Source organism: Megalobrama amblycephala, linkage group LG2 (genome assembly GCF_018812025.1).
Source record: "Megalobrama amblycephala isolate DHTTF-2021 linkage group LG2, ASM1881202v1, whole genome shotgun sequence".
In the NCBI taxonomy this organism is placed as follows: Eukaryota; Metazoa; Chordata; class Actinopteri; order Cypriniformes; family Xenocyprididae; genus Megalobrama; species Megalobrama amblycephala.
In genome coordinates, this window is record NC_063045.1 from 35442477 (window position 1) to 35586655 (window position 144179).

The following is a 144179-nucleotide window of genomic DNA, read 5'->3' on the forward strand; positions in this document are numbered from 1 at the left end:
CGAAAGGTTTACATGCATCCAAGGTCAAAAAACACTTTAATTTTCTGATAATATACATTGCACATCACCTAATTTCTCAAAGAGCCTGAAGTCATCAGTTTGTTCGAAGATTCTATCTCTCTAAACCCCTCCTTACCACCATTCTCAGCCCTGATTGGTCAGATGGCCCAGTCTGTTCTTTTTTTTTGTGAAAAAAAAAAAGAAGTGACATGTGGCCAAGTATGGTGACCCATACTTGGAATTTGTGCTTTGCATTTAACCCATCCAAGTGCACACACACAGCAGTGAACACACACCGTGAACACACACCCGGAGCAGTGGGCAGCCATTGCTGCGGCGCCCGGGGAGCAGTTGGGGGTACGGTGCTTTGCTCAAGCGTCTCACCTCAGTTGTAGTATTGAAGGTGGGGAGAGCGCTGGAAATTCACTCCCCTCACCAACAATCCCTGCCGGACCTGAGACTCGAACCCATGACCTTTGGGTTACTAGTCCGACTCTCTATCCATTAGGCCACAACTGTTGTGATTGGTCTACTGCTTACAGCATGTGCCATTATGCAAATTTGTTACATTATTACATAGGTATGTAACAAGAAGTGAGACTGAATTGCTGACGACTTGTTTCTGCAGTTCAGAAAGGATTTTTTCTTTTAGGAGACAATAACTTTATTTTGTTGTGCACTTTAGATCTTTAAAACTTTGCAGACCTTTTACATTTGCAAACAGCTGTATTACACACTACATAGGTAATATTCGTAAAATCATAATAGGGGCACTTTAACACAGTTCGGAATAAAAACAATAGAAAGGTTTTTTTTTTTTTAAGTAAAAGCGCCCCTTACAAAAAATAAGTATACTTGAAGTTCATTTTATTATTTATACTTAAAGGTGCCCTAGAATTAAATATTGAATTTTTATTGGAGTTCAGTACATGGAAAAGACATACACTGAGTTTCAAACTCCTTTGTTTCCTCCTTCTTATATCCACCTGTTTCCGCGGGCCGCTACTGTAAAAGAGAACGTGGGTACAACTTCCGGCGAGGCGGCGGAAGCAGCCTACCAATGGTATTTTGTGTGCTAATTAGCGAAGAGGCTACGTGTTTTTTGGATCATTGTTTACTTTGCAAAGTTGCAAATCTTTATGAGAGATGTCGTTACGGCGCTCAGGGACAACATTTCAGTTTAGTACATTTATTAGTTAATAATATCACAATACAATAAACAGTTTTCGTGCCCTTAATTGCCCTTTACTTTACTGACCTTCCACAACAGTGCTACTGCATGACTAGAGCATCCTGACCCTGCAATACATGAACAACCCGCTGTCTGTACTTCACCTGTCACTGATGCACCAAAGCCATATGATGTGATATTTTACTCCTAACGTATCGTGCGTGCCAGAGCCAGTCGCGTTTCCACTGTATGCGATGCTAAAGGCTACTGATGTTAACCATTGCGATAAACACACGTTTATGGAAAATATCAGAGACTGCTTGAGGGACGAAGACAATTCTTATATGATTATAATCGTGTATTTATTTAGTTTAATGTTTTATCTGTCTCTTCCCTGTGCCTGTTGATTCCTGACAAATGCATATCTTTCACAGATTCACACACACTCGGTTAACTCATATAACTCATAACTCCTGTTGCCTTCTCATGAGCTCCCTCTGTTGCTCTGGCTGAAAGGATCAGGATAGATAGACAAGAGATCGCGCAAACATCCTCGGATTGCAATCATCGCATAATTTAGAGGAAAATAAATAGAAATGCTCAGAAAAGTGACGTAAACATAGGGTATGTTATCAATATATTTCTAAATGTGTAAGCCTTTGGATTTAAAAGCCTTAGTGGAGTTGTTTTGTGCATTCTCGTGATCGTAAATAAATGGAAGCAGGCGCAACTGAATAGGTCTGTTAGATTTAGCATGATTGATCTGCACTCCTGACATAAATTAATACATTACTATTAATGTGACATTTTTTATTGTAAAACATTGTTCAAATATTTATGCTGGAATCTTAAATCTTTAAGTAAAAAACAAACGTTTGCAAGTTTGGATCGTTAAATCTTGAATGACTGTCAAATGTTGAATGAATGAGTGTCACGTCCAGCTTGTTTACTTCGAACCGGAAGACGCTCCCACGTTTGACACAAGGCCTCATGGGGCGTAGGAAACTTGTGGATAAATCTCATTTGTTTAAAAGACCTCCGAAGAACAGGCGAATCTCAACATAACACTGACTGTTACGTAACAGTCGGGATCATTAATATGTATGACCCCAATATTTGCATATGCCAGCCCATGTTCAAGCCATTAGACAAGGGCAGGACGTCTGGATCTGTGCACAGCTGAATCAACAGACTAGGTAAGCAAGCAAGAACAATAGTGAAAAATGGCAGATGGAGCAATAATAACTGACATGATCCATGATAACATGATATTTTTAGTGATATTTGTAAATTGTCTTTCTAAATGTTTCGTTAGCATGTTAAATGTGTTTAAAGTTACCATCATTTATTACTGTATTCACGGAGACAAGAGAGCCGTCGCTATTTTAATTTTTAAACACTTGCAGTCTGTATAATGCATAAACACAACTTCATTCTTTATAAGTCTCTCCAACAGTGTGTAATGTTAGCTTTAGCCACGCAGCATAGCCTCAAACTCATTCAGAAACAAATGTAATACATCTGAATAAATACTATACTTACATGATCCGATGTATGCAAACAGCATGCATGACGAACATCTTGTAAAGATCAATTTTGAGGGTTATATTAGCTGTGTAAACTGTGTTTATGCTGTTCAAGGCAAGCGCGAGCTCCGGGGGAGGGGGAGCACAAGAATTAAAGGGGCGCAACCTATATATCAGTGCATAGTTAATGATGCCCCAAAATAGGCAGTTAAAAAAATGAATAAAAAAAAATCTATGTGGTATTTTGAGCTGAAACTTCACAGACACATTCAGGGGACACCTTAGACTTATATTACATCTTTTAAAAAGAAGTTCTAGGGCACCTTTAAGTAAAGTTTAAGTATATTTTTAAGTATACTTTATGTAGTAAGAATACTAATATCAATGTACTAGTATTATACTTGTAAGTGTACTGTTTCAATACTACTAATTGGCATACCTTTTAGTGTATGAAAGTAAACTTTTAAGTATATGTTAAGTGTAACAGTAGTAAACTGATTACATAACTAAGTTTTTTGTCACCTTTACCTAAATAAAAATTAATTTGGATAATTATACTTCAGGGTATCTGCAACAAGACAACTTGCCTTGCAACTGTTGTAAAATGTTACACGTGTTTATAAAACTAAAATATGAATTTTTTCAAAGATTTAATATTTAAATTTAGTTGACGTAGTCTTAACAAAATAAGAAATTATTTGGACTAAGTAGCTAGCTGAGCCAGTGACACAGTTTACACAAATTCATCTGACTTGATTTATCCCATATGCTTTGATATTTCATGGCTAATCTTCAGCTATGTAATTCATGGCTTAATACATTGGCAATTTAACATGATATTTTTAAGAGATTTAAAAGTACTCCAATAAACAAAACAAAACAAAACAAAACGTTGACACTGATAGCCTAGTGGTTAGTGCATCGATATATGGCGTAAATGCGTTCACGGTAACCCGAGTTCGATTCCTGTCTCAAGGTCCTTTGCTGATCCTGCCCCTCTCTCTCTGCCCAATGCTTTCCTGTCTGCTTTCTACTGTCCTCTCCAAATAAAGGCACAAAAAGCCCATAAATATAACTTTAAAAAACAAAACAAAAAGTTTTTAGCATAGAAAAACTTTTAAGCAAAACATTTTTAGCATGCTTATCACTCATGTGCATCTCTTGATCACAGGCAGCTTTTTTTTTAAAAATGGTCCCTTTTTGAGTGTATGGTGATGTGACAAAAATTATGCAGTTTGCTACATTAGGGGTGGGGGTGGAGGATGGACAATTGGCACATCTTACCCATTGCCAATTCTCCCATATCTGATTTCAGAGGCAGTGAGTGAAACCAAAAATACATTTAAAAGCCCATAGATATAAATATGAGCCGAAAACCACATATCTGCCTCTAGGTAAGGATTGTGAAAACATCCAGAGCATGACTATTTTTGAAGTAGTGTCAGCCCGAGGCAGTAATCTAAAATCCTGCAGAAATGCTTTGATACACCCCCAACAACACCATGACCATCTTCTGTGAAAATGTGGAGACATCCAAGGACTATATATATATATATATATATATATATATATATATATATATATATATATATATATATATATATATATATGTATATACACACAAGTCTTGTATTTGCAGTCTTAGCCAATTGGCTAAGTATCCAAATAAGCTTGGTTCAGGGATCAGTCGTAGAATGTTCTTGAGTGGCCTGTACAGTCTTCAGTTTGAAATCTCATTGAAAATATTTGGTGGAATTTGTAGAAAGCAGTGGTAACATGGAAACCAAAGACTATCAGTAATCTGGAAGCTTTTTCAAGTGAGGAATGGACCAAGATTGTAGTAGAGAGATGACAGAAGCTTCTAAGCATTTACAGCCAGGCAGCGCTTATTGGAGGTTATAAAGAATAAAAGATCCTGCACAAAATTTGACTTCTGGGGGTTGAATAATTTTGTACACGTATGTTTAGAGCCAATTTGAATGAATGCTGCTATGTTTTCTAGTACTATAACTGTATGGTCATCACAGACATTTAATTAAAGAAAGGAACTGACCGGACTGCTGACAGAGACTCAGTCTGCCATCCTTTCTAACACCTCTAATGGATATCTGTGCTCCACACTGGCTGAATGTCAGGTCATCTTGCCAGACAGTCTTGCATTTAAGCTCTGCATAATATTCTGTCAAGGTCATACTTTCCAAATCCAGCTTATGTCACCATTCCAATCAAATCACTGCAGACAGATCCATTGGGTTTGATCTATAGTGGATGGCTGGGGAGCGGCAGATGGAGGCAGTTGTGCTGGAGAGTTTATAAACAGCTTTCCACCTCCAGAGGTGCAAATAAAACACTTTGCCAGATTGAACTGAGGGGGAAACACACATGGGGTAGTCTAGCAGCTCAAGGAAATGGGTCAATGATATTTGTTGTCATTTCCACCTTTTTGAATGAATCAATACCATGTCTAAAGTCTTATAAACATGTCTTATTATAAACCTTATGGGAAAGTCTTAATTAGAGACTGGGCTCATAACCATATAACCATCTGCCCCCAATTACTCTGAGGAAAATAATGTGCCACTTAATACCTTGTAAACACGAACTCAACAGCATATTTAAATAAATAAATAAATGTTAAAGGTTTTCTGGTTGTTATCTCTGGAATGAGTCACTGACAAACGCCCACTCGCGGAACAACTTTGGTTTTTCATTCCCAAGACGGTCTTTGAATTATCTGTTGAAAAACTTCCTTGAGAAACATGATAGTATAATGTGTTGCCATGATATTAGAGACTAAAAATGTTGGTGGCAATTGACGGCAAGGTTTTCTCAAACAATATAGCATCTTATAATTGAAAGACAATTTTAAATTTTTAATATTAGTTTTTGGCTTAGGAATCAATCATCATATTGATTAAGGGTAATTGTCACAAATCTGTCTCCTATATCTGTGGTTATTAAAACAAATGTTCTTTTGCCCTGCCTAGTGGAAATATCTGCTGATAATAACATGGGCATAATCATCTAATTTTTATCTGATTAAGTCTTAATATCTCTGGTGATGTAATCAAAGCAAGGTACCTCTGACCAGTGTTGGGGAAAGTTACTTTTAAACAATGCATTTACAATATCATATTCCTCCCTAAAAAAGTAACATATTGCGTTACTTAGTTACTTTTTATGGAAAGTAATGCGTTACATTACTTTTGCATTACTTTTTCTCACCTGGGCTGAGTGTTCACAGTTCACAGTTTAAAAAAAACTTTCAGCTGTGCTGCCATTCTGGATTGAAGAAGAATAAGATGCAAGAGAAGAAAGTTTAACACTTATTTCAGCAATAAAAAAAATAAATAAACAAATTTGATGTTTATCTAAAGTAATTTTTGCTTATTAGTATGGTTGAAGTGGATCAAATACATACAGGTCAGCAGCAAATACATTGGTTAATAAAGTGAGATTAAATACATAAAGTATGTTTGTGTAATTTAATATATTTAATTATTACAGGTTTGCATCATATTCTGAGATTGCATTTCACTGTTTTTATTAATTTTGAGTAATACTGAATCTTTTTTTTTTTTTTGCAAGTAAGATGAGTAAATGCCCGCTCACATTTATTCTAGAACAATAATAAGCATCATGTTCACACAAGCGCACACAATGCCTGTGCACATACTCACCATTTCTCTTAACACAGGCACAGGAGAGCTTTCAGACAATAAATGGAAAAACAAAGTAACTTGCGTTACTTATTTCAAAAAGTAACTCAGATATTTTGTAAATTTAACAGTAATGCATTACTTTACTTGTTAAAAAAGCAATCTGATTGTGTAACTCAAGTTACTTGTAATGCATTACCCTCAACACTGCCTCTGACTGTACATTCTTAATGGAAATTTTGTGGCTTCACTCTGCACAAGAGTTTTTTTGTACTACTGGACTGCTACTGCAGGAATCAGGATGAAGAGGAAAAGGAGGAAATATCGCCATTGTCTCTATCAAATTTCAGCATGCTGCTGTAATACAATTACGAAGTCATTCGATTATGCCAAGCAGGAAGGCATATCCTGCTTCAGAAAATGCAGGGAAACTGCACTGCCCATTACATAAAACTTTTTATTTTGTTTATTTTTTGCATGGCCAAAAGTTGATACGTTTTTTTTTTTTTTTTTTTTTTTCAATTTAAATACATTGAACAAATCAATTGGACACAAATACTCAAATAATAAAAAAAGTATTTATTTTTCAGTACTGGAAAACAAATGACATTTTGAGCATTTTAATTGGACTTTTATTGGTAGAGTCCAAACATTGAGGATACAGTGAGTTGAATATTAACTTGTGACATTAAATCCTGGCGGTAGCTAGTATTTATAGCTGGTTTCTAGCAGGTCACAAACCAATTCAAACCAGCTACCAGCTTAGTGATAGTAGTCAGGCTGGTTTTGGAAAGATGGTGGCTTGTCAGGTCAACTAACTAATGACCAGCTGGAAACCAATTACTATATTAACTTGAATCTTCAAGCAAGGACAGCATGAAAAATGAGCTTTAGGAGGCATTTACAAAACACAGAAACTAAAAATGGAAAACTTTTTATACGTTTTGGCCAATCATTTACACGACAATGTCCTTTTGCACAAGTTTTTGAAAACGTACCCATATTATCTATGGGTAAACTACAAAAACGTGAATTTGGCATCATGCGCATGCATGTTATGTGTTTGGTCTATAGGTGAGTAGTTTCTTTACAAAGTGACATCGCCAACTACTGGCCTGTCATGCATAATACAGTGTTTTTAGTCATTTTCGCAGATCTGTGTGAACAGGGATCGTTTTGACATCACGCAAAAAATGCGAAGGATTTTTTTTTGTCTATTTATTTTCACAAATGGGACAGAACTAAACTCAGGAAGAGAAAAAGACAGAGAGAGGGAGTGTGTTGCTAGGCAACAAACTTGGCATCAGAATCATGCTTTTTTTCAGCATGCCTCACAGTGTGCCAGATCTGAATTCATTCATTTTTCGTTACAGTTTTGCCCTGCTTTCCTTGTGGCAGTAAAACATTACAGCAGGAGATAAATTAATGCAAGGCAGATTTGGCTCAGCTGACACCTATAAAATAAAAAAAGGATAAATACAGTGCAACCACACAAGCAAATGATAAAAATATTTAAAGAAACATAGAGGTGGTGCATTTTCAGATGCTAAAAACAATAGATTGTATTTTGTTTTCGTTGTTCCTCAAAACGGTGCTATTCTCTGTTACTTTAACTCTACCAAAGCTTTTTGTTAGCCACAATTCACCATAATCACAGACAGCATCCATGACGTCACTTCGTGAAATCGATAAATAAACAGAGCAGTGAACTGAAATAGCCTCTTGCTGTTAGGAGTATCAAAAGCTGAATACAGTAATGATATTCATATTTAACTATTTCACACATAAGTTTAAAATATTGTAGCTGAGGCCCCAGCGTGAGGTTTTTTAAGGCGACCGCTATTTTAGAACGTGGGCCTTCTTGTGCTTGTGGATGCGTCGCCATAGGCCTTCCATGGCAACACGTCATGCTTGTCTTGTGACACACCACAGCCACGATAGAGCTGTATGAATGATGTAGCCTATCGTTTTTATTTCATTTTTCCTTTTTTATTCAAAATACTCACTTGTAACAAACTTGTAAACTATATTATGAAATATCTGTTATTCCGATTGCCAAATATGTTTTAATGAATGTGTTTTGTTTTTTAAACACCTTTTTAATGATCATTAGTTGATCAATAACGTGCGATGGGTGCCGCCATATTAGTTTGCACCACAATTCAGAGAATCGGATCTGTTAGATTTACAACACATAAATTCATCCACTACTTCTGAAATACATGAAAGCAAGTGGCTGGTGAACTGGGAGAATAATAGAGTATGAAAAGTGTGAAAGTAAGTTTCTGAAACAACCAATGGTGCAACTTGGACACATGATCAGTGATGAACCCAGGGTCGTAGGGTGTTTTGGGTCTTAGATCATCAGACACCCTCGCCTGGGCAACCCAGCCGGGGTTGATCGGTCCCTGGCTTGTGTCCAAGTAGCAACTACACAATGGATCGGGGTGATCCAGAGCTCCTTTGAAGATTCTATGATGTTCTTGATGGCCCTACTTTCCTGCAACCCTCTAATACCAAGGAGACTGAGTGTCAGATGTAGAGACTTGAAAAGCCCCTGCAGCCCACCTCAATGGGCTTACAGTGGACCTTCCACCCATGCCTTCTACATTCCTCTGCCAGTTCAAGATACTAGACCTTCTTGCGCTTGTGGGCCTCCTATATCCAGTCTTCCCAAGGGACAGTAAGTTCCAGCATGACCACTTGCTTAGAACATTCGGATATTAAGACCAAATCTGGCCTGAGTGTTGTCCTTGCAACTGTGGTGATGCTAAAATCCTCTGTCAGGCTGGTGAAAGCAAGCTGCAGCTTATTGGTGTGCAATGCTGCTCAGGCTCTTTGGTAGGACCAGCCACCTGTGAAGGAACTATTCCCTTTCTCATGACCAAGGACCTGGATTTGGGCAGCTTGAAACTCATTCTCACCCATGTAATGATGTCCCAGAGGTGAACCTCAAACTGAAACTATTGCAGTAATCCAGTATGAGGTCTTTAATCCTCTCTTGTATCTTGTCAGTGCTGTTGCCACAAGTTTATGTGGAATGGATCCATAGGCTTTGGCAAGGTCTAGGCAAACGACTGCCAGGTTTCCTCTATTCTCCCTTGCCTCACGGATCAACTGGGTAACCACTCCTGTGTGCTTTATACAGCCCGGCATATCTGGGACTCCTCCTTTCTGCACTATATCAATGTAGGAATTCAGATACACTGTTAGGCGATTAGCAAGGATTTTAAAAAAGACTTTGCTTTCCACACTGATCAGAGAGATGTCATGGAATTGTATAATGTCACTTGCGTTCTCCTCCTTTGGTATCCAGACACCTTCTGCATGTCTCCACTGCTTGGCTACCTCCACCCTTCTACCCTGATGAGTCTCCACATCCTCTCCAGGAATCTTGGGCAATGCTTTTACACTTTGTATGGCACTCCACTCGGCCCTGGATCTAAGCAAGTTGGCGCTCCTCTAACTGTATCCCTGAATTCTGCCAGGGTGGGCTCTTTGATGTTAAACAGGATGGAGGGTTCAAGTGGTGAAATTAACTCTTTGCAGTGGGCAAGGTGTTCCTCCCTCCTATTGTCGCTGTATATGTCACTGAGATGTTGGTTAATGACTTCTTCCGGGCATGCAAGGGTCCCAGTCCACTTCTGGCTGTGCAGCTCTTTAGTGAATCTCAGCATGTCGGAGGGAGATGAGCTTCCATCTTAGGATGTCCTAGAGCTCTGTGAGGGCTGGTCTGTCCTACTCTCTCACCTTCCTGTACTTGTGTTTTATAGACTTCAGCTCTTTCCTGAGCTGGGTGATCTCAGAAGGGCAGTTTGGGTTACTAACCCTCACTGCTCCGGGTTGCCATCTCTCTGTGCCGTCCACTGTCTCTCCAGTCATCACCAAACTGTTCGCGGTTGTCATCCAGTCTTTCCTGGAAGTCACTGGCAAGGCCAGACTAAGCACATTTGAATTTAGCAGTTGATCACATGATTCACTGAACATTCTAATCACAACGGTGATTAGGGTTTTTGTTCAAAATTAACCAAATTTAACCCCTTAGCTTTCCTGTAAAATTAGCCTAAAACGCCTAAAAAAGGCATACCCAAAGTAAATTGCATGCTGTTCTTGAACCATTTAGAGTATTTTCATGGTTTTGGTATGTGTACCATGGGCGGTACAGTGGAACGCAATAGGTTAATTAAATAATTAATAGTTAATACATCAATAGTTCTTCCAAAACGTGTTTTTGTCTTACACTGATTCACTAAGCGCTTAAAAAGTGCTTATTCTTCCGTCCAGCTGTTGTTAAATTTACATGTATATTTTGTTTTTTTCACCAGAGCACCACGGATTCTTCTCCTCCCATTTCTACCAGTGATGCTGCTTGATTCAAATTCCTGTGTCTACTACCTGTGCAGATATCAACACCGCAACTGAGAGAGGACCAGGCCTGGACTATTTATGTTGTGTTTTTAAGCGATGTGAGGGTCTGCCGCTACTTTCATTTTGTTGTCAGTTTTATTTATTAAAATATTGTTGAATGTTCGCTGGTTCCTGCCTCCTTCTTCCCTGAACTTTATACATTTTTACAATCATATTCATCCACACAGTCATGCAGAGCCGAAGCACAACCAAAACAATGTTATTTTTTTGCAGAATACATGGAGTTTTGTTTTTAACTGCTAAATGGCCAAAAGTTACATAGTGTGCCTTCAAGGTCTAGTAGGGTGGATATAAATCAAGAAGTTATATCACAAATGTCAATAGTTAGTTGACTTCAAAACTAGGCCTATTTAAATGTTTTGCTATTTACAGTTTTTCTCAGTTGCTATGGTGCATTTCTCAGATCACAACTGAAATTCTCAAAAATACAGGTGCTGGTCATATAATTAGAATATCATCAAAAAGTTGATTTATTTCACTAATTCCATTCAAAAAGTGAAACTTGGATATTATATTCATTCATTACACACAGACTGATATATTTCAAACGTTTATTTCTTTAATTTTGATGATTATAACTGACAACTAAGGAAAATCCCAAATTCAGTATCTCAGAAAATTAGAATATTGTGAAAAGGTTCAATATTGAAGATACCTGGTGCCACACTCTAATCAGCTAATTAACTCAAAACACCTGCAAAGGCCTTTAAATGGTCTCTCAGTTCTGTAGGCTACACAATCATGGGGAAGACTGCTGACTTGACAGTTGTCCAAAAGATGACCATTGACACTTTGCACAAGGAGGGCAAGACACAAAAGGTCATTGCAAAAGAGGCTGGCTGTTCACAGAGCTCTGTGTCGAAGCACATTAATAGAGAGGCGAAGGGAAGGAAAAGATGTGGTAGAAAAAAGTGTACAAGCAATAGGGATAACCACACCCTGGAGAGGATTGTGAAACAAAACCCATTCAAAAATGTGGGGGAGATTCACAAAGAGTGGACTGCAGCTGGAGTCAGTGCTTCAAGAACCACTACGCACAGACGTATGCAAGACATGGGTTTCAGCTGTCGCATTCCTTGTGTCAAGCCACTCTTGAACAACAGAAGTCAGAAGCGTTTAAAGACAAAAAGGACTGGACTGCTGCTGAGTGGTCCAAAGTTATGTTCTCTGATGAAAGTAAATTTTGCATTTCCTTTGGAAATCAGGGTCCCAGAGTCTGGAGGAAGAGAGGAGAGGCACACAATCCACATTGCTTGAGGTCCAGTGTAAAGTTTCCACAGTCAGTGATGGTTTCGGGTGCCATGTCATCTGCTGGTGTTGGTCCACTGTGTTTTCTGAGGTCCAAGGTCAACGCAGCCATATACCAGGAAGTTTTAGAGCACTTCATGCTTCCTGCTGCTGACCAACTTTATGGAGATTTCATTTTCCAACAGGACTTGGCACCTGCACACAGTGCCAAAGCTACCAGTACCTGGTTTAAGGACCATGGTATCCCTGTTCTTAATTGGCCAGCAAACTCGCCTGACCTTAACCCCATAGAAAATCTATGGGGTATTGTGAAGAGGAAGATGCGATATGCCAGACCCAACAATGCAGAAGAGCTGAAGGCCACTATCAGAGCAACCTGGGCTCTCATAACACCGGAGCAGTGCCACAGACTGATCGACTCCATGCCACGCCTCATTGCTGCAGTAATTCAGGCAAAAGGAGCCCCAACTAAGTATTGAGTGCTGTACATGCTCATACTTTTCAAGTTCATACTTTTCAGTTGGCCAAGATTTCTAAAAATCCTTTCTTTGTATTGGTCTTAAGTAATATTCTAATTTTCTGTTAAATTTGGGATTTTCCTTAGTTGTCAGTTATAATCATCAAAATTAAAAGAAATAAACATTTGAAATATATCAGTCTGTGTGTAATGAATGAATATAATATACAAGTTTCTCTTTTTGAATGGAATTAGTGAAATAAATCAACTTTTTGATGATATCTAATTATATGACCAGCACCTGTACTTGTTCAACCTCCTCATCATCTAATCACTTGTGCACATCATAAAGCAATTTCTTATTCTTTTGAACAAATTGCAAAAAGCTTCAGACCAGGAGAGCAAGGGTGAGTAAAGGATGATAGATTATTTGAATTTTGTGTGAACTTTCCAAATAAAGATATTTTGTTTTAGGCCATTTTCCTGTAGCTTTACTGGTGGAATGTGGCGATAACAATGCCACATCATGAATTTGACATGAAATTTGGATTAAAAAAAAAAAAAAAAAAAAGAAATTTTACATTTTTATTTATAGTATAAAGTTAAGTATAAAAATGTCATGCTGGTTGTTTTTAAAGTTGTTAGAACATAATGGGGATTTATTATGCTTTCTAACCTTAGAGAAAACTAAACATGCTTTTAGAGCCATATTTTCATAATGATGTAAATTAATGTTTATAACAGTGGCTAGAACACCACAGTGCGTCATATTTATCTTTTGGGTCAGAACCATGGCATGTACAGTCCACAACAAATGCCATCAAAAGAGAAGTCTCCATTACTAGTGTCTGTTGGCGCTGCATTCTCATTCATTTGATTGTTAGCAGAGAGCCTGATGGCGAGCTCCTCCCCAGAGTCTCGCCAAATGAACACTAATGGCCTAGAGATCACGCTGTGGATGGGCTGCTAATGGTGATGGAGCTAGTGCAACTGCTGTCTTCCCTACTATTCGTTGTGAAAGCACCGTGTCTGGCTCCACTGTGCCTGTGTTTTTGTCAGGAACATTTGTCTATATTAAAGGGCTCATGAAGCACTTGTTGAAAGACTGAAGTTTGGCTGTCCTTGCTGCATTTATGACATCTTTTCACAACTTGACAAAGTTGAAGCATTTTGCCACCAGCCAAAACAAAAACATAACCTGAACTATAACCAGCTATTGATCGTGTGTCATGTTTTAAATTGAAGCAAATACAAAGACAAAACTATCAATTTTATACACTGACAAAAAACAGTGACTTTCGACTAAAATATACAAGCTATATGCTATCATAGATACTGGGTTTAGTTTAAGATCAATCAATAAACCTTCTGGCATAATGTTGATGACAACAAAAAATATTTCCAACTTTTCTCTCTTTTCTTTTAAAAAAGCTAAAATCTAGGTTACTAGGTTGAGGCGCTCAAATTGTAAGTGAATAGGGCCAATTTGTAAACATTAAAATATTCATTATTTTAAACTGGCCCCATTCACTTACATTCTATGTGACCTCAGTTTTTACTTTAAAAAAAAATGAGGGATAAGCTCAACTTTTTATGCCACAACATTACGCCACAAACGCTGCTAATTGAGCGTAACTTGAACCCAGAATATTCCTTTAATTAAAAACACAAATTGTTTACACCAATTGACCTCAGATGCCATTTAATTATTGGCTAAAATGTCCCCACAAAATTAGCATCATTAGCCTCTGCATGTTGCCTTTATATCAATGAAGTAATATTCATTTGAACATGAGTTTGGGCTTGTTACAGGGTCTTATTTATGAGCTCAGAATCCTCTCTTTGATTTCCTTTTTGTCAGTAAGGTGTAGTGATCCCTAGGGCATCCATTGTTCAATGTGCATTTACATGTGCATTTACCTCAGCATTAATTATGTATGTGTCTCCATTTGACCCAGCATGCACTGGGACCACATACTGGGAAGTGTTGGACATAACTGACTACGCAGGATCAAAATAAGACATCCATAGGTATTTGGGATCTTGTTGAAGGTGTATGAAAACATTTACTGATTCAAAAATAACCCATGAACTTAATTATTACCTGTACAAACAAGAACAAAATGTAACAAATTAGAGGTGTTAGGGTAATTTATTATTCAAATCCTATGTGATAACCCCTCAACCTAATTTTGTTCATGATAATTATTATTGTTGGGTTGATATACATTTCATAATTATTATAGGCCTACATGGAGATTGTATGACCTCAAATTAGTAACAAGACATGGATTACTTTTCAAAATTAATTTGAAAAAAAAAAAAAAGTTACAGCTCCTAAATTATACACTTCCCTTATACATACTGTAGATTTGTATATAAAATCTTGATTTTTTTTATTATCATCAACATTACCTGTGCCCCACTGGCCCATGAACAAAAGTTTAAAGATTAGATGATACATTTTGTAAACTGTTTTGTAAAATAAACCTTCATTTAATTTAATATAATATTATGATTTTTTTTTTTTTTAATTAAGTTTGAGCTCTCTGGAATACTTGATTTCTGAGAAATTTGGTGCATTAAATCTATAATGAACATATTTCTTTTGTTTTGAAAAGTTGAATGAACTGGGGGATTTTTAATATTTGTAAGTTTGGGCAAGTTGCCACATATCTTTATATGTTATATCATTTTATACAACAGCTCTTTTTGGTTCTCGAATCTGATTGGCTGAGAGGTCTTTCCAGCCATGCGATATTCTACCAGCATCGCCACGGTAACGTTTCACCGTTTGAATCACTCCACTGTCAGCATTCTCACAGCGAGTGTCATAGCGGACAAGTATTTTTATAGATTTTTATAGATTTTATAGTCACTGTATTTTTATAGATACTACTGTTATTTTGTAACTGAATGTTTTAAGAGTTTTTTAGGCTAGAACATAGTTGTTTAGACCTCAGATATGCGATTTATATGTAAACATAGCGCCTATTTGAAAATTTGTTTAGACACTTTCGGAGATGCGAGCTCCAGGCCCTCAGCGAACGTTCAGCGCTCATATACCCGCAGAGAACAGCTTCATCTCGGCCAGTCCTTTGGGAATTTGCCGCTGGCTCTTATGTAGATAGTGTTTAAACATGAGGTATAATTCGTTTTGGGTATATCAAATGGCCAATCTTTGGTCTTATTAATCTATTACTTGTTCCAGAGCTAATAGATTTGGCTTAAAGGCTATAATAATTTTCATAACTTTATATTTACATTGAAATTAATCTACTAACTAGAGCGCTGCTTTTGTACGTTTGACTGAACTGTTTGCTTGTGTTTATTTCCTATTTCTTATATTGTTATAATGGCTATTGTTGTTCATTTAAATATTATTGTTCAATAAATAATATTTTACATAAATATATGCCATATTTTTTAGTATTGAGAAAGAGTCTGTGATTTTGACTTCAGTGAAAGTTACATTAATATGCCATTAGAGTGAGTAAATCAGTTGCAAAGACTTTTATATTGGAATGGACTGAAACAAGGAAACAAGGACGTTGTTTTTACTTTAAACAACATCTTATAAGATGAATCTGACAAATGCATTGACTAGTGCTATCATGGGAGTGATGACAGATGTTAAAAAGACAAAGACAAAGATATCGCGTAGCGGAGTGCCTAAAACCCCCTTAGCTGTTATAAATTCACTGTAAACCATGGCTTTACAGGGCTTATTGCTTTTAGAAAACGGTTACCACACAATACAATATTAAAGCCAAAAAATATGTCAATATTTTTATATCAATGCAATTTTGATGAAGTAAAATCATTAAAAGCATTCCTTCCGCTGGAAAAAATAGTCCCTGACTATGAACAGCAACAAAAGATACATTTATTACACCATTAGATGGCGGCAAACACTGTCTTTATGAGCGGGTCACTCGGTCACAAAGACTTTTATATTGAAAATTGTTGTGAAGACACATATGAAAAATGCTTTGACTAGCGCTGTCAGTGTCAGCAGGGCACAGAAAACCCCATTAACTGTTAAAAGGACAAGATCGCAGTAGACATTCAAACAGATTTTTTATTATGAACATTTATTATGACTGACCTGAAGGAAAATGCTATATCTGAAAGCAAGTAATACTCTCGGTCACTCGATATCTCTCACATACTCTTCTACATAATGCAGTAAACAAACATATGTTTACGTTGCTAAGAGTGGTTGCTAAGACAAACGCAGCAACATACACACTCGCAGCGATACTTATGTAATGCAGTCAGCAATATGTTTTCGGTAATTTTACAACGGCTTTGAACGCGGCTCAACCAATCAGAATCAATGGCCGGAACTATTCGTTTTATAACGGAGATTTAAATCTGTGGTGGAAGGAAGTAGTTCCTCACAAAAAGAGGGTTTTTAAAGACAATCTGTTGTTGTTTCTTATTTATTTACACACTTGTGCTGTCGAACTGTCGTATAAACGTAATGTCACACTCGTTGCCATGCAATATGGCTGTATATCAGCATGCTGTCATTAACTACGGCACTTGGCCTATGGCCGAATCACAGCCGTGCTGATATAAAGCCATATCGCATGGCTACTCATGAGATAGGCTATTGCTCATTTATTTTAATAATTTAAAATATCTATTCACCAAAACAATGTTTTGATATTTTTGTAGGTTACCTTTTACCTTTTTATCTTGGTCATTAATTTTGTTTTACATAATTGTTTTACTGTTTAAATTTTGCTGAATATATTATGCTATTTAAGACGAATTGATTGCCATTATTGGGCATAAGTGTGTTAAAATTAACCGTATATGATTAGGCTATAAAATTAATAGCTTGTTTTCTAGGTATTTGTTATTGAATATTTATAATAAAGTAATGTAATGATTACAACCCCAAAATCGACGAGGATATGTTAATTTCTAATTAAAGCAGTTTTTGCATCCATATTCCGTGTATTGGCTCATCTCATCTCCCAGATCCAACGTCATTTGAACAGACCAATGAAACGTCTCCACTGGCAGGCTGAAAACAAGTTCCATGAAGAGGCTCGAAGAACATTGGCCCCTCGCAAATCTAGTGGGTTAGTCAGCTGAAGCAGCAGACAACTTTTTGCCAGGGTTGTGTTTATTTACACGAGCTGTACGGTCTCCAGAGCAAAGTTTCACTCCACAATTCAGCACTGGAGCTGTCCAGCTTCAGCGCCTTCAGCTCGCGCTTCACAACCAACGCTGTTCCCTCGGCTGCGGGATATTTGTTTGCCCGGGTTACACACAACAGTAGGCTGTGGTACAGTGACCGCCGCGATTACACACGCATAGCCTTCACTGACGAAAGCAACGCTTGAAATGACTGCTGTCAGCGCGTGAGAGGAGCAGAAGAAATCGAGTCCTAAGTACCGGAGCACCATCCAATTTCCTCCAGGTTAGTCTTAGTTCTTTTCTAACTATAGCTAGGCTACTAAGTAAATCAAGACTATTGTGATTTTCACAGTCTACATTTAACACCAATTAGCAAATCTTGCAGAACGTACATTGTATGCAACATAGAATAGTAACATGCATTCATAACAGGCTGGTTATAAACGCACCTAACTTACTGTTCATGGACGTAAATATCACGAGACGGATCATTCATGCATCAGTTTTGTGTGGGTGTAGAAACATACCCAGTGTATACCACCCGATCTAGGTCAGAGCTGTTAGACGGGTGTGGATGAGAGAGCCATGCATTATACTGCATCATTTTCCACTGTGAAATGTAAGATGAGGCTGTTTTTATAGCCAGACTTTACGCAATAACTTTTGCTACACGTTACATTTTTGCTGTACGGTAATGGATGCAGTGAAATTTCCTAAGATAACTTGAAGTGTATATTCTCCTTTGAGCAGCAGTGCAGAGGTAAGTTTTCTGGATCAATTGCAGTCTCTTTGTAAGACCCTTGTGCATCACCTCTGACGTCACAGTCCAGGAGAGTTATGTAGTCATTGAGGCGATGGACTGAGGAGCTTGCATTCAGAAATATTCTCAAAAGTCTCAAATTTAGGGAAGATCATATAGATCTTACAGAATTTTAATTGATAGTCAAACTGATCATTCATTCATTCATTCATTCATTCATTCTTAATGCTGTTTATTTGTTTTAGATAACAATATTTTTAATCATTAATATTAATAATTAGTAATGTTATTTTATATGTATTATATGAATAAATGTAATATAATTTAATAAATATTGTATGTAATATTATGTTAGAATTAAGGAGCAATGTTATGGTAGTACTACTTGCATAATAATAATAATAATAATAATAATAATAATAATAATAATAATAATAAATAACAATTATAATAATAATACTGATAATAATGCTAATATTAATTGGCATTATTATTCTTATTAATATCAATAAAATTAATAACAACAAAAGTAATTATTTGTATCATAATTGCCACCAATAATAATAGTTTATTATTGCTACTATTGATTGTTCACTCCTAAAAAAGAAAATTCACCCTTGTGTTGCTGAATTAATTTATTTCTTAAAAAAGAAAGAAAAAAAAGCAAAGTTTAAGAATGTATTTTTTTTTTCCATGTAGGGCTTTTTCAAATACAACTATATATATATATATATATATATATATATATGTAGTTCTGATGTCTGTTATCTGTCGTGACAATTGAACAGTTTAGGAAATGAATGTTAAGACTGTTTCAAAACATTGCGATTGAGAAAAACTGTAAAAATGTTTATCATCAATAATAATAGTTTTTTATTTGAACATAAAGTTGATTTAAACAGGGGGGTATTCCAGAAAGCAAGGTTAACTTACCGGTTAACCTGAACTTTCGGCTGATTACAAGATTACTCCTTGCTTACTCAAGGTATGCTGGTTCCAAAAACACGTCCTGGAGTAAGTTCAGCCAACCCAGAGTATGTTCATCGTCACCTATTTGGTGGTTGTGCAATAATTTTTCAATCTTTTAATTTAATAAGTAATCTTTAATCAATGACAATAATAATTGTATTGTTTGTTTGATGCTAATAATTTAATAAGATATAACATATGTTTTTATTATAAAAATTATAGCATAGAAAACAGAAAAAAAAAACAGATCCATGTGTGAAGACAATAAAATAAATACATATATTAGAATTGAATAAACATTTAAACATTACCGCTTTATAATAATGCTTTATATATATATATATATATATATATATATATATATATATATATATATATATATATATATATATATATATATATATATATATAACAATGATTTTTTTTTCATATAAGAAACTATATTATTGATAATAACATTAATGTTATCTAACGTTTGATATATTTAATTATATTCTATTTCTGGTCTTTCTAGTTATGTGTTTGCTATTAGTAATGGTTCAGTATTAACATTGGTTCACCTGATCTATTTGACATAAACACTGACATTAGCACTTCAAGACTGCCCTCCACCTTTTGGTTCTCTCCTGTCTACGCTTCTACCCACAATTCACCATGAGTGTCAGCTTTGGAACCCTGCAGACACTCTAGGTTCCCTCGTCTCTCTCACAGTGCTCATTGTCAAGTCCTCTCAGAAGATTGCCTGGCACAGACTCTGTGCCTGACAGCAACTGAATGCCAACGTGGGGGCTCCTCTCTCTAGAGGCATTTACATTCAAATTCCTCTACATTACGACGCCTCCATGCCCATAGGCCGGCGTGCGAGTGGAATTTCAACTCCCTATACTCATAGTTTGGACAGAGTACTTTACTTTTGGGCCACTGAGTGTCCAAGGTCAGGCATTATGGGATGAAATGGCATACAAGAGCATATATGCACTCATAATTTTGATAAGCCACACATTGCATAGATAGACGTGATTATGTGTTTTATCACTTTATTACTCATTAGCCTTTACAGAGAGCGTTGGCGATTTTGTTTTTGAATTTTGGCTGCTTTTTTTTTCGGTGGGTGTTTGTGATTCCGATCACTGGCAGAAGGTGGCCTTAGTGAACTCGTTAGCGTGATTAGTTCCAGGCCTTTGGGGATGGGATATTCACATCAATGGAAAGCATTCCCATGGAAAAAAGAATGCTTTGTCGCCGTCCTATTCAGAGAACGGTTCCCCACAGGAGCAGTGCATGAAAGGCAGGGATTGTTGGGATTCAAGTCAGCGACAACTTGACAGTGCGAAGCCGATTTGTGAAACATGGTATTACAATAATATTAAAGGGAAAAACAAAGGCTGTTGAACATGTAGGTGCAATGCATCTGAAACAGTGACATTCAGACAAACTGTGATGTTTTGCTACAGTAAACAATTGTAACTTCTGAAATTTTCGAAACCTTAAGTACTCATAATTTAAAGGGATAGTTCAACCAAAAATGTCTTAAGGGTTATTTCACCCAAAAATGAATGACAGAAAATTATGTCATTTATTATTCACCCTCATGTCGTTCCACACCAGTAAGTCCTTCATTCATCTTCAGAACACAAATTAAGATATTTTTGATGAAATCTGATGGCTCAGTGAGGCCTCCGTTGCCAGCAAGACAATTAACACTTTCAGATGCCCAGAAAGCTACTAAAGATGTATTTAAAACAGTTCATGTGACTACAGTGGTTCAACCTTAATATTATAGAGCGACGAGAATACTTTTTGTGTGCCAAAAAAACAACAACTAAATAACGACTTTTCAACAATATCTAGTGATGGCCAATTTTAAAACACTGCTTCATGAAGCTTCAAAGCTTTACGAATCTTTTGTTTCAAATCAGCGGTTGAGATTGCGTATCAAACTCACGTGAACTATTGAAATTTCAAAACACTTATGATGTAACGGAGCCTCGTTTACTGAAATCATGTGATTTTTGTGCACCGAACCACTGATTCGAAACAAAATATTCGTAAAGCTTTGAAGCAGTGTTTTGAAAACAGCCATCAATAGATATTGTTGAAAAGTCATTATTTTGTTTTTTGTTGGCACACAAAAAGTATTCTCATCGCTTTAAAACATTAAGGTTGAACCATTGTAGTCACATGAACTGTTTTAAATATGTTTTTGAAGCTTTCTGGGCATCTGATTAATTTTGATGTCTGATAATTGTTAATTATCTTGCTGGCAATAAAGGCCTCACTAAGCCATTGGATTTTATCAAAAATATTTTAATTTGTGTTCCGAAGATGAACAAAGGTCTTACATGTGTGTAATGACATGAGGGTGGGTAATTAATGACATTATTTTCATTTTTGGGGTAACCCTTTAAAGGTGCCCTAGATTCAAAAATTGAATTTACCTTGGCATAGTTAAATAACAAGAGTTCAGTACATGGAAAAGACATACAGTGAGTCTCAAACTCCATTGTTTCCTCCTTCTTATATAAATCTCATTTGTTTAAAAGACCTCCGAAGAACAGGCGAATCTCAAAATAACACCGACTGTTACGTAACAGTCGGGGTGTACGCCCCCAATATTTGCATATGCCAGCCCATGTTCCCAACATTATGAAAGGGATTATACGTCTGGATCTGTGCACAGCCGAATCATCAGACTAGATAAGCAAGCAAGGACAATAGCAAAAAATGGCAGATGGAGCGATAATAACTGACATGATCCATGATATCATGATATTTTTAGTGATATTTGTAAATTGTCTTTCTAAATGTTTCGTTAGCATGTTGCTAATGTACTGTTAAATGTGGTTAAAGTTACCATCATTTCTTACTGTATTCATGGAGACAAGAGCCGTCACATTTTCATTTTTAAACACTTGCAGTCTGTATAATGCATAAACAACTTCATTCTTTATAAATCTCTCCAACAGTGTGTAATGTTAGCTTTAGCCACAGAGCATATAGCCTCAAACTCATTCAAAATCAAATGTAAACATCCAAATAAACACTGTACTTACACGATTAGACATGCTGCATGATGAACACTTTGTAAAGATCCATTTTGAGGGTTATATTAGCTGTTTGAACTTTTTTTATGTTGTTTAAGGCAAGCGCAAGCTCCGTGGGCGGGGAGCGTCAGCATTTAAAGGGCCACACACCCTGAATCGGCTCATTTATAATGATGCCCCAAAATAGGCAGTTAAAAAAATTAATTAAAAAAAATCTATGGGGTATTTTGAGCTGAAACTTCACAGACACATTCAGGGGACACCTTAGACTTATATTACATCTTTTTAAAAAAAGTTCTAGGGCACCTTTAACTTAGTCACACTTGTGCTGCCATATGAATTTCTTTCTGCAAAAAGTAGATATTTTCAAGAATGTACATTGCAAGTTATTTTTTTCAATTGTTTGATGACTGGTGCTTCTGAATTCATTTATGGATCATGAGAGGACCCAGATCATCGAGATCTGGATTAGTCCGATTCATGAATGATTAATTCAGACTGTCTTTCTGAACCAAACTAAAAAGAACTAACTCTAAATAAATTTTTGTTCACAATCGGCATCTGTACTGCACTCGCTAACGTTTTGAAAAAATATTTAATTTGCAAGCTACTGATAAATAGCTAACAGTATTGAAACTCTTCTTTATTTATTTTTATATATTTTTTTATTGATCCTATTTGGTATATTGGAAAAAGATGTATAATGCCACTCAAATGTCTGTGCAGGGAGTCAGTTAATCTGTTTTCGAGCTGCTTCATTTAAATGAACTGATTCAATAAAATGAATCAAGTTTAATACATAAGAGACAAGGTGGATATTTTATTTGATCTTCTTTGATTATTTGCTCACTTTACAGATGAGTCATGTACGGACAGAGAGAGAGAGAAAGAGAGAGAGAGAGAGAGAGAGAAAGTATGCCAAAAAATGTAACTGAACACTTAGAAGAAGCAAGAGTTGCCTCCATATGAATTAAATGTAGCAACCATAGCCACTATTCTGCTTAACATCTGTGCAGACAGATGCCTCACACAGAATGATAATTAGACGCCAAGGTGTCCCCGGTGCCCTCACATAAATTGGCTATAAACTCCCATTCACAGCCCCACTTTATGAGATATGATTTCACACAGTACACGTATGTCAATATGATATTAAAAGCAATGTCAACATATTAAAAGCAAGATAATTACCAATCCTTCACAAGAAGAATGTAATTTAATTTAATTGTAAAGGATCTATCTATCTATCTATCTATCTATCTATCTATCTATCTATCTATCTATCTATCTATCTATCTATCTATCTGTCTGTCTGTCTTTCTGTCTTTCTGTCTGTCTGTCTGTCTGTCTGTCCGTCCGTCCGTCCGTCCGTCCGTCTATCCATCTGTCTCAGTCCATCTATCCACCTGTATGTCTAAACAAGTGAAGTTCCTAAACGTAATTTAGAGAGGAGTGAGCCCATCTAATCTTCCAATCAGCAGCCAGAGTATACAAGCAGCTGCTTACCTCTCTTCAGTCTCAGCTGTTCCAGCATCCCTCCACCTCCCCAAACTCCAGCTTCATCTCAGGTACCTTGCCCTATGCAATCATATCCTTTATTTATTCATCAGAGCTCGAGTTGAAGCTGCTTCATCGAGCCCCTCCTCAGTGGACAGCAAGCCAAATTAGCTAACCTAATACCCTAAAGATTATATGGGCAAACTAACTCGTTAAAAGTAAAACGTACTAACACGTCTCTTCTATGACATGTTTAGTATAGAATATATATATCAAAACACAATATATTTTTTTATTTGTTTATTACAGTTTTTCGCAATTGCATTTGGCACATTTTTTGAAACAGTCTTAACATTCATTCTCTAAACTGTAAGTTGAATTGTCATGACAGATAATATCAGAACTCTTTAGCATGTCTGAAAAATGTAGTTACTCACCCAAAACATTTAATTCAGGCTTCAAAACCCAGTTAAAGTCAGTGAATTGGCTAATGCCACCAAAATAAAAAGTGTTTTTGTTATCGCGTGAGCCACACTGGTCAAAATGTTTAGATGTTTTTTTCACCATGGAAATATTTGTTATATACAAATTTCATGTTTGTTCAACTTTTGTTTTGTTGACACTGACTACTTTCTATACTATACAAGACTCAGTTTTGTCTAGCTGAATGCTTGTGTATCACTCTGAGCATATGAGATACAGTATGTAAAAAAAGTCAATTATGCAGTACACAAAAAGAAAATGAAATGTTTTATTTTTGTAGAAACGTGTTACTTGTAAACTGAAAATTCACCGTTGCTTGTTCATTCTTACACATGCTATTTTGTCTTCCACAAATGCACCCACACATTCTCACGTGTCTTCTTATTGCTCTTCCACAACAAGCAACTGTGAATTTTCAGTTTTCATGTCAAAGCGCCAAAGCGATTGAGAAAAACTTTATTATATAGAAATACTCAACCAATTAAGTCAGTCCTGAAGTGTCACAAATCGCTGTTTAATTTCAGGACCATAATGTGAGTGTTGAGTCTGTGTCAAATGCCATGTAAAGAGAGACAGATATAGCAGAGCCCTTTACTTTTGTGAGTTTTCTCTTCATTTCTTTTTCTGTCGAGTCATCTAAATTTTTCAAGGAAGTCTAGCTGGTCTGTTAGTGAGCTGTGCTGGTGAGACAGCTGTTGCCCAAAACTATACCGCATCCTTCAAGCTTATGGGAAAGTTATTCCTCTCTTTTATTTCTGTGAGATTGCTGACTTTGTGCATCTTATAGCGCAGAAATGCATCTCCAAATCCAAACATTCTCAGGGACCACAAATTTATTTTCGGATTTATTTTTATTTAGCAATAAAAAATATTCAGTCTTGTATGAATTTCAGGTCAATGAATATCGTTTTTTTTGCCTGTGCAGGGATTTTAATAAAGAATAATTTATTTAATGTATTCCTTGAGGTGTTACAAACTACCTGTTTCTGTTTATAAGACCTTTTAAAACTATTAATGAGGTATTTTAAGCCATTAGGTGCTTTTAATTCTATCTATTTTTTTATTATTATTATGCAAACAGACAATATTTACAGATGAGAAATTAAATGCAAAATACAAATACAAAGACCAACAAAACATACATAACACCAGTAAGATTTGTGTGTGTGTGTGTGTGTGTGTGTATAACTGTAAGCGTAACTGGGTGTGGGAGTGGAAATATATGAATAAAGGATCATATAGGGAAGTACAACAGACATAACCAGAGTTAAAAAAAAAAAACGAATAAAAAAGAATATCAATAAAAAAAAAAGATTGACAATAATAATGATGATGATAATAATAGCATCACACAGAAAACTGAAGAATTGGGGATGAGGAGGGTGACAATAGCAATAGTAATTGTTTTCGAGCAATGTTCGTTAATAAGATTTTTGTGATAATAATAGCATAATATTCATTTTTTTTCTGTGATTAAAGTGGCATCCTTATAATAATAAGACGTTTTTAATGTTTATGAGGCTTATTCATTTTTATTGGGCTGCACATTTTTGGGGGGGCACAAGGAAATTCTGGGGGGGCAATGCCCCCCCTAGCCCCCCCTAGACCCGGCCCTGGTGTGGGAGTGGAAATATATGAATAAAGGATCATATAGGAAGACAACAGACATAACCAGAGTTTAAAAAAAAAAACAAATAAAAAAAAAAAAAGATAATAATAATGATGATGATAATAATAGCATCACACAGAAAACTAGTTGGGGAAGGAGGGTGACAATAGCAATGAATAGCAATAATAAGAATAATAATAATAATAATAATAATAATAATAATAGGAAGAGGACAAATAAAAATAATAATGGTAATATTGAATATTGACACAGCCATTAATAATAATAATGATAATAGTAGTAGTTGTAATAGCAATGATAATAATAATAATAATAATAATAATAATAATAATAGTAATAATATTAATAATGGTAATATTGATACAGCTATTAATGATAAGGTATTATAAAGCTGCCTCTGATCCCCCTCATGGCCATAGACCCCTGCCAGTGTCATGTTGCAAAGGGCTATTAAGGTGAGGTGAGGTGCTGCGGGGCCTAGGGTCCCAATTTAATTTTATCCCAATTTAGCTTTTAATTATATCTAGCCTGCATCAGCTATAGTAATGCACTATTTTCATTATAAAACACCTTAATATTCAGCAGATACATTTAAAATCTTAGGTATTGGATACAGGACAAACATTTAGGTCTATTTAATAAAATCCATTTGCTGAATCACATATGGAAGCCCATCTGTTACAGAAAAAGCACTTTCTCAGGTGTCAGTCATCGAGGGAAAAACCTCTATATTCAAATGAGACGTCGACCAATATGGGTTTTTCAATGGCTGATTCTCTAATTATTACATTTCATCCTCCCCAATCCTGAATAAGTGGTTACAGCTCTGTCAACTCACCACAAAATGGAACATTAGAAGATCTTTTATTTAAAATTCACAAGTGTGGTTCAGAATACAAATGGTGTCTTTTCCTTTCCATTTCTAGAGGCAAAATTCAGGCAAAGATTTAATAATCAGATTGTTTACTGGTCATTTTGCTTCCTAAAGCATTTTATTTCTATAATCTGATGTGATTTTGAGTGAAACAGTATATTTAAAAAAATATTTCACCCAAAAATGAAAATTATCCCATGATTTACTCACCCTCAAGCCATCCTCTGTGTACATGACTATCTTCTTTCTGACGAGCACAATCAGAGATATATTTAAAAATATTCTTAGTCCTCCAAATTATAATGGTTATGAATGATAAACCAAAAAAAAAAAAAAAAAATGCATCCATCTATTAAAAGAAAAAGAAAAAACAAGACTCCATGGAGTTAATAAAGGCCTTCTGAAGCGAATCAGCACACAACAACGCATAGTACGTCATGTCATTGTGTGCTACGTCATGGAAGTTAACGCTTTTTGGAAGTTAATGCCTACGGCTGTCGCGCCGGAAGCTCATTATTTTACTTTATAAAGTTTTAAATAAGGATACTTCTCTCACACAAGCACACTGATTCACTTCAGCAGGCCTTTATCAACCCCCTGGAGTCATATGGATTACGCTTTTTTTATGGATGGATGCATTTTTTTGGCTTCAAAATGTGGGCCCCCATTCACTACGATCATAAACCTTGGAGGACTAAGGATATTTTTAAATCTCCGATTGTGTTTGTCTGAAAGAAGATAGTCATATACACCTAGGATGGCTTGAGGGTGAGTTAATCATTGAATAATTTTTGGGTGAAATATCCCTTTAACAAGAAACAATCAAGGGTCAGACTTAATTTTTTATCCACTGGGAATTGATTGGATTGTGAAAAGTGGACGTGACATTGGTCAAAAAGGAAAGGTGTTTCAAATGTGGAGCAAATTATTACCTTTCTGATGATTCTGAAGGATTTTTTTTTTCTTTGAAATAACATGCACTTATGAAGCATGCATGATAATACCAGTAACATATATTAAAGAGATATTTTAGCATTATTTTTTTTATTTTTATTTTTTTACATTATAATACTTTGTATTAGAATACAAAGGTATATTAGCTTTGTATAGCTTTATTTTGATTTCTTGTCTGTTGTGTGACATACATTTCTGTTCATAATAATTTATTTTTAAGGCAAGGCAACTTTATTTTAAATTAAAGTCTTTACATAAGAAATAAACAAAATGTAATTGCCATTTGTAAATATTGTAAAAATCCTGTACCGAGTCTGGTCAATTATTTTCATTTTGTAATTCAGCAGTAATTGCTTCTCCTGCGTCTGAAAGCACCAGTCATCACTGAAATGAACATGTTATAATCTGTGCTGAGAGTTCGGATGCAGTGGGATTTCTAGCCAGAAATCATTTTCATAAGGATTTCACAAAGGGATTGACTAAGACATTATTACAGGGGCTCTGTAGCTCGAGAGATTCTCATCTTTTATTCTCCAAGAAGTGACCTGCAGTGACCTCTTTCTTCCTCTGCCTCCTGTCTCTGAGGACTCTTCATCTGTCACTGTATAGTCATAGAGTACATCTAAGTCACAGTTTTTGTTCTAGCCTCAGACCATTCATGCACTGATGCCGGCTGAAATCACCAGTTCCATGAACTGATTGCCTGGCTCCTTCTATGCAATATCCGCCCATCGGGGTGTGCAGGTCTGCCGGGAAACGAAATTGCATTTACACTTTCCCAGGCTGATACAATGAGTGCTTCTGAAAAGGAACATATTTTTTTCAGATGTATGCACCTAGGAGCGTCACCAAAAATAAGCTGTCATTGGTTTCGTTACATAAGCTGCCAAAGTAGGACCAGGTTTCATGCAGCAGGGTTGGGGAAAGTTACATTTAAAAGTAATGCATTACAATATTGCGTTACTCCCTAAAAAGTAACTAATTGTGTTACTTAGTTACTTTTTATGGAAAGTAATGCATTGTTACTTTTGTGGTATTTTTCTCACCTGGGCTGGACTTGCTTGTTTTTTTTTGTGTTTTTTTTTTATAATAATAATAAAAAAAAGTTCTATTTTGTCAAATGTAAAGGCCCTTTCACACCAAAAGTGAAATGAATAAGCCACCTTTCATTTATGCTGCCATTCTGTATTGCAGAAGAATAGGACACAAGAGAAGAAAGTTCACTCTTAGGTTGCGTTTAACTCTTAGACAACACTTGTAGACATAGACTTGCCAAATTCCCTAAGCACATGCCCATAATTATATGAATATGAACATTTAATATTTGTTTATATTTAATATTTTAACAGTCCAAGCATACATACAAGCGTTCATTCAATTTAAACATATTGCAAGGGTTCTGCCAGTAGTGGGCACCCATGCAACGTAAGCAATAATGTACATCTGAGTGAGCGAGATGGAGGGAAGTTAGCGAGGGAAGGGCACAAAAAATTGGACTTAAACGCAGTCTTGCTTCAGCAATAAAAAACAAAAAACAAAACAAAAATACAACAAACACAAATGTGATGTTCATCATCATGTTTAATAGTCATTTTTGCTTATTCGTATGGTTGAATTGGATCATCGAAGTTCAGCAGCCAAAACATTGGTTAATGTTAATAAAGTGAGATTAAATACAAAAAATTATATTTGTGTTATTTAAAGGATTAGTTCACTTTCAGATGAAAATTACCCCAAGATTTACTCACCCTCAGGTGTATATGACTTTCTTCTTTCTGATGAACACAATCAGAGTTATATTAATAAATATCCTGACGCATCCGAGCTTTATAATGGCAGTGAAAGAAAAATATCCATATTTAACAAATTATAAAGCAAAATATCTAGCTTTTGCCAGATCGCCTTCAGTATTCAACTTACAAAGAAAGTGTAACACCTCTTGCAGTTCAAAACGTTTACACTACGTCCTACGCCTTCCATATTCAACTTATGAAAAAAAGCGCAACTGATGCTTCAGAATGAGAAGCTGGCTGGAATGAGAGGTAGAGTTGTGTGTCATCAGCCTAGCAGTGATAGGAAAAAAATCTGAATGACAGATTATGACATGTAGATGGAGAAGAAAAGTGGTCTAAGCACTGAGCCCTGAGGCACCCACATAGCTAGATGTTGCGACTTAGACACCTCACCCCTCCGCGACATCCTGAAGGATCTATCTACCTGAGAGGTATACTTGAACCATTGGAGTGCGGTTCCTGAGATGCCCTTCATCAAGAGGGTTGACTGGATCTGGCCAGTCTCAGAGCTTCAATAACTGAGAACAGGGCAGTCTCAGTTGAGTGGCCGCTTTTGAAACCAGACTGGTTGTTGTCCAGGAGGTTGTTCTGTGTAGGAAAGGTAGAGATTTTTCTGAACACGACTTGTTCAAATCTTTTAGCAATGAATGGAAGAAGAGATACCGGTCTGTAGTTTTCTAAAAGTGCTGGATTTAGAGTGGGTTTCTTAAGTGGTGGGGTTATGGTAATTGAAAAATACTGACAAATACTGAATCAGTTTTGTGCAAGTGAGATGAGTACATGCATGTTCACATTTAGTCTAGAACGACAATGACCATCATGTTTACTCAGCGCACACAACGCCTCTGCACTTACTAATGATTTCACTCAGCATGGGGACAGGAGAGCTTTCAGTCAATAAATTGGAAAACAAAGTAACATTTGTTACTTATTTGAAAAAGTAACTCAGATATTTTGTTGTACGTTTTAAAGTAATGCATTACTTTACTACACTGTAAATCCTAATGCTCAAAATGCTTAATTGTTTTGAGTAGGACAAACTTAAATTTAACAAATTACTTCGGTTAAATTAACTGTTATGAGTATTTTCTTTAAAGTTCACAACACTGACATATTTTAAGTAAACTGAATTGTTTTATTGCTTTGAATTGTATGAACTCATTTCTTTTAATTTAGACGAACTTAAGTTTAACTGAAACTGGGCTGGGATTTCTATTTCCCAGCATGCTTTGCCAATGGCACTCGAAAGGGAGAGTAAATGCTAAAATTGAGTGTTATATAATTTGTGCAAAATTAATGGACAAGGGAGTAGTAGTAGTATGGAGTAGTAGATTTAGTGATTAATGTTTTGTTATGCTAATTTTGAAGAGTTTCTGTTAATGTGGGTTTTTAGAGAGTTACCATCATGGTGACAAGTGGCATATTCGGCTTGGTTTGAGAGCATGTAAGGTACATGTTTTAAGTTGCTGTACTCATTCAGTAAGTGTTCTTATACCATGCTATTATTAACATGTAAGCAAATTAGCAAGTTGGCATTTTCTGAATTTTCTTATTAGGGTTTACAGTGAAGTAAATAAGTCATTTGATTTGGAAGACCTCAAAATAAAAAAGTATTTTATGTTAATTGCTATTAAAGTGTACGAGTTAGCTAACTCAGTACTTCAAGTTAGGAGCAATTATCATGCATGAGTACTACAAACTCAAAACTTGATAGTTCTGCTTACTTAAAATTGGGAACATCATAACTCAAAAAATTTGATGTAACTGATTACCTCAGTTTTTTTTAGTTAGCCCAACTTATTCGGGTTTACAGTGTAGTTACTTGAAAAACGTAATCTGTTTACATAACTAGTGTTACTTGTAATGCATTACCTCCTTCACTATTTTTGTAACATTGTAACATTTTTGTAATATCAAAACATTGCTATTTTGGTAACATTTTTGAATGCACAGACTTTCAAAAATGCTCACATATGAAGAAGTCTGATTCTAGTCACTTTATTTAAATGGACCAATCCAAAATAAATCAGTTAACAAAGATTACTAAACAAAAACGTATAAATAAATGTATATATAATACATTTTTAAGTTTATAATAATTAAAATAATACTGATTAATTTGACTCTGATTCATTACATTTTCTCTGTTAGCAGCATACAATAATAAGATATTCAATAATCAATTTTACAATACAAATGTAAATAAATAAGCTAAATGCCAACTAAATTACTCTATTAGTTTTATTGGTATTTCATGTAAATAAATAAATAAATGCTGTTTAATTCTGTCACCTAATTTGGAATCTTGATTGTTTTCTGAATGGATGCCTGACTGTAATTTAGCCACTGAAAACAAAATTGTTTGTTTGACAAGATACAGTTTTAAAGTATCTTTCTCAACATGGGTAGATAGATTGCAGTTTTTCATGGACTTAAGAGAAAAATAATGTTATTCTTAGACAGTAATAAATGCTGTTTGTTGACAGCTTTGAAACTGTGCCTAAAAGATACACATAAATTAATTCAGTGACAAGACATTAAACCACACCTCCCTCAGCCAGCTGATGTGACATCTATCAGCCCGAGTGCCAGAACATACTGAGCTGTAACAGGGTAAAATACATCATAAAGCCAGGGGTAATTACTGCAAAATTCTCTCTGTCACTCCCAGGCCTTTGATGAGATGAGGTTCAGGAACGCCTCCTTGATTTCACTCATAATTAAAGTTCATTCTCTGTACGGTGCCTACAGGGACAACAGCGATATTACAGTGTGGCTTATTTAGGTGGGTACACAGAGATAAGAACGTGATGGGTCAAAGCTTGGGTTGATAGTTAAGAATAAACGGGAGAAGGAAATATCTATTGAAATTCACAAGCATGCTGAGCTTTGCGTTTAGAAGGTGAGAGAATGCCAGCTGAAGCAGTTTCACACCATTACCCTGATTAAAGGCTGAATAGAAGGAGCTAGCATTCAAGATTATGTGATGTCTGCTTTGGACAAGCTAAATCTTAGCTCAGTGTCCAACATAAGGATGGAAGGGACCAAGCAAAACACTTCAAATTCATTTTAGCACATTATTAATTTGGTTTGAGCAGGGTTCAACTTCAGAATTTGAGAATTGGCTTGCTTGCAATTACGTGTGAATTTGTGAATCCGCTCTTAATTGCAAAACAAGTAAAACCAGTGTGAATTTGAATTGAAGTGGACACACTGTCACAGAAGTGGTTGATTAAAGATGCGCACGACAATGAAGATTCATAGGAAGTCTTTTAATCAAACGAAAACACCACCAGGAGAATAAACTTCAACCAAAAACACCATTAAACAACATCAATGCAAGGCAAGGACTAGACAGAAACTGAGGGCTTATAGGAAACAGAGGAGCAAACGAGACTAATTAACAAGACGCAGCTGGTACAGTTGAACTAATAATGATGGTAACCATAGGAACAAAGGAACTGCAAAATACAAACTGAAAGTCCAAACACGTGACACACACCACACAGGAAGTTGAATTTGATTTTGGAAGAAAAGTCATTAAAGATTTTACATTATTATGCAAAAATTACAAATGCTGTTCTTTTGAACTTTCTACAAAGAATTCTGAAAAATAAATGTATCACGGTTTCCACAAAACTATTAAGCAGTAAAACTGTTTTCAGCATTGATAATAATGTTTCTTGAGCAGCAAATCAGCATATTAGAATGATTTCTGATGGATCATGTGGCACTGAAGACAGAATGAGGCTGAAAATTTAGCTTTGATCACAGGAATAACTTATATTTTACAATATATTAAAATAGAAAATGGTTAATTTAAAATGTAATATGTTTTCTGTATTTTTGCTCAAAAACATGCAGGCTTGGTGAGCATAAGATACTTTTTTAAACAGTAATTACTGTTACTGTAAAAAAGAATTGTTGGTTTAACTGAAAAAAAAGTAAGTTACCTGGTTGCCTTGAAATTTTGAGTTCATTGAAATAAAAAAAAAAATACAATGCAATGAAGGCGATTGATTTAATCAGCAGAAACTCAAAATATTATGTTATCTGAACCACATTAATTATCTAAGTTGATTTGACAAAAGAAAAAAAATGTTGTGATTACAAATCATGAAAATATTTTTTACAGTGTATAATTGTGTGCGTATATATATATATATATATATATATATATATATATATATATATATATATATATATATATATATATACATACATATATATATATATATATATATATATACAGTACAGTCCAAAAGTTTGGAACCACTAAGATTTTAATGTTTTTAAAAGAAGTTTCGTCTGCTCACCAAGGCTACATTTATTTAATTAAAAATACAGTAAAAAACAGTAATATTGTGAAATATTATTACAATTTAAAATAACTGTTTTCTTTTTAAATATATTTTACAAAGTAATTTATTCCTGTGATGGCAAAGCTGAATTTTCAGCATTTGTGTACAATATTTTTTTTCAGGATTATTTGATGAATAGAAAGTTCAAAAGAACAGTGTTTATCTGAAATCTAATCTTTTGTAACATTATAAATGTCTTTACTGCCACTTTTGATTGATTTAATGCATCCTTGCTGAATAAAAGTATTCATTTCTTTAATTTCTTTTCAAAAAAATAAAAATAAAAATTCTTACTGACCCCAAACTTTTGAACGGTAGTGTATAATGCTACAGAAGCTTTGTATTTCAGATAAATGCTGTTCTTTTGAACTTTCTACTCATCAAGGAATCCTGAAAAAAAAATACACAACTGTTTTCAACATTGAAAATAATCATAAATGTTTATTGAGAAGCAAATCAGCATATTAGAATGATTTCTGAAGGATCATGTGACACTGAAGACTGGAGTAACGATGCTGAAAATTCAGCTTTGCATCACAGGAATAAATTACTTTGTCAAATATATTTAAATAGTACAGTTATTTTAAATTGTAATAATATTTCACAATATTACTGTTTTTTACTGTATTTTTAATAAAATAAATGTAGCCTTGGTGAGCAGACGAAACTTCTTTTAAAAACATTAAAAATCTTAGTGGTTCCAAACTTATGTACTGTATATATATATATATATATATATATATATATATATATATATATATATTTATATATTTATAGAATTTATATATTATACAATGATTAATTGTATAGAGTATTGAAGAGTATTGAATTGTATTGAAATAATTATTTAAAAGGCTCTGATTCTGAATCAGAAAATCTTTCAATTGAACAGCTCTGCTTTGGATTTGCTCCCTGTTCACACTGCAATCACAAGTCGCCACAGGTTGCCATTACTGTGGTTAAGATGATGAACTGTGATGGCAGCACATCAATATGAACATCCAGTGATCAATCATATGAGAGATCTGTGAGGAAAGCACTAGCGAGGTGGTTTGCAACACATTCACTGTAGTTCACAAAATCTGCTTGATCCAGCATGTGGGCGTATTTTGCCACAGCAATGATTTAGAGACAGAGTCGATAGAACATGTCTTGTTTTCACCCTTAATATTTGTTATGCAACAGGGTGCTAACAGCGATGCAGCAAGCATGGGGACTGTCTCTCTTTACTATATTAATATAATGTTGGATTTGAAGGTTACCCTGCTGAAAAGATCAGCATAGGTGATTGCATAGCCTGATATGATATAGTGATGCCTTATGTTGTGTCACTATATTGCAGCCATGGGTGTGCTGATGTCCAAGAAGCAGCAGGTGGAGAAGGTGCAGAAGTGCAGCGTGGTGGTGTCAGCATTTAAAGAAGGTCTGAAGGATCGGGCGGCCCCAGCAGCTACGGCTCAGAATGAAGAGGTCATAACCGAGAACGGGGATGAATCTGCTGAAGCATCCCACCAGGCTAACAAAGACCACACTGAACAGAAAGACATGGACAGCAAACCAGGGTCATCACCAAATCAGCAGGCCTCAGCTTCGTCCAGAGAGGAGCATAAGGCCAATCAGGAGGCTTGGGGGCGTCTCCGTGATGGGAAGGGTGTGGAGCCTGAGGATCTAAAGAAGGCACATCAGCTCACTCCTCCGGCGTTTGTGCGGCCAAAGAGAGAGGTCAACGACGACCAACCGGTAGACGTCTCGCTTGGGCAAACAGAGCAGGTAAAACAACTGAAAGGATCCATATTTGTAAATAATAATAATAATAATAATAATAATAATAATAAAAGATTAATTTAGTTACTTTGTGGTGCTGCCCGCTTTCCTGTTCATCTGTCATTATAAGTGTGTAAAAAATTTCTCTTTTGTTTAATATATGAACATCCTTAGCAATTCATTTGTTACAGTATTTATTCATCTTTGTTAGGTAATAAAATATTTAAATAAAAAATATTAACATATGCAACTTTTGATTTTTCTATAATGTATTAAGAAATGTTGAAACTAACATTAACTAAGATTAATAATTGCTTTAGAAATATTTGATTAATTCTATTTATTTTATTATATCCCCTCGACCCTAAGCTGTTTGGAAAATGAATGAATGGATAATTATATTAAATATATTTATAATGATAACTTCATATTATTATTATTATTATTATTATTTTTTATTTGTATTATTTATTATTATCATTTTTTTTTTACATAGTCTTTCATTTATTTTGCATTAACATTTTTTTTGTTTAGTTTTTCCTATATTTTTTTCGACTGTAGAGGACACCATGCCTCAAAAATGAGGCATTATAGCAACAATCTTCAAACACCTCAAGCACAACCTCTGTTGACCTACATATATGGTTATTTACTCCATGAAAATTCCATAACTTTATGAGATTGAATAACTCAACTAAAATAGTGGAGGGGGGTTGGTGGAGGTTATCCTTTCATTCTGAGCTGTAACCTGCTCTGTGACGCATATACATGAGAAAATGTCAAGATTATGAGTTAGGGAAGCTGATCCCAGCTCAGCCTAAATGGCAGCTCAGGTTTGTTGACAGTGTGTGGGCAGCGGGTATAGGCTGTGCTAGAAAAACCTGGCTGGGTGAGCTGCAGTGGCGTCTGGGATCAGTCCGAAATTAATTGGGGTCACTGAAGCTTGCGGCGATGGGGCCATGCCTCATAGTGAGCCAGCGAAGAGCCACTCCACACAACTCCACTCAACAGAATGCTTTTGATTACCTCCGGTCTCTCTCTCTGCAGATATAAAAGACATAAGAGCAGGCAGAATGAGATGCAATTTGGATTGTCTTTGTGAGTTATGTCTAGATGCATTTGCTGATGTTGAAATATGGTTCAGGAAAGTGAATAAACAAACAGACAGACAGAACTGCCATGAAAGAAAAACAGAACAGCTGGTGAATGTAATTGTAATAAAGGAAAAACTTTGCTTTTACTTTGGCAAAAGGGAATAAACTTTATCCTAGATCACCTTAGGAGAAATAAAAATAGACACAAACAAGATCATTTTTGTCATAAGAGTAAATAAAGAACTACAATGCTTACCATCAGATTATTTGATTTTGAAAGAAATGTTTGAGTTCATAGTGAAATTTCTAATGTTTGATTGCAGATTTGGTATATCTGAGCACAGTTTGAGACAATGCTGAGACCTCTGCGGTGATACTTGTGAGATTACAGGGGTCTTTTTATCAGAAGAGAAATCTAAGCAGGAGATGTAAGAGTTTTGAATTGGTTGCTAAAGTGTCCCTAACTGGTTGCTAATGGCCTAAAAGTGGTCATTGCTAGGGTGTTCTGGGTGGTTGCTATGACGTTGCTAGGTAATTACAAGAAAGGAATAAACATATTCTTATGTGGGTTTATATGTAAATAGTTTGATGGTTGGAGTGTGAATTTCTGAACATTTATTGACAATCATTCAATGTAAGTCTATATTTGAATAATTGATTGTCTACTAAGAAACTGTAAGATTAATTAATAATTTTTTTAAATAAAGCATGCTATGTTCATTAAGTAATCTCAATGCTCCAAATAGAAATTAAACATCTAAAAGTATCTTTATTTGTATGTTTTCTGAGTACCTTTCCTTTGTCCATGAAAAATGCTTTTTTTCTCTGCTCGCTTCTCGATGACTAGCGCTTCCACTCAGCAAGTTTGGTATCGTTGTAAAGCGCAGCATTCCAACTTTGTGAATAATCATAAAAAATTCTCGATGGCATGAGTCTGAACCAATGAAATGTGATATTCAAACTCATGCTGATGTAAACAAAATGATCTTACTTGTGCTGACTGACAGATCCGAAGTGATCCGAAGATGCCTCAGACATCGCCCGATCCCGATATACACATATACACAGATTTACAGTATTTCAAAATATCTGTCTTGGCAAGTATTCACACAAACATTATCTGTTATGTCTTAAGTGAACGTTTGGTTAACTGTTGGGGAAAAACATCTGATGTGTAACATTATATTAAATCCGTGCTGTACAGTAGGTCTGTTTCATTAATGTTAATCAGACAATTGTGGTATCATGGAAAAAAGCTGAATATATATTTTTCCTATAGATATTTGATTTGATGTGTGCCAGATTTGGTGTTATTACCAGGGATTGTAAGGTATGGTTGCTAGGTAATTCTGCTTTGGAACCTTCAGAAAACTTTAACACGATTTTTCTTAAAATGGACTTTTTCGACTCAGGTTTTCAAACAGGTGTAGTAGCCTATTCCAGCAAATCATACATCATTTTGAAGGTTAGAGAATGAAATGAAAATAACAACTCATTTTTTCCAGCACAGGTCACTTATATTTAATTTTGTAATTAAATATAGTAATTTTGCTATGTGCTTTTGTCATTTTAATTAGATTTTGTTATTTTTAAATATTACTAGGTTTAATTTATTTTAGTTTTAGTTTTTATTTACTTTCAGTTAGTGCTTTAACTTAAATTTATTTCAGTAAGGTGCCAATGCAACATTTCTAATTTCTGTTTAGTTAAAGTTTTTAATCTAATATTTATATTTATATATCAGTTTGATTTCAATTAACAAAATGTTTTTAATAGTTTTAGTTAATGATAATAACACTGCCTATAAATAACCAGGGCAACGATAATAACCTATATATATATATATGATATAATAATGGCTATATAGGGTTATTATCGTTTTATATATATATATATATATATATATATATATATATATACATACATACATACACAAAATGCAGAGATTAGAGGTCCACTACCATTGCAGCAGTTAAATTCCAATCAGCCTCAGAATACCGATGCAGAGCTTGAGTCAGATTCAGAGGCACACTGGCAAGGTGACGTCCTTTGGCTCTTCTGATCACCCCGGTTCTAAATACAGCACCTCTCCCCCGCGCTCATATCACAATCATCACTCTCCTCAGAGACACATGTCACAATCTGAAGAGCAAGTGTGTCTGGTACCTATGCAAGAATAGGACCTGGAAATAGAAAAGTTTTTGATCCCTGGTCTTCTAGTGCCACGATATATATAAGTGTGTAATGCTCCTATATTTGATAAGCAAAGGAACTAATTACTTAAGCTTATTAGTTGGCCATGGTTCTGGAGGGGTGGTTCTAGAAAAGCAAATTTTGTATGCGCGTGTTTTTTATGCTTGGTTTGGTTGCTATGTACGAACAAGAGATCAGTTCCACTTCCTTCAGTTCCCCTTTTTCCAGGTCTCTTTTCACTTTGTAATATTTAGCTCTGATTGTACATTTGCGTCATACCAACTCCAGAACTAGCAGCAGTAGTGCTGTAACTGGGCAGTGACTCATCATGAAAACAGCTCTCATACCTACTAAACTCCTGTAGAGACTCTTGGGTCTGCATCAAAAGACCTTCAAAATTATATAAACTTTGTCTTCACACGTTTCCAAGGCTTTAAAATGTCTGACCCTGAGTTGCATTAATGTGACAGGTTGTCAATAATGTCCAGTCTCCACAGTCTGTCTCTAGATGGGTGACGCGCTACAGCAAAAATGAGCAGCATGAAATAAGACGAAGCAAGATGCAGACAGTTCATTAGATGTAGATTCTATCCCATTATACCTGTTGGAAAACAACTAAATGTAACAACTCTTCTAACTTAAGAACATTTTTAGAAGTGCTGTTTTGGAAATAGTGCAAACAACAAGCTGTGCTAACCATTGCTAAGCTACAGTATGTTCCTAAACTGCCATCTTGTATAATAATCTGCCAACTATTATTATATTTATTAATATTAGCTTTTATTTTTATATTTTCAGTTTTCATTTAGGTTTTTAGTTAAGGTTTTGTGTTTTAGTCCCTTTGTCCTTATTAGTGTTTTATATTTGAAGACTTCAGATGCAAAGGCCTTTAAGTGCCATCTGAAATTTTCTTCTAAAATGAGCATTTTTAACAAGCTTGTATGTTTATGTTGTTATTTCACTTTAATGGCAATGAAAAGGACCTTATTAATTGCCATTAAAGTGAAATTACTGAACCTAAACATACAAGCTTGATAAAAATACTCATTTTAGAAGAAATTTCAGAAGGCACTTAGAGGATTTTGCATCTAAAGTCTTCATTTATTTTTAGCTTTAATTTATATTTATTTCCGTTTTTGCTTTTAGTAAATTTACACCTTCAACTTTAACCTTTTTTATTTCAGTTAGTTGCCAAGACATTCTGTTAACTAAGTAACTTTCAACTACATGTCAACTACCAGTCATTAGAATATTCGTAGAGGGTTAGGGTTGGTAGAATAAGTTACATGTACTTTTCAAAGTTACTTATAGTCAAAATGAAGTGTTACTATTCTATTCTATTCTATTCTATTCTATTCTATTCTATTCTATTCTATTCTATTCTATTCTATTCTATTCTATTCTATTCTATCACAGTTTAGTATTTATAACACTTATAAATAAATGTATCTCCTGGGACCAGTAAAATGTTATCTTGTGCTATATTCATTGAACCAGCATGGCATCCTTATATCATGACATGAAAGTAAACCACATGCAGATTCAGATGCTGTAGCCCTGTGCACCATGGGAGACTTTAAATGAGCAGTGAATGTCAAGTGAGATTATTACTATATTTGGTGACCTTTAATGGAAAGTAACTAATGCAGGGAGGTATAGAAATTTGATTATAAGTGTTCACTTATTGATGAGTCACAACACTTCCTGTAATTATGCATTTTCAATGTGATTTTTTCTCAGTAAATCAATAACAGTCTTGTTGCTCGTAAGGAATGATTTGTCTTTGTCTTTTCTCGCTCTGTTTTGCGATCAGCCCGTCAATGATGAGATGTGTGAGGTCTGTGAGGTTTGGACGGCAGACGATCTGTACCCCTGCCGGACGTGCACGCGGGTCTTTCACGACGGCTGTCTGCAGGAGATGGGCTGCCTGAGCACTGAAGCCCTGCAGGAAATGAGAGAGACAGCCCACACCACCACCGGCTGGAGCTGCTATTACTGCGTGAGTTCTCTCAACCCTTTCTCATGAATACATACATAAAAAAATCACATACAAACATTTTTACAAGCACATTTCCACTCTCTGGCTGTTTGAAGTTGTTTCCGAGCTGTCTTTCAGACTGTAACAATGATCCATTCTGTAGGAGTCAGTGCCTATATTTATCTGTGCGGCTGTCTTAAAGGAACAGTTTACTCAGAAATTACAACATGATTGTGCCATATGTTATCATGTCGGAAAGATCGTATTTTTGCACAACGTTGTTATAATACGGGTGGGAAGCTCAGGATTTTTTTAAGCCCTGATGTTTATGAGTTGGGGCTGTGTCAGAGATAAACGCTGTGGAACACCACAATACTTAAAGGTATGTAGCAGTGATATCATCAGGCTTTTCTATTTATAACAAAGTAAGCGAATTGCCTGCATAAAATCTGATAGCATTGTAATATATCAAATAAATATAACAAACACATTTGATGCACATTCTTTGTTTTTTTTGTTTTTTTTTAGAAGTACAGAGTTAAAAACTTTGCTGTATTTTTGTGTAGTTATTTAAAATAAGGTACACTGCTGAAAAAAACTTGAATACCCCTGATGTCGTAAACATGACTTCCCACCTCGTAAATACAGACTTCCCAGGAGGACTCGAACGCACCACTATGAACTGGAATTGTATGGAAAAGATTCATATTCTTTAGAAACTTTTCAGTGTTCCAGTAAAAAAAAAAAAAAGAAAGAAAAAAAAGCGCAAAGGTTTAGAACAATAGGTGGGTAAAAAAAATGGCAGAATATTATTTTTTGCATGAAATATCCCTTTAAAATGCATTATGAAATAGTCACTTCTGTAACATGATATTTCCAATTGAAATATTCAGAGAGTAATGAATAACTTTAAATATATTCTTTGTGATTTGATTAGACTGTGCCATTTACTCAGTTACATTAAATACACAGACAGACAGACAGACAGACAGACAGACAGATATACAGATAGATAGATAGATAGATAGATAGATAGATAGATAGATAGATAGATAGATAGATAGATAGATAGATAGATAGATAGATAGATAGATAGATAGATAGATAGATAGATAGATAGATGTGTGATGCTGACGCAGGAGCTGGCCAATACAGAGTCGGCATTCTGACGTAAACACGTAAGCTCTGCACTGCGTCAACTGCGTAACTGACTGACAGGGAAGAGGAAAAATTGTTGAATAAAGTTGTTATTTTTTGTTTTGTTTTTGCGCATTGACAAGAGTTGCGTCCCAAATGACGCACTATACACTATGCACTTATACACTATGTACTTGTGCACTATGCACTCATCCATGTGGTGCGTGAATTGTATAAGGTTATTTTGTCATTTAACAATGGAGACCGATCCTCCCTCCCCCTCCACTACGTAATTAAAGCTGCGACAGTTGAGTGCACGAAGTGTCCAACATTCCACACTTCGTTTTTTCCGTTAATTTAGTGCATCATCCGGGTATTTAAAGTGCACTTTTTCTTTTTGGAATTTTCAGTGTGAACGCACTACTCGCACTATTTATACTTAAAAACGTCATAGAATAGTGCATAAGTACTCGAATTGGGACGAGTATAAGTATAAGTAATAAGTATTCTCGTCGCTTAACATTAAAGGGTTAGTTCACCCAAAAAATGAAAATTCTGTCATTAATTACTCACCCTCATGTCGTTCCACACACGTAAGACCTTCATTCATCTTCGGAACACAAATTAAGATATTTTTGATGAAATCCGATAGCTCAGTGAGGCCTGCATTGCCAGCAAGACAATTAACATTTTCAATGCCCAGAAAGCTACTAAAGACATATTTAAAACAATTCATATGACTACAGTGGTTTAACCTTAATATTATAAAGCGACGAGAATACTTTCTGTGCGCCAAAAAACAAAAACAAAATAGTGACTTTATTCAACAATATCTAGTGATGGGCGATTTCAAAACACTGCTTCATGAAGCTTCGAAGCTTTACAAATCTTTTGTTTTGAATCATTGGTTCAGAGTGTGTATCAAACTGCCAAAGTCACGTGAAATACAAAGTTCAGTCATGAAACTCTAACCGAGCGCTGATTGGGTCTTTCTACGCCATGGCATCAGCCAATCGGGAGTAATTTCATATCCACGTAACCATATATATCGTACCCTAGCCTGCGATCGACAAGCTGCGCAATGTGAAGCGCTGTTATCCCTCCTCCTCCCCAGCGCCACCTGTAGAGATCTGCTACGGGGGTTCTACCATTCTTGCAGCAGCCTCTTCCTTGTTGTTTTATTTGACTAAGCTGAACAATTGGTATTTGCTCAGCAGCAACAGCAGCAGCGTAGCAGATCTCGTATGCCAAAATCAAGCCATGTATACTTCATACCCCATGCCAATAAATGCTGGTTGAATTTAATCCACTCCGAGAGTTGTCATGATTGAACTATTGAAATTTTGAAACAATTATGATGTAACGAAGACTCGTTTAATGAAATCACGTGACTTTGGCAGTTTGATACGCCTCCGAACCACTGTTTTGAAACAAAAGCTTTGTAAAGTTTCGAAGCTTCATGAAGCAGTGTTTTGAAATCGCCCATCACTAGATATTGTTGAATAAATAAGTATTCTCATCACTTTATAATATTAAGGTTGAACCACTGTCACATGTAAGTTTAAAGTATTCTGGCTAAGCCCCCAGTTTTTCAAGGCGACCGTTATTTAGAACGTATCACTTTATTGTTTCCATGGTGACGCGTCATTACTTGTCGCGTAACACTGCAGCGCTGTATGACTGAAGGTCTGCTTTTATTTCATTTTTCCTTTTTTATTCAAAATATTCACAAATTTGTAAGAAATATCTGATAGCATAGCATGAAATATCTGATATTCCGATTGTCAAATATGTGCAAGTGGATGTGTGTTGCTCGTACACCTATATAATGATTGCGTTAGTTGAACTATATGCGCGATGGGTACCGCCATGTTAGTTTGCGCCAAGCAGAGATCTGTTGGATCTGTTGTGTATTCATCCACTTCTCCCAAAATACATTAAATTAAGTGAGTCGGTGAACTGGGGAAGAATAGAGTAAACTTTAAAGTTACTTACACAATTGTGTATCTGATATGAACAAAACGTTGTCTAATTATAATGAAAAGGATTGTTATTGCCGCTTCTGTAGACATCAGTGTGTATTTTACAAACTCTAAATGTATTGTTTTGCTAGTACTCGTGTATTTAAGTGTCTGAAACCTAAAATAAACATTATGTGGTTCAAAACTCTGCATATTTGTGATATAAAAAGCGGAGCGTGTCTGGCTTTGGCTTGGTGCCAACCAAAGCGTGCAAGCATATTTGAATTTGGCAGTTGATCACACCGGTGTGTGATCACACTTATCACACCGGTGTGATCGTACGCACCAGGGACCAGCCAAGACTGATTAAATATGTTTTTAGTACCTTTCTGGGCATTGTGAAAGGAAATGATCTTGTTGGCAATGCAGGCCTTACTGAGCCATTGGATTTTATCAAAAATATCTTAATTTGTGTTCTGAAGATGAACGAAGGTCTTATGGGTGTGGAACGACATGAGGGTAAGTAATTAATGACAGAATTTTCATTTTTTGGGTGATCTAACCCTTTAAGGTTGAACCTCTGTAGTCACTTTGACTATTTTAATGATGTCTTTACTACTGCTCTGGAACTTGAATGTGGTAATTTCGTTGCTGACTATGGGAGATAAAAAAACCTCTCGGATATCATCAAAAATATCTTAATTTGGTTTGGAACGACATGAGGGTGAGTAATTAATGACAGATTTCATTTTTGGGTGAACTAACCATTTAAACCCGATGCAGAATCTGCATTAGAAATGTCTGGTTGCATGGAATGATATATAGATACGTCAACAGAAGAGCAAAGTTGAGAGGCACAATAATGACATTTATTGTGAACCATTTATAAGGACCTGGGATGAACTAGGGCTTCTCTTAAATATCCTTATTCTTCAAAAAGTGCTGATAAAGTGATCAAGTATATAGACCACCTGTTGCCCAGCATATATTCACAGATCCTTAACCTGTACAGCTCCTCCCAAAGGTCAGCATGGAGATGAGCATGTCAAGATGATTGTTATGCTAGAGAGTCTGGACTCTGTTCAAAGTGCTCTTTCTCCCAGCATCAGAGGAGTCTGGCACTAAAATTACAAAGTGGGCTGTCAAAGCTTGCAAGCGTCCTTCAAAGTGAAGTAGAGCGCTTATCTTAGTCGCACAGGCTGCTGATGCTTAAATCATTTGTTGAGCAAGTAGGACATTTTTGTAGCACTCTGAGGCTGCTGCTACACACTCCAGATGCACTCGCTGCTTTCCAGCTAGACTCACACCATCAAATGGGTTGTATCCCATGCTGCATTGCAAACATTAACAGCTGTGGACACAACCCTCGAAACAATATGTGAAGCGGCTTGTTGTTGGCGAAATGTCTGGCGCGTATTTACTTGGAGGGCTAATTCACAGCTTATGTGTCTGGTTTTCTCACTCTGCCCTCGCTACAACCTAATCCACATGTGTGCATGAGTGTGTGTGTGTCGAGGACTAGAGATGTTGAAACTGGGGATTATGCTGTCGTATAGCTTTCAAGGGACACAAATGTTTTGTTTCATGTAATACCATTCAATTTATTCAAGTGTATTTCAGTGCACTGGGACAAACTAGGGCTTAATGAGAAATGATAGCACCATAGGGAACTCTTAGCATGAAATTTAACATCAGTAAGTGTTAACAAGAAGACCGTGGTGGAAAATTAATTAAGAGTCCAGTCCAGGTTGTCAAACTGATTTTGGCACTTGGCGTCAAATGTGGGATTCGCCATTCAATAGAATCAGCACTGTGATTAGCCGTGTGACAATTTAGATAATGAAAGCCCTTCCTTGCTCAAAAACAACAATAAAAGCTCAAACTGATATGACATGCACCTGGTGTGGAGATATGCTTATAAAGAACTTCAAAAGTCATTGATGATGGGGAACGTCAAGATTGAAAACTGTGAGCTGAAGCAATATGTACACACAATGGGATAAGGATAGGAATAGGAATAAGCTGTGTATTGTCTTGTTAGCTAGCTGAACCCTTTGCAAGGACATAATTAATAATTTTTGCCTCCCCTTGTTCTAACATCTTTCGAGGTTTGTGGTTTGAAAATGTCACCCAGCAGTGATGTATTGTGCTGAAACTGCTGCATTGTTTTGTTTTGTGGCTGGTCCAACTATGCTTGTGTTCTTTACTCTGGTTTTATCTTTTGGACTACCAGTAGAATTTAAATCTCTTGCCCACGGTTTCACAGACAAGGCTTAAGTCTAGTCCTGACTAAAATGCATGTTTGAGCTGTTTTAACTGAAAGCAACTTGCACTGACATATCTTAAAATATGTCAGTGCCATTGGTTTGTCTCAAGAACCACAACAGTAATGTTTTTTTTTCTAAGGCACCTTTATAACTGCTACTTAAGGGCCAGATTTATTAATAGCTTGTGCCAGCACAAACCCTCTTTTGGCGTTAAAAAACTACTGTCAGATTTACTAAAGACACGCTGTGCAAAATTAGTGCTGCAAAGGCATGGACTGAGTTGTTTTTGAGGCTGACCTTATTGCATATGCATTTGTAGGAGTTTCCCTTTAAGACACAACATTTATGGGAAGAGAGTATTTAAATTAATCATGCAACGCGATTTACTAATGTTTGCGCTAGTCAATTTACTGGTATTTTGCGCCATTATTTAATGCCCAAAAAAGCATGTCTTGAAGGGTTAGTTCACCCAAAAATGAAAATTCGGTCATTTATTACTTACCCTCATGCCGTTCCACACCCCTAAGACCTTCATTCATCTTCAGAACACAAATTAAGATATTTTAGTTGAAATCCGTTGGCTCCGTGAGGCCTGCATAGGGAGCAATGACATTTCCTCTCTCAAGATTCATAAAGGTACAAAAACATATTTAAATCAGTTTATGTGAGTACAGTGGTTCAATGTTAATATTATAAAGCGACGAGAATATTTTTGGTGTGCCAAACCCCCCCAATGTGTATATTGTTTTTTTTTGGCGCACCAAAAATATTATTGTCAATTTATAATATTAATATTGAACCACTGTACTCACATGAACTGATTTAAATATGTTTTTAGTACCTTTATGGATCTTAACAGAGGAAATGTCATTGCTCCCTATGAAGGCCTCACGGAGCCATCGGATTTCAACTAAAATATCTTAATTTGTGTTCCGAAGATTAACAAAGGTCTTACGAGTGTGGAACGGCATGAGGGTAAGTTATAAATGACAGAATTTTCATTTTTGGGTGAACTAACCCTTAAACCCATTTGCGACATGGCTGCAATTGTTGCTGCTAGGAGGAGACACCGCAGAGAACAGAGAGCGCATGGTAGAAGGGAGAAAATATTTTCCACTCATATTAATTTCTTTGGAACGCCAGAAGAAGATGTTAACCATATATTATATGTAACAAGTTGCTCCTATGTCGACCTGCACTTGATGAGCATTTGCGACCCAGCGCTAATTTGCACTGCTCTTGGTAGAGTGCGTTGGTCATTATGTAAATTATTTGATAGCTTGCAGCTCCCATCAACTCATTTATGAAGTTGCGCTCTCACGCTAATTTGCTCCATTTAGTAAATCTGGCACTAAATATCCTAATTGAACTAAGGTCTAATCCTGGCTTAATCCAAGCCCTGTCTGTGAAACCAGGTCTTGGAGTTTCAGCAGACATGAAGGTCTAAAGAGATAGTTCACTTACAAATGAAAATTCAGTCATCAATCACTCAGTCACTCACCCTCATGTCGTTCCAAATCCATATAACTTTCTTCTGTGGAACATACTGTATTTGCAAGCTTGAATTTATATTGTAGTTTTGTTTCAAAATGTATGTTGCATTCTCAACCTTGCCACAAAGGGCAGTAAAAACTTGTCACAGAATGCTCTGAGACTTAGGTAAGATCCAATTGCAGTTTTATTGGGAAATCCAAAATCAATGTCCTATGCCAGGCAAAGGGTAAAAATACTTGCAGAATCCACCAAAAACTGGAAACAAGAAACCAGGGAGAGTGCTCAGATGTGCAGAGTGACAACACAAATGACAGACATGGCATGGTTTAAATAGACAGAAGCTAACAATGAAATAAGTTACAGCTAAATGCAATGATGAGTCCAGACAAAGGATTATGGGAGTTGAAGTTCATGGCTGAGGGAAAGAGAGTCAGGAAAGGAGTGCCCTCAAGAGGTCAACCTGGGAACTCCAGCAAGTGTCTATGACATTACCCTCCCTCTAAGGAGCGGATTCCAGATGCTCCAAAGGCTACCAAAAAAAAAAAGTCCAGGACGGAGGTGAAGTGGATGAGGATTAGGGGGAGGGAAGGTGGGCCAGGTCCATGGAGGGGAAGGGGGACTGGAGACAAAGGCAAAGCAGGCAGCCAGGGTGGAGCAGACTGATCAGGTGGCCAGGGCAGAGCAGACTGAGCAGGAAGGGCAGAAAACCATCTCTGCGATGCTGGAGACCACCATTGCGGAGCAGACGACCACCACAGCTGCACAGATGGTCTTGAAGATCCCCACGGTGGAGCAGATGACCACCACTGCAGCGCAGATGGGCTTGATGACTCCCACGGCAGAGCAGATGACCACCACAGCTGAGTAGATTGGCTTGAAGACCCCCACAGCAGAGCAGACGACCACCACAGCAGCACAGATGGTCTTGAAGATCCCCACGGCAGAGCAGACGACCAACATGGCGGCGCAGATGGGCTTGATGACCCCGACGGCAGAGCAGATGACCACCACAGCCGTGCAGATGGAACTGAAGACCCCATGGCGAATCTGGTGAATCTAGATTCCAACACAGCTGATTAGGCAAAACTGAAACACAAGGCACAGAGAGGTTAGTGTTGGCCACCAGGGCGGTAATAGGACAGACAGGGAGCTCAGGAACATACTCGAAGGCTCTGACCAGAGCGACCTCTCTGATCATGTTAAGGCAGGCAAACATTTCAGGAACGACCTCTGAGGTCACGTCAAGGTCAACATCACAGAAGACAGGAAAATCAGAGGTGACCTCCTTTATCGCAGTCGGGCAGCCAAAAAACTCATGGACTGGAGAGGATTCATGGGCTGGAGCGGGTTCCGGAGCAAACTCATGGGTTGGAGCGGCCTCTGGAGTAGACTCTTGGGCTAGAGCAGACTCTGTAGCAGACTCATTGACTAGAGTGGGCTTAGGAATAGACTCGTGGGCTGGAACGGGCTCCAGAGTGGACTCGTGGGCTGGAGTGGGCTGTGGAGTGGACTTGTGGGTTAGAGCGGGCTCTGGAGTGGACTCGGGGGCTGGAGCGGGCTCTGGAATACACTCATTGGCTGGAGCAAATTCAGGAGTGGATTACCGGATTGAAGAGCAGTCTCAGAGCACACACACGACATGGCCATCCTCGTAACAGGGAGTCCTGTCGACAGCGTGACCACCCTTGAAACCCCTGGGCTTGAGACTATCGCTGAAACACCAGCTGCTCGCACCAACGTCAGTGAAGTGTCCACCAAGCTAGAAATCAGTCTCAAATACCTAGGGCCCACCTTAATGGCTTCCTGTGCGATGTTCATTATGACCGGGAAATGTGGTGTGGTATTCATGATGGCTGGAGCCATTTTGGCTGATGACTTAGGCTTGGCGGACATCTTGAGCACAGGCTCTGGTGCGGTGGCCATTCTGTAAATAGGGCACTACCTGACCAGGAGGAACAATCTGACTTTGATACTGAAGAACGTCGATGAATTCCCGAAAACCCAGAGTCTTAAGTTCCCTCAACTCCCACGAAGGCAAGGGGTAGTCCAAGCATTCATTAAACATTTCAATCAGCTTAGTGTCATTATACTCCAGACCCACCGAAAGAGTCCACTTGCATCCCCTGCTGACGTAGGGCAGTCAAGTTCTGGTGTTGTGCTTTCTGCTCCTTAGTAGCTGGAGGAATAATCTAAATTCCCATGTTTCTGGATCTGTAGTGATCAAGTTTTTCTGTCACGGAATGCTCTGAGACTTAGGTAAGATCCAATTGCAGTTTTATTGGGAAATCCAAAATAAATGTCATATGCCAGGCAAAGGGTCAAAATACTTGCAAAATCCACCAAAAACTTGAAACAAGAAACCAGGAAGAGTGCTCAGATGTGCAGAGTGACAACTACAAAAACTCAATGACAAATGATAGACATTGCTTCAATGTACCGGTTCGAAAAACCAATTCACTAGCATGCTGGACATATCCGAAAGAGACTACTCAGTTCAACGTATATTGTTAGAGTGGCTGGAGCGGTGCTAAGAATGAGTTGGCAAAAACTGGCATCATGGAATCATACATTCTGGGAAATTGGCTCATTTCGAGACTACGTGTCAGGCATGTCTGAATACAAGTTTTTTTTAACCACTGTTTTTATCGTCACAGCTCAGGGCAGTCACTGGTGACTTAGAACTGCACGTTATTGTGGTGTCAGTCAGCCAGTCAGTGCTGTCACGATGTAAACTTCATGTGGGTCCATAGTCACATGGCATTTATTGGCTACAAAAAAGTGCCCATAACTAATGAGCAAATTTGCTCACCCATGAGCAAAAATGACGTATTTCAAATCACATACTTCCAGAGGATCAGATAAAACTACCACTGACATATGAACAACGGGCTGCCAAACATTTGCATCTGTGTACCTGCACAGAGTATGTTTGTGGCCTTAGAGACAACAGTAAATCCTACCTCTCACTAAGCATTGTTTGTAACATTTGTTCTTCATTTTGGGGTCTCTGACCGGTGTCTGTTGAGAATTGGTAGTTTATAACACAACGCACATGAAATCCAATCTCATTTCAATGATCATCCACAGAAGGGGAGTGTATCCCACAGTCACCGCTGACAGGAAATGGAGGAACCTCTGAGATTTACCCTCCCCATCTGCTCTAGTGCCATTGTTCAGATGAGTTCTCATCAGACTGAGAAAAGCTGATTGAAAATACAGCTACTCCCAGTGCTACTGGGCTCTGACAGCATTTGTTTGAAGCCAGAGCTTGAGCCAGGAAAGAAATCTCACTCTGAATTTGATATGAAAGGACAAGCTGTCATTTGATCACCGGGAGCTTCTTCCTGCACCTCTTACACCTCAAACTCATTAGGTTTCCTTAAGAGCTGAGTTAGTCAGGCAATTCATTACCCTTAGTTCAGAGATTGTTAGCCTTTTTAGAAAGATAAAGGGAGAGAGAAAGATTGAATCACTTGCTGCTGAAGATAATTAAAGTAACAGTGTTTTTAAGGCTCAGTCTGAAGGACCCAGAAGCTTTGTGCAGAATGTTTTTCTCATTAAGTCATTTTTTTATTTTATTTTAAAAACCCTCTTTTTACAAGTGTTGTCAATTTAATGTGTTAAATTAGAATGCTCATAATCAATTACTTTTTTGTAATATCCATTTTATGATTTACTAATCTGCCAGCAGATAATGGCCTTTTTGCAGCAAATATTGATGTACAGCATGTGATTGGTATTATTAATAATAGTAAATTAATATTTAGTTTTTATTTTTATATTTTCCATTTTCATTTTAATTTTAGTTAATATTTTTTGTTGTGAGTTTTTGTCATTATTTTTAAAACATATTTGCTTTTTTAAATGTCTATATAGTTTTTATTCATTTTTATTTCAGTTTTGGTTATTTTAGTACATCAGGTTAAACTAAATGAAAATGAGAAATGTTGCCTTATAGCTGAAATAAAATATATTTCTTTCATTGTATTTCAGTTAATATATTTCAAATATTGAAAATGTTTTTTTTTTATGGTTTTGGATTAGTTAACTAATAACCCCGATATTGTGAGTATAGATTGAAAATTTTAATCAGTTGTCAAATGTACTGTACTTTAACTCAACATCAACATTTGTGAAATTTATTTAATTTCATTTTGAATTCAAATTATGTTTTGTCATTGAATTTATTGCTGTGATTTTATTTTGTGTTGAAAATTAAATGTTTGTTAATAGTTGATTTGTGGACAATAATTCATTTATATTCGTAGGGTAAAGATGTTATTGAAAAAAATGTTATTATCTTGATGTGAAAAGACCATTGGGATGTCAGCTGGAATAGTCAGAGGGCTTCTTGTCACATCTTACCTTTTCATGATTTTCAATTTTGTGCAATCACTATTAATGTTTTCATTTATTCTACTTATTATTATTACTATATTGGATTATGCATCATCATCATCATGAACATGCTAAAATCATTTCTAAATATCTTAAATTTTAGCAGTGAATGTACACTGATATATTCTTATTGTTTTATTACTAGTATTGAAACAGTTATTTCAACAATAAGTCCACAAGAAAGGAAGCAGTGTAATGTAATATTCTCTTTAAAGTGAACTGAAAGACTCTTCCTCTTCATCCCTCAGGATAATGTGAACCTGCTGCTTACTGAAGAAGAGATGTACAGTCTGATGGAAACCTTCAAGCAGTGCAAGATCATTCCAGGTGTTTTTCTCAGTCTCATTTTAACAGCTTCTTTGTTAAAGTCATGCTTTAAATACGTGACTTTGTGGAGTAAAATAGAAGCTAATTAAAGTTTACTAATTTATCACATCAGTACTGTAATTAGGCCTGAACTGTTTCCATTGATTGATGATGCTGTAACTTCCCTCTCACCTACTTTCTGCTCAGAGTCGTGCCTGGTTTCAGATGAACTCCTGCAGTACAGGCACTTTGTGACCAAGCAGCTCTTTGAAAGAGACTTGACTGATGAGGAGGAAGAGGAAGTTCTGGCCCAATTTGCTGCTCTGGATCCAGAGAAGAAGGGTCAGATTGAGTGGTCTGACTTCCTCTACCACGAGTCACTTTCAGTGCTGCAGAAGTTCCGGACTGAGGTAGGGCTGTCAAAATGACTGGGAAAACTAAATTCGATTTTTTTAATCAAATGCTACTAATATTCTAATTATATTTGAATTTAAAAGGCATGATTTCATTTAGGGGAAAAAAGCTTTTGGCTTATCTTCCGAGGCCACAAGAGGGTGCACTGAGCAAAATATGAATGCACCGCATTGAATTGTTTATTCAAAGCAATGAATTATCATGACTGTATAAAAAAAGTGCATAACGTTTAATGTTTATGCTGTGTATCAAATATAATTTAGTAAATTGCATAAACAATTATGAACAAAACAGCATCATGTATTTATCCATAGTTTAATACGAAGAGGCGATCGAAGCTCCAATGACAGAGTACTTAAAAACATGAGATGCAGTGGAATGGAAAAAAACTCCACAAAGTCTTGAGACATGTTTTTAAAAGTTGAACTTCTTTTAACTTTACATGGGTTTCTAAACATGTGGCTTTCTTGTGCAAGACATAAATGCAACAGTCAAAGATGTCCATCTAGCACATGTTTACATAAAAAACAATGGAAAAACAGTTCAGAAAATGTGTTCTGTGTGAACAGCTTGGTTACGGTTTTGACATAACCAAGATCATCTTCACATTGAGGTTCTTCATTTCTCCAAAGTTTTGAATGAACAACGCAGCAGCGCCATATCTAGTGGGTTAAAATAAGCTAACAAAACAACACATTTAAAGACTGACTTTTCTCTCATTTTTTTGCACACATTACACAACTAACTGTGCATCAATTACATGTTTGTTCTCCTCCCCAACTGTATGATCCTGAAACTCATTCTATCACAAACTTGTGCAGTTTATTATTGATGGTGTGCCATTAAACATAGAGGAAGAGTTTGCAGTCATTTTATTGCACAGAAAGAGAAAAAAGAAGAAAAATATATATTTATATAATTCTATTTAAATATATATTTATTTATTATATTTTATTCTTGTGTTGGTAAAGCTGAATTTTCAGCATCATTACTCCAGTCTTCAGTGTCACATGATCCTTCAGAAGTCATTCTAATATGCTGATTTGATGCTCAAGAAACATTTAATCCTTTGTGAGTAATATAGCTCATTATCCTAACTGGCTAATTGTGTTTACGTTTACCAAAGCAACTTAACGTGCAAGGTGTGCTTTTATAAGAATAAACAGCTTTAAACATGGCTCAACCAATCAGAATTTACAAGTGTATCTATGTGTTTTATAAGCATTTTTAATGTTCAAATTATAATAAATTATAACAAACATCAAGCTATCAACCAAAAGCTTTATGGAAATTATTCTGTTTTTCTTTTCAATCCAGAATTCGTTGGTGAGAATCCTCACAGCGAAGGAGAGGGATCGGGCACGGGCCATATTTCAGAGTGTAGACCAGGACAAAGATGGGATCATTACTGCCGGAGAAGCCAGAAGAGCACAAACCTCCTGGTTCCACAAGATTAACAAAGAATCACAGTCCTGCAATGTCAGGTGAGCCAATTATATGAGAGTCATTGAGGCTAATCATAGTTAGCGGGACATTTCTGAACGGCTCTCAATCACAGCCACTTACATAATCAACAATGAGACAAACACTTCAAAAATAATTTCAGGGACTCGTCCAATTTGCCTGGCCTCTGGGAGCAACAAATCAGATGAAGCTTGGCAGTTTTTATAGCAATGTCAAGCTGCCAATGCCTCCACGAGCTGCTAGCCAATGCTAACTGCTCTCACTTTATTAGCATGTATCCCCCATCTCTTCTCATGAATTACTGGCTAACTTTGCATTCAGGAACTCTACCAAGGGAATATGAATCATTTAAGCAGTGCATTTGCTGACAGTTCTGACTTTGGGATTAATGCATAACGTAAATTAGATGATATAACCGGTGGTGGAAGTCATCTGTGGAAAGGAAAAAGTTTCTCAATGACAGGCTAAAATCAAGGACTAACTTTGACAGAGCACACTTTGCCAGTTATATCATAATTCAAACCCTGCTCTGAGAGCCCAAAAGTCAGAATGATGTATTTTTGCAGAGATTTGTGGGGGAAAATAGAGCCAGGTACCTCAAATGGATCATTTGTCCTTCTGAATCCTTCATTCCTCAAGCGCCATCACCCAGAAAGAAATATCACAAATGAGGTGTCTTTAATGTCTTTAGAATCTTTCTCCTAGACAGCAGTGAGGTTAAATGGAGAGGTTAAACCAATTTTTTTCTTTTTTTATTTATAACATTTCATTAAGTTTATATATGTATAATTATGTTTATTGAATTAAATGTATAATTATATAATTTCATTTTAATTGGTGATGTATGTCAACAATTGTCTCATTTGTGCCTAGTTTTATTTCTCCTGATGAATTTTATGAGAAACATCTGAGACAAGGTTGAAACTTTTTTTTGAAATTTTGATTGACTTATTGACTTATCAACATATCTGTGAATTCAGTATTTGGACAGTCTGTTTTGACATCATCCTCCATGCTTTTTTTTTTCATCAATCATCCCATCCTTTTCTCCACTGCTGAATGTCCATTTGCCCTGCAGACTCATGGGATTGTGTTCCCCTTTGTTCAGTATGGGGTAAGTCACTTGATCTGCATGGGCCTCCCCTGGAAACATCTTATGTTCCCTGCCATCACCATCATTATTCTCATTATAATCATTATCACCTCAATTACTAAATATTCCATAATGGAGGCCAAGGAATCAGTGGCTAAAAATATCAAAGCTAAACTGGGTATTTTCTGACTGTAATGGCTGTATTAAATGAGATCTTGTCCTCCCATTATCAAGATCAAAAGAGGGGCTTTTGTTCCCCTCAGAGAAACCCTTAAGGATATTTTTCATCAGTTTTAAGGGGAACAGCAGGTTAAATGAGCGCCTGAGTGTGCGGGTGCATGGGGTTGTGGGTGTTTGTGTGTATGTTTGGCTCATTCATGGCATGACTAAGCTTGCATCCTAATTTTCGCTCATTAAAATCAACTGAGGGCTTGAGATCAAAGCAGACAGTATCGACTCTGAGCGGTCCCAGTTCTGCAGGAGATGTTTGGGTCGCTGTTCAAGGCTCTGGTCATGGTTGCACTCAGTTTTGCTTCACACGTTATTGAACTTAATTACCAGAATTTCTTGTTTAAATAAATTTATTTCAGTCAATTATGTTTGTCAGATCATTTCAGTGTACTGAATGGCATGCAAGGTCTACAGTTTGTGAGACCACTTTATATACAAGGGTTGTGGGCCATTCAGAATTGAATTGAGAATGCATTTTAAATTCCAATTCGAGTCCTGAATGCATGTTTCTGCACATGAGTGGACTAGTTTTGTCTTGCCGGTGGTTGGGTATATCGTCTTCCTGGGCTCTGAGGTGTTGTGAGAACAACAAATTAGAGTGTGAAAATCCTGAGACGGTAGAAGTGCTGCCTGCTGTGAGCTGTCCAGTAGTGTGTGTGTCTGTGTGGGAGAGACTGAATGAAACAGCGTGTGTTTCAGCTTGCTTTCTTCATCTGCAGTATCAGCCATGTTGGTCCAATATCTGAGAGCAGTCCTGCCAGTTCCAGCAGCGAGAGAAGCAGAGATAAAGCCATGGAGAATGACAACAGGTTGGTGTGTGTGTGTGTGTGTTCGCTTACAATGTAGATGGACTAAAGGCTGATTTATACTTCAGCGTCGGACCTACGCCGGAGCCTCTGCTTTGTAGGCTATGCATCTGTTTTCATTTATACTTCTGCGTCGTTGTCCGCGTCGACGTACATGCAGACCACTAGGAGGCAGTGTCCGCGGTCATTTTGAATATCAAAACAAAAGCAGAAGAAGAAGCAGCTCATCATGTACGTTGTCAGAGAAGCTTACAAACAGAAACGGCAGAGAAGCGGCAAATAGGTAATGACTTTTGTTGCAGTTTGTCTTTAGGTGTCCTCTGAAACAGAGTATTTTTTCATTCATAATGAAGTTGAAAGTGCTCGCTCTTCTCTGAGTGCTCCGCACCAGTTTTTTGACCCGAGGGAGGGGTTCTAGCAGACCAATCAGAGTGCTTGCGGTCCGCGTAGAATTGACGCGTTGTCACATTTTGAAGAGGTGCACGTCAGGCTACGTCGTATGCTATGCGTGCTACGCACAGCCTACGCCATAGCTACGGCGTACACTCGACACAGAAGTATAAATCAGCCTTAACACCCAATATACACTGCAAAAATATGCTCCCATAATAATCAAATCCCATCCCAAGTCATTAACTTACAATAAAAGAGTGATCTGAGCCATGTAGGTACATGCTAAGCACTGCCTAACAACCACTTAGAAACACCCTAGCAACAACCCAGAACACCATATCAACTGCTTAGCAACTGCCTAGCAACAACATAGCAACTCCCTAGCGACAGCATAGAAACCACCCAGAACACTATGGCAACCACCTAGAACACCCAGGTACCACCTGGAAACACTCCATCCAGAACACCCTATCAACTGCTCAGCAACCACCTAGGAACAGCATAGAAACAGACAAGAACACCCTAGCACCACCTGGAAATGCTAAGTCAATCAACCAGAACTCTTTAGTAACCCCTGATCACTGCTCTTAGCAACCGCCTGGAACACCCTAGGCACTGTGTAGAAATGCCCTAGCAACCATCCAGAACACCCTAGCAACTGTTTAGTGATGCCCTGTCAACGATCTAGTAACCATCTAGCAATGTCCTAGAGAACCACTCAGAACACCCTCGTAACCACCTAGAACATCCTAAGCAACCCCTAGCAACAACTTAGAAATGCCCTAGCAACAACCAAGAACACCCTATAAACTGCTTAACAACTGCCAAGCAACAACATAGTAACTGCCTAGCGACAGCATAGAAACCACCCAGAACACTCAACACCTAGATCACTCAGGCACCACCTGGAAATGCCCTAACAACCATCCAGAACATTCGAACAACTACTTAGCAACCACCTAGAAGCAGCAAAGAAACCAGCCAGTACACACTAGCAACCACCTGGAGGTGCTAAATCAATCAACTAGAACACTTATTTCCCCCATCAATGCTCTAGCAACCACGTGGAACACACTTCTACACCCACTGTGTAGAAATGCCCTAGCAGCAACCAGAACCCTAGCAAATGCTTAGCGATGCCCTGTCTATCGAAAGACTATTCACCTTATTTTCCGTGACAACAAGGGTGACGCCATTGCGTTTGTTTTGTCATCTTACTTCTGGCTGAGAGGGACCTAAGCAAGTCTCTAGCGGTAATCATATAGCTGTAACGGTAGATGATAACAGAAAGCAAATATGTTAAGTATTATATGCTCAGTTAGGGGCTGCCATAGCAATTGGATTAAGAAGAGAGAACAATTGGACCAACGATGTTATGAACACAATGTGAAACGGTCGGAGTGTTGCAGTGCACTTTACAGTTTACACCCACAACGTTAAGACGAGGAGCACCTGAGGCAATGGCTGAAGGCACTAAACTTGAAGTGCCCACCCAAGCGCCCTTATGTGTGTTCGCACCATTTCATGGACGGGAAGCTGACTGACGAACACCCTTACCCCGAGAAATGGCTCGTCTACGATGTTGTGGTAAAGAAGTAACGCCGGATGCTGAACAGGTTGTCAGATTCAGGTAAGCTAACTTAGCTAGCCATGTGCTTATTAGTCTAGTGTTACATTTGTGAAGTCCGTTCTAAGAATGTGAGATCAGTAACGAGCAGTTAACAAAATATAACGAATCTTGCATTATTACCATTGCCACCTATATATTTAATATTTACAATAGTACAATGGTAAATATTTACGATAGTATTATGGTACATTATAGTCTTACAGTAGCTTACATTATTCCTGTAAGTTACAGAGATTGCAGATGATAGCTAGCTACCAGCTAGCTACATCTCTCATTCAGATATTGATATTGACCTATGTATTAACACTAGAGTTAGAGATTGTTCTGTTAAAGTATGGGCCATCATATATTAATTCTCATGATGTATTTAAAGTACAAATGTAAAAATATGTTTATGGTTATATTTTTCAGTGATGCAGTGATCAACTGTGAAGATGATCACATTGTCATGATTACCGTCAGTTCCTATCAGTTCCCGGACTACATTTCCCATCATCCTCCCTGCCAGTCACATGCACACTCCACACCAATCACCCATTGCCACATACAGCTAAGCACATTCTCTGGACTATTTAAGACTCACTCACACACCACCTCATTGCGAGGTCTTGTTTACCTTGTGAAGTGATTCTGAGTGTTTGTTTCCTGTTTCCTGTTTCCTGTTTCCTGTTTCCTGTTTCCTGTTTCCTGTTTCCTGTTTATGATTCTCTGCCTTCTGCCTTTGGACTGTTTATTGTTATGTGGACTGTGAACGATATCTGCCAGCCCTGATCTACTGCCTGTATCCTGACCACGATTCTGCCTAGCCCTTGCTGTTCCTGTTTGCCCCTGCTTAGACCCTGGCTGTACGACCACGCTTACTTTTGTAATAAAGCTTGCAAACGGATCTCTGCCTGAGTCCCGCCTCGTTACAGAAGACCTCGCCAAAACAACGATCCAGCAGCTTTTCTGATGAACACTGGTCTGGTAGGAACTTTGCTTTACTGTTATTAGGGCTCAAGCAGGGCTCACGATTGCTGGAGGAATATGTTGTGGAATATTTGGACATTGCTTATTATTCAGACTTGCCGGACTGTGCGCTGATAGACTTTTTCTGTGAGGGCATTAATCAGCCACTCAAATCACAACTCATTCGTGAGGGACCCCGTTCATCTCTAAGTCAGTTTCTGGATTATGCTTTATTGACTGTTGGCTCTCCGTTTACTGTGGGTGTCGTGGAGGAATGCGTCACCTTGTCTAGTCATGTAATGGCTGCCGCGCCAGAGGACACTCACAAAATGGCGGCTACCATAATAACAACACCAAGTCAAGTTAGCACTGACTATCCTGAACTAAGTCAAGTCACCGCTGATCTCCATGAACAAAGTCAAGTCACCGATGATCTTCATGAGCCAAGTAAAGTCACAGCAGATCTTCATGAGCAAAGTCAAGTCACCACTGATCGCCCAGACTCATGTCACGTCTCCGCTGATCGGCCAGACTCACGTCACGTCTCCGCTGATCGGCCAGACTCACGTCACGTCTCCGCTGATCGTCCAGAGTCACGTCACGTCTCCACTGATTGCCCAGAGTCCCGTCATGTCACTGGTCCTGTCCGAGAGAGCAGAGGATTGCGTTCCAGTGTGGCTGATCCACCGCTGACTTCAGCATGAGCGGCTGGCATTCCTAAGCCTCCACCGGCCGCTTCGCACTCAAGCCAGCCGTCCGCTTCGCACTCAAGCCAGTCGGCCGCTTCGCACTCAAGTTCGCCGGTTGCAACGCGCTCAAGTTTGCCGGTTGCAATGCGCTCAAGCTCGCTGGTCGCTACGCACTCAAGTTCACCGGTTGCTACACACTCAATTCCGCCTGTGTTTACGGACAAGATGTCCGCTCCAGAGCCCGCTCCAGCCCGAGAGCCCGCTCCAGTCCGTGAGTGCGCTCCAAAGCCCACAGAGGAAGTGGGCACCGAGTCACCGCCTTACCCACGTAGAAGGAGGAGGAGGAGGAGGAGGAAGAAAACTTCCTTCATCCTTCAGGGCCCGGAGGCCGTTTTTGCGCCGCCCAAGCGTCTTGCCCTGCCGTCGCTGCCCAAGCGTCTTGCCCTGCCGGCGCCAACCAAGCTCCTTGCCCTGCCTGCGCCGCCCAAGCTCCTTGCCCTGCCAGCGCCGCCCAAGCTCCTTGCCTTGCCGGCGCCGCCTGAGTTCCTTGACCTGCCGGCGTCACCCAAGCGCCTTGCCCTGCCGGCGCCACTTGAGCTCCTTGCCCACGAACCCGCCACGGCCTCCGTTGAGTTCCCCAAGAACTTTTTTGGGGGGGGCCATATACCTGAGGGTGGGGAGCTTGTGGGTGGGGAGCTTGTGGCTGGGGACCCTGCACGGCCACTGCCATCTATGGCCTCCAAACTGTTATGGCCGCCCATGGACTATAAGCCACTATGGCCATTTATGGACTCTGACCCACCGTGGTCATCGAAGCACTCTGTCTTGTCGTGGCTGCCCGAGCCACCTGACCTGCCGTGGCTGCCCGAGCCACCTGACCTGCTGTGGTTGCCTGAATCACCTGACCTGCCGTGGCTGCCCGAGCCACCTGACCCGCCGTGGATTCCTGGCACTCCTGACCTGCACTGGCTGCCCGTGGCACCTGACCCGCCATGGCTGCCCGTAGCACCTGACCCGCCATGGCTGCCCGTGGCACCTGACCCGCCATGGCTGCCCGAGTTCCTGGAACCTGCATTGGAGACCCTGTTCCTGTCTGCCTTAAGATCTCCAATGCACCCACCCCCCTCCCCATCTATGCCATTTACATCGCGAGGATGTGCCTTTCAGAAGGGGGACGTTATGTCATGATTACTGTCAATTCCTGTCAGTTCCCGGACTACATTTCCCATCATCCTCCCTGCCAGTCACATGCACACTCCACACCAATCACCCATTGCCACATACAGCTAAGCACATTCTCTGGACTATTTAAGATTCACTCACACACCACCTCATTGCGAGGTCTTGTTTACTCTGTGTAGCAATTCTGAGGGTTTGTATCCTGTCTGCCTGTCTGTTATTGATCCTACCTGTTTCCTGTTTATGATTCTCTGCCTTCTGCCTTTGGACTGTTTATTGTTATCTGGACTGTGAACGATATCTGCCTACCCTGATCTACTGCCTGTATCCTGACCACGATTCTGCCTAGCCCTTGCTGTTCCTGTTTGCCCCTGCTTAGACCCTGGCTGTACGACCACGCTTACTTTTGTAATAAAGCTTGCAAATGGATCTCTGCCTGAGTCCCGCCTCGTTACACACATCCACATGCCCTGAACTGTGATGCAGAAACACACTAGGAGGATCTGAAGTCAACCTGAAGGCGCCTACATCTGATATGAGAACACAATGCGTTGAGCCGGCGCCATTGTACATAACTCTGCTGAGAAACACCCACCTTTGTCAGTACACAGGGTTGACATTGGAGGCATTTCATTCAGTTGCTGAGCACCAATACATACACCAACAGCTTCCATCTACACACTTGGGATCAGCTCCTGATGACTCTGATGAAGCTGCATCAGAGCTGCTTAATGCTTAAGCTGCTTAATTTATTGCAGGGTGATCTTGCTGAAAGGTTTGGTGTTTCAAAACCTGGTGTTGTGATAAATTCATAACTGCAAATTCAGGGTTCCTGTAATACCTTTGTACAGGAGAAGAAGTAATGGCAAACAGAAGTTTCACCATTACCGATCTCCTCTATGAAAGGAAAGTGAAACTTGTCATTCCAGCATTCACCAAGAGAGGCATGCAACTCTCCGAAGAAACCACCAACACCAGGCACATCGCCAATGTATGTGTCCACATTGATCGGGCCATATGCCAACTGAAAAACTTCAAAATCCTTTCTTACAACAGTTCCAATTAACCTCACCCCTAAAATTGATACAATTTTGAGAATTTACCCTGTGTAACTTTCAATAATAACTTTCAACATAATTTCTGATGTAGAGGATGAATAAGTGTTGATTTGTAGGTGGGTTCCATGTCTGTCTGTGTTGTGGTTTTGCTTTAACTAATCAGTGTAAATAGTGTATGTAGTTATTTTTATAAACCTTTACAATATGACCAGATGTTACCCATCTGTAAATTATTTTTGTAAACTTTTACAGTGTGACCAGATGTTACCTATCTGTAAATAGTTATTTCTATAAACCTTTACAATGTGACCAGATGTTATCTGTTGTGAAGTTTTTTAAAACATCTTTACAATGAGGCCAGATGTTAGCTGTCAGTCATTTTTATATAAAACCATATAATGGTTTTTATATAAGCTCTGTAGATTACCCTTAAAACTTAAAGGAATTAAGTCTTCTGATTTAAATGGAATAAGTCATGTCAAGTTTGCAAATGAATTCCATCTTGGTTTATTACATATGAAAATGAAATGGTGAAATATTACCTCTACATGAAGGCCAGTAAAAGGTGTCTCTAGCTTCCTGATAACACTTACAACTGATTTTATACAACTTATATTAAATTATACATTTTCTAAAACACAAATCACAAAGTCAACTCCTGAAGGTCTCCATTGGTTACCTCTGGCCACTTCTTCATATGTCTACCTACGTTAACAATGACAATGGATGGGACAATATGAGACCATCTGCACGTCGTATTAAGTTTTCTCCATGCTCCCAATTTAAAGCATTTACGGCATTAACATTATTTGTCATTTCGCTAAAGTTATAGCTAGCTATAAACAATCTTCTAACTACTGAACTAGCTACGGGATGTGCTGCGTCAGTTTAGGGGAAGTCGGATGACAAAATGCGGAAGAGCGAAGTATTAAAAGTGGGCAGGGTGGAATAAGGTGAATAGAGCTGTGCAGGTATGACGTCACTTTGTAAGCCAACCGGCAGTTAGCATTACACTGGTTCCCTCGACAAAATCCCAATAGGATTTTTCCATAGGCTTTTTGATTATCACAAAAACAAGCTCTGTGATCAACAAAGGTTTATGATACTTACACGTTTTGTCCATCAAGATAATTTTGACAGAATGACACAACTTTTATGAAATTTGAAGCATAAATGCAGTCGCCAGAAGTAAGAAGCTAAAGGTAGGCTTCAACGTCACCATCACTAAGGCTTCCAAAAACTCTTTCAGTTTTTATCAAAAAACATTTTCCCAGAACGTTTGAGTTAGACTAGATTATGAGAGCACAATTATGAGCATAATGAGGCTGTAAAAGCAGATAGAAACAATCAGACGTGTGCTTCTTGTAGAGATGCGCACTTAGGACTGCGCATACGCATTAGCCTGACCAAAAATACAGTTTTTTTTTGTCATGATTTGAGCGTTTAGAAACAAAATTTATGAGACAGCTGTTGTCAGATTTCATTTGTGATTTTTTTTTTTTTTTTTTGAGAATTTGATGTTTCTCCATTCAAAGAGATAGGAGCTGCACTTGCATGCGCGAGAGGCGTTTCAAAGATAATACTTTCAAAGAAATTGCTTAAATGGACTTCGGTCAATCAACCAGAACCATCTAGTAAACCACCTAGTAATACCCTAGAGATCCACTCAGAACACCCTAGTAATCACCTAGAACACCCTAGGCACCTAATAGAAATGTCCTTGCAACCATACAGAACACCTAGCAACTGCTTAGCAACCACCTAACAACAGTATAGCAACCACCCAATGCCCTGTCAATCAATCTGAACTCTCTAGTAGAAATCCCCACATAGAAACATCCTAGAAACCATCAAGTACATGTTAGAAACTGCTAAACACCTGCCTATCAACAGCATAGAAACCACCCAGATTGCCCTAATAACCACCTAAATCACCCTATGATCCCTAACAGCCTAGCTGCTGCATAGAAACCACCCAGAACACACAAGCAACCTCCTAAACAACTTCCTGTGCTCTGTCAATCAACCAGAACTCTATACCTATAGAACACCTGAGGCACCATGCAGAAAAGCCCTAGCAACCATCCATAACACCTTAGCAACTGCTTAGCAACCACCTAGCAACAGCATAGCAACCACCAGTATAACTCCTCAGATTGGAATTTTTCATGTCTCTGTCAGGAGAATTGGGTGGACACTTAGTTTCCTAGAATTTTTGACATAAAAGGAAGATTTGAAATAGGTCTGTAATTATCACGGGTGTCAAGATTTGGCCTTTATAAGTGATTTAATAACGGTTTTAACTTTCTCAGTTAACTAATTGTACCATTATGTATTCCAGACCAGTTACCTGGGACAACTTCATGAGGGAGAGCGCTATCTACATCCTGGCCGCCAGGCCCAACAGCTCAGCCATGCACATCCGTTTGCCACTCTAACCTTGGCCACATAGCCTGAGACTTCCAGAGGGGCTTCCTGGGTCCAGATTCACGAGTAGGAGGTACAGAGGACTAAACCTAGAGTTACATAAGTGTCAAATGAAGAAAGCAAATGAGTACGCCACCACACTCAAAGACTGTAGAAGCCATCGATGGATTTTTCCTCTAATGACACAATCTATCGACACACTGACAAATTCAACGCTCTTGAACAATAGCACATCTGTAACCACTTCAGAATACAGCTTTCACGAACTTGTATGATTTTATTTTTTGTGACCGAGTAACTGTTTCAATCAGAGAAACTGCTGTGAGAAACAGGCACACATTAGCAAAATTACTGCACCACAGTGTTTGCATAGTGTTTTCGATGTTGACGTGTTGTACCATTTTCAAATTGTGGCTGTAGCTGAATGAGTTGTGGGATCATTGTGTGAGCAGTTGTCGGATCATTGCTGATCTAACTTCAGTAACCATAACATATGAATATACAGTGAATATGGTGGGCAACAATAGTGCCACACAAGAATCAAAGTGAGATGCTATATATTGATACTATACATATATATTATACAAAATATTGTATTTGTATTTATTCACATACATTCAGGGACGGATCATGGACCATGCAGGCCAAGGAGCTTCCAGACTGCCAGGGGCCTTAAGCTGAGTCAAGTGAAAACAAAGGAAATGTAAAATTGTTATTGACAGACAAATGCTACTTGTAATTAAGATACTACAGTAAGAAGAAACTCATCAGTTTAAGTTTTCAATCACTTGACAAGTCGCATTTGCAAGTCAGAATTGTGAGAAGTTGTAATTGTTAATTTTCTACTTCCATATTGTTTTTCTGAGTGAAACGGGATATGTAACGTGGAAAAGTGGGGCAGAACTTGATGTCTAACAATGGGGAATTGATTGGATTGTGAAATAAGGTCTCTCTGGTTCGTTTCTAAAACCGAGCTGCTGACTTAGGCTGTATTTTAAGGCACCGTGGCATGTTTCTGATGCAAAATCTATTCCAAAATGTACAGGCAGCATAAATTAACGAATCAATATGGAAAAGTTTATAAAAATATTTTAATCTAATTTAAAAAGGACTATTTTACACAGCATTTGTTCGTGTATATATATAGTTATTAAAATAAATCTTTGTTAGTTTAGCTACATCCAAACTTATCATAATTATGAAACTTTCTAAGATACCTTAATCACATGATTCAAGAACACAAATAAAAAAAATCTAATTATAGATCTAACTGTTTTACCCAATATCTGTGTATTACATGTATTTTCATAGTTTTAAGAATATTATGTCATTAGCTTAGCAACATGCTAATTTCAAACTCCACTGAAATCAGTCAAGTCTCAGCATAATTATGCTTCTTTCTAAGGCAGACCTACTTAATTCCTTAATTCCTTAAAATAGGTATGATTATTTCAGTACTGATGAAATCTAATTAAAGATCTAATTAAAATACTATTTTACCCAATATTTAAGTTTTTATACCAATTGGTATAGTTAGCTTAGCAACATGCTAATACCAGACTGTTGAAATCAGTTGTCAGTCAAGTCTATTCTGTGTGCTTCATTCAATCATTATAGTTGCTATGAAAAGCAATTCAAACTGGTCACTTTTAAGGTTTCATTTCAGGATTCTGTCCTACCTATGTAGGCAATATATAGCAAAGAAGCTCACTAAGTTGATAAAAAAAATTCTAAATAATGAAAAACAATTCAATTGTAGAATGTAAAGTAGCAATTACAAGGTATTATAAGGTCTCATTTTATAATTTGATTAATAAGATTTGCATCATAAGACCATAATCCTTCTTTGCATTCTTTTTGTCATGACCTGTTGTTTTATTTATCATTTGATGTTTCTTTAACTCACTAGTTTCAGAATTATTATATTTTACTGGGTCTGTAAAAAATGTAACACCTGTAGAGGTGACTTTACTCAGTGTTTACCCAAAATAGCTCATGCAAATGTACAATCTTCTAAAAGACTCATTGAAATGTTCATTTAAAGGCAAGAGCCCTGAAAATCTTCACAATCAGGTTTAGAACTTACTGCCTAAACAAAACTGACTCAGAGATCTTCCTTCCTTCTTCCTTCCTCTCCCCCTTTATGTTTGTAGTATGATCATGTTGAAATTGTTAGATCTGGTGCAGATGAAAACACTTTCTAATATCTAAAACCTTTTATATTCTCAGCCGTAAATCATGCACACTCCTGTAAAATGGCACCTGGGTTAACACTCATTATATCAAACTGTTTGGGGGTATGAAACATATCCGCTTGTTTATATGGTCATATCCACTGTATTTGCTTATAGAACGTTTGTATTGGATTGTGTAAGGCAGTTATTTCAAGGGACTGTGCAATACTCCAAGTTTTGCTGGTAGTGCTGGAAATAAATGCATGACGTTAACTCCAAAAATTACACTTGTGTGGGTCTGAGTCATTTATTGATATCTATCTATCTATCTATCTATCTATCTATCTATCTATCTATCTATCTATCTATCTATCTATCTATCTATCTATCTATCTATCTATCTATCTATCTATCTATCTATCTATCTATCTATCTATCTATCTATCTATCTATCAGTCTGAGGGCACTCATAGCACCCTAAACAGCCAAGCATCCTAGATAGAAAGATTGGCACACAAATTGCTCAGCAAATTTCACTTCCATCAATATGCTCTTTACTATAGGGAATTCAAAACAAATTCACAATTTTGATGTGTTATGTTGGCCCTCATGATGTACAAAATATTTGTTGGAACGGAACATCAGGAAATGTTGATTGCCCTAATGAAACTAATAAAAGTTCGGCTCAGAGCACTAAGGGAAGATGCAGTAGCAGATGTGACAGGCATGGCCCCTGGCAGGGAGCTTTTTACACATCTGTGAGTGTACAGCGTCACTGTCTCTGCTCTATCCCATGGGGCCTGTCCTGCATCTGACATTATCTTGAAAATATCAGACTACCATTTGGAACATTATGTTGAAGAACTCCAAGTGAACACATTGAGCTTATGGTGCTTACTTAGGTTTTTTTTTTTTTTTTTTTTTTTTTTTTTGCATTACCCGATATGAGCCGAGATGCTCCTTCATCTGGATAGTCTGGATATGGGGTATTTCACATTAAATATTGTAAACTCGTGCTTATGATGTCTGCAATCTGGCACTCGCCGCAGTTCCTGACAGCACCTTCTTTAGTGTCATGAGCAGTGATCCACTGAAGTGAAGACGTATCACAGCGTGGTAGATGGCATCAATCATCAGCTGGACAGTCTGGCAGAAGGCCGAGCCTCATCACTCTGTACAGTCGGACATCAGTGTCTCCTCTGCACCCATCTGATGCTCTCATAGACCAGGTTGGAATGTCAGTAGGTGAATTACATTCAAGAGCAGAAGTCAATTTGTTGTTAGTGTAGCCTAAATCCTAGTAAGAAGAAAAATTAAAGCAGCAGCACACTTGTCATGCTTATTTTTTGAAGTGAAGATATAAATAAAGCATCAGCTTTCAACATAGCATCAACTACAAAAGACCAGCAGGGTTTATTTAAAAAAGGGGTCAAAAATCAACAAAAACAAAAAAAAAACTTATATTTTGCACATAATTTTTAAGGAAATTAAGCTTGATTTAGGTCCATTAAAATATTTAGCATTTTCATTGCAATTAAGCTTATTATTCTGGCCTTTTTTTGCTATTTGCTAGTTATTTCTACCAAAACACAAATACAGTATTTTTTTCTTGTAAATATACAACATACATGTAATGTATGCCAATTAATAAAGCTAAGCTTAATTTTAGGACCATTACGATGTAATATATAGATTATACCTGTAATATATTTCTATAAACACACAAACACACTCATATATTATTGAAGAGTTCAGATGCAAAAGCCTCTAAGTGCCATCTGAAATTTTCTTCTAAAATTAGCATTTTTATCAAGCTTGGATGTTTATGTTCAGTTATTTCACTTTAATGGCAATAAAAAGGACCTGTTAATTAACATTAAAGTGAAATTACTGAACCTAAACATATGAGTTTGTTAAAAATGCTAATTTTAGAAGAAAATTTCAAATGGCACTTAGAGGCTTTTGCATCTGAAGTCTTCATATATATATATATATATATATATATATATATATATATATATATATATATAGAGAGAGAGAGAGAGAGAGAGAGAGAGAGAGAGATACATTTTCATATTTTTATGTTTATATAGGCTATATTTTTTATGATTTTGGGGTGAAATTATTTGCGATATGTTCTTTATACAAAAACGCATATTTAAAATCCAGTTTCCTTTTTAATACTACATTTAGTTTCACACACTAATTAGACGGAGCAGGAGATGCAGCTGATGGAGTCTTGGCGGTCTAGCCTCGCATCTTTGTCTCTATTTTTAAAAGCACATTTCATGAAATATTCAACCAATTCTTTCAGCATTTTCAGCTATAATGTACTCTCCTGACCTCCTTTTGTCTATATGACGCACTAACCTTAAAAATACTCCTGACCTTCACAGGCTCATCATGAATTCAGTGCCACAGAGTTGTCTATAATTTCCTTCTTTACACAGAATCATTCGATACCTATTGGTTTTACTTCAAGAGCTGCATTGGATCATTTACCAGACCAATTTCACTACATCTGTTTTGCTATTGTATGGCCAAAACAAAGAGAAATAATGGGTATACTGATGTAAATCTAGGTTACCATCTTAAATGATGTAAATAGCACTGAAGCTCCAGTATGTCTAAAAGGAAGTGAGACATAGACATCTCTCCTCAAAATGCTAGATTTCCTGACTTTGAAGCCATGCTGGTTTGATATCTACAGTACTTGTCTCCCACTAGTCTTTTCTGGTGCATGTCTGTGTATGAGCAAAACGGTGTGCTGTCTAATAGGATGAACTTGAAGGGGATCACAAATGCAAATTCTGATATTCAAATGTTGCCTGCTAAGTCGACTGCTCAACGCAGAAAAGCACAGCAAATGCCTAGCAAAGTAAAAGATGTTAACATTCTTGTTTTTGCACAGCAATGTTCCTTTTTAATACACTCAGAACATCATTTTTTTCACTGAATGTTTAAGTGGAAGGGTGAGAAAGAGGAGAAAGAATTTGTGTGTGTGTGTGTGGTAGTTGGTCTGTAACACTGACTATGACAGAGGGAAAACCAGTGGGGGAGTAATTGCACTTTGCATGACTCTCACAATGAATTTGATGACACACTGAGGAAAAGCATTAACAGCTGAAAACTCTGATACATGTACACGCCATGTTCGAGATGATTGTTATTATGTAGGCTACACATTCAGTATAATTATCTTTGAGTTCTTAAATAAAATGACAGTAAAATCAATTAAAAAAAAAACATGGGGGTTCGTTTAATTCCTGAGACCACAATGATCTTTCATTTGGAAAAGTGGTGGCGGTCAGGCGGCAAAGTGATGGTTAAATGTGTCCATCCAGTGGCGGTTAATAGACATTGCACATATTTCCACAGACAATGTGGACAATACCGAGGCATATTTCGTTTCAAATGCCATGAAAACAAACAAAAATACCTTTCATGAAAAAAAACAAACAAATGTGATAACTGTTGCACACTTGTGCACAATTTCATAAAGATTGAGCTTCTTGAGAATAAGTATGTGTGTGTTCCACTAGTGTTTGTTTGTTGAAGGAAACGCGCATGCGCAGAGAAACAGCTGCTTCTCTCCCTCTAGCGGGCGCAGTTGAAGCCGCGCATGCGGAGTGGAGTTGTAGTCCGCGGTGGGCGGAGTGGATGCGAGGATGTTGAGTGTGACGATAAGCAACGTGAATGAAAAAAATGACGAAATAACTGTGATCGAGGGCAAGTAGCGGTCGCGAATTCATACGGTACTGCGCAAAAGGGAATGTAAGTCCTGTCACATTAAAATTGTGCAACCGTGATGAAATTATTTCAGAAATGAAAAATTTGTGTCAATCTTGCAATCGATAAGAATGCTCGATGCGGCTAACTATATAGCACTACTACAGCGTTATTGCAGGGTGGCGCGCGACAGCGTATTCTTGTTTCTAATATCAATATAACGGGATTTACATAGTTTCACAGTCAAAGCGTGTGCATTATTTTTCCATCATAGAAAAGACTGATATTGACATTGAGATGAAGGCTGCCACTAATGGAAAATCGATTGGTTTGCATTTAATATCAGGACGATGCATCTTCTTTCATATGTTTGAACCTGAAGCTTAAGTTACTGGCTCTCCTTTATCTTTTTTGCCAGACTTCCTTTGAGAGCGTGTGACATTGCTAGAGTAAGGTTTTCTAAAACCATGTGGAAAAATACAGCAATAGAAATTGTGCCTCGAGGTTCCTGAGGTCTCCAGCTTCAGCAGTGAAATACGCAGTTAAATTAATGGAGCTGCCAACGTTGTCAAAATATTGTTTTGTTGAGTAAGTGTAACTTCGTTTTGCATATTTTAAAGGAGAAATGCCATCGCTTACAAGATGAATAACCTAAAAACACTTTCATACCACATTTGACTATGAACTCAGATGTTTAATTAAGAGCAATCACTAGTTAGTATGCAGAAATTACAATAACCTGACAGCCAGAGATTTTTTTTTCAGTTTAAATATCAGTTTAATTCAAGAAAGATTTTAAAGTGTAATGTTTTAAAATCTAGAAACCCATAGCACACCTAAAGACCAAATCAAAGATGAAATCAGAATGGTTGGTTTTAGTTCATGTCTGTTTGCTGTTTATGTTAATGGCAAAATGGACCTGAAACATTGATGACTTACTGCAAATTTAATGATGATGTATGTATCTTGCATCATGGGCATATACAAAATCTTTGTCCAGTTAAATTATTCAAAAGATTGATAATGTTTCTCTTCCTAACTTAAAAATTTCGCCTGCAACTGATTAACGTTAGCAAGAAGCAAATCATGATTTTGCTGTGACTTTAATTAAATTGTCCTGTTTTATTAGGCAGTACAGCCAGAAAGAAACTTTTCTCTCATCAAGGCATTTAATGGGGTCAGACTTATCGGAGTCTGTACGTTAAGCTGAATTTACTGCAGAAAGTGTGTGGAAAAAGCAGTAAAAGTGAATTCAGAACCAAGCTTGACTTTCAGAACTGTAAAGAGTCAGCTAACAAAAATATGTTCTAAGAACATTTTGCTAACATTGCCATTAAGTTACAAAAATTTTATTTCTAAATATTCCTTGAATGTTCAAAACATCCAGTATTTTAAATGTTTTAAAAACGTTTTTGCTTGGATATTTCTAAACTTTAAAGAAACATTCCATTATATAATTTAGCAAATATTATGGAAATGTTACTTTTGAATGTTCTCTGAACATTCTGAAACAAGTAGTAAGTAGCAACGTTTAAATACATTAGACAAACATCCAACTAAAACAATTCAGAAAAAATGCTCATGAACGAAGTATAAATAATGTTTTGAGATCATTATTTAAGACCAGATAACTTTGATCAATGTTCTATTAAAGGGATAGTTCACCCAAAAATGAAAATTTGATGTTTATCTGCTTACCCCCAGGGCATCCAAGATGTAGGTGACTTTGTTTCTTCAGTAGAACACAAATTATGATTTTTAACTCCAACCGTTGCCGTCTGTCAGTCAAAAAATGCACTGAAATGGTAACACCATCTATAAGAGTAAAAAAAAAAAACATGCACAGACAAATCAAAATTAAATCCTGCGGCTCGTGACGACACATTGATGTTCTAAGACACAAAACGATCGGTTTGTGTGAGAAACCGAACAGTATTTATATAATTTTTTACCTCTAATACACCACTATGTCCAACTGTGTTCAGCATCCGGTTAGTGAGGTCAAAAAACTTCCGTTGTCAGAGCGCGTTCAGACCTCTCTAACCGGATGTGGAGGGCAGTTGGACATAGTGGTGTTTTAGAGGTAAAACAATGACATAAATACTGTTCGGTTTCTCGTACAAACAGATCATTTCGTGTCTTAGGACATCAATATGTCGTCACGAGCCGTAGGGTTTAATTTGGATTTGTCTGTGCATGTTTTTTTTTTACTCTTATAGATGTTGTTACCATTTCAATGCATTATATGACCGACATACGGCAACGGTTGGGAGTTAAAAATCATCATTTGTGTTCTACTGAAGAAACAAAGTCACCTACATCTTGGAAACAAATTTTCATTTTTGGGTGAACTATCCCTTTAATGTTACTGGAAGAATGTTTATTCATAACTTTGAGAGAACTTTGCCAGAACATGAGCTAAAGTTCTGAGAATATTATGTTTGCTGGGGAAATCCAAGTGTTATATGTAACCCTGGACCACAAAACCAGTCATAAGGGTGAATTTTTTGAAATTGAGATTTAGTATAGGACAATATTTGGCCGAGATACAACTATTTGAAAATCTGGAATCTGAGGGTGCAAAAAAAAATCACCTTTAAAGTTGTCCAAATAAAGTCCTTAACAACACATATCCACTCACAAAAATAGGTTTTTTATACGTTTACGGTAGGAAATTTACAAAATATCTTCATGGAACATGATCTTTACTTAATATCCTAATGGTTTTTGGCATAAAAGAAAAATCGCTAAGTTTGACCCATACAATGTATTGTTGGCTATTGCTACAAATATACCTGTGCGACTTATGACTGGTTTTGTGGTCCAGGGTCACATATAGGATTAGTGATGCTGCTGCATGACATTAAGATCACTATGTTTCTTAAACTATTGTGGTGTTTGTTTGGGGTTACAGATCATTTTGAGCACAACCAGCTGGCTGCTCACCCTGTGTGACCTCTGGGAAGGCTTGTTAAGAGCACTATGGGAAACACAAGCAGTGAGAGGGCGGGCATGGGCCAGGAAAAGGCCCACAGAAGGGACAGTCGAGGAACCAAGGAAGGAGACCGTCCTAAAATCCTGATGGACAGCCCAGAAGATGCAGATATTTTTCATGGGGAGGACATCAAAGTGTGTGATGGCTCACATTATATGTTCGCTTATGAAGATATCATGATCTAGATATGATGACCATGTGTTCTGACTTTAATTTTCTATTAGGCACCATTAGAAAAAGAGGAATTTATTGACTGGAGACCAGACCTGGAGACCAGTGAAAAGGTCCTCACTTTAGATAGACCCACTGTGTTTCGGTGGACAGGAGCTGGAAAAGAAGTCTATATTTCTGGATCTTTTAATAATTGGACCAATAAGATTCCTTTGATTAGGAGGTACGTAACAGTTAACATTATCTATAACTATTAAAAAAGTTTAAATAAATAAATAAATAAATAAATAAATAAATAAATCAATCTAAATATTAAAATATATAGCTAATATTAATATATATATATATATATATATATATATATATATATATATATATATATTATATGTATAATATATAATATAATATATGTATAAGTACAAAGTTCTGTCATGAAACTCTAGATAGCGCAGACTGATAGGTCCTTAATAGGTTGTTTGCACATGACGTCACAGCAGCAGCGCGGATGAGTCTGGAGGGCAGGGAGTGATGTTTCTATAAAGGAATCCTATCAAAAACTCAAAATTCTCATGTTTTGCGTCGTTTATGGTTGCTCAAATCTATAAAATCGAGAACCCAGAAGGTGTTTATATCGTTTACATAACTTATACCGTTTTTATAACTTATTTCGTTTTTTAACTTAAAAAGTTGTTGCCTTTTAAAGCGTTTTGTGTCTGCTGATAGGCTACTTAAATGAATATGGATAGCCTACCTGCTTACCTTTTTGACTTGGTTAAATATTCACATTCTTCATGCTATCGTTTGCAGGGAGGAGAAGATATTTTATCCTATTTAATTATAATTTGGTATTTTCACTTCAGTTTTGTAGTATTCTGTTCACAATGTTGATCTGGTTACCATGAGAACAGTGTCACGAGCTGCTGCTTCAGCCATCGTATGTTAGAAAATGTCCAAATAAAATAAATGTGTTCAACAAGCTGACAGAAGTCGATCAATTTATTTGTTGGAAGCGTGTAAATGAAACTAGTTTTAATGTTGTTTTTGTAAATATTCACTTTTCCATATGACCACGGAGGAGAATCGGAGGGTCACGTTCAGGACACAGACGCGCTGTATTTTTGTATTTATTTCAACAAATGACAACTAGGCATGTAACGGTATCAAATGTTCATGTTGCGATTAATTGCTGAAGCTTTCATCACGGTATACGGTATTATCACGATATTAAAATAAGTTGCAAAAAAAAGTGTTGTCATAGTATAACAGGTTTAAAAACTCTTTTTGTAATAACAAAAATAACTCTGAATGTTTAAATACAATTATACAATACACAAAAAAATATAAAGTCAAATTTTCAAACAGTGCAAAAGAATTAGGCCATAAAGAACAACAGGAAACAATTTACAATAAGGTCTCATTTAATGCATTAACTAAGATTGAGCAACAGCTACATTTGATACAGAAAGTATTATTTTCTGTTAATGTTAGTTACGTTAGTTTTCTCTCAGGTCCATTAAATAAGTACTTTTGATTTTAGTAATGTTATTAAACAGTAACTAAGAAATTAACATTAACTAAGAATAATTAATGCTTTATAAGTATTTTTCATTGTCAGTTTGGTAATAATGAATTAACTTGTTAACTAATGAAGCCGTATGTCTTTAAGTTTTACTGAACAATAACAAATAATCAGAACATTTCTAATCATTAGGGCATGTTGTAGTCCAGATTAAAATATATGTTTGAGGCATTTTAAAAACTTCAGCACAGTTGCTTTGTTTATGGGGTTTCCGGGGTAACCGCTGCACGCTGCTGTTCCATCAGCGCCCTCTGCTGTCAGAGAGTGAACACGCACTTTCATTCAGCTCGTCTCCTTCACTCTTTCCGCCATGTGCTTCTCATGCACTTTGGGCTTGTTTACATCTGAGCGCGAGTTCTTTTGACGCAGAATACAGCGGTGTTGTGCATTTTATACGGTTAATGGGGAAAGTATTCTTATATGCATTATAAAAATTGTGATAATTGGTAATAAATGATTATTTACGGTATTTTGAAATGCCCACGATAACAATACCGTGCATATTCATTATCGCGATATATCGCATTACCGAATATCGGCACAAGTCTAATGACAACCAAAATCAAACCCATAGAAGCTCGTGAACAGTTTTGAAGTGGCTGTGTGCAAGTTATAATCATTCACAAGCCGAGTGATCATCCTCTAAAACATGTTAATTATTACACAAAAACCAAATACAAAACACAGCAAAGTATGTGATTATTTTGAGTGAAAGGCAGTGGGTTTATTTAGTGACATTATTACATTTGCTAGTCGTCTTCCCTCACCTTCTCAACCAAGGCGAAAATTGTATTACCGTCCTTTTTTTTCCCACGAACGATATCGTGAGTTCCTATTACAATTCTCGATTCAGCATAAATGACCTGCAATGGCGACATTTTTCACAATCACGACAGAAAATCAAAATACTGCTCTAACTTCACTAGTAGAAAGGCAGCGCGATATAAACAAACCCAGACTAGAACTGAATACGGCGTGACGGCAGCTTCACATCCTCTATATCTGCCTCCTCGATGGAAGGAAAGTCTTTTAATTCAGCGGAAAAGTCGCTCCTCTTCATAACATAAGGATCGCGTCCAACATATGTTGTGATTTTCTGTTTATACCTTTCTAAACCAGCAAAGAAAGGACTTTTCCCCATCTCTTCCATTCTAATTTTCACTGCTTGCCCTCCACCGGAATTTCGCGCGTCACCAGAACCACGTGATTGCAAACAACCTATTCATTCAGCTTGCAATCACATTATTCTTGATAGAACCTTCAAATATTTGGTTAGCATTCACTGTAAAAGTTGCAGTGTGCATTCAGAAACCCTCCACCTTCCCCAGCTCCACCTGTATAGATCTGTTACGGGTAATTCATGTATGCTATTTTGTACTTGTTCTGCAGCAGCAGCGCAGCAGATCTATTCCACCAAGACCAAACATCAACATAGTCATATTCTTTACAATGCCAAACACTCTGAGAGTTGTCATGACAGAAATAATCAAATCCATTAATTTAACATTTTTTTTACCTCTGTTTCTTTAATAGTCAAAACAACTTTGTGGCAATTGTAGATTTGCCTGAGGGTGAACACCAGTATAAATTCTTCGTGGATGGACAGTGGACACATGACCCAACAGAGGTGACAGAGACATCAGTCATCATCATCCATTAGTACTATAAAACCAGCATGATGACCTTTTTTTCTCTTTAGCCTGTGGTGACCAACCAGCTCGGCACGGTCAACAATATCATCCAGGTGAAGAAGACAGACTTTGAGGTGTTTGATGCACTTATGGTGGATTCACAGAAATGCTCTGACATGTCAGGTTTGAACACAACCATTTCCACATTTCATTTCATCATATTTTAGAGCTGTTTAATCACAAAAAAAATTGAAAATGACCAAAATGGTCAGTCATGGGTTGTTGTGACACATTGTCTTTATTGATTATAGATCTGTCCAGCTCTCCTCCTGGGCCGTACCATCAGGACTCTTATGTCCCCAAACAGGAAGAGAAATTCAAATCTCCCCCCATCCTGCCCCCTCATCTCCTACAGGTCATCCTCAATAAGGACACAGGCATCTCAGTGAGTATATGCAAAAGACCTTGCATTAGGCCTACAAAAATTACAGATTAGATTACCATCATAGTACCATTCTCTACTAAAGTGATTTGATTTAAGGCCCTATGATCTCTGCGATGCTGAAAGCTCAGATTTCCATTTTTACTGAAATTTAAAGGTCCCCTATTATGCCCATTTTTACGATGTAATTTAAGTCTCAGGTGTCCCCAGAATGTGTCTGTGAAGTTTCAGCTTAAAATACCTCACAGATTATTTATAAATCCATGTTGTAAATACCCATTTCTGACTACAGTCAAGCACAGGCTGTTTTCGAGCATGTGCCTTTAAATGCAAATGAGCTGCTCTGCCCCGCCCCCTCTCTATGATCACAGTTGCTGCCTCAATCGGATTCTCTGCCAAATATTAACAAGACATCTGCTTGGTTTTGATTATCATCTATATCGCAAACACTCTCATGGATAGCACAGTTTTTCATTCATCATTAAAGTTTATTATTTCCACGCATTTTAAAGCTATACCAGTTTAAACATCTAATGCTGTGTTCACACCAAATGCGAATAGAGCGTCTGGCGCGAATGATTTCAATGTTAAGTCAATGTAAAGACGCGTTTACGCGCGTCTGGAGGTCTCGCGGCGCGAATGAGGCGTTTAGCGCAGCGCGGAAGACGCGAATTCGCCTCATTCGCGCGTCTAGTTCGCGCGAATGACGCGAATTGAGCGTTTCGCGCGAATGGTGCTTTTTGTGCATTTAGCGTTTGACGCGAATTCGCGTCTGACGCCCGAGTTGAAAAATTTGAACTTTGGCGTAAATTCGTGCCGCGTTAACCAATCAGGAGCCTGCTTGCTGCTGTGGCGGCAGGCCCGCCCGGAGTTACTCATTCAAAATGGAGGAACAACTGATATTATCAGTGAGCAGTCACCCAGAGATTTATGACACAAGTTCATACTTCAGACAGGAATAAAAAGACCTCGCTTGGAAGAGTGTCGGTGAGGAGATTGGGCTACCTGGTAAGTTGTAAATACACATTTCACTTTTGAGTCACGTACACGTTTATCGACCCGCAGCCTTCCCGCGACGCTGACCTCTACGCCGCTGTTCTGCTCTCCAGAGCAAATACAAAGCGGTAGCTCTCTCGATGAACGCACGATCAACATCAGCCATCTTGCAAACAGACAACCGCCTAGCACTTGCCCCTCCCACAAGAAGCGGATTTCGCCTCGGACGCGCGTCAATTTCGCTTCAAACACTTGTTTTTTACGCGCGTCTATTTCGCTCTAGACGCGCGAATGCATTCAAAATGTTCAAGCGGCAAACTAGACGCGGTAGACGCGAATTTGACGCTCTATTCGCGTTTGGTGTGAACGCAGCATAATGGATCATTTTCTGAGTGCACTTATCTGAAGCACACGCACACAGCTGTCAGACGTTCTTCCACATTTTTTGTTTTGTTTGAACTGTCAAAAACACACAGTTCACATAAACACAGTCAGTTATGTCTATGAACGTAAATAGCAGGCAACGTTACAGAAATCGTATGTGTATATTAGATCTGTGGCGCATTCCCTTCAAAAATAAAATTCACTGCGTTCGCTCAGATGTCAGTAAATGAAGACTGAAAACAACAAAACATCTCAATTACTTACCAGACATTGTTGTCGCTACAGCTGCTCTACCGTGGAGAAAATGGCAGACAACGTACAACTCGCTGAGGGCGGAAACCATGGTAATACAGGACTGTCAATCAGTGGCCATGGGCGGGGCATAAGTAATGTGACTTCACATTACTCAGAGAATCCAAACAGCTTGTCTAATGAGACTGCTTTGGTTTAATGGGGATTTTAAAGGTGACTTAGAACATCTTTTTAAAAGATGTAATATAAGTCTAAGGTGTCCCCTGAATGTGTCTGTGAAGTTTCAGCTGAAAATACCCCATAGATTTTTTTTTATTCATTTTTTTAACTGCCTATTTTGGGGCATCATTAAATATGCGCCGATTCAGGCTGCTGCCCCTTTAAATTCTCGTGCTCCCCACCCCCGGAGCTCGCGCTTGCCTTAAACAGCATAAACAAAGTTCACACAGCTAATATAACCCTCAAAATGGATCTTTACAAAGTGTTCGTCATGCAGCATGTCTAATCGCATAACTATGGTATTTATTTGGATGTTTACATTTGATTCTGAATGAGTTTGAGGCTGTGCTCCATGGCTAAAGCTAACATTACACACTGTTGGAGAGATTTATAAAGAATGAAGTTGTGTTTGTGAATTATACAGACTGCAAGTGTTTAAAAAATGAAAATAACGACAGTCGTCTCCATGAATACAGTAAGAAACGATGGTAACTTTAACCACATTTAACAGTACATTAGCAACATGCTAACGAACCATTTAGAAAGACAATTTACAAATATCACTAATATCGTGGATCATGTCAGGTATTATTGCTCCATCTGCCATTTTTCACTATTGTCCTTGCTTGCTTACCTAGTCTGATGATTCAGCTGTGCACATCCAGACGTCCTGCCCTTGTCTAATACGTTGAACATGGGCTGGCATATGCAAATATTGGGGGCGTACATATTAATGATCCCGACTGTTACGTAACAGTCGGTGTTATGTTGAGATTCGCCTGTTCTTCAGAGGTCTTTTAAACAAATGAGATTTATATAAGAAGGAGGAAACAATGGTGTTTGAGACTCACTGTATGTCATTTCCATGTACTGAACTCTTGTTATTCAACTATGCCGAGGTAAATTCAATTTTTTATTCTAGGGCACCTTTAAAAAAAGGAGTGGATGGATTTTTATCATTGTAGGGTGGTTGTGTTCACACACTGCTAACACACATTTATATCCAAACACCTTGTAAAAGTGGATTTAGCATAATAGGTGACCTTTAAGGAATTTCAAGGAATGTACATACAGGGAGTGCAGAATTATTAGGCAAGTTGATTTTCTGATCATATTTTTTTCCCAAGCACATTTTACCAATTCCAATCCACATCAATCTTAATAACTACTATTAATATTGTTTTTAATCATTTATAAGTGATATATAATTGTTCATGAAGGCTGGAAATGAAAAATGCCTTATATTCAGGTGTGCAGAATTATTAGGCAAGTTTTCTTTTACAGGCAAAATGAGCCAAAAAAGAGATTTAACTCAGACTGAAAAGTCAAAAATTATTAAATACTCATGAGAAGGACGCAATACTAATGCAATACTAGAAATTGCAAAGTTAAAGCATGACCAAGGGACAGCAAAATGCTCATTGGGTCAGCGGGGTCAGACAAAAACAGGTGGAAAAGAAAAGACACGTTAACTGCAAAATAATTAAGAATTATGTGTGAAACCATCAGGAACCCTTTAGTCTCCAGCGCCACCATTTTCCAGAACTGCAACCTACCTGGAGTCTCCAGAAGTGCAAGGTCTCAGGATCTCAGAGACTTAGGTTAGCTAAAGAATCCTAAAAAATGACCCGCACTTGATAAGAATCACAAGCTGAAGTGTTATAAAATACATGAAGACTGGGTTTTTATAGGCTTTATAGACAGACAGCTTGAGAGTGACTCCTGAAGGACCAGCACCACATCCTCTTGTACCACTGTTTGAAGAATTTATCTTCCAGAATCTGGCAGTAAGTTTTGGAAGATCATTTTTAGTCCATCTCTGCAAGACAGACATTTCAGGATAAGAGATGGACTAAAAGTGAACTCAAACACCTTACTGCCAGATTCTGGATAAATTCTTCAAACAGTGGTACAAGAGGATGTGGTGCTGGTCCTTCAGGAGTCACTCTCAATCTGTCTGTCTATAAGGCCTATAAAAACCCAGTCTTCATGTATTTTATAACACTTCAGCTTGTGATTCTTATTAAGAGCGGGTCATTTTTTAGGATTCTTTAGCTAACCTAAGTCTCTGAGATCCTAACACCTTGCACTTCTGGAGACTCCAGGTAGGTTGCAGTTCTGGAAAATGGTGGCGCTGGAGACTAAAGGGTTCCTGATGGTTTCACACTTAATTCTTCACCTTAATTCTTAATTATTTTGCAGTTAACATGTGTCTTTTCTTTTCCACCTGTTTTTGTCTGACCCCGCTGACCCAATGAGCATTTTGCTGTCCCTTGGTCATGCTTTAACTTTGTAATTTCTAGTATTGCATTAGTATTGCGTCCTTCTCATGAGTATTTAATAATTTTTGACTTTTCAGTCTGAGTTAAATCTCTTTTTTGGCTCATTTTGCCTGTAAAAGAAAACTTGCCTAATAATTCTGCACACCTGAATATAAGGCATTTTTCATTTCCAGACTTCATGAACAATTATATATCACTTATAAATGATTAAAAACAATATTAATAGTAGTTATTAAGATTGATGTGGATTGGAATTGGTAAAATGTGCTTGGGAAAAAAATATGATCAGAAAATCAACTTGCCTAATAATTCTGCACTCCCTGTATTAAAAGTAGGGCTTTACATTTAATCAAATTCAAATCATGATATTTGGACTAGTGTCTGTGATTACTAAATCACATTATTAAATAATATGAAGCCGACATGATCCGTGTGTTTTTGTCTACTGCACATACTCACAGAAACTCATTACAAACCACCAAAATAAAAGTTCAGTTTAATGTGAAGAAATTACGACAGAAATGTATTACTACTGTGTAGTAAAATTCGCTTTTTAATAATAATAATAATAATAATAATAGTTAATAATAAATAATAACAATACAATTTACAAAAACAAAAAAATTATTCTTAAGGAATATCTCACAACTAAAAGATTTTTTTTTCAATCCTTGCTGTAATTTTAAGTAAAAGTCCAGACATGCAGCACTTTATTTTACACAAAAAAAGGAGTTGGATTACATTTTTAAAGATTAATTAAACCAAAGTTTTATAAGTTAATTTGTGTTAAATCATACAACACAGAAACCAGAACAAAATAAACCAGACAACAAAGAATTTAGGGGGAAAAATATTTATAATTGGTTTTCATAGCACTCTAAAAGTATCAGAAGATATTATTACCAAATAAAATGTTTGGCTCTGGAAAAGTTATGAAAATTAATTAATTGATTTTGTTTTTAATTAGTATATTTATTATGCTTAAATATACATAATTCTATCTATAACTTTAGAATTGATAACATTATGTACACTTATAGCTCTGCTCTAAAATATTTAATCTACTAATATTGGTCTTGTAAAGAGAAAAGGCCCGTTCTCACCAAGGACGATATCTATAACAATAAAGATATAGTTATAAAAATCATTCTAAATAGAAAAGAATAGCTCAGTCCACACAACACTATAACGTCACAGAGAAATGCTATTGTTGGAATCACTGTCAGAGCTTTTTTTTCCCAGATGATTTTTTCCCCCCCAGAATCTGTCTTGAGCTTGAGCATTTAAAGTGACAGACGACGGATGCTGATGTAGTTATCGTTATAGTTATCTTTATATTATAGTTATTATTGAAAAAGGCATGGAAAATGTATATATAAAAAATCGTGTCATCTAATTGGTCAAAAAGTTTATTTTTTTCACAATATTTTTCCACTATAAATTACTAAAATTAAGTAGTCCAGATGACCTCCTTTTGGGGATCGAGACCCAGATTAGGAAACCCTGATGTAATTACAGTCATTGTTTTAATTTTATTTTTACACATTACTTAAAAGTGTTTCATTTGCATAATTGCATTGTAAGGTTCAAAATAGATGCTGCCAATGGACATGAGTTGAGGCTAATGGAAATATGTTCTTGTTTTCTAACAGTGTGATCCAGCGTTACTCCCTGAGCCCAATCACGTCATGCTTAATCATCTGTATGCTCTGTCCATAAAGGTAAAAAAGCAACTTAAAGAGCTCTGTGAGATGAACCGGTATTTATTTCAAGTCTGTTCTGATGACTCTGTATCTCGTCTGGTTGTCTGACAGGATGGCGTAATGGTTCTGAGTGCCACCCACCGGTATAAGAAGAAGTATGTCACAACCCTGCTGTACAAGCCAATCTGAGAAACATGGCCATTTCAAACACACAATTTATGTGACCTCATATATATCTTATATAGTATGTATTATTGTAAATAGGGATGCACAGAGATGCACTTTAGAGATAAAATCCCACCTTATTGGGTATAGACTAACCAGAAACATAGAAATAGCTTAGAGGTACAGGACATATCTGTACTTTTACTTTTACACTCTTAAAAACCATTACTCAGTGGAACTGGGCCAAATTGACTGAATCTAAACCAGTATATGGACAAGAAGAGGCGATTTTGAATGTGAAAATGAGTGTAAATAGAGCTTGACATGTTTATTATTTAGTTTAGTTAAGTGTTTAAAAATTATATGGTTGTGTAGCTAAATATGAATATATTATTAGGAAGCATATTGATTATCAGCCAGAAAAGGCCCTGTTATCAGCAGTTTGTGTTGGAGACCCAAATATAGAAAAACTGCAGGGTTTGAGAAAATGTTTCACTCAAGAAACTAAATCCATTTTTTTTCAATTTCATGAAAAAGTTGTAATCTTTTAAATCCATCTTTTAATCTTCTACATTTTTATTAGAACAGAACAAATAAATATTGCAAATATCTTGATTTAACTTTTAATCTGTCTTATGTTCTTTGAAATTATCACTTTTAATAAATGATTCCACCAATTTTGGTTCTGTTTCATTATCGCATTTACAATGGCAGGGTGGATCGAGTTGTGGCAATTTTATGCTCTTGAAACCATGAATGCCCTTCATTCTGGCTTTGGACATTCTGGGTAAGTTCTGCAGCATATGCAAATTCTCGGGACCTTCCAAAAATACTTGAAAGTCATCAGTATATTAGGTAGACCAAAATATCAAAGACCAAAATATATTCATATTAATATATGAATGTATATTCTTTAAAATCAAGCTTGGTTCCTTGAAGAACATTTAACATCCATGGAACTTTTCCATTGCACAAAAGGTTCTTTATAGAGAAAAAAAAAAAGTTTTTCAGATTATTAAAATATTTTTCCCACTAAGGAAAAAAAGTAAAAAAAATAATAAAAAGTTTGGCATCACTGAGAAAAATTAGGGGGTTAAACCTTTTTTTTCTTTTTTAAAGAGTTTATAAACCATTCGAGAACTGATAGAGCATCTCTTTTAGTAGCATCTATTTCAGTTGAAAGTAAAAAGGGGTGTAGGAACGCTATGAAAAGTTTTCAAGGGCACTTACGGTTGTCATAGTTGTTCATAGTGTGATGAACAACACCTGGGCAAACTGACTTCATCCACTAAAAAGCACTTTGAGCCAGTGATTAAAATTAATTGTGCATTTCCAACTCTGAAAAAAGAAGTTAGATAAAGCACAATTTGTTTGCAGATGCCATGGTATTTGATTTCTAATGCACTGAAATGCATGCATTAACTGACTTAAGTGTTTAAGTACTCTATAGGGCCACTATAATCCTTCTCCGTGATGATGTTGAGGATTATAAGCCTCTGGTTATCATTCACTGGTTAATAAGCATTCTTACATTTGATAAATTTCTTCCACAGATGCTGTCAAATTCATCACAAGATTATGCAATGCATAAATGCTAGTCCATCCTGGACCACCCATACAATACCCTATGCCTACAACTGTGACAAGCCAGGAAAGAAGGTCATTGCTTGGCCTACTTATCACATTGTTAGTGAGAACAATATGTTATTACTCAGTAGTTACTCATAACTCATGTAATTACACGGTCATAAAAAGGCTTAAGTAAATTACAACCATAATGTGTTCTGGAACTTCTAGCACAGAAGATGGATATAAATTACTAATTTTTAGGTCACTCATGACGCAAGGTGCTCAGTGCAGACAGGTCTGTCTACAATGTAGGTGTATTTCAAAAAAGAAAATTACACTTTATAGGAATGCTGATGCAAAACCTCCAATCAGGCTACATGAATGCTGGATTATTCATTGTTTGTGTGCATGTGTGCGTGGCTTAATAGCACAAATTAAAAATTTTGTCAGTAAATAGGATCAATATCTTAACAATGTTCTTGACAAAATATGGCAACGCTTTAAAATAAGGTTCTATTTGTTAACATTAGTTAACATTAATTAACATGAACTAAAAATGAAAAAAATCTTTCAGAAGCATTTATTTATCTTAGTTGATGTTATTTTCAACGTCTGCGTCAACATTATTAAAATCAAGTTGTATTAATTAATAGACTTGTGCTAACAATGAACAATTTTTATTAGCAAATGTTAATAAAGATTAATAAATATTGTAACAAATGCATTGCTCACTAATGTTAGTTCACTTTAACTAACAGCATTAACTAGTTCAGCATTGACTAATATTAACTAACTGTTGACGGTAATGCATTACAAGTAAAGCCGGACACACATTTAACTAGCTAAAACATTCTAAAACTGCTCAACACACAGCGATTGTTTCCTGCGACTGAAGCAGATTTAAATACTTTAAATCTGCAAGCTACTTTTTCTCATTTACTTGTACAAAAACAGATTCAGTGTTCCTCAAAATTAATAAAAACAGTGAAATACTTCATGTATTTAATCTCACTTTAACCATAGTGTGTTTGCTGCTGACATTCGATGATCCTATTCAACCATACCAATAAACAAAAATGACTTGATAAGCATTACATTTTGTGTATCATTATTTTACTTTACTTATTTTTCTGTAATCCAGAATGGCAGCAGAGCTGAAATGTTTGTTTGAGCTGCGCCCTCACTTGTACATGCGTGGATTTGGTTTCCTTCAGCCTCATTTAACTTTTCGCTCACTCCAGTAAAGCATACGCATGGTCTAGAGCAGGGGTGGATGTTGGTCCTGGAGAGCCACAGTCCTGCAGAGTTTTGCTCCAACCCTGATAAAAACTCACCTGCCTGTAGCTTTCTAGTAACCCTAAAGACATTGATTAGCTTGTTCAGGTGTGTTTGATTAGGGTTGGAGCAAAACTCTGCAGGACTGGCTCTCCAGGACCGACGTTGGCCACCCCTGGTCTAGAGTGTCCATACGGTGTGCACATATTTAATATGTTTTATAGTTTATTTTTGTATAAATCCCAGTATGTGCGTGGAAAATTTGCGCACACGCATTTCAATGCCTTTTTTTTACATCAGGACCCATTAGGTCAGTAGGCGGAGAGAAGGTGGTCTTTTGTGGCTGTTCGAACACATTTGACCATATGAGCCACGTTCGACCAATTGGTAGCCGAAAATGCATTCAACTGGATTGATTTCGTAGTGGAAACGCTCATGTGGTTGAATGTGTTCGAATAGCCGCTAAAGACATTATGGGAAGGGCGCTACCCAGATGGGATTTCAACTTTGTCGGCTGAATTCCCAAATATGGTCTGAAGACTATAAATGTACCAAGCACAATGTTCTCTCACCATTCCTGATTTCTAACATGCACCCACTGCATTCGGCCAGTCTTGCGGCTGTCAGAGCAGAAACAAAAGCTGATGCTTTCCATATGTTTTTCTGTCATCTCCGGTAGCTTCCATATGTAAATTGTGTGAGCTTATTTTGTCCATTAGATCAAAAGATCTGAAAAAACCCCATACATTTACCCACCTATAGACCCTCCCCTTGAAGAAATCAGGACAGAAGTGGTCAAAAGTGGACAAAAGAGACGGATTCAAGAGACGGATTCTAGAGACGGATCGACCAAAAATGCAGGTTAACACCAGGTGGAAACAGGGCCTATATGAAAGCAATCTGGTCAAATGCGTTTTCGACTATATCTGGAAGTGTTAGATCGTGGACCAGTTCAAAACTTTTTAGACCCCGTTTAAACCTGCATTTAGCATCATCCACATATTTTTAAGAGTGTATATTAAGCTATTTAAATGTAAATAAAAAATAATAAAGAAATTCATATCTGACAAAATAAATAATTGAATATTTGTCTACAAAACATTTCTTTATCGTCACGCATATAGCCAAGCATAACCTTTATATCAAAGGTATAATGAGAAATACTGTATAAATTTAGTCAAATTTGTCCAAACATTTGGTTGATGTACTGTATAGGTGTCATTTAATTATGTTTTTTGATTCATATACAGCTGCTAAATTTTTCTTTGACAAGAAATCAGTGCTTTGTGCATGCACATGGTAAACAAAAAATTAATACCTTTCACATTGGATCTGTTGGCTGAAAGCTTTCACTTTTAACAGATGAAATTGTGTTTCAAATTTTGTTCAGAAAAAATGTCAGTACCTCACCACTATACAAGATTTGGGACTCAGTGTACCAGACGTCCTCCTGACACCTGCTGAAAAGCACAGACAGGGAACGACCTGATTATGGATGTCCTTGTCCTCTATTTTCTGTGAACCAATAAGACATATGAGAAGTTATCCTACAACTTCTCATAGGCCTAAGTATTAAGTAAAGAGGTAAATATGATCTGTTTCAAGGTTTAACGTCTGGACATAATCGTCATAAGCCATTTACACATGCAATTAATGTCTTAAAATGCTCTTAAAGAGCAAAAACAGCAGACATCAAAATCAGCAGGAATGTCTGGATTCCAGAACATTCAAACCCTTTGTTTTCAGATGTTTTAAATGTTTCTTTAAATGCTGTGTCACAGGTCAATTTGTCAGAAGTGTCTGCCAAGGACATAATTTGCTTGAAGCCATCTGTGATTCATTTAAAATTGAAAGTGTGAGGTTTAACTTGAGGAATCCTTTTATCTTCAGTGTAAAATCAGGTTAGTAAGTCTGTGGATGTCGGTCAAACTCTGGATATCATGCATTGGTAAAGCTAAAATTAAATGTTGCTTGCTGCTTGTTTTCCAGTTCTGAGGACATTTATTGAGATATATTTTGTGTACTTTTGTGAACAATTACGGTTAACAAATTCTTAGGTTCCATCATAGCTGTTGTAATCTAAAGGTTCACCACTAGGAGACGCTCTAATAAACTTTATCCATATGAAGGTTTTAAGGAAGGTTTACAATCTCGTGCAATATTTAGGCCTAACTTATTGAAGAAAATAACATTTATCCATTCAGCATTGTCATGTAATAATTTATTAAAAGCAATGATGTGATAAAAATGAATTAATTGCAAACAATGGTCTGACATATTTGTTTGAACTTGCAAAGACTAAAAAATATATCTACTTTTAAACTAAACAAGATTATAAACTACATTTTTTTTCAAGAAGAGATTGTGAGGCAGAAATGCAGTTAACTAGATATTTCTGATAACTCTGTCTTGAAATGGAGTCAAGATTCTTGAGATTTTGGTGGGACCTATGCTTGATTTCACACATCAACCTGACAGATACACGTCATGAACTTTACCTTCGTTTTAAGGTATTCTCCAGACATTTTTTTCAAAGATTTATAAGTGCTAATTTTAATCGTTCATTGATTAAAATATGTTGATTATGCTAAGAAAATCTATGCAACTTTTAACAGTACAGTTTGAAAACCTTCTTGATTATTGCAAGATACTGCCAAAAACATTATTATTATTATTATTATTATTATTATATAGATATTATTATTCACTTTGGTAACATTTTAAACTTGGTTTGATTAGTTGCAAGATTGCATATGTGTAGCATTAATGAGATTAGCCAGGTCAAGCTGTATTACCATACTGTCCAGAACTAAATGTCCTGACCTTCAAAAGAATGTGAATTTATGAATAACCTTTCTATCTGCGTCAGTGGCATTCTAAAGGAGGGTGAATGTATGAGTTTCTAATAGAAAAGGTGGAGAAGAGGCAGTTCTCCAGCAACAGACAGAAAATAGAAATGATACCATCCCATAACAAAAACACAAGGCAAGGCCAACATATCAGAGAGGAAAAATGTGTTCCCTAGCAACAATTTCTGACTCATATGACTCTCCTTCAGTTTGGCCATGGACAAGTATGACAAAGTGCTTGATTTATGTGCACATTGATTAATTTATCATTGCTATTATATAATATATATCGGTAAGATTTTAATGTTTTAAAATAGGTTTTGTCTGCTCACCAAGGCAGCAATTACTTAATTAAAAATACAGTAAAAACAGTTGATATATATAATAAAATTCATCAAAAAAAAATCCTGAAAAAAAAAAAATTGTACACAATAAATGTTTCTTGAGCAGTAAATCATCATACTAGAATGATTTCTGATGGATCATGTGACACTGAAGACTGGAGTAATGATGCTGAAAATTCAGCTTTGCCAACACAAGAATAAATTACAATTTAAAATATTTTCAAATAGAAAACAGTTATTTTAAATTATAATAATATTTCACAATATTACTGTTTTTACTGTATTTTTAATTAAATAAATACAGCCTTGGTGAGCAGACAAAACTTCCTTTAAAACCATTAAAAATCTTACCGATCCCAAACTTTTGACCGGTAGTATATATATTACACACACATGTTATAAATTAACGTATTTATAAAAAGATATATAAAAGATAGATTTATTTATTTATATTTATTAAAAGTTATAATATATATATATAAATATATATACATAATTTAAATGTATCAATTAATAATTTACTTAATTTACTTCAAATAATAAATTTCTTTTATTATTTAAGTAATGCATTTGAAAATTCTAAAAACATTGCATGTGTCCTTGGCGTTTCAGTAATTCTTTGACTACCAGGTGTTACAACGTGACACATTTTGTATTGGCAATATAATACATTACCTCCTGTGTCAAAGAACGTGTGTAGCCTAAAGGACATACCAAAAAAGAAAAAGTGCTTTCACTGTTCCGTTCCTCTGCCCCTCTCCTTTCCTGTTTGCGTCCATGACAACAAAGCCCCCAATTCCCTTGTGCTATCAGGTTACTGAATCTGAACACGTGAGATTGTCTCTTCTTTTCTTAGAAATTCCTAAAGTACAGAGAAGCCTCATTCAGGGAATCATGTTTGCCAAGAGCAAAAGAAGATATGGCACTAAGCCAGAAGCCTTTGGGGAGTTTAACTAAACTCAGGGAACATCAACATCCCAGCATGCACCTATGATCTTCCCAATACACCTGAGAATCATCAGCAATTTTCCTCCTCTCCCGAAGACATAACGTAATATATCATTCTGTCAGAATGAAGCCCTGTCTAAGAACAGTATTACACATGGTATCTGTGCAGCTGGTGCTAAGACACCATATGATGATGAGTCATATAATATTTAATAAGGCAGTCCACACAGAGGGCGAACATTTAAAAATGCAAGCTGATTGGGTGGGGAAACGCTTTGAATTACATAAATCACCTTAGATGGCAAGGGAGAGGTGTGAATGTCAAACTGTCACACAAAGACATTCCAGTCTGCCTGCTTCATAGGCTGAATAAACCGCCAAAACTTGTGTTGAAATCAGAGTTCAGGGAGGTGGAGGAATGAGAGAGGCTTTCCTTGACATGACTGTGGTATCTCGGGACTAGAAAATTAAAACGACATAATGGTTGAATGAGAAATGAAGCATTATGGAATGTTTTGTATGATGTGATAACGTCTTCCAGATAGTACACACACTGTTTGCATGCAGCATTGCACCATATAGTCGTCCCTGCTGTGGGAAGAAATGACGTATAGTAATATTTCATCATGCAGATGATGGCTGATCCCCGTCGACAAACTCAATTACACACAATGAGAGCAGACGAGATGTTTGTAGGTAGGAATGCGATCTGTTCCCAGTCATGAATCCAGCTGCTGCTAAGACATCATCATATGAATCAGAGGTTTAGCATGAGAGGATGAGATTACACAGAGAGATTACATACAGTGTCCAAATCCACAAATCTCTGTTGAGCATTCTTACACTACCGTTCAAAAGTTTGGGGTCAATTAAATATATCGAATATGCTGATTTGTATGGAAGAGGATTAGGGCCAAGCAATAATAAAAAAATAAAACCATCTCAAGATTAAACTTGTTAAATTTTGAGAAAATAGTCGAGATAAAATGTTGAGAATAAAGTCATTAAATTACGAGAAAAAAGTCGTTAGATTATGAGAACAAATTCGTTAAATTATGAGAAATTTATGAGTTCTCGTAATTTAACGACTTTTTTCTCATAATTTAATGACTTTATTCTCAACATTTTATCTCGACTTTTTTCTCGAAATTTAACAAAATTTTTCTCATAATTTAACGAATTTGTTCTCGTAATTTAACAATTTTTTTCTCGTAATTTAATGAGTTTATTCTCAACATTTTATCTCGACCTTTTTCTCGAAATTTAACCAGTTTTTTCTCGTAATTTAACAAGTTTATTCTCAACATTTTATTTAGACTTTTTTCTCGAAATTTAACAACTTTAATCTTGAGATGGTTTTATTTTTTTTATTATTGCTTGGCCCTAATCCTCTTCCGTAGCTGCTCAAGATATATTTTTTATTATTAATAATAAAAAATATATGTATTTAAAACAAATATTAATATTAATGTTATGCTGCTTATTTTTTTTTTTTTTGTGTGTGTGTGTGTGGAAACCATGATGTTTTTTCAGGATTCTTTAAACAGAAAAAATAAAATAAAATTCTTCTTGTAACAATGCCAAATTCTTTACTGTCACTTTTGATCAATGCATTTCTTGCTGAATAAAAACTATTAAAAAACGTTATGAACAGTAGTGTCGCATAGGTTGATTTTTATTAAAACTCTTTTTTTCTATATGAGTTACTTTTTACCATGTTTGATAATTTATTGTTACAGCTTATTTTTGAATGTTTTATTTTTATCATTTTTATTGTTCCAGACCTAGTTTTCAAGGACACGTTCACACAGCAGCAGAATACGGTTGTCAGTCCTGTAGCTATTTGAGTCCGTATACCGTTACGTTCACACACAGTGCATTAAAACTACAACCGCTTTCTCGGAAAACATGCGTTTTGTCTAGTTGTCTGGCACATCATACAGTGCGAGAGAGCTGGTATGCTAAGGGGTTTCGTGTGTGTGGTTTCACTTTCGGTAACTGCGATGATGATATGAGCTGTGTGTCATCTGAAGGTTTTAGATCCAGTCACTGTTCTTCACCTGAGCGGCTCCCATCAGTTTCTGCTCTATGCCAAAGAGCTTAGAACCCAAGAGGCGACACTTTGAAACTTTTTGGCTAACAGCCACTAGATGGCGCTCCGGTAGTGCGGCCGCCATTATGGGGTGAAAATGCCAACTGGACCACAGAATCCTTCACATCTTACGAACTTCACTGCCAAATCAGAAGCGCAATGGAACAGTTTTTTAAATTAAGTCACCAGTAAATTGTATGGCTCCTACAGTAAATGTTGTATTGTCTTATATATGTTTTATTTTACCAGTTGTGGAATCCAACCATTCATTCATCTGAGGTTACGTAGTTAGCCTACTTTATTATTTCCATTTTATGCAACTTTACACATTTATTAATAGTAAATTAATATTTAATAAATTTAAGATCTTCATGTTTGCAGTGAACAATATATTGTAGACCTAGTGGAGTAATAGTAGCCTAACAATATTTAGGTCTGAATTGAAATAAGTTATATTGTACATTTTAATGGATCACGCTACAAACATAATGATCTTATAATACACGATGCATTGTTGTGTCCGTTATCGCATAATTCCTTTAGGACACTTTTGCTTTAACAGACATTAGACAACACTGCAAAATCAAGCTGTTATATTCATATATTTATTGTCCAACATTCCCATTTTTTTCTGATGCATGTCCTTAATTTAATTTCATATGTTGGTAATTCAGTGTTTATAAGCCTTTTAAAGATTTTTAACCCAAACTGACTGGGTTTCTAGAAAGCAAAAAGGTTTTGTGAAAAAAAGTGGAAGACTTAAACACAAAGTGTGTAAAATAAACTGTTAAAAGTATTTGATGATCACTAGTGATAGTATTTTATTCTGTGTTGTCATCATTCAGGTTGGATTTCAGCTTTAATGTACGATTTTTTTTTAACAAAGCAGCCGATATCGCCATAGAAACTAGTGGAATGACGACTTGCTTTCACCCCAAAATGGCAGAAACGCAGGGCTGCTGCTGGGCGCCGGTGTTGCAATGGAACGTTCTATTTAGTGTCGCTTCTTGTTTGTATACAGGTGCTGGTCATATAATTAGAATATCTTGAAAAAGTTTTTTTTTATTGTACATTTTTTTATTGTAAATTATTTTAAAAAAATGAAACTTTCATTTATACTAGATTCCCTACATGTAAAGTAAAACATTTCAAAAGTTTTTTTTTTCTTTTTTTTTTTTTATTTGTTGATTAGAGCATACAGCTAATGAAAGTCCAAAATCCAGTATCTCAAAATATTAGAATATTTACATTTGAGTTTCATTAAATGACCATCCCTACAGTATAAATTCCGGGTATCTCTTGTTCTTTGAAACCACACTAATGGGGAAGACTGCTGACTTGGCAATGGTCCAGGAGACAATCATTGACACCCTCCACAAAGAGAGTAAGTCACAGATGGTCATTACTGAATGTGGTGGCTGTTTACAGAGTGATGTATCAAAGCATATTAAATGCAAAGTTGACTAGAAGGAAGAAATTGGGTAGGCAAAGGTGCACAAGCAACAGGAATGACCACAAGCTTGAGAATACTGTCAAGTAAAGCCGATTCAAACACTTGGGAGAGCTTCACAATGGGTAGAATGAAGCCGGAGTCAGCGCATCAAGAGTCACCACACTCAGACATCTTCAGGAAAAGGACTACCATGCCACTTCTGAAACAGAAAAAACGTCAGAAGCATCTTACCTGGGCTAAGGAGAAAAAGAACTGGACAGTGAACAGTGGTCGAAAGTCCTCTTTTCAGATGAAAGTAAATTTTGCATTTCATGTTGAAATCATGGTCCCAGAGTCTGAAGGAAGACTGGAGAGGCACAGAATCCAAGCTGCTTTAAGTCTAGTGGGAAGTTTCTGAAGTTAGTAATGATTTGGGGGGCCGTGACGTCTGCTGGTGTTGGTCCACTGTGTTTTATCAAGTGCAAAGCAAATGCAGCCATCTTCCAGGAGATTTTGGAGCACTTTATGCTTCCATCTGCTGACAAGCTTTATGGAGATGCTGATTTCCTTTTCCAGCAGGACTTTAGCACCTGCCCACAGTGCAAAAACCACTTCCAAGTGGTTTGCTGACCATGATATTACTGTGCTTTATTGGCCAGCCAACATGCCTGACCCCTGAATCTATGGGATATTTTCAAGAGAAAGATGAGAAACAGTCGATCCAACAATATACAGATGATCTGAAGGCTCAGATCAATAAAAAAATGAACTTTTTCACGATATTCTAATTATATGACCAGCACCTTTATTCTTTGTCTATGCACGACTCAAATGCCGTGACACTGCGAGTGCAACGATTAAATGCATCCGGCTGGCGCTTGTTTCCATCGAAGCTGCTGTCGGTTAATTAATTTTGACTGATGAACTCGAGTTGTGGCTCAATTGGGCTCTTGTTGTGTCAAAGCCCAAGTTCACACTGTCAGTTTTTGGGACTGATAACTGCATTTACTTACAGGTGTGAGTCTTGAAATGTCTCGTTCACACAGCAACTTACAGCAACATCTCGAACACTGTCTGTATGAACGTGCAACGAGAGTCAAGCCCATATTCTCTTACTAGTAACCATAACGACAGTGACCAACGTAATATTAAAGATGGCGACGTCCATAAAACTGAAAAGTATTATCACTTTTGACATGACAAGAGACTAATTGAACTGCGACTTCATCCATCAAATCTTCAATAACTAACAGTAGCATGTAAACACACGCTAGCCGGAGTCTTTAAGCGCTGCACATGCGTGTCATGTCCTTTGTGACGTCTTGTGCATGAAACGCCATTTGAATTTGGAAAAGAAACACAAAACTGACGGGAGCCGCACCAGGTGAAGAACAGTGACGGGATATAACTGACTGGATATTCAGATGACACACAACTCACATCTCTGTCGCAGTAAGTTACGTTACCGAAAGCGAAACCACGCAACGCCAGCTCTCTTGCACAGTATGACGTGACAGAGTTGTTTTACCATATAGAGTGCCCCAGGGATGACGCGTTTTTGTAGGCCAACCCGGAAGTTAGCGGCGCATGGGTTCCCTCGACTGAAAGCCTATTCATTTTTCCCATAGACTTTTGGAAAATCGCAGAAAATAAGCTCTGTGTTTAACAAAGGGTTATGACACTTACACGTTTTGTCTATCAAGATAATCTTAATAGATTTCGAAGCCTAAATAAAGTTGTCAGATATAAAAGGCTAACAGTAGGCTATAAACGGACTACAGCACACCATCGTCGCTGATCAACGTCGTCACCACCAAGCGTCCTCAAACTTTATTTAGAAAACAACTCTATTTAAAAACATGCTCACTGATTATGATCTGCGCTGTGTATGAATACTTATCCACTTTTTCATGAGAAATGCTGTCCAAATGTCCCGTTTTTAATGATGACGTCTAAAGTCCCCGCCAAAGGAAGTAGTCCCTTTTAGCAATTTGTTATCAACCGCCGATTTGAAGACGCAGTAAAAGTTTAAAAAAATCACAAGTGGGTTATAACTTGTGTGTTTTATGTCATAGATCAAAACGTGAAAGTATTTAGAGGCTTTGTTAACCACAGACCTTAGGCGATTTAGCAAAAACCCATTCAAAAAACACATAGACTTTACGGCGTTGGAACCGGAAGTCCTAAAATACTAACTCGCTTCCGGGTTTTGCCTACAAAAACGCGTCATCCCTGGGGCACTCTATTAAGGACTCAAATACAGGACCGACAACCGTATTCTGCTGCTGTGTGAATGTGGCCTAAAGAATTTTCAATTTTAAGGACGTCGCATTACTTCGGTCACTGTCGCTATGGTTACTTGTAATTAAGAGAATAAGGGTCAAGCTATTTGAGTTGCTTTGTTGCTGTGTGAACGGGACATTTTGAGACTCACACCTGTAAGTAACAGTACATCCGGTAGTCAGTCCCAAAAATTGACAGTGTGAAGTAGCCTAAAAGTATGAAAATCCATATATATATATATATATATATATATATATATATATATATATATATATATATATATATATATATTCAGAATATTGTTGAGCATAATTTTAAATCAAGCTGAAATTTTGTAAAATTACACAAATTAAGTTTGACAATATTATTTAGCTGTGTGTTATTTAGGTTGCTGATAATGCTAATGTCAGAAAAGTTCTAATTCAGAATATACCAAATATGTATTCGTGATGAATATGGTAGAAATGTCCATGATGTTTTATTGAAAAATGACAGAATTCTTCTGTACACTATACTTTTTCAGTACTTTTAGACAATGTTTAAATGAAAGATGTAAAAAAAAAAAAGAAGTGTTTTAAGTGTGTCCTCGGGACAATATGTGCCGATAACTAAATACACACCCAAACAGAGGATGGCAAGTGAGTTTGTTAGTAGAATGAGGTGGTTGTGGATGCAGGTCAGGAACAGGTTTGTTTCTGACATCATTACAAACATAAACTGCTAGAGGGGGAGACACTTCGGAAATGCATAAATCACCGCAGATGACAAGGGACAGGTGTGAATGACAAACTCCCACAGATACAAGGACATTCCAGTGTGTTCGCCTCACTACTCTGGGCTGAACGAATCGCAATAACTTCAAGGCTGGAGCTGTGGGATGTGGAGAATAGATAGTGGCTTTCCCTGCCTTATACTAGCTGTAACTCGATTCACACCATCCAGGCTCGAAACCTTTTACTCTAATGCCTGCGGTATCTATTTACGCAATATTGCTTCAGTCCGGGTGGCTTGGCCTCACAATGATTCCCCTGTCCCTGTTTTAGAGTGTGCAGGAGACGAAATAGGGAAGACTCGTGTGAAAGGCTTCTCCTTTTCTACTTATAAAGACCACATGTGGGTGGTCCATACGGTGACCATAGATATACCCTTTCATTTCTATGGGCAAAATGAAGGATAATATCAAGTAGCTTTAGCTATTTTGTAAAACCTAAAAAAAAAAGCATTTTTGGGGCTTTTTTGTGGCATATACTGAGATAAAAAAAAAACAGTATATGAATAAGAATATGAAACAAGACAATGAACAGGCTGCAGGAAACCAGAAAAAAAAATTATATAATTATGTATATATATATATATATATATATATATATATATATATATATATATATACAATTGTGCTCAAAATTATTCATATCACAGCCTTCTTTGGTTACCAAGGGTATGACTAATTTTGAGCACAAATGTATATATATATATATATATATATATATATATATATATATATATATATATATATATATATATATATATATATATATATATATATATATATATATATGTATATATGCTGAGCAGAACCTGTAATTTCTGTAAGAATGAATCATATCATAAAAATCATATAGTGAATTCCATCTGAAAGTGAGATTTACAATGGCCTATTCATTCAAATGCCTTATCGCCACATCATCCTTAATCACAATGTCACTTTGACAACTTAAAATTGTTACTTTGACAAATAATAAAAAATCTATTTAATTTTAATAGGATTATTTTAATATGACTAATTAATAATAAATAAATTGTAATAATAAAATTGCAAATTGTAATAATAATAAATTGTTCTATTTCATATTTTTACTATATTTTCTTTCTCTCTCTCTCTCTCTCTCTCTCTCTCTCTCTCTCTCTCTCTCACACACACACACACACACACACACACACACACACACACACACACACACACACACACTAAATTAAATTAGTAAAGTAAAAATTATATTTATAATGCCACACCCCTTACCATTAGTTGTTACATGTGCTTTGGTGGAAATGTAAATAATGGCGCCTATATTTCTGTATCAAATTGAGCCTGAATCAGACCCAGATGAAGAGGGTAAAGCAGAACCTCTGCAATCGCGGCTTTTAAAGGACATTTATGAATGGTATTTCATTTTGTATTTGCGTCAAAGTGTTTAGATATGCTGTCACTGCTGTTTGTTAGCTTTCAATATACGGTTTTATCACATTTAACACATTTGTATATGCCATGAAGTACCAAACATGTTAGAAACACGTAAATTCATGCAACACTTGGCTAAGTGCTGATTAACGCCACAAAACATGAAGTTGTTGGAACTCAGGCATGCAATGTCCGATTTGCTCCAAACTTCACGTTTGATAATAGTCCTGGCCTGAAGACATCAACATGGCAATATTCAGTTATAGTCAAAGCGCCACCTGTTGGAGGCAGGAAGTGTTTCTCTTGTATTTACTCGCTTACATGCATGTCACCCATTGTTCACTGTTTTCCTTAGGCCACCAAGTGGCAGTGGCCCCGAGTGCGAGGGCCCTTTCACCGCTGCTTGCAGCTTTCTACAAAAAAAAAATTAACAAAATCAAAAATTTGAGCCGGGGATGTTTCAGAAATTTGGTTGATTTGACATGAAATGACCCATTTACTCAAATGCTTTACACCACTGATCACAAGGCCCTGGAGAGCTTCCCTGTTTGTGCTCAGTGAACTTCACTAACAGGCTTGATGTCTGGACCTTTGTCAAGGGATTCCATTACATACAGCATTTCCATTGCATGGTTCCCTTCAGGAAACTTGAGAGAATCCCTAGAAACGTTCCCACCTTTCTCTCCAATATGTTTTGAGTGTAAGAGACTGCTAGTGTGCATGTTCACGTGTTCAGAGATGAGGTGTTGGATGTAGTTCACAGATAGAACAGGTAAACTTCTTACATCATTAAAAGTGCAAACTGGTTTTCATAATACACTCTGAAACACAAGGGACAGATTTGTATGACAGACTCTCACGCCTACAGCATTCCAGTCCTCTGGGCTGGACCATTCTGAGAAAAAAAAAAAAACGATATCACAAATTCAAGGGTGGAGTTGAGGTGGAGAAGAGAACATAGAGTAGTGTTCACTGCCATACCCTCATGCAACTCAACCTCAAATTATTTTGCTTGTGGTATTTAGTTTCTCAATATTGCCCCAGCACAGAACATGTAGGAGAGGAAAGAATGTGAAGGAGGGAAGACCCATTTCAGAGGTATTCTCAGGACATCCATTGCTTAAGAGGACCATAGGGTGCAGCCCTAATTGAATGTATGGTGTGAAGAAATGCACTGTAACAACTGTAAAAAAAAAAAAAAAAAAAAAAGGCTGCAAAAATGCTACAGTAATTATTTCACTGCAAGTTACCTTATATAGAGTGAAAAATTAATTTAACAATAAATTTAATTTTACTCATTTTAAAATTATGCTTTTTGTATTCCAACCCGCCAAATGCGGGTAGATTTCAGCTGTGGCGGGTAAGACAGCCACTCCCACTAGCCACTTTGGCGGGTTGAATATAATTTCAGCCTACAGCCAAATGAAAAATAGCCAAGATCGTCGTATCACAAAATTACAATTCAGTCACAATTCTTTATTGATTAACTTGCGGTTAGTGAAGGCGGGATAGGCGGAATCGCGCTGAATGACACAACAAAAGCGCTCGCGTGCGCGCTTTCTCTGTCGCGCGCGATCAGTTCTCCTTGCGCCTGAATACACGCACATACGGATGTCAAAATGCATCGTGTGGAGTATCTCGCGTGAGTACAGTCGGCTATGGCTTACGGCTAAGTGGGTAAAAACTGGATATGTGTCAGTATATGACGTCCATGCATTCAGCAGCCCCCAAATAAATACCTGTCTGTCATTAATGTTAATCAAACATCAAAAATGTTAAATAAATGTATACATGTATGCTAAATAAACATATGTATCTGAAAGAAAAAATATATTTTTTTAAATTACTATTTGTAATTTGCTTCTAAAATAACTATACATACCTGATATATACAATGTATATAGTCTTGATTTGGGTGGTCAATCTGCATTTGTAAGTTTGAAAGGGTTTTAAATCTTGTAAATCAAGTAAAATGACTCAAAATCAAGTAATTTAAGCATGCCAGAGTCAACTTTAATCATATAAAATGTAATTTCCCAACAGCAAAATTGTGGCCAGTGAAAATGCTGAGTGGCTAGTAACTTTGGAAAACCACTAGCCACATTGGCTGGTGAGCAAAAAAGTTAATGTCAAGCCCTGGATGGGTCCATAACAGGGAATGTTCTCAGAATTTGGGTAACATTCTTGCAAGGTTCTCTCAAAGTTATAAACAAATGTTATTCTAGTAACATTCATGTTCATTCAAAGTTATCTGGTCTTTAATAATGTTCTCAAAATTTTAGCACAAAAAACATTAGAACACATGTGTGCAATGCAGAACCTGATTTCACCAAGTGCAACATGTTCCTGTTCCTCCCTTAGAATGTAGTTCCAGAAACAACAAAGATACTGATCTAGCAATATCTTTTACTGACTGTTGCCTGCATGGCTAATTAAACTTGCACTCAAAAACTTGTTTTGAACTCACTTTTGGTCATTGTAAAGATTCTTTACACGCTGAATCCATAGCAGTTAATGAATAAACATTTGACTCACTGACTGAAGAAACATTCAAAAAGTGGTTCTTATAAATGTCGTTCTTTTAAACTTTTTATACATCAAGGAATCATGTATCATGGTTTCCACAAATATATTAAGCAGCACAACTATTTTCAACTTTGATAATAATAATAAATGTTTCTTGAGCAGCAAATCAGCATATTAGAATTTCTGAAGGATCACGTGACACTGAAGACTGAAGTGATGATCTGAAGCTATAGCTTTTAAATTACATTTTAAAATATATTAGAAAAGAAAAGAGAGTTATTTTAATTTTAATAATGTCTCACATTATTATTGTTTGTACTGTTTAACCTAACAGACCACTAAAACTCTAATAAGAGTTAGTTGACATGTAGTTGCAAATTAATGAGAATTAGCAGAGTTACTAATAGTTGATAAAATATCTAAAGTTGACTATTGAAATAAAGTGTAACCTAATATATTATTTAACTTACATTGTTAATCTGTCAGGAGACAGACATAAAGTCATGTGTAAAGCTGTTGTTGACATTCTCAATAGAACTCAAGGTATGAAATGTTCTATTCCATGAGAACATCTGGAACATTCTTTCACACTAATTGTTTTGCTGGTTGCTAGGTGCGGTTTCAGTTAGATAATAGGCCTGAGGAGTGTCTTGATATAATACATTAAGTTATGAGACCAGTTTAGGCATGAAAAAGCCCTAGGCACATACTAACTTGTACCCAGCATTTGTTTTTGCTACAATGTTGCTAAACAACTCTTGACAGAATGACACAGTTCCTGCATTTTTTTTTTTTTTTTTCCTGCAGTGTAAGATAAATCATGCAAAAAATCATGCAAAAGTTCATGGAAAGCAGTTTCTTTTTAATGAGAGACTTCAAAATAAATACATAATTATATATACATATATACAAAGGATTCTTTTATACTTCACTTTTACATATCAATTTACCTCTTCAGACAAAGGAATCATTGGTATTATTGTATTATTAAGTGTGCAAATTAAAACCAATTCAAACTTATATAAAAGTATCATAGTAAACATTCACATTTCACTTCTTCAGCAGCATGTGCAAACTAGCAAGCACTGAACAAGATAGTCCATTCAAGTAAGTGATATGTACAACAATGGGGTGCAAAAAGTCACTTTTGTACATCATTGAAATCCGATAGAGATCAAGTAGAAATGTGGACGGCACGTGTCTCAGTCCCATCTTAACACAACGGAGCAACATTTGCCATTCTTCCCCAGGTCCTGTGTACCAGACGGTCTGGGTAATGTGGGCCTTTGCATGGCAGGTTTTTCATCATCTGTAGCTCATGACTTCTGACCCCGGGCCATGCAGAAAGACGCTGAGGACTTGGTGTAACGAAGTTCCGCCTGCTTGGTGTCACTAGGCGAGGTTCCAGTGCCAAGTTTTCCACAAAGTTCCGCCTGCTTGGCGTCGCTAGCTGAGGTTCCGGTGCCACATTTTCCACATAAATCTGGTAGTTTTTACCCTTGTTGTTGTCTACAAATTTCATGTTGCTATTGCCGGGTCGGAACACCACTAAGAATTCCACACGCTCCTTTGGGTCCAGCTCAGATGGTAGAGACACATTAAAAGAAAACAAGTCAGTCTCCAAAGTTGCATGTGGTTCCCTAACATAAGTGCATGCAATTTCTTTGTGGCTTCGCCATGAGTCAAAAGTTATGTGGACAACTACAGTCTTGTCGAACTTAATGTTGCAGACCCGTACGGCTCCGCTCAACACCCTATCAGTCAAGCTACAGCTCTCCAACTGTACTAAGGTTTCCTTCAAGCTTGCACGGTCTGCAATAGGCTGTGGGAAACCAAGCTTCAGTCGCAGTCTCACACTCTGCATGGGTGCTCTAGCCTTCACGCTCTCCACTGGTTGTGGGGCATCTTCAGTTTCCGTCTCCGAAGGGTCAGTGGTGAAGATGCGCACGGTGGCAAGAGCAAGACCTTTAGCATCAGCAAATACAACTTGCTTCTTCTTGCGTATTGTGCCGCGGCTGGGAGAGTATGAGGACAGGGAGCTGCTAGAACTGGAGGAAGACAGTGAAGATGATGGGGAAGGAGGTGAAAGTCTGGCTCTTTGAAGCTCTGGTGAGGACAAGTTGGATGAAGAAGACCTGAGAGCGGACATGCCAAGGAGCTGAGACACCGGTGGGCTAACCTGCGCATACATGGCCAATTCCACTGGCATCACATGCTCAGGGAAAGAGTAACTGCTGAATCCATATGGTCTGTGAAAACACACAGGGAAAAAGCGATGTTAGACAATTACAGAGAAGATATGGTTCTTGAAAATACAGAGACATACAATGGGTTCAAAAAATCTGAAATAATATTATCAAATCTAATTTAAACCTGGAAATTCTGCACTCATTTGTTACGAAAAATAATAAATTATATATTATCTATGCACTGTTAAAAATAAAGGTTCTTTAATTCTTTAAAATAAATTTTTGGAACATTTATTTTTAAGTTTGCAAAAAAAACTTCAACAGTTCAGAGTTTTTCAATTAGCATGAATTTAATTCATAATTATAGTATAACATTTATAATACAGAATACGATTTTAAATTAATTTATTTTAAAATTCTAAAAATGCAAAATAAAGAATTTTCACAAGTGATCTCAGACAATGTGGAACAATGTGACAAAGTTTTGTAATCAAATATCAGTTTATTTTATCTTACACTGTAACTTAAGTAAAGCAAATAGATTACTTTCTGTAATATCACATGCATTCTGTTGTTCGCTGGACTACTAAACTTACTTTGTGATGTTCATTTTTGGAGAACAGTCAGGTGAACGTCGGATGAAGATGATTGTTGATAGTGAAATGTCTGCTGGACAAGAAGAAGAAGAAGAAGAAGAAAAACGTAAGTAAAATTTTAAGTAAACAACGAAAGAGTAACGATCTTAGACTTTTGGGTGAATCTACTTAATAAAAACGATTCTTTTTAGTAAAAGTGTCAGGTGAAAACTGTTTACAAACGTAATGGTTAGTAGGTAGCCTCTTCAGTGTTAAAACATACAGAATGATAAAGCCCTTCACTCACCTGTCAATGAAAGATGCGCTGAAATGGATTTTTGAAGTGGTTATGAGAAGTAAACATAACTCTTTGCCATCCAACAAACCTTCACTCTCACCCTACTCAAATGAAAGCATGTGTTTAGCGTTGTGTTGTTTCTCAGGGGTTTTTAAAGTCCTCTCAAATGGGAGGAGCTGATTTTCATTTTCAACGAAAGTAGGCTAGCCTACTGCACACTTCAAGAAGCGTCACGTGTTAGGTTGAGTTATCCGTTCGTTCAAATTAATGTTGATTATTTTCCATTGAATGAGTAACGAGTGAATAAGAAAACAAAACTTGACTTTTCACACTAGTTTATAATTTACTTAATAAGGTCAACAGTAAACATAAATAACAAGAGAATTCTCTGAGTTTATTTATGAACATCATGAACATTTGGAAATATTATTTTAATAAAATATTGAAACAAAAGTGTATGTCCAGTATATTTCTAAATGATAAAATACCTTGAATGCAATTTAAGTTTCTTTGGATTAAAAATGTCAAATTATTATTATGATTTGTACTAAGGAGCTTACACTTTTTTTGCACACTAACAGGGCTGTCACAGGGGTTTCTTGGCCCCAGGCTACCCTCTGTTGTTATTGCAGAAAATATTCTGCAATGTTTTCTGAAAAAACTCCACAGAAACATGAATAATGTGGTGTCACTTCATATTGCGAATATTATATTGCAACATCTGTAAACTAGGAAAAATTGTTCTGTGACTGTATCATAAAACACCAAACAGAAAATATCCCCTACCTGACACACTCATTTAGCTGAATATGTGTGTCTGATAGTGTGTGTTAGGGCTAGTGCCATGGTTGGAAGCCACTGTTGTGAATACTCTTCTTTTCACACTGTCTCTAGTTTAATTTTTTTAATTTGACTACTTAAAAAGTCCAGCACTCAACATGGACCACAGGTTTTAATGAAAATCATCAACATTTTAATAAAAGATTTTTTTTAATTATTATTATTCTACGGTGACCGGGAGGGGACATGTTCGGTTCACGAGAAAAATATCTCGTTCCCTCACCATATGATCTCGAGGCCACGATTTTACATCGCGTGGCCACGACATAAGGATGTCGTTACCTCGACAAAATGATCTCGTGGCCACAACTTATTATCACGTTCCACGAATTAATATCTCGTGGCCACGACAAAACTAAGTGAACCGAACATGTCCCCTCCCGGTCACCGTATTATTCTCATAATTTGACTAAATTATAGCTTTCGTGCTTGGAAATGATATAATAATATTTCAGTCATGACAACTCTCGGAGTGAATTTTTTAACCAGGGGCATGGAATGTATATTTGCTTGATTTTGGCATACAAGGTCTGCTATGCTACTGCTGACCAAATACAAGAATTTGTACAGCTTAGTTAAAAAAAAAAAAAAAAAAAAAAAAAAACAAAACAAAGAATATGCTGATGCAAGAAAATATATAAGAACCCCATAGCAGATCTCTACAGGTGGTGCTGGGGAGGAGGAGGGGTAAACAGAAGTTTTCATAATCACGCAGCAAGGCGATCGCAGGCTAAGGTAAAAATATATGGTTACGGTACATTTTAAAAACTTTATTGGGGTGTGAATTTGTTGGTCATTAAGGACAATGTCACAACAATTGCAACTTTATAAAGTTTAAAATTGATGTAATTTTCACTCAATAAAATGGTTTAAAATTAGTTCATTCTTTGTTTAGATCTTCAGTTAAAAAAATAAATTAATTAATGAACCAACCACTTTGACATGAAAGTGCCCCAAAAGAAACCCATATGTGACTCTTCCATATATGTACATAGTATGTGAAAGAATTCTTTGGCTATATTTAAAACAATGACTGCTCTTGGCTTTTCAGATGCATAATAAGCCAATAGTTTTACACACAATGCATGATTGCATAACATTACATAATTTGTATTAGCACAAACTAAACTATTTTAAAAAAGATAGATGTCATTTTGATTGGATGATTCAATTCTGTTTGGATAAGCTACATTTGAGGTCACTGTAAAATACAGATAAGCATGGACAGTACATGTGTATAATAATATAAATGACTCTGTCCTTTAAAAAAAAAACAAGAAGTCACTTGAGGTCACAAGTAATGGATTGTCATTTTCTAAGAAACACTAAATTTACTTATATTGTAGATCACACGCTAAATAAGACCTGTTGCATATTTGGAGTTTGAAATGAGGTCATTTCAGTTTATAGGCCTATATAAATTTTAGGTGATCTAATGGCAGGAGGATTTGAAAGCAAAGTCCTCCAAATCTCTGGAAAAAAAACCTCGCCCTAATAGAATGAGAACATAGTCTGATGATCTAAACATTAATTACTCTGAATTTTTCCATTGTTTTTCTGCAATTCATGAGGACTGGTTGCTAAGTTTTGATTATATAATAATTGTTAACAAGATTCATGCTCAAATGCAATGCAAACAGTTAATGCTTATAATAAGCTAATATAAATATTTTGATAAATATAAACAGCAAGTCTTACATTGAATTCTTATGTTTGAGATTTTCAAAAGCTCACAGTGGACCCTTATGCTAGCAACGTAAAGGTCACTGATAAAATGTATGCACTGAATGCAATGTAAGTTGCTTAAGGGTACGATTACATGATACTAATGTACTAAAAAGTAAAAGTTTTTCCTTTGCATTTTGGTGTATAGTCGACAACATTGTCAAAACGATTAGCATTCACACAGATCGGCGAAAATGGTCACTTTTTGAAAAAACACTACGCGCCTATAGAGTGAATGCGTAATTCACATGCACATGACATCACTGTTTTCACAAATTCGTATTTTGTAGTTTACATGAGGATGGTATCATTTTCAAAAACTTGCACTTTGAAACCCATTTGCAAAAGTTTGCATTTTCACACCCCCAAAATGCTGTTATCATGTAAATGAAAGGCCAAAAGCCATTAAAAGTTTTACATTTTAGTTGGAAATGGTGTCATGTAAATGGCCCCTAAGATAAAAAAAAAAGAAATGCATGAAAGTAAGTCACATTACTAGGGATTAATTAAATAACAAGCTAATTTCTACAATAAAGCATGTTGATGATATGATAAAATTCACATTTTTCTTTTTTTATTTATATGACACTTGCAAACAAAGTTTCTATTTAACATTTTAAGCATGGATTGGCTGATAAAATCTATAAAAAGAAAAAAAGTCCAAGACCTTTACATTTTTCATATGTAATCAAAGCTGTCAATCAAAGGGTTTTTGGCTAAAATAGGTTGGTATTACAAAGACATTGAGGATAGCTCCACAGAAATATGATTAATGTGGTGTCACTTCATATTGCAGGTATTATTGCGGCATCTGTAAACACGGTGAAATCATCCTGTGACATTGTGTCAGTAAAATGGAAATTTGATACATTGAGCTGAATCAGTGTTGGGAGATATGCTATATAAAACATGCAGCGTTAGTGTTAGTACAGGTCATTGCTGTAAAGAGCCCTCTTCTGAACTGTTTTCACTGTAGGGTTGAATTAGCAACAGATTCTGTCATCTACTGAAGGTTGTTTACTGGAGGTTGTAAGCTAGCATACACCGATCAGACTTAACATTATGACCACCTTCCTAATATTGTGTTGGTTCCCCTTTTGCTACCAAAACAGCCCTGGACTCCACTAGACCCTAGTCTCTTATGCTTACTAAGACTGCATTTATTTGACCAAATACAGTAAAAAAAATAAAATAAAATAAAATAAATCATTACAATTTAAAATAACTTTTCTATTTTAATCTTTTAATTTTCAGTGTCACATGATCCTTCAGAAATCATTCTAATATGCTGATCGAGAAACGTTTCTTATTATCGATTTTGAAAATCGATTATCGATTTTTTTTTTCTTCTGGAAACTGATCATTTTCAGGATTCTTTGATGAATAGAAAGCTTAAAAGAACAGCATTTATTTGAAATAGAAATCTTTTGTAACATTATTACATGTCTTTACTGTCACTTTTGATCAATTTCATGCATCCTTATAAAAAGTATTAAAAAAGTACCATGTATCATGGCAAAAATAGAAAAACAAAATATCTAAATAAAAAACACATATACTGGTTTATGTAATTTAATTTAAAATTTATGCTCACAATTTAGAATAAATAGGTCTTTATTCATGGATTTATGCCTATATATTTTAGGAAGGGGGTTAAGAAATCATCACATTTGAAAAAAAAAAAAAAAAAAAAAAACCTGTTCTGAATTATTTAAAGCAGAAGATGTAGAACCCGTTTGTGGCCATAGCGACTTGCTCTGTAAACATGAGGAACACCTAAGATCCAAGACTGACAATTTTTGAAGAAACATTTAACATAAAATACGAAATTGCATACAGCTGATTTCAAACTGAAATATTTGAAGCAGATTTTCTCATATTCATATTTAAAATGTCCGGCATAACTTGCCTTTATTTACCACAAAACAAAAGCTGTTACTTCAGTAGGTGCGTGTACATTCTTGTTTCATAACATCATAATAGGGATAGTTTAGGTGGATCTTGCATATGGTTGTGCAACCAAGACCTCTAAGTTCTCATCCAACAAGTTTCAGTCACTCCTTATGATCATAGATGATCGATCCTACAGCCTTTGCATGTTATACACAAAAGAATTAAATCGCTCTTTTTGTTTTGTAACCCTTTTGGAATGCAGATCACTTTCAATCCCTAACTGACGTTATGTTGTCATAAGATCTAGATGCCACTTGGTTTGATGTTTTGTGTGTAATAATGACATTGATGAACGGCTAAAAGTGGTTTAAGCGACCAAATACTTTTTGGTGCCACTGTTTGTACGTTTTTGCATCGGTCTATCAGCATAATTAGGTGAGCTTGGTTTTTATGAAACATTCATCATTGTTTTTTTGTGCATCTTGTAATTTCTCTCAGGTTTAGCATCTACTGTATATGTGCCTCCACCTTCCTGCAGCTCTCTGTCTCTCTCTCTCTCTCTCTCTCACACACACACACCTAATAGAAGTATTAATTGGCTGTGTGGACTTCACTGAATCGATCATCTTAGTCTGTAAAACCACTGCATGCGCGCTGATTGAACGAAATCAATAAGGATTGCCTCAGCAAACTCAGGTGATCAATTCTTCTCAACAGGTAGACTGTTGTCTGGGAATTCTCATTTATTGGAAAGGCAGCACTGGCAAAGCAAATGTCACCATCTCTGCTCTCCAATTCCTCTACTAATCTCTGCATTGATCTGTGCAGGAGCTGGACCTTTGTGCACACTTTGATCGGTTTCAGTCTCCCAGTTAGGCTGGTTAGGAAGGTTAATGCTTTCCCTTGTGTTCATGTTGTGCAACTGAAATAAAGACATATTAGTGTCACATTAGTGTTGTGCTATAATGTCATGCACTGCAAAACTTTCTTCTTCTGAAACTACTTTTTATATCAGGTACAGCTAATCAGTATTTCCCTGTTAGAAAAACTTGACAAGAATGCAGCCCAATTTATATAACTAAATAATTAGGCCTTGGTTTATCACTCCTAAATCTGGAATGTGGATGATTATGCAGAACTGGTTGTCTAGGAAGGCATTTTAGGTCAGGTTATGTAAAATTTTTCCCACTTTCTTTTTTTATTGGTAACACAATATCAGGAGTGGTGAATATAAAGTGTCTCAATTAAATAGCTGTAGAGTTAGATCGTTGTTAGTCAGAATTTGACAAAATTTGTTGTGCCCTCAAAATGTCCAAAAAGATTGATTGTTGAATTCGGAAATAAATCCACTTAGTCAATGTGGGCCATGCCCATTGTGTACTGAATGTGTACTGGGAAAAAAAAAAAAAATAAATAAAAAATTATTAATCTGCCAAACTAATCAATGAATCAGAAGTCTTTTAACAGCTTTTAGACAGGTAAGGCAAGGCAAGTTTATTTTATAGCACCTTTCATACACAACAGTAACTGATTAAAAATAGATTTAAAATGTATTAAAACAGTTATAAAACAGATAAAATACAGTGCAATCAGTCGGATGTACAGTAGCACAGTGCTCATTCGGTTTTCATTTCGATTCCAATAAGGTAAAAAACCAAAAAAAAAAAACAAACAAAAAAAAAACCTAAATATCATTCATATCTATTCTTTGTCTTATTGCAAAACATTTCATTGTAGCTGAATACCATGAACAAAAGTCAACAGGCTAAAGAACACTTACACAAGGAACTTTTGGTTTAAAAATAACATGGCAAAAACTAGCCAAACTAATATAACTTACAAGCATTATTAAAGACAAAATAAACACTCAGTAATTAAAAAAAGAGCAAATCACCTAATTAGCAATCGCACAAATAAAAATATAACTGAACAAAGATACGATTGAAAAACAGTGTTTTTTAGATTTTCAGATATTCAGGTACAGAAACTGTATTCAAATGTAAAATACCTACACTTTATAAATAAAATATACATTACAAATACATTTACAAAAGTTATTCAGTCAAGAACAGCAAGTGAATTTTCTCTGCCTTTTGTTGTTTGATTAACGTTATTGAGACGGCAGCAGGAATATTAGGCTGCTATCACTTTAAGAGCTGCACGGATCCAATAGACATGCGTTTTCTTTGTCAACTGTTTACGTTAACTTAAAGGTGGAATGTGTAAATTTTAGGAGGATCTACTGACAGAAATGCAATATAACATACATAACTATGTTTCAGTGGTGTATAAAGACCTTAACCGTTATGTTTTTATTACCTTAAAATGAGCCGTTTCTATCTATGTACACCATGCGGGTCCTTTTACATGTTAAGTCACCATTTTGCACCAGCATGATTCTACAGTAGCCCTAAATGGACAAACCGCTCTACAAAGTGTATTTGATTGCCTAGCTACTCTCTGCTGTCTCAGACTACGACATATTTGTCCTGTTTTGGCCACTGTAGCTTCTCTATATTGCAATTCGCAACCTCACTGCTAGGTGCCGCTAAAATTTACACACTGCACCTTTAAGACATAACCGACGGCGTTTACGAGGATGTTTTGACATTTTTGTGTATATTTGTCTGTTCAAGTGCAAAAAGATGCGGAATGAGAACTCGTTCAGGATATCAGCGCACTATACAGTATGAGAGGCGGCTTTCTGTGCGAGCGCTCTGGATGTAGGTTCAGCGCAGAATACAGTGCGCGGGTCAAAAGTAACTGATTGAAGAGAAATCAAAATTTTAATTTTTATAACAATTATCTGATTCCAGAATTGGAATGGATTTTCGATTCCCAACCCTTTTTCTAACGGACTTGACCCTAATCATCTGAGTGATCTGTTTACATTCAATGAGCACACAGCTATCTGTAATGTAGTGATTTATAAACAAGTAATAGGACTTTAAAGTCAATTCTAAATGTATCTGGAAGCCAGTGTAAAGACCTGAGGAATGGTGTGATGTGTTCAGATTTTCTGCTCAGAATCCTGGCAGCAGCGTTGTGTATGAACTGCAGCCATCTTATGGTCTTTTTTGGGAAGGCCAGCAAGGGGTCCATTACAATAATCCACCCTGCTGGTGATAAAAGTCTATAGTTTCGGATGCCCAGATACTTTTAGAAGAGAATAAGAAAATCTGAGCAAAAACAATAATGCTTCAGCATCTTCGTTGCATGAACCTATAAAAAAGCAAGCCAATGTGTTCACAACCAACAAATGACAATGTGTAACCACATGATGGCAGCAAAGCACCAGGCAACTTTTAAGTGTCTATACTCACTTGCAATCTGCAGTGCAGTACAGGAAACACAATATAAACTACCATTAAACTATATCATCTTAATCAAGGCTTAAATATGCTTACCTATGCTTGTGGAACTGGCCATGCAAAATAATACCTCACAGGAGGAAAACCGTGTTACGTAATCCATTTTTAGAGAATAGATCTGATGGAAGAGTTGATTGATTGCAGCACCCTGTGAAAAGTGGATCAAATCTTTGAGGTTCAGCACAGGTGTGTTTCACAGGAACATCATGGACTGAATTCAAATGCTGTGATAGAACCTGAAGAGTAAGGCTTTTTTTTGCTATTGTCTTGGAAGGTACAACTAGCCTTTTTCCATTTCCTTATTTAACATAAAGGTGGTTATCTTATGTTGGATTTATGCTGGAAAAGCTTTTGCTTGAGACTGCATAATAATAAGAAGCCAATGCAAACAGACACCTGCATTTTCCCAATGTGTGAACTTGACATACCAAAATTGTGTCGCTCTAAGTGACTCCTTAAAAGATAGTAATTCTGGTTAAAGCAGTTTTTGAAGATTTTGAAGCCATCAGTTGGTACATTTGAACCTGCTGAAATGCTAAAACAAAATCCCTTGCCTGTCTTGGTCACAGCTGTGCTGAATCTAGACTGATTGTTTCCCAAAGATGAGACATGTGCCTTTTTTTTTTTTTTTTTTTGCCACATTTGGTACCCCCTGTGCCATATAATCTCACTGTCATTTTTAATTTGAAATGTTACATAAAAACAAAAACAGATATATGACAGATATTTGCATTTAAAATGTCTTTCTATTCCTGGAAACAGACCAAAAATATTAGGTGTGTTCGACTTGAAGTGGCGCAGACCGATCGTGCATGACATCAAAGTACCACCAGAGCGATGAGAGAGCAGATGACTCTTTATGCTTTCGAATCGCTCTCGCGGTACTTTGATGTCATACACGATCGGTCTGCAGAGCGTCGCTTCAAGCCGAACGCACCTAAAAATGAGTCATTCTGCACTTGTGGGTGTGTCCACATTTTTGTCCAATCAAATGCTCGCTATGAAAATGCCCCTCCCACTAATAAGACCTGCATAACTAACAATAGCAAGTAGAAAAGACAATTTACCTTTGTGACATACTATCTATTGCCCCCAACTTCCTGTTTTAAAAGGAAGCAAGTCAATGCAGGAAAGGCAACTGCTCTTTTCAGCTGGTCATTAAAGCAATTACGTCTATATGGCTTTGTCGAAGGGCCCTCTATGAAGTGATTCCATTGTTTGTTCTTTTCTGAAAGCCGCAGTGCTTTCTGAGGATGAAAATAGTATGCCATTTTGAATTTGCCTTTCATTAGCATGTTAGCGCAGCACTCTGGGAAATCACAGCTCATTTTGCTCCCTCACTCTTTATGTAAACCTTGGCAGCTGTTTGATCATTTCTGTTTGAAAGGAAATCTTACATCACAGTTTCCTTTTATGCTATATTAGCAGAACTGGGATGCCAACATAGTGACAGGTCAAAGAAATTAACAAAGCCTAGCGGTTAATGATCTAACAGAAGAGCTGTATGTTCAAATCCCGCAAGAGTTGATCTATGAACCATTGAACCCTCGAGCAGGGCACTTAACCTCAAGTTGCTCCAGGAGGACAGCACTCGTAATAAGTCGCATCGGCAAATAGCGCTTGGCAATCAACTGCTAGTTGTGAAGCCTATCTTCAGCCATGCTGCCTGACAACTTCCAGACTCAGCAAAGCCTGGTTTTATTTCATACTCTGAGGTATATCTACATTTTTGCCTTCATACAAAGAGTTTTTCAAAGGTTTAAATGGAAAGGTAATGAGATTATCTCAAAATGAATCTCAACACCAGAGGGACCAGAAATTTCATCTCGATTTTTAATAATATCATTGAAATCACATTCTGTTGGTTTTAAATGATGAAGCATTTAATTGCTTGAGAAATGAGAGAGTTGTTTATTGGAAACTGAAATTCAATAGGAAGCATTCAGGGGTAGTTTTCCAGCTGCTTCCTATGCGCAAACCTCCATTTAACAAATCTTCATTATTACTTTATTGGACTGATAATATACATAAACCCATTTGCATAAGAACATATGGGCTGCTGATGAAGTGACAAATGTGCTAATCGGACTTTGGCAGATGTATGATACTTCCTTTTTGTGTACACTGAGCAGCCTCTGCTGTGAGTCTGGTGTTTACAATGGTTTTTGAGATACTCAGTGGGCTTGAGGTTAAAACGGAACCAAAGAAAAAGTCAAGGAGGAACAGAAGTTCCTACCATTTACAACTGGAAAGTGTGAAAGCTCTTTCTAAAGGTACTTCCCTTGTGTCTGTTGAGTGACTGCCATTGAGTGCTAACTGCGGGTTATGTTCAAGGGCTGTGAATGAATCCGTGGTTGAGGGTTTCTGACTAAAGGCCCAGGTGACCCTCAGTAGGGGCCATGAGTCTCCTGCGCTCATATTGGAGCTGAAAAGGCTGAGTGCAGAGAAGTATAGAGAAGAAACTGGTTTTGACTTGGATTTTTATTCTTACGGTCAAAACACCTCAATCATTCTGGCTAATCGGTTTTGTCCTAATGCCACTGAATTCTGTTATGTTTGTCTGTGCCAGTCACGTTCATTTGAGCACATTAGATTATTTTCATATCTGATTTCACTGACTCTGAATTTCTTCCCATGTAACAAATCAACTATGGTCTCCGCCTGCTACAGTAGCCACGCCCCAAACTTAAAAAACAAAAACAAAAAAACAATGCTCTTAATGTTTACACTTTAGGGGGAGATAAATCTGTGAATGGATACTAATATTATAGTAATGGGCATTTACAGTGTCATGCAAGGACAGGTCCATCAATCATTTTTCTTTCAAATTAAGATGGTTGAAAAACATGGGGTGATGCAAATTTTTCCACCCACACTTTTAGAAGTTATATGGGTATGAACAACATATGTTTACCAGTCTCTTAAGATCAGACATATTCCAACCAACCCACTAACATACAATAAATTACTGTGCAATACTTAAAATTTATTGCAAGTCAAAGATATTTACATAATCACAAATAAATTAAAATAAAATTAACCAACTTTAATAAACCAAATGAATATTGTTTGTTAAAAAAAGTATTTTAATATATTAGAGATACATATAAAGATCACACTTTAATACTATTAAATTAATAGTAATGGTAATAATAAAAACAGCAGCATTTAATATGTTGGTAAAAAAACAAACAAATAAATAAATAAATATAAATGGTCACTTAAAAATTTAAAATCAAAGAAATAAATGATCACACTTAAAGGGATAGTTCATCCAAAAATGAAAATTATCCCATGATTTATTCACCCTCAAGCCATCCTTGGTGTATATGACTATCTTCTTTCTGATGAACATAATCGGAGATATATTTAAAAATATCCTTAGACCTCCAATGTTTATAATGGTTGTGAATGGGGGGGCTGAAGCCAAAAATAATGCATCCCTCCATAAAAAAAAAAAAAATCCATACGACTCCAGGGGGTTAATAAAGGCCTTCTGAAGCAAAGCGATGCATTTTTGTAAGAAAAAAAATCCATATTTAAAACTTTATAAATTCAAATGACTAGCTTCCGGCGGATGACTGTAAGCATTCTGCATATACACCTATATGAAGATATGAAGATGATATATGAAGATGGTCATATACACCTAGGATGGCTTGAGGTTGAGTAAATCATGGGATAATTTTTGGGTGAACTATCCCTTTAAATGATATTCAATTACGATAAAGAAGTAAGTAAATAAATAAATAAAAATCAGCATTTTATACTGTTTAGTTGGTCTATTTTTTTATTAAACCAAGTGAATATAAATGATTACTTGAAAATTTTACGTCTGATATTTAAATAAAGATAAACAAATCAATCAATCAATCAATCAATCAATCAATCAATCAATCAATCAATCAATCAATCAGTCAGTCAGTCAGTCAGTCAGTCAGTCAGTCAACCAATCATCCAATCAATCAATCAATCAATCAATCAATCAATCAATCAATCAATCAATCAATCAATCAATCAATCAATCAATCAGCATTTAATATAATGTTTAGTTGTTCTTGTTTCTTTTTTTATTTTCTTTTTTTTTTTAATAAACAAGGTAGCCGGTGGTCATTTAGTTGGATTTATATTGCAGTTCAACTTGACATTTGTTGTACAGAACTATACATTAAAATTCACGTTAACATTAATTCCCCCTTCACATCTGACTTCTAGCAGATATGGAGACTTTTCCCATCGGCAGACACACAACTGCAAAAGTGAGAGGGGATGGTGGGGAGGGATGTATAACAGAGAGCTGTTTGGAACAAGTTATCTGCGGCTCTAGGACACAATTCATTTTCAACGAGTGGGCGCAATCCCTTAAAATGGCTTTCAACAATACTTGATAACAGGCTTCTGTAATGACATCCTTTGTGCACTGTCGGTAAGTGGTGTTTAATTTTTTTCTGATGTTTTTTAAAGGAACAGGCACAAATCATTTTAAAATACATCAGTCATTGTAAAAAAAAAAAAGTTGATTTATTTTTACTTATGAGTGGTCCCAAGCCCCCTTCCCAAATGTGATAACTGTGCCATGTTATTGTGTCTGAGCCACACAAACAAACAGACTGCAATTCTGACATTTAATTAAAACATTTATGATTTAAAGGTAGGGTAGGCAATTTCGGAGAGGCAAGCAAGCTTTTAAAGCATGAGATCCCACCTTCACTTCAGAGCATCTCCAAAGCCACGCCTCCTCCAAAACACATGAACGCAAAGTCTGCAACGCATCATGAGATGAGAGATGCCATTAAATTACCTCATGTCTCAAAGCACATAACATTACAATTGTAATGAACATAAACATCTTAAAGAGCTCTTACTTGCACCTGACTGCAGCAGATTCATTTCGTCATTGATAGTGTTGACATAGAAATGCATAAATCCGAATCTGAGGATGTGAACAGCTCGGATGGAAAATTACGGGTTGCCATCTCGTAATTACAGTTACAACATGGTGTGAATGCAGTATAAGCTAAGTTTTGGTTCAGGAGGAACTGTAAAAAGCAGCTACTGTTTGTTTGTGGTGCTCGGTGACTGTCTGTCTACAGCTCTGCATAGCCTCATGGAACGTGCTGATGATGTGTGATGTTTGTACAGGAAGGGTGTGCGGAGGTATGGAAATACATATGTTGACAGACAGGTAGGACCGAATGCAATGTTTGGACGAACATTTTTTGGTCCTGAGACTTCCACGGAAGAAATATGTACAGTACATGTTTTAATATTTAGACCATTTCTATTATTGACTGTTATCAGGATATAATCTCGCATACCCAGACCTTCAGAGTGACGGCAGAAAGTCTAGACTATATTTAATTGGCCAAGGACCATCCAAGAGATTGTTTGTCTGACATGAAACACAACCAATCACAGTTCATTTTATTCCACGTCATGTTTAGGGACGTGAAAATGTAAAGTTGATGTCCTTACAATAACAGACTGGTGTGCATCTAATAAATGATTATTTCAAGAACGTTGTGCAAGTTTACTGCAACAATGGAGCTGGGAACTTCACATACTTTTCACACACTGCTAAGCGCTCTTTGTCACTGTAAACGCTGTAAACACGACGGCGTTCTTCTTCCACGAGGGGGTTTGGCGTCACAGCATTTGTTTCCAGGTGGACCATTAAAGAACACGACACACACATCTCCCGGACATCCTGTAGAATTCAACCAACCAGATGACAACTTTGAAAATCCTGAAGTGTTTCCAGTTAAGTGTGCCATATGCATTAGCTGTTCAGCCAACGGTCTGTGGACGTGACGTCTGAGGCTGAGACTAATCAGGATGTGAAGAGAGTTTCAACCAGTATGTTTATATAAAAAAAATGCCAACCCTACCTTTACACATGATATAAGATTTAATATAAGGCTATAAAAATGTGTAGCTTTCAATACTAAAGGCCACTAGTCTTACTGACATTATATTGAAAAGAAATAAATAATAAAATGCAGGATTACAGTAATGGAACCTAAAATTAGCAGGTTCAGCCAGGAACAAATTCATTGTGAGCAGGGACCATGTGTACCACTCTGTGGGAGTGGGCAGGTGTGGAATGAGATTCACAGTAGTCTATAAAAATCAGTCTGTACAGACCTTTATGCTGCAGTGAAAAAGATTTAAATGGTCTGATAGAAAGTTTGGTGCTATATTTTCACCAGAGTGAGAAATGTGATGGCATTTTACATGTTGTAGATCTTTTATCAGTTTTTTTTCACTTTTTCTATTTTAATTAAGTTAGATTGTTTTAAAAAATACTTATGAGGATTTAAAGTATTTAAAGTATATAAGTCATCTTGTGGTCCCTGGTACGTTTTCTGGAGCCTCCAAATGGGTTCCGGCCCCTTGCATGTGAACCACTACGCAAAACAAAATGTATGAACCAGTTGAGTAGCTACAGTAGAACTGAATTACTCACTTAGACAGGCCTGACCAACCCTTATTCAGTAGTGTATTAGATGGTGTCCTCATTATTGCAAGAACATGACAAATGAAGAAGAATATCATCTACTTCCTTCTATTTACAAAAGTTTGGCAATCAGGTCAGGGGGCAGGAGACAGTGAGAGAACAGCTAGGCTGTGCTTTACTCAAGGGCTGAGAGAGGAAACAGGCCCTAAGTGATCTAAATGAGGAACTGCTACAGCACAGCTGTTGCTCCATTAAGAGTCTCCTAAAGGATCTTCACAAGGGGCTCTTACAGAAAACCAAAACAGGGATCATGCCAGAGGACCTGTAAGTTTTCCAAAGAAAATGGTTTGCTAGTAAATAAAGAAATACATCTGCTGCAACTGCTCATGAAGTTAATATTATCCCTTGTTGCATGTTTGCCAAGAGCTTAAATATGACGCAACATGAATCTTTTATTTGCATTAATATTCATGGCATACAGATATTTTGGGCCAGATACTGTTTTAATTATTTGTAACTTTATTTTTATCAATGCTTTTCAGTATTGAACAAACTATATGTATGTTTAGTCAAGTCATGGCAAAATGTATTTATATAGAATATTTTAAAGCAACATAATTTGACCCAAAGTGCATAATTTAGAACAGGGGTGTCCAAACTTGGTACTGGAGAGTTTAGCTCCAACTTGCATAAACACACTTGCCTGAAAGTTTCTAGTATGCCTAGTAAGACCACGATTAGCTGGTTCAAGTGTGTTTAATTGGGGTTGGAACTGAACTCTGCAGGACAGTGGGCCTCCAGGAGCAGGACACACCTGATTTAGACAAAGAAATAAAAAACAGATTTTTTTTTTTTTTTAACAAATCCTTTCTGCCATCTGTAGCTGGTAGCAATACATCATAGGATTGTTTTCGCTATGAAGGACATAACCGATACTACCTTAAAATTCGGCATTACTCAAGACGCCTACTTTTTGTGACAGACTTTGTGTCGGGAGCACAACTGTGATGCCTTAAAATTCTGCACCTGTTGGCAGCTCACTAAGTTTTGAAAGTTTTGAAGTTTTTAGTTTTATGGCACATTTACAGTGACATGAACCTAAATAGCATCTTAAAGGACTCTAAGTATTTAATTTCCTTTCAGTTTAGTTTGTTTAAACCACACAATAAGGCCATGAGCTCACATAATATGTACTAGGCAACAACGGAACCCTTAGACTTTACCAACCAAGAAAAGAAGGATTACAACTCAGTCTGGGATTGGTTTGTCTATCTTAATAATTTAAAAAAGGCCTATGACTTATATCGAAAATTGGCAACCTGCCAAGGTTAACCAGACCTGATCTATGTAGCAAACAACAGGAGGTATGTTGTCCTTAACATGCCAATCACGGCTGTAGCCAGGCAATCATAGCAGTTACATGCGGCACCTGATGATGATTCATAGTACACTGATACACCTCAACAGCAAAAGCTAGTCAAGGTATAGAATAAGAGAAAGAAAATTGTTCTTGCTGTTTCGAAAGCATGGTATTCATGTCAAAGAGCTCTTCTGTGAGCACAAATCAGTCATTCAGAGCAGAAAGAAAGTCCTCTGTACCTCGCGACACTAGTAATGATGTACTTTTCCTTTTTACAATTTTACATCACATGATGCACTATAAGGCTGAGACATGCTCTTTTAAAAATGTGAATACATGCCAAGGTGTACTGGGAGGTAATGTCTTGTAATGTTAGGTAGGTAATGTTCCTAAACCAAAGGATGTTGTTCTCAATGGCTTTAGCTATATTTGCTATGACTCGTTTTGTTGCATAGCAGCCCAGGCCAATTAGGTGTGGTCATTATGTGTGACAAATGCACTGACTATCCAAAGACCGAAGACAATGATTCATAGCTATCAGTCATAGGACAAGCATGCCAAGTGATTGTTCACGCAGGCCAGCAGTCTCTGGCGCAGAACTTTTGACTTGAAATGCAATTGGCTCCAGGAATGAATATCGTCCACTTTGATTCTACCACAAACTGGGGCCACTTTCGCAACCCCTCACCTCTTGAAAGAAAGTATTCTTTGAGTAATTGGATTCGTAAATAAGTTTTTTTTTTCTAGCCCTTTGTCATGATGACTTTGGTCATTGCAGAGATAAACCGCAATAGTGGACCCTTGCTTATTTGACGATTGTGTTTCGAGATGATGAGCCAAACTCAGTCTTTGGGATTGCTTTGGCTGAGACCTGACCTTCCACCATAGGGCTGCTGGCGAGCCGAGATGAGTTTTCTTTCCAATCACACAAGCCATTTTCCTTTGAGAAAAAGACTGTGAAATTTGTAGTTCATCCCTATTATGTGTAAAAGAACTCAACTCAAGGATCTCAAAAAAGAGACTTTTCCTAGGAAATGTAGGTAAGCAGCAATAAAACCTCCAAATCATTGTGTACATTGTATGACTTTCTTTCTTCTGTGGAATACAAAAGAAGAAGTTTCACAGAATGTTCACGCTGCTTTTTTTATACAATGAAACTGGGTGGGCCCCAGATTTTTGAATGAGGTCTAAAACAATACTGGACTTGATTTACTTTCATTGTATGAACAAAAAAGTTGAAATATTATTCAATTTTTGATGACGTGTGGTGCGCAGAGGTATGGAAATACATATGCTGACAGGCAAGTAGGACATTGTATCATTGCATTCGGACCAAATGCAATGATTGGACAAACATTTTTTGGTCCTGAGACTTCCACAGAAGATATATGTACAATACATGTTTTAATATTTAGATCACTATATACTTCACATCCTGATAGCAATCAATATTTTTCATTGCTCTCATGATGTGAAGAGAGTTTCAACCCGTATAAAAAAGTGTTTATATAAAAAATGCCTACCCTACCTTTAAACATGATAAAATGCCTTCTTTTGAGTTCAGCAGAAGAAAAAAAGTCATACAGGTTTGGAACACCACAAGGGTGAGTAAATGATGACAGAATTTTTATTTTTGGGTGATCTATCTTTTAACCCAAGGGTGCCGACAGGTTTTCTGGGCCCCCTGGACAGCTTATTGCCTCAGGGCCCTTTCGAAATCGCGTTCTGGGGGTGTTGGCTCTCTGACCATGGAATTGTCCTAACCATCCCTAGCCCCAACCCCTCCCCCGGTTTTTGGCAGCACAACCCATCCAGAATAAAGACCTTCCAGTCCCCTGTGTAATCTTTTAAAATTGCTGCTGTTTTCGTCAGATTTTATCAGTATAATTCCACACATATCAAATAATTCTTTCATCACTCGACACAGTTCTGCTCAGTTTATATGTCGTGTGTTGACTGGTTCCTTTAGCACAATCCACTCTTTGTGGACCACTGTTGCTAACCAAGACAAAGCACATGTTAATTATAGGGAATGGGTTTCGGGACCTCTTTGCTACCCACGTAATGATATTTACTGTCAAAGTTTCACAGTGGGACTAACAGTATGTTGACAGCGGTGTCAAAACAACTGAATAGGATGTTGCGCTGCTACAGCCCGGCTGGTGAGTAGAGGTGTTTGAGAGATTTAGCCTGCTGTCTGGCTGTGTCTGTGTTTGAGTTTGTGTGTTAGCACACTGGGAGCTCTGCATTCCCTCTGGTATTGAATGCCTTTAATAGGGTTTACCCTAGACTAAGACAACCAGATTGGGAGCAATGTGGCACCTCGGGGGTAAACAGCAAACCAGAGAAGAGAGAGATTTTGCAAATGAGCAAGGCTAGCTTTTCATGCATAGAGTCATATGTCCATTAAACACCACTGGCCTTAGATGTTTTCACAATTACCCCCAGTGATTGCTTCATCCTCACTTATAATGTTAAGCAGACACTCTCTGCGGCCAATTTTGTCTGTTCAATGGTAAATACATTTTCGGCAGTCAATTTTGATTTAACGTTACCCTGCAGCACAGGACCAATGAGGGCTGAGATTTCCTGAAGTCAATGTGAAATGCTATTGCAATGCAACCCATTTTACTTCTGTAGTCTGGTATATTTGCCCAAATTATACATACACTATATTACCGAACGTATTGGGACACCCCTCCAAATCACTGAATTCAGGTGTTCCAATCACTTCCATGGCCACAGGTGTATAAAATCAAGCACCTAGGCATGCAGACTGCTTCTACAAACATTTGTGAAAGAATGGGTCGCTCTCAGGAGCTCCGTGAATTCAAGGGTGGTGCCATGATAGGTTGCCACCTGTGCAATAAGTCCATTCGGGAAATTTTCTCACTACTAAATATTCCACGGTCAACTGTTAGTGGTATCATAACAAAGTGGAAGCAATTGGGAACAACAGCAACTCAGCCATGAAGTGGTAGGCCACGTAAAATCACAGAGTGGGGTCAGCGCACCCTGAGGCGCACAGTGCGCAGAAGTCGCCAACTTTCTGCAGAGTCAATAGCTACAGACCTCCAAACATCTTGTGGCCTTCAGATTAGCTCAAGAACAGTGCATATAGAGCTTCATGGAATGTGTTTCCATGGCCGAGCAGCTGCATCCAAGCCTTACATCACCAAGTGCAATGCAAAGCGTCGGATGCAGTGGTGTAAAGCATGCCGCCACTGGACTCTAGAGCAATGGAGACATGTTCTCTGGAGTGACGAATCATGCTTCTCTGTCTGGCAATCCTGTGGACGAGTCTGGGTTTGGCGGTTGCCAGGAGAACGGTACTTGCCTGACTGCATTGTGCCAAGTGTAAAGCTTGGTGGAGGGGGGAATATGGTGTGGGGTTGTTTTTCAGGGGTTCGGCTTGGCCCTTCATTCCAGTGAAAGGAACTCTTAATGCTTCAGCATACCAAGACATTTTGGACAATTTCATGCTCCCAACTTTGTGGGAACAGTTTGGAGATGGCCCCTTCCTGTTCCAACATGACTGCGCACCAGCGCACAAAGCAAGGACCATAAAGACATGGATGAGTGAGTTTGGTGTGGAGGAACTTGACTGGCCTGCACAGAGTCCTGACCTCAACCCAATAGAACACCTTTGGGATGAATTAGAGTGGGGACTGCGAGCCAGGCCTTCTCGCCAACATCACTGCCTGACCTCACAAATGCGCTTCTAGAAGAATGGTCAAAAATTCCCATAAACACACTCCTAAACCTTGTGTAAAGCCTTCCCAGAAGAGGTGAGGCTGTTATAGCTTCAAAGGGTGGGCCAACTCCATATTAAACCCTAGGGATAAAGAATGGGATGTCATTAAAGTTCATGTGCACGTAAAGGCAGGCGTCCCAAAACTTTTGGCAATATAGTGTACATACTGGACATACACACATACTAACATCCATTAATCCATCCATCTGCCTGTACTATGTTGGGTCTCGAGAATGTTGGAATCTATCCCAGCATCTCAGGCCACTAGTTTTGGATTTTGGATAATACATGGAGAGGCTTCTCACTGCAGAGCCAATAGGTGGAGCTTGACATCCAGCCACACATTAAACTTACTCTGTCCCCAAACCTAATTAGGTCAAGCTCCACCCATTGCACCCAGAGAGATGGAGCTGGACGTCATTTGCCTCTGCAGAGAGCACCACTTAGACACTTAAGCACACGGAGGAAACCCACCCCAAATTGGGGAGAACATACAAACTCCATGCAGAAAGGTGACCTGGCTCAGCCGGGACTTGAATGGAGAACCTTCCTGCTGTGAGGTGACATTGTTACCCACTGAACCACCATTGAGTGAAATGTGTTCCAAATCTGTGACTTTCTTTCTTCTGTGGAACATAAAAAAGTAAAAAATGTATCAGTGTTATTTTTTCATTCGATGAAAGACTTGTATTGTATGAACAAAAATCATTCTTTGAAGTATCTTCTTTTGTGTTTCGCAGAAGAATCAAAGTCACACGGGTTTGGAAAGACATAAGGGTGAGTAAATGATGACAGAATATTCATTTTTGGGTGGACTATCCCTGCGTCAATACCAGCCTGTGTATTTGGACTTCACATAGCACTGACTCACTGATGCAGCTGGCTTATTTTGACAGATACTCTCTGGCAGAGTCAACCTAGATGTTGCCATTTGATTGGATGTCCTCTAAAAGTCAGTTAACACGTGAGTGTTTAGCAGGCTGCTGAGTATCAGCCGGGTTTCAGGCTCACATCTGGTGCTGTTGAGGAGTCTACCCACTGAGGCTTTTGGATTATACTCCGCTAAAGAGGGTCAGGGGCAGTACACACACACACACGCAAACCTCAGATTGCCAGGTCTTCGGATCGGAGTCTGGGCAGTGTGGTATCAATTTGCAGGAGTGACGTGTTGGACCGGAGCATGTTGGAGACCTGCAGGACCGCTGCAGAAGCCTTTCCCTGACCCAGACGCACCTCTACGCAATTCCCCTGATCTCCTGGCCCCTAAACGGATTAACTCCACAGCTGGCTCAGGGAACAGTCTCACCACCATCTCTCGATCCTACACCTCTTTCCTCATTCTACCCACACTTCCTCTTCTTCTGTCCTGTAACATACCAGCCTGGTGAGGAATTTACTTGCAATTTCATTTTCTCCTCATCTCACCTCACCTCTCCTCTCCCATTTCCCCTGTCCCTCCTTCTGACAGAATTCTCTTCTAGTGAGCTTGTGACTCATATGTTCTCTCTCCTCTGTTTATATTCCCCCTCCCATATGTCCCCTAGCATAGCATCCTCCATAAGGAAAAGCACAGGAGGTGATTCCTTGAGGGAAAACATTGCTTATTCTTTTTGAAATGGGAGGGCTCATTGTGTATTTGCTCCCACGGGAGCAGAAGGTGTGGAATATCATTTCCTATCCCCCCTTGAAGGATATTTGACATCTCTAAAGATATAAACACTAACCCTTATATGTCGGACTTGGAAACAGATATTCCATTGAGATACCAGATGCAAATGGTCGCAAACATATTTGGCCTTTCATGTATAAGGACTTACTAGATGAAAGAAGTGCCTCATGTTAAATTTGCTTCAGAGCATTCCCTTTAATTATTAACCACAAAACTTTCATTCATGTACCAGTCTACTCACCTTTTCTGATCTTTCTTAGCTATGGGCCTTAAATTCATCCTCCTGCTGCTGCTGGCCTGTTCCAATTAGACAAAATTAAGTAATCGAAGCTGGTACTGAAAAAGAATGAAAGAGGAGCTACAGAGTATCTACCACTGAAATTATGCTTTAAAAGATTTGAGTGATGCTTGTCCACGGAAAACTTATCATCACAATTCACCAACAGTGCAGTAAGGTGTCCATAGTGTTCCAACATGAGCTAACACATTAGCATGTTGCTATGTGGATGACCAGGTTGTACAAAATTCAGAATTATTGAAATGGCTACCTTTAAGTTCATGAGTGTGGATTTTAATTAAACTGGCTGCAACATACAGGATGCTGAATTGGAATTTGAATGACAGGAAGAAGTAATGCATTCTGAGAAATTAAGTGTTCTTCCATCCTTTGTCTTTCAAAAATTTAATAGACTTAATATAAATAATATAAGACATAATAAATAAAAATTTGTCTATTCACCTGTTTATCAATCCATCTGTCCATTTATCCTATAAATATCAATTGTATATTAAGGCCTATAAACCTATAAACTTTATTATAGGCTTATCTTTAGTTATCTTTAGGTCAAGGGTTTTCTTGACAAACTTTGCTTTTGTAGTTAAAAATTTAAATTTCAGTTAATTTTAATTGTTTCCTTACATTCAAGTTCAAATTGCAATTCTGCATCCTGTTTGCTATACCTCAATTCAAATTCAAGAATTTATACTGGCATTTAAAAGGCATTTTCAATTCAATTCTGAATGGCACACACCTGATATTTTGGCCCCAAGATCAATTTCCTCTTACATGACAAGTTTTCACAGAGAGAAACCAGAGTATTTTCATTGTGGCAGGGGTTGAATTCTGCCTGGTATTTAGTCATGGCTTTTTGATCTATTAGAGTCCATTCACACAAGACACTTTCTTGCATTTGAAACAGATGGAGCGCAGTGGAATGGAACATAACACAGCGGTCTCAAGACATGCTTTTCACAGTTGAACTGTCTTTGAACTTAATACAGTTTCTTACACAGAGAAATAAACAGCAAGACATGACACAAAGACCAAATACACCCTTCTGACGCATGTATAAACTACTGAAATATTGAGTATTGCAAGGACATGCCCTACATGCACACCCATTTACTCTTATCTTTTCAGATAACAAAAGTTTTTTTTATCGCAGGTTATTTGATTGCAATTATGATCTTGGTTAACCCTCGTGGGGGTCGTGACATCAGGTTGGAAACCCTAGACTATGGGAAATTGTTGCATCGGGAATTTACATCATCCGACAGACGAAACCAGTATATCCTTTTGCTTAAAAAAGTAATAGCACACCTCTTCACAGCAAACCATGTGATTTGAGGCATCATCCATGTCTGTAGCACAAACTCAAAATGAGTAGCGATGTTTGTCTTAGAAAAGACTATTAATAATAGTACACTGCTCAAAAAATTAAAGGAACACTGAAAACACATCAGATCTCAATGGGGGAAAATATCATGCTGAAAAATTATACTAATATGGACTGGATAATGTGTTAGGAATGAAAGGATGCCACATCATTTGATGGAAATGATCAACCTACAGAGGACTGAATTTAAAGACACCCCGATAATCAAAGTAAAAAAAAAAATGATGCAGCAAGCTAGTCCATTTTGCTGAAATTTCATTACAGCAACTCAAAATGGTACTCAGCAGTTTGTATGGCCCCCACGTGCTTGTATGCATGCCTGACTGACAACATTGGGGAATGCTCCTAATGACATGACGTGTCCGGGGTATTTCCTCCCAGATCTGGACCAGGGCATCACTGAGCTCCTGGACAGTCTGAGGTGCAACCTGGAGGTGCAACGTTAGATGGACCGAAACATAATGTCCCAGAGGTGTTTTGTTGGATTTAGGTCAGGTGAGTGTGGGGGCCATTCAATGGTATCAATTTCATTCATCCTCCAGGACCTGACTGCATACTCTCGGCACATGCCGGGCATTGTCGTGCACCAGGAGGAACACTGGACCCACTGCACCAGCGTAGGGTCTGACAATGGGTCCAAGGATTTCATCCCGATACCTAATGGTAGTCAGGGTGCCATTGTCTAGCCTGTAGACGTCTGTGTGTCCCTCCATGGATATGCCTCCTCAGACCAACACTGACCCACCACCAAACCGGTCATGCTGAACGATGTTACAGGCAGCATAATGTTCTCCAAAGCTTCTCCAGACCCTTTCAAGTCTGTCATGTGCTCAGGGTGAACCTGCTCTCGTCTGTGAAAAGCACAGGGCGCCAGTGGCGGACCTGCCAATTCTGGTGTTCAATGGCAAATGCCAATCGAGATCCATGGTGCCGGGCAGTGAGCACAGGGCCCACTAGAGGACGTCGGGCCCTCGGGCCACCCTCATGAAGTCTGTTTCTGATTGTTTGGTCAGAGACATTCATACCAGTGGCCTGCTGGAGGTCAATTTGTAGGGCTCTGGCAGTGCTCATCCTGTTCCTCCTTGCACAAAGGAGCTGATACCGGTCCTGCTGATGGGTTAAGGGCCTTCTACGGCCCTGTCCAGCTCTCCTAGAGTAACTGTCTGTCTCCTGGAATCTCCTCCATGCTCTTGAGACTGTGCTGGGAGACACAGCAAATCTTCTGGCAATAGCACGTATTGATGTGCCATCCTGGAGGAGTTGGACTGCCTGTGCAACCTCTGTAGGGTCCAGGTATCGTCTCATGATACCAGTAGTGATACTGACCCTAGCCAAATGCAAAACTGGTGAAAAACAGTCAGAAAAGATGAGTAGGGAAAAAATGTCTATGGCCTCCACCTGTAAAACCATTCCTGTTTTGGGGGTCATCTCATTGTTGCCCATCTAGTGCACCTGTTGTTAATTTTATTAACACCAAAGCAGCTGAAACTGATTAACAGCCCCCTCTGCTATTTAACTGACCAAAACAATATCCCAGGAGTTTAATTGACTTGATGCTATTCTCTGATTAAAAGTGTTCCTTTATTTTTTTTGAGGAGCGTATAAAGGACAGTATGTATGTATTAGGCTCTGAAACTGCAACATATGAGTCTGATGAACAAATAAACAGAGCCAAGAGAAGGTGGAGGGTGAGAGTAGGAGGGTGAGAGGGAAATAAATATGTCCTAGCAGTCAGTCATCTCATCAGACGGATCGACACCGATCGCTCACACTCTGTCAGTGGGAGAAATAGAGCGAGCGAGTGAGTGAGCGAGAGAGAGAGATGTATTTGTGTGACGGATCAGCGGATGCATCGCACGCCGTTGCCCCAGCTGGTCTGCTTAATGAAATGTGTCCCATGACAAGATAGAGCAAAGTGATTTAAACTGAACCAGCCAGGCTTGCCTTCCTCTACCTCAAATGAGCCTAGAAATTGTCTATTTCCCCACTTCAGAGTGTACATCACGTACTTGATTCTGCATAATATTTAGATAAAGTAAATGAAAATTGCTTTCCATGTTTGACAAGCTGTTAGATATTTGAATACACTCTCTAATAAGTACAAAAAACAACAGGCGACAATAACGCACAGGCAACATCGTGAATACAGCTTTGATATTTTAATTCACCTGTCAGAAAACGTGCTCTACCATCAAGCAGCATCAAATTTGGCCCCCAGGGCTGGGGAAACATTATCATATTACGTGTTTTCAGGCCAAAAAGAAATAAGAAAAATGCAGAGAACATTTTCATTTAGTCTTCATGTCCTCAGCTTAGCTCTCCAATGGATTCTATGTGTGAATGACAGCCTGTGAAGAAAAATAAATGAATGATTAAGTGTCATTGAAACATGGTCATCAGGGACGACTGTCTAAAAATGCCAACTAGGACAGAAATGACCTCAGCTCTGCTCCATACAATTACACTTATAGACACACAGATCAAGGAGAGAACACTTTTGGCTAATTTTGTGCACCAATTGTGAGAAATACAGAAAGAAAAAAAGATCCACAAATGGTTATGTTTGAAGTTAGGCTTAAAAAAAAAAAAAAATAATAGAATTACCAGTGGTTAATATTTTGACTATTGGCTATTACTGACTTTGAGAGAAATAGAGTTAGTTCAACCCAAACAGGTATTTATTGAAACAGATGATGTAATGGAGAAGTCTGAGATTATTTGAGTCAGAGTCTTTCTTTCTTTACCAGGTTTCAATGATACAGTGACTGGAGCATGATGGCATAGGACAGCACACACCTCTTCAGTAACAGTGGTTAGTAACCAGGTAAGTAAACAAGTTATAAATTATAGCTTAAGTAATAAATTATAGAGCAGGACAGGAGATCGATTTAGTATCACAGGTAGATATTAGGAGTCTTACTATAGGAGATTGCTGGAGTTTCACTAGGAAATAGTAGGAGACTTCTAATGTGAGTAGAGTAGGTAAGGAGTCGGTAATCCATGTTGGAGACCATACAGTGGCTGCATCCAAAAACTTAAAAATGTTGCCTTCGGAGGCTGCATTCCAAGGTAGGAAGTCATCAAAGCACGTCTGAATCCAATGTTAGCTTCACTTCCTATCTACTGAGATACCTTCATCTGATCTATTTTTGAAGGCAGCATAGATGTATCCTTCGCTGCCTTTGATATCCCAAATCCTAAGCGTTCCATTCATGACAGCTGAGCTAGAAAAAGAAAGATGGCATCTGAAAGTTGCGGTTTCTGGTCAGTTTGTGCGTATATGTACATTTTTGACCAACGTTTTCCACTTCTGATGTCATTTTTAGCGAGACATTACTATTGTGTATTAATTAAATATTTGTTTAGTTCTCACCAAAGAGAAGTAGACCAAAGAAATGCTGTAGACCATTAAACTGTTACGCTGACTCAGAAGTCTGTCCGAAATCAGTTTCGTGAGGTACCTTCATGCGGAAATGCTGCCTGCAGAGTCATTAGGCTTGTTCATGATATGCTTGACAGAGGAGTCCGGTGAACCCGTGACATACATTTTAAGGTAAAAAAAAAAAAAGTCATTTATATTAATAGATATAGTATAATTTTACAATAACGCTGACTGAGATGGCATATAATTTTAATGAACAAAAATAACTTTTTAGTTGATGATAATCTACACAGGAATTTTTTATGTTGATAAATCTGTTTGATACATCAAGGGAATACAGTCCCTATTATAAGGATATAGCACAAAATGAATATATTGAAGTATTTATGCTGTTGTAATGCTAGGTGAAATGAAGGAGAACAATACATAATAATAATAATAATTAAAGCTGCAAGCAGCGATGAAAGGGCCCTCGCACCCGGGCTCACCGCCACCCGTTGGCCTCAGGAAAACAGCGAACAGTGGGCGACATGCATGTGAGCGAGTAAATACAGGAGAATTATGGCAAGATCATGTAAAAGTGCCACACTTCCTGCTGCCAACAGGTGGCGCTATAGATAACTGAATATTGTCATATAGATGTCTTTAGGCCAGGACTTTTATCACACATGTGAAGTTTGGGGCAGATCAGACATAGTATCCCTGAGTTACAACAGCTTCCTCTTTCATGGCGAAACATCAGAGTTTGTCAGTCCGCCACGTACACGCCCTTCAACGAAATCTCAAGATCTTTGATATTTATCATCTCAAAAGCCTTAAGATTAGACTGGCCATATAAGATGTGCTTCTAGTTTAATCTCTATGAGGAGTTAATCACAGTGTAAAACATGTCATTTCCTGTTGCCCCCAGGTGGCGCTATGACTGTAACTGAATATTGTCATATAGATGTCTTCAGGCCAGGACTCTAATAAAACATGGGAAGTTTGGGCCAGATCAGACATTGTATGCCCGAGTTACAACAACTTCCTGTTTCATGGCGAAACATCGAACTTTGCCAGGCCGCCACCGACAAGCCCTTCAGTGAAAACTCTAGATCTTCGCAATTTAACGTCTCAAAGGCCTTTAGATTAGACTGACCAAATATGACATTGATCTGATAAAAGCTCTAGGAGGAGTTCGTTAAAGTACAACATGTGGAAATGGCAAAAACTGCCAAAATTTTTTAGAGAAAATTCAAAATATCTCACTTCCTGTTGGGTTTACAAACTTTGCACCCCGGGCTTTTTTGTAGGTATTGGGCTGTTACATCTGTCTACCGAATTTCATAACTGTACGTGAAACGTAGCACGAAGAGCGCTTAATTGAAATTTTGTAGGTGGCGCTATCGAGCCATTTTGCCACACCTAATTCTGAAACCCATATCAGACGTAAATTTTCACCACTTCTGACACGTGTGCAAAGTTTCATGAGTTTTCAAGCACGTTTAGGCCCTCAAAAATGTGATTCATTTTGGAGAAGAAGAATAATTGGCTGAGCAATTCCAATAGGGTCCTCACACCATCGGTGCTCGGGCCCTAATAATAATAAACACAAACACAGATAATCCAAGCCAAGAACATAATACAAACAGTGGAACAAGGGAAACCCGATCAGAGCACACCAGCAAAACATCCACAAAGCATAAGATTTGACAAAGAACATGGGCAAGCACTGGAGTATAAATACACAAAGGTTAACAATATAACAAGACACAAACGAGACTGGGAACAATCAAGACAAATGATGTAGCAAATTAGCTCAAGGGAAGCATTTTTCCCCCCATTTCTTGAATTTTAGGGACATTCTAACAACATTCTATAGGCTCCATCATGCAGTGAGTTGTTGCCCTACATCATAGTTGTCATCAATCAACTGTATGAAATGTCAGATGACCTTACGTAGGTCTGGGGTGGGGCAAGTGGGTTAAATGCGACAGCCCTTATATAAAACAACAACAAAAAACTTTTGCCACTAAACATTTCCATCAGTAATTTTGTTGTTGATATTAACAAAACTCTTGATTCTTTTTTTATGCTTAGGACTTTTTTGCTACACGCCTTTCTTTCTCCTAGTATCTCTCCTTGTGTGATGATGAGGTCTCCTGGGGGGCCTAAGGCTGTGTTTGCACTGACGGAGGGAGAAAGGGCCAAGGACAACATTCGAGAGCACTGTTGTTTACAAATTCCCCTCCAGAGCTCCATGGGGCAAATCCCACGTTTCCTAGTTTCCTTTTCTAATCCATGCTGCTTGTTTCCCTGTTTCATGTGGCTGTCTGCCCTGAGAAGAGGCACACTCACACTCCACTCCACACTTCAAACACTCAACAAGCATCCCTTTGCTGATGACATATAATAAGCACTATTAATCCATTTTAGTTGAATGAATTACATTTATATACCAATATTTGCTGACAAAAGCCCTAAAATGTATTTTCTACTGAGTGTTCAAAATCTATAATGTTACATCAGTCATTCACGTTAGTGCTTGGCTAACGTATGCACTATTATTGATACAGTTAATACAGTTCCCACATATGCACCTCAATAAATTAGAAATATACAAATCGGTTTGTTGATGGACACTTGTTAAAGCAACAATTGCAACATCTTATAATGTATGACAAACTGAGTAAAAACTTACCACTGAGAAATGTTCTGCTCAAGACGTCCTTGCGATGGAGATTCGGTTGAATAACTAGTTCTTCCAATGTTTCATCATCACTCAAATTGATATGGTAAAAACGATGCCATCGTTACTGTCCTTACAGTGTGTCAAATTACTAAGGATTGAGCAAGCTTTCAGCGTAGCAATTCAGATATGGTAAATGGCGTTTCGTTTTCCGACACATGTTGTAAGCAGTAGGGGTTTAGTGAGGCTAAATATACGAACGAGTCGTTTTAGACTCTTTGAGAAATGTGGTGATGTGTAATGTATGTTATGAGAAAATGAAAATGTTTTTTGACCTCTGATACATGTAAACCTTTTGTAGGAGACCTCCAAAACAAAATCAGGAACCTTTAAAATAGCATAATAGGGGCACTTTAAAGGTCCCGTTCTTCGCGATCCCATGTTTCAAACTTTAGTTAGTGTGTAATGTTGTTGTTAGAGTATAAATAAAATCAGTAAAATTTTAAAGCTCAAAGTTCAATGCCAAGCGAGATATTTTATTTAACAGAAGTCGCCTACATCGAACGGCCAGTTTGGACTACATCCCTCTACTTCCTTCTTTAATGACGTCACTAAAGCAGTTTTTTGACTAACCTCCGCCCACAGGAATACACAAGAGTTGCGTTTGTAGAGTGTGTTTGTCGCCATGTCGTCGAAACGCTGTTATTTTCATCCCGCAGTCCAATCACCAGGTCTGATTCCGGCTCAAATTGATAGGGTAAAATTAAAGACATGTTTACAATAACACTGAGCGCGTGCATCTCCACGTTATGGTAAGAGGCGTGACCTTTCCGGGCAAGGTTCACTAAGCTGCTGTCGAATCACAACACAGGAACCGCTGGCACAATCAGAACTCGTTACGTATTTCTGAAGGAGGGACATCATAGAACAAGGAAGTCATCAGCCGTTTTTATGACAGTGGAAACAGCGGTATACAGATAAGTAAATTATGTGAAAAATACTGTGTTTTTTTACACGCGAAACATGAACACATGTTATATTGCACACTATAAACACAATCAAAGCTTCAAAAAACCACGAAAAACAGGACCTTTAACACATTATTTTATTATGGTAGAAAAGTGAATCATTGAATAGACAAAAGGTTGCTTTAAATTTCAAAATACTGTTTGTTATATTTCCTTGTCAGGTCGACTTGAGTTTTGACTCAAGTTTTCATTGTTTGTCTATTTAAACATAGGTCAGATGAATGCAGAGACATTTTTAGCAGCTCATGCCATGAGCGCCAAATTTACAACATTTTAAGAGAAAAAATGCACTGAGACCCATGAATTCTCTTCCATTAACTAAATTAACACATTAAATTGACAGCCCTGCATATAACACATCCCCATTCTCCTTCTTGACTTTATGTGTATGTGAAATGCCTCATTTCCCTCCCTGGAATAATTGATTTAACAAATAGACGTTTGTGTTTGGTTGGAGGAAGTGACAGGGTGCAAGGAAGTGAGTTGCGAGCCAGAGAGATTAATTAAGCTACAAAGTCTTCTTGATGAAAATTAAACATGTCCAGCAAATCATGGCACTTATTTTCTAAGTTCAGCATCTTAAACCCTTATCCAAAGTGGGCAAAGTGACAGAATGAAATGATGCAGGTCATGCAGGTTTGGATCGACATGAGGGCGTGTGACTAATTTTATTTTTTAATTTGGGTGTACCCCTGATGTTGCATGGATATTGTCAGCCAGGTATTCATTTAAAAAAGTAATAGTGCACTTTTTACATGATTTGAGTGGTCTTCTATGGGTCAAATTACATATGTAAGTTTAGAGTTAGGTATTCTTAAGTATTGTTAAGTATGCACAATTACAAACCCGATTCCAAAAAAAGTTGGGACACTGTACAAATTGTGAATAAAAACAGAATGCAATGATGTGGAAGTTTCAAATTTCAATATTTTATTCAGAATACAACATAGATGACATATCAAATGTTTAAACTGAGAAAATGTATCATTTTAAGGGAAAAATAAGTTGATTTTAAATTTCATGGCATCAACACCTCTCAAAAAAGCTGGGACAAGGCCATGTTTACCACTGTGTGGCATCCCCTCTTCTTTTTATAACAGTCTGCAAACGTCTGGGGACTGAGGAGACAAGTTGCTCAAGTTTAGGAATAGGAATGTTGTTCCATTCTTGTCTAATACAGGCTTCTAATTGCTCAACTGTTTTAGGTCTTCTTTGTCGCATCTTCCTCTTTATGATGTGCCAAATGTTTTCTATGGGTGAAAGATCTGGACTGCAGGCTGGCCATTTCAGTACCCGGATCCTTCTTCTACGCAGCCATGATGTTGTAATTGATGCAATATGTGGTCTGGCATTGTCATGTTGGAAAATGCAAGGTCTTCCCTGAAAGAGACGACATCTGGATGGGAGCATATGTTGTTCTAGAACTTGGATATACCTTTCAGCATTGATGGTGCCTTTCCAGATGTGTAAGCTGCCCATACCATCAGAGATGCAGGCTTCTGAACTGAGCGCTGATAACAACTTGGGTTGTCCTTGTCCTCTTTAGTCCGGAGATGACATGGCGTCCCAGTTTTCCAAAAAGAACTCAAATTTTGATTCGTCTGACCACAGAACAATTTTCCACTTTGCCACAGTCCATTTTAAATGAGCCTTGGCCCAGAGAAAATGCCTGCGCTTCTGGATCATGTTTAGATATGGCTTCTTTTTTGACCTATAGAGTTTTAGCCGGCAACGGCGAATGGCACGGTGGATTGTGTTCCTTTCTGATACTGCTCCACTATTTTTCGCCGCAGTATTGGGGGAATTGGTGATCCTCTGCCCATCTTGACTTCTGAGAAACACTGCCACTCTGAGAGGCTCTTTTTATACCCAATCATGTTGCCAATTGACCTAATAATTTGCAAATTGGACCTCCAGCTATTCCTTATATGTACATTTAACTTTTTAACCTCTTATTGCTACCTGTCCCAACTTTTTTGGAATGTGTAGCTCTCATGAAATCCAAAATGAGCCAATATTTGGCATGACATTTCAAAATGTCTCACTTTCAACATTTGATATGTTATCTATATTCTATTGTGAATAAAATATAAGTTTATGAGATTTGTAAATTATTCACAATTCTGTGAATAACACAATATCTGTGTTTTTATTAACAATTTGTACTGTGTCCCAACTTTTTTGGAACCGGGTTTGTATAACAATATTGTTTGCCTTTGCAATTAAAATGAATAAAAATGATTGAAAACATCCATCTCAGATCTGTTTGAAACAAAACAGGCACCACATTGAGTGCACATGTGAACACAGAGGTAAATTACACCTAAATATCAACAGAGCAGCGGAACCTGTACAAACCAGATTACATTAAAATGTTTGTCCATAAAAGAACCTTTGTGCTTACTGAAGGGATCCTAATGCTTAATGCAGCAGCCTTCTGCATAGCAAGCTGTAGGCTAACCCATTCCCACAGGAGCTGGTCTGAATCGCTAAACTGCTGGAAGAGTATCCATGAATGCAGGATTCTTTACATACTCTGCGCAGGGAGACACTGGCCTTTTGTGCATACTGATAAGATTTGGGACAAAACGGCATAGCGCTCATTTAAGTCACGTTCTGAAAATGCATTTACATGAGTGTCGGCTGGGTGAATTAAGGGTGAGTGAGAACGAGAAGCACTCGTCTGGTTAAATGTATTACTTTGATCACTCAGTGGTTGCCCTCGTTTAGTAGTTCTTGACGATTGGCTGCACGCTCCAATCCACTGCATTTCATTATAATTCAAAGGGATGATTGGAAGCTGAGCTCTTCCTCTTCAGACTAAATCAATAAACCAAAATAAATAAATAAATGCTCACTTCTCTGCCTCCTCACGGAGCGATATTTATTTCCCGCTTAAGACGCCTCGCAAACATGAGTCACTCCATTGCAAACACTCACACGGGCAAAATACAAAGCAGACTTTTGTGACCTTAATAACAGGTTTAACAGAAATTTGTTATCACATGCTGCATTTCTGATTGCTGTGTGCATGTGGGTGTCTTTGATTTTTATTTATTTATTTTATTTTATTATTTAGAAAGAGTTCTTGGGTTCACAACAGCAATCCTTGCTCTTTTAAACTAGCCATTAGCACCTGTGTTTTTTGAAGAGGCACCAGGGGCAGTCCTGGTACACTTGGGGGCGGTTTCCCGGACAGGGTTTAAATTAAGCCAGGAGTAGGACTTAATCTAGAATAGTTAATCGTGGTTTACAAAATGGCTTTCTGAAACACAGATTAAGTACAGATTAGTAAAACCTGGACTATGGAGTCCTGAATTAAAATAAACTAGATTAATTTAAAACCAACTGAGCTAATCTGAATTAGCATGAGAGAGGCTGCCTATAAAACATGGAATGCACCAAGAAAAGCTTAAAATTGCATGGAACTGAGAAGCTAATCCAAGGATGGCAATGGTAGCAAAAAAAAGCAAAAAAAAATAAAATAAAAAACTATACTAACAAGAGACAATTCTTTTAGAGCAAGCAAAATACATCAGCTGTGGAGAAAAAAAAAAGAAAAAAGAAATGCCTGGAAATCTGTTTGTAATGAATAGAGTGGAACTCCTACAGGGGTTCAGGCTATAAGGTTGCCGGATGACTACAGAAACTTTATCAGCAAGATGGTAAAAAACTTTACATTTCTTGTCTATTACCACCCACTGCAACTTATACCAACGACGGAAATAAGCGCAGTTATAATAGCAAAATATGTGGGAGAGCGTTGCTATAGTGTGACAATATAGGGAGCACATTAATGTTAACACTAAATCAAAACTATTTAGCACATAATTTGTAATTGAAAGGGTTTAATGACAATATCTAATCATGGTTACACACTAATTACAAAATAGATGTATGAGATGATAAAATCATATACCATTAATCGTACCAAGCATGAATGTAAAAAGTTACCTGAGAGATAGAGATAGAGAGAGAGAGGGCCAGAGAGTGCCCAAGAAAAGCTAAGAATCAAAGATCCCAGAAAAAGAGCAGAGAATCAAAGAGACAGAGCAACAGTTACAATCTTCTTTTATCCCTTCCATGACCATGTGACTGAAACCCAAATGTGAGACATTCAAACTGACCAATCAGAAGATTAAAATTCCCCTACTGTACTAAAGGTGTGACAAAGGTGTACAAAGGCTTAATCACTATCAACACATTTGTGTCTTCCAAATGGCCCTTGTAGCAAGAGAGAGGGGGTTGAAACAGTAAAGCAAATGTCTTTGTTCATTTTAAAATATCTTTAGATATTTTCAATTCTACACTAAAAATGCATAAAGTAACACTTTATTTCAACATTTACTCTCCCAATTCAGCTCGGTGCAAAGCATGATGGGAAGTGAAAGTCCTGTTTGATTGGGTTACTTGACTGAAACATGTTATTGAAACATGTTTGTTATTTCAAAATGAAAACATCAAGTGAATTTAAACAGTAAGCATTTCAAGTCAATTTAACATGAAGCAATCACATTTGAACCAGAAACAATAGTTATAATCAATGGTGTTATATATAAGACTTGAGATGCAAAAGCCTCTAAGTGCCATCAAGGTGTCTAGGTGTCAGTAGTCCAAGTGGACTGCCATATCAGTGAAAAAATAAATGAAGCAAAACTGCAGTTGAACTTGACAACCAGCGTTGATTATTCAGATTATAATGAGGTTTCGATATACTTGATAAGCAATAGAGGGTATGCACGTGACCTCACCATCGACTGTTATGACTGTGGTTACGCCCATTGAGTGGCAAAAGACTGAGTGGCAGCATTGGTTTTCAGCGTGAATGCCACGAAAAACGGGAAAGAGCTTTGTGACTGAGTGTGCAAATAGCTTTGACATGAAATCTGAGGTATATTTTTACAGACTGCCGAAAGCTACAGAAAAAAAGAAACAAATAGGTCGCTGCACTTCACAGATTGGACTCCAGGCAAAGAAACATGTTTTGCAGTTATCATTTTGTGTCAAAATGTTGGATTTTGGGGTAAAATCATACCCTATATATTGTATTGTTATATAGTGTGTTGACAACTCATCAATTAAATATTTACCATCTTATATTCTGCATAATTGGGTGTTTTTAAATAAACACTGACAAAAACTATACAAGTTTTAGGGCTGGATGATATGATAACATATAAGATTGATATAAGTGATCACTCTGATTTAGACCTACCTATATTGTAGTTACATAAAATATTCACAGGCCGATTTGCTTTATGTATTTCCCTGGCGTCAAAATCAGGCACATATAAATGTCAGGAAACACGATTCCTTGCTGCATGTCAATATCCATGGATTAGATTTTTTTGACATGTCATAAGGAACACTTTCGACCCTAACCTTTAGTGTAATCATTTGTTTTACTCGCATTTTCGCAGTTTCCTCTATTAAATCCAGTCATGCTGCAGATTCTTTTGCCACTCAGTCCAGCTGAGGGAACGCGTTCCGGCGGGAAAGTGACGTCTATGCATACCCTCTATTACTCCCTTAGTTAGAATAACTAAAATGGTTCAAATAAAAACATTTTCTGTTTAGTCCACTTTGGCACAGTTTATGCTACTGTGACTGACTCACAAAGCCAAGTGGGACTGAGTAGTGCTATCAGGCTTTTTTTTATGATGATATCACTCTGCTACATAATCTTTGAATGGCTGTTTGTGTTAGTGATGAGTGCTATGCGAAGATTAAGATATCACAATCATCTGAGACGCTGTGAGCTGCTGAAGAGATGCAGCTCCTTGCTAAGGTTATCATTCCTACTTACCCCTGTAAAAGCGCAAAGTTTCTTTCTCTCGCTTTTATTAAAACTGTCAGAAATGAGTGAGACATTTCAGTGCAAACTTGTGTGTAAAAAGTTGCAATCTTTTGATGGTAAAACCTTTGAAAAAGCCAATGGCTAGCTTGCTAGGATGCTAATTTGTTGATATTATTTGTTAAACTCGTTTTCAGATGTTTACTTTTCTTTTTATTGCTTTTTAATGTGTGAAAGATTTTTTTTTATTCATAGAGTAATGAAAATGAGTCATGAAAATATAGCAAAAAACAGTCCCACATGGCGTTTTGGGGCCCAAGTTGTGTTTAAAGTCCATGTTAACTTGAAGTTGTGACTTTACTTCATTATTGTGTGACACATTTCAAAGTAAAACAGAATACTGAATAGAGGACAGGCTGTTAATGATGTTCTGCACAAGCTGTCAAACTGATATCATTAGAGAAGGAATGCAAATTTTCAGATTCTGAAGACAAATATTTTTTTTTCTGTGGATTAACTTGCTTAATTGTTTACCACAAGATTAGTAATGTGCACCAACAAAGTAAATATAGTCAGTTTTGAAGCAAACTTTATACAAAGAAGCCGATCAAACGTGAGGCGATAAAAACATTGTGGGAACTTATCTTTATGGAACTGTCACCTTTGTGATCTGTTACCGAGGCCACTGTCTTGTCTTCTTTCAGACCTTTAGCTAAGTTTTAGTCAGACTGTGCATGCAAGGAGCTCAGACAGATTGATGGACAAAGAGTGAAAGAGCGCGCAAGAGAGACAGCGAGGAGTAAGGCTGACTGAAAATCCTCTCACAAACACAGCACCAGGTCATTAATCATTGTCTGTTAGGCCACGACCTCAAAAAACCTGCATACTTTACATAGAACTAGAAGTTAACAGCCTATGTCTGTCAGGATTCAGAGAGACTTACTGTCCTCTCTTGTCCTTCTCAAATTTGTCCTATTACTAGGAGGATAAGGAAGAACAATTTGAATTCTGCTTAAGTGCATTTAAAAGTAGACTATGTCACTTTTTTTGTTCAAAAAAAAAAAAAAAAATCAATACATCAGTCAATACATCATCAATCCTTCTTCCAAAACATGTTTTTTTGTCTTACCCTGATTCACAATGGTAAGCTTATTATTAGAAGTTTTTATATTTTAGAACTGTCAGGATGGTTTTCGTGAGAAATTGAGTACAAACGCTACTCGTCTGTAATTAGAGAAAAGTTGCTTCGGCTACTTAAAGGATTAGTTCACTTTTAAATAAACTTTTGCTGATAATTTACTCACCCCCATGTCATCAAAGATGTCCATGTCTTTCTTTCTTCAGTCGAAAAGAAATTAAGGATTTTGATGAAAACAATCCAGGATTTTTCTCCATATAATGGACTTCAATGGGCACCAAACGGTTCAAGGTCCAAATGACAGTTTCAGTGCAGCTTCAAAGGGCTTTAAACGATACCAGACGAGGAATAAGGGTCTTATCTAGTAAAACGATCAGTCATTTAAAAAAAAAAAAAAAGTTTAAGTCTTATAAGCACAAATGCTCGCCTTGTTCGTGACGTCACGTAATACACAATAACGTTGAAAAGGTCACGCTTGACGTGGGTGGAAGTACCGAGTCGGTGTTTACAATTTGAACGTGCAAATACTAAGTCAAACGGCATTTACAAAAAAAGCTAAAACAACTAATGGTTATTCCGTCCTGTGTTGTCAGTGCCATCAGACTGTCATACACTTCTCCATCAGAACAAAAACACCTCTAAAGGGGGTCGCACACCGGACGCGAAGCTCGGCGCTATGCAGCGTCGCGTCTCTGACAACTCACAGGTATCGCACACCGGCCGCGCACATTATATACACGCAAGCTCAATTTTGAATCGACTCCTGATAGAAGAGCTGCACAATGGGAGTGTTTTACGTCAACAGGGAAACGTTACATATGCCTATGTTTTAATATTTCGCACTGAGGTTAGTGTACATGGAAAAATGGCACAACAAAGCAAAAGAAAAGAAAAGGCTATGTTTATTATACATTTTTAGACTTTATTCAAGCTGTTAAACTAAAAGTGTAAAACTAATGTATCTTGCAGCAAAAGGGTGAAGTCAGTATGTACATTAACGATGATTTGAGAGAAATATAATATACATTTAATGTAAAACAATATACATTTTAAAAAACTTCCTGAGTCGTAGCTGGGCGCCACGGACAGGCGGTGTGTGTACACTCATAGAAAACAATGCGTTCAAATTTTAGAGATGTGGCGCAGCGCTGAGCTTCACGTCCAGTGTGCGACCCCCTTAAAACGCTGTTGCTCAGTAACGGTGGAAATCCATTTTGTCCAGTAATGCAGCGAGATGGAAACAGGGACTCACCGACTGATTCTAATGGTGGGATTGAAATGGTCCATTCGTGGCAGCATTTAGATTCTTCCTCTGTTGGCAATGGTTGGCATTTGCCACATGTGCACCACCACATCTCGTTAGATCTTCGTCTGCCCGATGCTTGGGCGGCGTGTGTCGCCGCAGCAGTCTCTTCCATCTGCCTTATTTCTTCCTCTGTGTATTGCGGTTCAAAAAAGGTAGGGCAGTGTGAAAAACTCATCTTCTCCTCGAAGTTCAAAATCGTCCGACATTGTTGTTTTACCTTTTTTTGTGAACAGCGTTTGACTTAGTATTTGCACGTTCAACTTGCAAACACTGACTCGGTACTTCCGCCTCGCAGAACAGAGCAAGGCGAGCATTTGTGCTTATAAAACTTAAACTTTTTTATTATTTTTTTTAAATGACCGATCGTTTCGCTAGATAAGACCCTTATTCATTGTCTGGTATTGTTTAAAGCCCTTTGAAGCTGCACTGAAACTGTCATTTGGACCTTGAACCGTTTGGTGCCCATTGAAGTCCATTATATGGAGAATAATCCTGGAATGTTTTCATCAAAATCCTTAATTTCTTTTCGACTGAAGAAAGAAAGACATGGACATCTTGGATGACATGGGGGTGAGTAAATTATCAGCAAAAGTTTATTTAAAAGTGAACTAATCCTTTAATGCAAATGGTATGTGAGGTTAGTTATAACAACGAGTGAGAAAGGTTGACATGGAGAGTGCTAAAATCTCCAACGCTGAACAGAGGAGAGTAAGCTGGCAATAAGAACGTGCCAGAGCTCGTAATAAAACGAGAATCAACATTGGCTTGGATTTTCAGAGAACTGAGGGATCTGAAATGTTGTAAAGCAATGCATAGATAGCGTTTTTATAACTCAACAGGTGATTTTATTGAGAATATAAATTATGTAGCTCTCTAACAGAGTTCATTGTAAAGCATTATCTATTGTGAAGGGTCATTTCGTTATGGTTGTGGCACTGTGCTGGAATTTATTTGTTAATTATTCTATGAATTGGTATAGATACAGTAACGTATTCAGCTAGTCAGCTTGAAATCTTTTCCAACTGGTTATATCACTTAAGCTTAGTAGTGAATGTTTTATGAGCAGTAAGATAATCTCTCTCTCTTTCTTAGTTATTAGAAATAACCATATTCAACCACACAGTCATGCAGAGCCGAAGCACAACCAAAACAATGTTCTTCCGCAAAATGCATGAAGTTTTTTTTTTTTTAACCACTAGAGGGCCAAAAGTTGCTTAATATCTAGTTAATTCTAGATTCTAGAGTTTTTTTTTTTTTTTTGAGCCAATCAACTCAGCTGTAAATGCCATGTGACTAATCATTCTAGAGCTGCAGGATGATGTCATAACAATGCTGATTGGCTGATGACAGTACAAGAATGCACACAGTCCCAAAGCCTTTACTAGCGACTATCCTGAGCTGTGATGTCAAAGGCAGCTGACAGGGAAAATGTTACTACTTTTTACAAGCCTTAAAAATTAAGCAACTGAAAACATCTACTACAATCTAAACATGAATGTAACAAATATTTTGCTGTAATACGCCCCCACTTATAAATGTCTATCAATGGATAAAAATCCCTTGGACGGTGTAATTACTTGGATGGTTTTCTATGATATTAGACTGCGTAGCCTATAATAAAAGATAATGAATTTCGAACCAAACATATTTTTATTCAAAGATCAACAGTCTGTCATTAGTCTTTAGTCTGCCACAAAAAAAAAACAACATTAAAATGATGAACTAAAATGTCATTGTGAAAAAAAAACAATGACTGTTATAAGTAACAGTGCGTAAATCAGACCTTTCTGTATAGCCTAACGCTAATAAGCTTAAACGAAAATAACGAAATAATTGTGTAGTGAAGTATTTCTTTGTACACAGTGCCGGCCCGTGAACAATCACTCCTTTAAGCTGCGCACACAC

The 144179-nt window shown here is 37.3% G+C and overlaps 3 protein-coding genes across 8 annotated transcripts; 2 read left to right on the forward strand and 1 right to left on the reverse strand.

The window, feature by feature from the left end:
* Window positions 1-17477: 17477 nt before the first annotated feature.
* On the forward strand, window positions 17478-67391 carry phf24 (PHD finger protein 24). 4 transcript variants are annotated; one of them, XR_007182219.1, is made up of 10 exons: window positions 17478-17926; window positions 35351-35778; window positions 40873-41058; window positions 52543-52621; window positions 52808-53010; window positions 54332-54498; window positions 55557-55592; window positions 56522-56611; window positions 64847-65005; window positions 65554-67391. XR_007182219.1 is itself a non-coding variant. In XM_048173336.1 (9 exons), the coding sequence occupies exons 2-9, from the start codon at window positions 35353-35355 to the stop codon at window positions 64941-64943; spliced, it is 1284 nt and encodes a 427-aa protein (XP_048029293.1). In that variant the 5' UTR covers window positions 17478-17926; window positions 35351-35352; the 3' UTR covers window positions 64944-67391. The 4 variants fall into 4 exon arrangements, 3 of the variants coding, with proteins under 3 accessions (XP_048029293.1, XP_048029314.1, XP_048029306.1); XM_048173336.1 differs by having other exon boundaries at window positions 64847-67391; XM_048173349.1 differs by lacking the exon at window positions 17478-17926 and adding an exon at window positions 17950-18403 and having other exon boundaries at window positions 64847-67391.
* A 3330-nt stretch (window positions 67392-70721) lies between these two features.
* Window positions 70722-84331, forward strand: prkab1a (protein kinase, AMP-activated, beta 1 non-catalytic subunit, a). 2 transcript variants are annotated; one of them, XM_048173377.1, is made up of 9 exons: window positions 70747-70880; window positions 71254-71423; window positions 73750-73964; window positions 74055-74224; window positions 77114-77207; window positions 77280-77394; window positions 77523-77656; window positions 83439-83507; window positions 83601-84331. In XM_048173377.1, exons 3-9 carry the CDS (start codon window positions 73818-73820, stop codon window positions 83676-83678), a joined length of 807 nt encoding a protein of 268 aa, XP_048029334.1. In that variant the 5' UTR covers window positions 70747-70880; window positions 71254-71423; window positions 73750-73817; the 3' UTR covers window positions 83679-84331. The 2 variants fall into 2 exon arrangements, with proteins under 2 accessions (XP_048029327.1, XP_048029334.1); XM_048173370.1 differs by lacking the exon at window positions 71254-71423 and having other exon boundaries at window positions 70722-70880.
* Window positions 84332-101992: 17661 nt separating this feature from the next.
* On the reverse strand, window positions 101993-104372 carry ppp1r3c2a (protein phosphatase 1 regulatory subunit 3C2, duplicate a). 2 transcript variants are annotated; one of them, XM_048173400.1, is made up of 3 exons: window positions 104223-104372; window positions 103937-104009; window positions 101993-103400 (listed from the first exon to the last, which is right to left on the reverse strand). In XM_048173400.1, the coding sequence occupies exons 2-3, from the start codon at window positions 103948-103950 to the stop codon at window positions 102365-102367; spliced, it is 1050 nt and encodes a 349-aa protein (XP_048029357.1). In that variant the 5' UTR covers window positions 103951-104009; window positions 104223-104372; the 3' UTR covers window positions 101993-102364. The 2 variants fall into 2 exon arrangements, with proteins under 2 accessions (XP_048029357.1, XP_048029350.1); XM_048173393.1 differs by having other exon boundaries at window positions 103937-104006; window positions 104223-104370.
* Between the last annotated feature and the right edge of the window lie 39807 nt (window positions 104373-144179).

What these genes read in the sequence shown, in the direction of transcription:
- phf24 (XM_048173336.1), top strand. Translation starts at nt 35,353, where the DNA reads ATGGGTGTGCTGATGTCCAAGAAGCAGCAGGTGGAGAAGGTGCAGAAG. An exon ending in TCACAGTCCTGCAATGTCAG is followed by an intron (nt 54,499 to 55,556) that starts GTGAGCCAATTA and finishes TTTGCCCTGCAG; the next exon opens with ACTCATGGGATTGTGTTCCC. An exon ending in TCCCCTTTGTTCAGTATGGG is followed by an intron (nt 55,593 to 56,521) that starts GTAAGTCACTTG and finishes CTTCATCTGCAG; the next exon opens with TATCAGCCATGTTGGTCCAA.
- prkab1a (XM_048173370.1), top strand. Translation starts at nt 73,818, where the DNA reads ATGGGAAACACAAGCAGTGAGAGGGCGGGCATGGGCCAGGAAAAGGCC. An exon ending in GGACACATGACCCAACAGAG is followed by an intron (nt 77,208 to 77,279) that starts GTGACAGAGACA and finishes TTTTCTCTTTAG; the next exon opens with CCTGTGGTGACCAACCAGCT. An exon ending in TGTATGCTCTGTCCATAAAG is followed by an intron (nt 83,508 to 83,600) that starts GTAAAAAAGCAA and finishes GTTGTCTGACAG; the next exon opens with GATGGCGTAATGGTTCTGAG.